The sequence below is a fragment of the Hyla sarda genome, chromosome 6, assembly GCF_029499605.1.
Source record: "Hyla sarda isolate aHylSar1 chromosome 6, aHylSar1.hap1, whole genome shotgun sequence".
NCBI lineage: Eukaryota > Metazoa > Chordata > Amphibia > Anura > Hylidae > Hyla > Hyla sarda.
In genome coordinates this window covers 60315288-60459466 of record NC_079194.1, presented here as the reverse complement: position 1 = coordinate 60459466, position 144179 = coordinate 60315288, and the positions used below count along the sequence as shown (strand labels likewise).

The 144179-nt window shown below is 44.5% G+C and overlaps 1 protein-coding gene across 1 annotated transcript; it reads left to right on the top strand.

The window, feature by feature from the left end:
• Window positions 1-88079: 88079 nt before the first annotated feature.
• On the top strand, window positions 88080-140776 carry NPTXR (neuronal pentraxin receptor). Its single transcript, XM_056523887.1, has 5 exons — window positions 88080-88838; window positions 125312-125543; window positions 135175-135416; window positions 136497-136676; window positions 136835-140776. The coding sequence occupies exons 1-5, from the start codon at window positions 88284-88286 to the stop codon at window positions 137057-137059; spliced, it is 1434 nt and encodes a 477-aa protein (XP_056379862.1). The 5' UTR covers window positions 88080-88283; the 3' UTR covers window positions 137060-140776.
• The last annotated feature ends 3403 nt before the right edge of the window (window positions 140777-144179 follow it).

Sequence of the window (144179 nt, the reverse complement as noted above, 5' to 3'; positions counted from 1 at the left end):
TACAGTATATGTTGGTGATACTATAAGCGTACAGAGATTTCAGATGAGAAAATAACCTTAAAGGGTTACTTTCAGCAAAAACAACTTCTGACTTGTCGATCAGACTTGTCACAAGTTGTTGATCGAATCGGGTAGAAGCCAAGTTAATTAGCTGGGGTAATGGGCGGTATTGCGCTCTATTCCCAGGTTTGCCAAGAGAAATGCAGAGAAATGGACGGATCTCTCAGCTTGCCGCGAAGTGGAGCGCAATGCCGCCTGCTTCCCTGGCTATTAACTTATGATTGCAGTGGGTCTCTGGAGTGAGACCCGATTCAATCAATAACTTTTGGCATGTCTGGCCGACATGTCAAAAAAATTTTTAATCACAATAACGCATTAAGGTTATTTTTTTGAATCTGAAATCACTGTACATTTATAGTATTATTGACATATACCAGAGCACTGGGTCAGGTACGGTCCCTAGTGCTTCACACACCAGACCCAGCTGTTCTTATATCTTCTAGCTGATGCTTTAAAGAGCATAAAAATTACATTGAACAACATGTGCAATGTGTACAAGCGACTGGTGGCCAGTCATAAGGGAGTGGATGTGGCAGCTTCCAGTCATATTTGCCACGCCCATCTACCATTCAGACCAGCCTCAATGACAACCTAGGGAGAAGCTGTCAATCAAAACTGAATGTCAGAAGGAGGGCATGGTGAGTGTGACTTGAAGCTGCCACATCCACTCCCCTGTGACTGGATAGCAGTCACTTATGTATGGTGCGTGTTGTTCAAAGTAATTTTTTTTAAGCTCTATTTGGCATCACAGAGGGCAAAACAGCGTCGGAATACCATTCACCTCACCAGTCAAGCCCTACAGCTGGTGTGTGAGGCATCAGAGACCTGACAGGTTCTCTTTAAATGCACCAATTTGCACCAATTGCACCACTTTGTAATTATAACACACAATTCCATTTTATATCCATTTATTCAATTAATAAGAAAAAGAGATAATATCAGATCAGAAAGAAAAAAAAATATCCTTATATTTGAAAAGTTGGAAAGATGTTAGGCAAATGTTGATAAGCATGCCAATAAATGTATCAGTGACCGCGCTGATGCTGCACATAATAAAAGTGTGATATGTGTGAATGTAACAGCAGATCACAACACAGAAATTTCTAGTACAACACAAATAGACAATGATAACATTACTCCTACTCACTGAGTCAAACAGCAGATGAACAGATCCTCGGCAAGAGAGTGTATGAATACAGAATACTAACTTTCTGCACTGAGACCCCGACATATCAAAACTTTCGACGCATCTCTGTGACATGTCAAAAGTTTATTGAATGACAGGGACACTCAATAATATATTGAATGACAGGAACATACAATAAATGGCACAGATGAGATTCAACAGCTGATAGCATTTCAAAATTACATTTTTGCACATTAATCATCATCTGAAAGGAAACATTTCAAAATATTACATCAAAATGAACTTCAGCAAACATAGAGAAGGCAAAGTAAAAGGAAATCTGTCATCAGTGTCACCTGCACTAGCCTGTCGGTACAGATAGGTAGTGCAGGTGACACTGATGACAATGATACTTACCTGGTCCCGTTCCATGCTGCGGTTCTCTCGCTATCTTCCTCTGTATCTTACTTGGTCCTGTTCCGTGCTCTGGTTTTCCCACAATCTACTGCTGTATCTTCTGTTCCCGGGCCGACTTGGGAACGGCTCTGCCCATGCACCATGTCGGCCCTGGAACAGAAGATACAGCGGTAGATTGCAGGAGAACCAGAGCACGGAACAGGACCAAGTAAGTATCATTGTCATCAGTGTCACCTACACTACCTGTTTGTACTGATGAAACTGATGACACATTTCCTTTATATCCAATGTCTGACCCAAAATAATCATCAGATCTTAAAGATTTAATTAAATAAAACAAAACCTATGTGTTTATATGAGGGTTAGCCTTCACTAACATGACACTGCACTAGTAACACTATCAGAAAACATATGTTGGTTAGGTAGAGAAAATTATTTCAGTTTTAAAAGATGAGTCTCCATATTGATTATTTTTTATTAAAGGGGTATTCCAGCCCAAAACTTTTTCTATAATAATCTGATACTGTTAAAATCACAGATTACAGTTGGCAGTTTGCTATGGTTTTGTACAAATTAACTCAATAAACCCTCATGAGGCTATGTTTACACATAGTATATTGGCTAAGACTTTTACCAAAACCAGTAGTGGAACAGACACAGACAAAGGTGCAAGTCTTTTTATTATAGCTTTTCTCTGAGTCAGTTCTTCTCCTAGTTTTAGTTAAAAATACTGTGCAAAATCCTGACCAATATATGATGTGTGAATCAAGCCTAAGGCTTGGTTTGCACAGTATAAAATGAAAAAAAAAAATGCAGTAACATATATAGGTATAATAAGCAGCAATATATTTTATATAATGATGTACTGTATTTCATTAAAGAGAATCTGACACTATGTTCACCCACATTAAACCCAATATACTGGGTTATACAAAGAGGGGTCATTACTTAAATCCGTTGAGTATTTTCTAAATTATGGCACTGTAATCCTCCGGCTGCATTGCATAGTTCAGCACAATGGAGGAAGGGAGCAGGCTCACCCAGCTCCCCTGCCTCCTGCCATATTCTCCATCCCCCCCCCCCCCAAATCATGAATATGCTAATAAATGCCGCTGGTGAGCACACAGAGAGCAGAGAGCTTACCCCCGGCATTCATTAGCATATTCATTTGTGGGCCAGATGGAGAATATGAAGACTACAGTGCTATAACTCAGAAAATACTCAACAGGTTTAAGTAAGTGACCCGTCTTTGTAAAGCTGTTTACCCTCACTAAAACCCAGTATATTGGGTTTAGTGTGGGTGGACATGTTGTCATATTTTCTTTAAAGTCTGTGGGAAGGCGACTGTCAGTGCACACATTGTTTCAAAGTATATATCCATTGATAGCTTGGACGGCAGGATATATGTTAACATTTTCACACCGCTGTCCAGAACTTAGACTTGTGCAAAATTACAAGTGTCCAATCTACAATTTTGACAGAACTTCCTGCATGGGACTTTCGCAAAATCTATAAGTTGAACACCCCTAGTTTCACGCAAGCCTCAGACAGGCCCGCTGCTGAGACCCCCCCACCCCACCCCCCCACGATCTCCCTGTAGCCCCGCATTCTATGTGGGTGCTGAATCTCCAGTTTCAGAAACCTCCGGGACTGGGGACGTGACGTCACGCCACACCCCCTCCATTTCCTGGAAAGGAAACATATAATATTTCTCCTGTGCGGTAATAGTATTAAACTGTATGTTTTCTGGTACGATCAAGTATATAGTCGTCTCCACTATTAATCCTGAAAAGGAAAACGTTCTCGGTACTGTGTGCCACTCACCACCCTTAAAGTTCGGGGTCCCGGTATCTAGAAGTTCAGTCCGTATGCTGGAGGCTGCAGAGGTACCGTGTCTCGATGCAGCCGCTGCTCACAGCGCGTTCCTCGGTAATCCCCGGTGGCGTGTGATGTCACGGGTCAGCTGATTTCAGTCAGCTGACCTCTAGAGCTGGTGTGAGCCGTATACAGGCAGCTAGATAGAGGCTCCAAGGGTGGTTTCAATGATGATGTTACGTTCCTCTCTCTGCAGCGCCCCGGTCAGACGCGCTGACCGGGAGCGCTGCACTGACATTGCCGGCGGGGATGTGATTCGCATAGCGGGACGCGTTCGCTCGCGAATCGCATCCCAAGTCACTTACCTGTCCCGGTCCCCGGCTGTCATGTCCTGGCGCACGCGGCTCCGCTCTTTAGGGCGCGCGCGCGCCAGCTCTCTAAGATTTAAAGGGCCAGTGCACTAATGATTGGTGCCTGGCCCAATTAGCCTAATTAGCTTCCACCTGCTCCCTGGCTATAATACCTCACTTCCCCTGCACTCCCTTGCCGGATCTTGTTGCCTTGTGCCAGTGAAAGCGTTTAGTGTTGTCCAAAGCCTGTGTTTCCAGATCTTCTGCTATCCACATTGACTACGAACCTTGCCGCCTGCCCCGACCTTCTGCTACGTCTGACCTTGCCTCTGCCTACTCCTTCTGTCCCACGCCTTCTCAGCAGTCAGCGAGGTTGAGCCGTTGCCGGTGGATACGACCTGGTTGCTACCGCCGCAGCAAGACCATCCCGCTTTGCGGCGGGCTCTGGTGAATACCAGTAGCATCTTAGAACCGGTCCACCGACACGGTCCACGCCAATCCCTCGCTGACACAGAGGGTCCACATCCAGCTAGCCGAATCGTGATAGTAGATCTGGCAATGGATCCCGCTGAGGTGCCGCTGCCAAGTCTCGCTGACCTACCCACGGTGGTCGCCCAGCAATCGCAGCAAATTGCCCAACAAGGACAGCAGCTGTCGCGGCTGACCGCCACGTTACAGCAACTTCTGCCACTGCTACAGAAGCAACCATCTCCTCCGCCAGCTCCTGCACCTCCTCCGCAGCGAGTGGCCACTCCTAGCCTCCGCTTGTCCCTGCCGGACAAGTTTGATGGGGACTCTAGACTCTGCCGTGGCTTCTTGTTTCAATGTTCCCTGCATATGGAGATGTTGTCAGACCAATTTCCTTCAGAACGGTCTAAGGTGGCGTTCGTAGTGAGTCTTCTATCTGGAAAGGCTTTGTCTTGGGCCACACTGCTCTGGGACCGCAATGATCCTGCCACAGCCACAGTAGTGTCTTCGAGGAACCAGCCCAAGCTTCTTCTGCCGAGACTGCCCTGCTGAACCTGGTCCAGGGTAATTCTTCAGTAGGCGAGTACGCCATCCAATTTCGTACTCTCGCTTCCGAATTATTTTGGAATAACGAGGCTCTCTGCGCGACCTTTAAAAAAGGCCTATCCAGTAACATCAAGGATGTGCTGGCCGCACGAAAGATTCCTGCCAACCTGCAAGAACTTATCCATTTGGCCACCCGCATTGACATGCGTTTTTCTGAGAGACACCAGGAGCTCCGCCAGGAAAAAGACCTAGATCTCTGGGCACCTCTCCCACAGTATCCTTTGCAATCTACGCCTGTGCCTCCCGCCGAGGAGGCTATGCAAGTGGATCGGTCTCGCCTGACCCAGGAAGAGAGGAATCGCCGGAGGGAAGAAAATCTTTGTCTGTACTGTGCCAGTACCGAACATTTCTTGGTGGATTGCCCTATTCGTCCTCCACGTCTGGGAAACGCACGCACGCACCCAGCTCACGTGGGTGTGGCGTCTCTTGGTACGAAATCTGCTTCTCCACGTCTCACTGTGCCCGTGCGGATTTCTCCTTCTGCCAACTCCTCCCTCTCAGCCGTGGCCTGCTTGGACTCTGGTGCTTCTGGAAATTTTATTCTGGACTCTTTGGTGAATAAGTTCTGCATCCTGGTGACCCATCTCGTCAAGCCGCTCTACATTTCTTCCGTCAACGGAGAGAAGTTGGACTGTACTGTGCATTACCGCACAGAACCTCTCTTAATGTGCATTGGATCCCATCATGAAAAGATTGAATTGTTCGTCCTTCCCAACTGTACCTCTGAAGTCCTCCTAGGTCTGCCATGGCTCCAGCATCATTCTCCCACCCTTGACTGACCACCGGGGAGATCAAGAGTTGGGGTCCTGCTTGCCGCAAGAGATGCCTCACGTCTCATCCCAGTCCCGTCAGGCAAGCCTCAGTGCCTCCTCCTACACCTGGTCTCCCCAAGGCCTATCAGGACCGTGCCGTGCCTCCTCATGGCCCCCGTCCTGGTGACACCCTGCCCCGTGCCAAGCTTCACCCTCTGCCCTCCCTCCCCATTCCCACTCCTGCTGTACTGCCTGCCTTTGAGGAAACCCTACAATCGCTCCCAGTGTCCTCGTCCCAGGTGAAGCAATTGCCGGACAAAAAAAGGGGGAGACCTAAGGGGGGGGGTACTGTTACGCCGAGCGCTCCGGGTCCCTGCTCCTCCCCGGAGCGCTTGCGGCGTTCCTCTCTCTGCAGCGCTCCGGTCATACCCGCTGACCGGGAGCGCTGCACTGACATTGCCGGCGGGGATGCGATTCGCATAGCGGGACGCGCCTGCTCGCGAATCGCATCCCAAGTCACTTACCTGTCCCGGTCCCCGGCTGTCATGTCCTGGCGCGCGGCTCCACTCCTTAGGGCGCGTGCTTGCCAGCTCTCTAAGATTTAAAGGGCCAGTGCACCAATGATTGGTGCCTGGCCCAATTAGCCTAATTAGCTTCCACCTGCTCCCTGGCTATAATACCTCACTTCCCCTGCACTCCCTTGCCAGATCTTGTTGCCTTGTGCCAGTGAAAGCGTTTAGTGTTGTCCAAAGCCTGTGTTTCCAGATCTTCTGCTATCCACATTGACTACGAACCTTGCCGCCTGCCCCGACCTTCTGCTACGTCTGACCTTGCCTCTGCCTAGTCCTTCTGTCCCACGCCTTCTCAGCAGTCAGCGAGGTTGAGCCGTTGCCGGTGGATATGACCTGGTTGCTACCGCCGCAGCAAGACCATCCCGCTTTGCGGCGGGCTCTGGTGAATACCAGTAGCATCTTAGAACCGGTCCACCGACACGGTCCACGCCAATCCCTCGCTGACACAGAGGATCCACATCCAGCTAGCCGAATCGTGACAGATGATACAAATTAGGGGGGATTCGTACACAGAGTTTAGAAGGTCATGCTGGGACTTATAGTCCGTACCACTGAGTGGAGATAGATAGTCTCTTATTTCTGTCACAGCTGTAACAATAGATGTTCCATCAAAAGACATCCAGATAATGTTCCAAAAAATGTCCAAATAATTAATCCATATAAATCGCAGGTAAAACGCAAAATATGAATAGAGCAGTAGTCCAAAAAACTTCAGATCTCAAAACAAAAACCAAATGCGTTTCGGGGTGTCAAAAGGCATAAAATGTGAAGAATATTAAAATACCCCTTCCTCAGTGGTGTCTAGATCAGTCTTAAGCTTCGGTCTTTATATATATTCCTCATGATTAACACCTGGTATGTCCCTAAAGGATCTACAAATACTGGGATGGACTTCATTCACATGGAGACATGGATAGTTTCAGTGGTTGCTAGGAGCAACAGTTCTTATGTTTACTGATAAACTTTACATCAGTATTACCAAAAATAGAAAATATATGAAAATAATGATAAAATAAATGAAAAATGAAAAATAAATAATGAAAAAATAATTGTAAATAAAAATAAAAACAAATAAAATTAATAAAATATTCTTCTATACGGCTTGGATTTTTATTTACATTTATTTTAGCCATATAGAAGAATGTTTAATTAATTTTATTTGTTTTTATTTTTATTTACATTTATTTTTTCATTATTTATTTTTCATTTATTTTATCATTATTTTCATATATTTTCTATTTTTGGTAATACGGATGTAAAGTTTATCAGTAAACATAAGAACTGTTGCTCCTAGCAACCACTGAAACTATCCATGTCTCCATGTGAATGAAGTCCATCCCAGTATTTGTAGATCCTTTAGGGACATGCCAGGTGTTAATCATGAGGAATATATATAAAGACCGGAGCTTCAGACTGATCTAGACACCACTGAGGAAGGGGTATTTTAATATTCTTTATATTTTATTCCTTTTGACACCCCGAAACGCGTTTGGTTTTTGTTTTCAGATCTGAAGTTTTTTGGACTACTGCTCTATTCATATTTAGCGTTTTACCTGCGATTTATATGAATTAATTATTTGGACATTTTTTGGACATTGTCTGGATGTCTTTTGATGGAACATCTATTGTTACAGCTGTGAAAGAAATAAGAGACTATCTATCTCCACTCAGCGGTACGGACTATAAGTCCCAGAATGACCTTCTAAACTCTGTGTACGAATCCCCGCTAATTTGTATCATCATTGAAACCACCCTTGGAGCCTCTATCTAGCTGCCTGTATATGGCTCACACCGGCTCTAGAGGTCAGCTGACCCGTGACATCACACGCCACCGGGGATTACCGAGGAACGCGCTGTGAGCAGCGGCTGCATGGAGACACGGTACCTCTGCAGCCTCCAGCGTACGGACTGAACTTCTAGATACCGGGACCCCGAACTTTAAGGGTGGTGAGTGGCACACAGTACCGAGAACGTTTTCCTTTTCAGGATTAATAGCGGAGACGACTATATACTTGATCGTACCAGAAAACATACAGTTTAATACTATTACCGCACAGGAGAAATATTATATGTTTCCTTTCCAGGATTAAAAACTGTTATAATTTATCCTTGGATATAAATTGTCTACGGAACAGTCACAAGCTATTTATGAAATTGATATACGATATCCAGAGATTTGACACAGCATTCTTTTTTGTTACAGGACGGCCACCAAATATTTTTTCTTTCAGGACATTCTTATTCTGAAATCTTTTTTATCTTTTTTATCTTTTTAATTCTTTTTTCTTGTCATTAGTAGATTGTCGCTTATTATTTGTACTATTCAAGTTGAATCTTTGCATGATTGAATATGGGCAGAAGTCATTATTGAATATTTTATTGTAATCCCATTACACATCCGTAGGGCCCTGCGATTTGTGGATTGGTTATATTTATATAAATACATTTTATAATTATTGTCTAGTGAATCCATTCCTCCATCACATACCTGTTTGTACAGGTGGTGTGGATGCTGGATGACCTCGGCAAGGTGCTTGTCCAGTCCTGGTAAAAACGGCGATGCTTCTCTGGGGCGCCTCCGGATGCGTAGATGGTTCAGCTCCCAACCCAGGTGGGGGTTGAGGAAGGAGGAAGATACGGGAGCAATTGAAAGTTTTTTAAAAGCTTTATTCAGTCTGAATAAAGCTTTTAAAAAACTTTCAATTGCTCCCGTATCTTCCTCCTTCCTCAACCCCCACCTGGGTTGGGAGCTGAACCATCTACGCATCCGGAGGCGCCCCAGAGAAGCATCGCCGTTTTTACCAGGACTGGACAAGCACCTTGCCGAGGTCATCCAGCATCCACACCACTATCCACCAGACCGACACCACGGAGTATCGGGATAGATGCTTGGCAGCCCAGAGGAGAACATCTAGAGTGCATGCACTCAGAAAGCCCACATCAGTGTTGTGCCTGAGCTTGCACAACACTAGAAGGTGAGTGTGTTAACACACACTTTAATTTGGCTCCATAATTCCTGTATGCGCAAATTTTCATCCTTTGCGATTACCACCATTTACGGCACTTAGATAGCGCCCCCTTTGTTTCCTTTCTTTTTTCCTTTTCTGCACACCTGTTTGTACAGGTGGGAGACTGAGGACTCTCTTGTTTTCTATATTTGAAAATGACTTCTATTTAAAAATCTTAATCCTTCCAGTACTTATCAGCTGCTGTATACTACAGAGGAAGTTGTATTTTTTTCTGGAGTTCTTTTCAGTCTGACCACTGAATCTAGAGCAGGAAAGGTTTGCTATGGTGATTTGCTCCTACTCTGGACAGTTCCTGACATGGACAGAGGTGTCAGCAGAGAGCATTGTAGTCAGACTGCAAAGAACTACACAGCTTCCTCTGTAATATACAGCAGCTGATAAGTACTGTAAGGATTAAGATTTTTAAATAGAAGTAATTTTACAAATCTGTTTAACATTCTATGACCAGTTCATTTAAAAAAATGTGTTTTCCATCGGAGTACCCCTTTAAGTAAGTTACAAAAGCCTTTATGGGCTTGAAATGTTTTAGTGTGTTTTCCCAGGAATGTTTTTACATTTTTGGAAATATTCTTTTTTTTTTCCTTTCATGAAGCCTAAATGGACATTGACTTTTAATATATGGAGCCATCTTAAATGCTGGAGAAGCCTCACTCTTCCTGGATTGTATTTTACCTGTTGGCTACAACAGCATCACTGATTAAGCACCTGCATCTACTCTATTTGCATAACCACACCCGAAAAAATTACAGCTCCACCTATGCTGATAGCTCTACTTTTGCTGCTATAGACCCTATAACCTGGCACTTTTGTGCTTGAAGGTATTTAGACTGTTTGAGGTATCATAGCATAAAAAACCTCTTAAGAATGCTCCAAGGCCACTTTTAGTTCTCATGATTGTCACACTTCAGATATCAATACTCCTCTATTATTTCTTACGGGGACACTATTCTTTTCTGACAGGTCTCATTGTAAACTAATGTTACTGAGGTCAGGTCCTTAAGATTACGGTACCATGCTTCTTGAGTAGAATTTGTTACAACATCGATAGGTCAGAATTTTATGCCATACAAAACTGTTCCCATATGAACAAACATTACTTGAAATAGATAAATATATAAAATAGGTATCCCTAGACCAGGGCCATCTTTAGTCTTGATTGGATCCTGGGCAAGGAATTTTTTTCTTAAGTCGGGACAGGCATAATTAAAGTGGGCGCGGCGCAGGCCCCGCTGACAATTAAGCAGTTCGAGCTGTGCCGCTTTACAACAGTGAGCCGTGGTGCAGCAGCAGCCCGGGCCGGCTCTGCCTGGATCGGCGGCGGCTAGCTACTTTAGCGTGGGGCTAAAGGGCTAGCTGCTTTGGTCCCCCCAGGAATGACAGGGCCCAGGGCAGCTGCCCCTTTTGCCCCGCGTTAAAGACGGCCCTGTCCTAGACAGTGGAGCCTGAAATATCTAAAGGACTAGTTCTGATGTGCGGTGCTCGCCGTGGTGAGAGATCATTACACCAGCAGGCTGCGGCAGATGGTTTGCAGTTTTTTTGTACAGACAGGAACTTCATGTGTTCTGGGATTTACATATTGGGCAAATTAAAACCTCCTAAGTTTTTGATCTTTATTAGATTCTATAAGTCATTGTCCTGCAGAAGGTTAAGTATCTTCACCGAACAGGAGTTAAAATACAAACGTGTTCCTTTGGGTTTTATATTGTGGCTGCAACCAACTGAAGGAGACAATTGAGTGGGGTATTGTGCAGGAAGACGTGTCAGTCACCTGCTTCCAACCAATCAACATAGTTGGAAACACTAAGAGTCAGTTCAGACTGAGGAAAGTCAGCAAAGAAAATGTCCTAACTGAATTCCTCTGTGGATCTGCAATGTTCTTCACGGAGCAGAAAGGATCCGGAATCAGCTGAATAACGGGGACTTTGTTGATAGATTCCAGCAGAAGATTGAACATGAAATCTGTGCACTGCAGGTCAGAATACACACACACTTTCTACAATGAAAATACTAGCGGATTGTATGTATGTGACTGTGGCTTTAATGTTCCTTTACAGTTGGATGCAGACATTGTATATAGTCTCTCTTGACAGCGACAATGTGTGGTACCACAGGTGGTGTAGAGAAATACCTTATCACTTTGTGACGCCAGGGCACCGTTATCCTATTAATGGTCCAAGGTTGGAGACAGCTTCTCCTGGGCCAGACGAGGAGTAAAGGAACACACCACCATCAGGTTACGGATAACTGTCTTTAGTGAGCAGGGTGCTGATGGTATTACACAGACAGTATGGTGCAGAGTAGAGAGGATGCAGCATAACCCCTTGGAAGCCCTGTTGCCTTGCTGTGACTTGTGGTGCTTTCACCCAATAAATTGATACTGATTTGAGAGACATGAAGATTGATCCTGGTAGCTAGGGTTCTGTCAAGGTCTTGTAGCTTCCTCCACCAGGGAATGAACTTACTGGATAAAGTAGATTTGATCTGGGCCTTCCCTCAGAGCACATAACACACCTTACACCTTTACCATACTTGCTCAGACTTAGCACTAGAGCTAGACTGGAGCAACTCCTCCCCCACTACACTATATGGACTAGAATTTAGGGGTTCCATTGGCAGGCAGAGTCACATGGGGTACACTACTCCTCTGCTTAAAGACACAGTAACACATAAATAACATACATAAGGATAGCAACAACAAAATAATTACAAAAATATATTAACCCCTTAGGGACTCAGCCCATTTTCACCTCAACCCCTTAAGGACCAAGCGTTTTTCTGTTTTTGCACTTTCGTTTTTTCCTCCTTACCTTTTAAAAATCATAACCCTAAAAATCCATCTTTATTCTGTCGGTCCATACGATTAAAATAATACCCTACATATATAGGTTTGATTTTGTCGCACTTTTGAAAAAAAACATAACTACATGCTCGAAAATGTATAAATTTTAAATTGTCCTCTTCTGACCCATATCATTTTTTTCCACGTACGGGGCGGCATGAGGGCTAATTGAAGTTTTAATCGGTACCATTTTTGTTTTGATCAGACTTTTTGACCGCTTTTTATTCCTTTTTTTTATGGTATGAAAAGTGACCAAAAATGCACTATTTTCGTCTTTGGAACTTTTTTGCACGTACGCCATTGACCGTGTGGTTTAATTTACGCACGTGGCGATACCATATATGTTTATTTTTATTATGTTTACATATTTTTTATATGGAATTTGGGAAAAGGTTTATGTGTGTGTTTTAAAACTTTTTTTTTTTTAACTCTTTTAGGAGGAATCATTTGATTATATACAATCCCATTGATCTGTGTGCTCTGCGCTCGATTGATAAAGCCTGGTACTGCCAGGCTCTATCATTCTGCAGCCGCCGCAGCAGGAGAGGTAAGCCCTCAGGCTACCTCAGTAGTGGAATTCAACCCCCCCGGCGATCACGCTGTGGGGGGGGGGGGGGGGCGATCCACTCCACTGGACCACCAGGGACTGGATACAGGCACCTTTAGATGCTGCTGTCAACTTTGACAGCGGCGATCTAAAGGGTTAATAGCCGGCCGCGGCAGTCGCCACATGTTGGCCATTAACGCCAGCTCCCAGCTACAGGAATCAGCTGGGGGCCGGTCGGTATGACGCGGGCTTGAGTCGGGAGCCCGCTTCATACCCCGTTAACGGCCATTGGACGAGCATAGATGTCCATGGTCTTTATCGAGTTAAGGACTCAGCCCTTTTTTGCAATAATGACCACTCATTTTATGCATTAACTCTGAGATGCTTTTTACCATTTATTCTGATTCCGAGATTGTTTTTTCATTACATATTCTACTTTAACATAGTGGTAAATTTTCATTGGTTACTTGCATCCTTTCTTGGTGAAAAATCCCAAAATGTAATTTAGCATTCCAAATAAATTAAATATTGATTGACATATACAATACGTCTACAATATGTTGGCATCATAAAGTTGACATGTTTTTACTTTTTGAAGACATTAGAAGGCTTCAAAATATAGCAGCAATTTTCAAAATTTTCAGGGACCAGTTAAGTTTGAAGTGGATTTGAGGGGCCTTTTTGTGAGAAATACCCCATAAATTACCCCAATATAGAAATTGCACCCCTTAAAGTAAGAGGAGAAAAATGTAAATGTCACGATTCGGCTAGCTGGATGTGGATCCTCTGTGTCAGCGAGGGACTGGCGTGGACCGTGTTGGTGGACCGGTTCTAAGATGCTACTGGTATTCACCAGAGCCCGCCGCAAAGCGGGATGGTCTTGCTGCGGCGGTAGCAACCAGGTCGTATCCACCGGCAACGGCTCAACCTCGCTGACTGCTGAGAAGGCGTGGGACAGAAGGAGTAGGCAGAGGCAAGGTCAGACATAGCAGAAGGTCGGGGCAGGCGGCAAGGTTCGTAGTCAATGTGGATAGCAGAAGATCTGGAAACACAGGCTTTGGACAACACTAAACGCTTTCACTGGCACAAGGCAACAAGATCCGGCAAGGAAGTGCAGGGGAAGTGAGGTAATATAGCCAGGGAGCAGGTGGAAGCTAATTAGGCTAATTGGGCCAGGCACCAATCATTGGTGCACTGGCCCTTTAAATCTTAGAGAGCTGGCGCGCACGCGCCCTAAGGAGCGGAGCCGCGCATGCCAGGACATGACAGCCGGGGGCCGGGACAGGTGAGTGACTTGGGATGCGATTCGCGAGCGGGCGCGTCCCGCTATGCGAATCGCATCCCCACCGGCAATGTCAGTGCAGCGCTACCGGTCAGCAGGTCTGACCGGGGCGCTGCAGAGAGAGGAACGCCGCAAGCGCTCCGGGGAGGAGCAGGGACCCGGAGCGCTCGGCGTAACAGTACCCCCCCCTTAGGTCTCCCCCTTTTTTTGTCCGGCAATTGCTTCACGTGGGACGAGGACACTGGGAGCGTTTGTAGGGTTTCCTCAAAGGCAGGCAGTTCAACAGGAGTGGGAATGGGGAGGGAGGGCAGAGGGTGAAGCTTGGCACGGGGCAGAGTGTCACCAGGATGGGGGCTTTGAGGAGGCACGGCACAGTCCTGATAGGCCTTGGGGAGACCAGGCACAGGAGGAGACACTGAGGCCCGACAGACGGGACTGGGAGCAGAGGTGAGGCATTTCTTACGGCAAGCAGAACCCCAATTCTTGATCTCCCCGGTGGTCCAGTCAAGGGTGGGAGAATGATGCTGAAGCCATGGCAGACCGAGGAGGACTTCAGAGGTACAGTTGGGAAGGACGAACAACTCAATCTTTTCGTGATGGGGTCCAATGCACATTAAGAGGGGTTCTGTGCGGTAACGCACAGTACAGTCCAACTTCACTCCGTTGACCGAAGAAATGTAGAGCGGCTTGACGAGACGGGTCACCGGGATGCAGAACTTATTCACCAAAGAGTCCAGAATAAAATTTCCAGAAGCACCAGAGTCCAAGCAGGCCACGGCGGAGAGGGAGGAGTTGGCAGAAGGAGAAATCCGCACGGGCACAGTGAGACGTGGAGAAGCAGACTTCGTACCAAGAGACGCCACACCCACGTGAGCTGGGTGCGTGCGTTTCCCAGACGTGGAGGACGAATAGGGCAATCCACCAAGAAATGTTCGGTACTAGCGCAGTACAGACAAAGATTTTTTTCCCTACGGCGAGTCCTCTCTTCCTGGGTCAGGCGAGACCGATCCACTTGCATAGCCTCCTCGGCGGGAGGCACAGGGGTAGATTGCAAAGGAAACTGTGGGAGAGGTGCCCAGAGATCAAGGTCTTTTTCCTGGCGGAGCTCCTGGTGTCTCTCAGAAAAATGCATGTCAATGCGGGTGGCCAAATGGATAAGTTCTTGCAGGTTGGCAGGAATCTCTCGTGCAGCCAGCACATCCTTGATGTTACTGGATAGGCCTTTTTTAAAGGTCGCGCAGAGAGCCTCATTATTCCAAGATAATTCGGAAGCGAGCGTACGAAATTGGATGGCGTACTCGCCTACTGAAGAATTACCCTGGACCAGGTTCAGCAGGGCAGTCTCGGCAGAAGAAGCTCCGGCTGGTTCCTCGAAGACACTACGGACTTCATCGAAGAAGGACTGGACTGTGGCTGTGGCAGGATCATTGCAGTCCCAGAGCGGTGTGGCCCAAGACAAGGCCTTTCCAGAAAGAAGACTCACTACGAACGCCACCTTAGACCGTTCTGTGGGAAATTGGTCCGACAATTTCTCCATATGTAGGGAACATTGAGACAGAAAGCCACGGCAGAGTCTAGAGTCCCCATCAAATTTGTCCGGCAGGGACAAGCGGAGGCTGGGAGCGGCCACTTGCTGCGGAGGAGGTGCAGGAGCTGGCGGAGGAGATGGTTGCTGCTGTAGCAATGGCAGAAGTTGCTGTAATGTGGCGGTCAACTGCAACAGCTGCTGTCCTTGTTGGGCGATTTGCTGCAATTGCTGAGCGACCACCGTGGATAGGTCAGCGAGACTTGGCAGCGGCACCTCAGCGGGATCCATGGGCGGATCTACTGTCACGATTCGGCTAGCTGGATGTGGATCCTCTGTGTCAGCGAGGGACTGGCGTGGACCGTGTCGGTGGACCGGTTCTAAGATGCTACTGGTATTCACCAGAGCCCGCCACAAAGCAGGATGGTCTTGCTGCGGCGGTAGCAACCAGGTCGTATCCACCGACAACGGCTCAACCTCGCTGACTGCTGAGAAGGCATGGGACAGAAGGAGTAGGCAGAGGCAAGGTCAAACGTAGCAGAAGGTCGGGGCAGGCGGCAAGGTTCGTAGTCAATGTGGATAGCAGAAGATCTGGAAACACAGGCTTTGGACAACACTAAACGCTTTCACTGGCACAAGGCAACAAGATCCGGCAAGGAAGTGCAGGGGAAGTGAGGTAATATAGCCAGGGAGCAGGTGGAAGCTAATTAGGCTAATTGGGCCAGGCACCAATCATTGGTGCACTGGCCCTTTAAATCTTAGAGAGCTGGCGTGCGCGTGCCCTAAGGAGCGGAGCCGCGCACGCGCGCCAGGACATGACAGCCGGGGGCCGGGACAGGTGAGTGACTTGGGATGCGATTCGCGAACGGGCGCGTCCCGCTATGCGAATTGCATCCCCACCGGCAATGTCAGTGCAGCGCTCCCGGTCAGCGGGTCTGACCGGGGCGCTGCAGAGAGAGGAACGCCGCAAGCGCTCCGGGGAGGAGCAGGGACCCGGAGCGCTCGGCGTAACACTAAATCTACATTTTTTTACACAAACATGTTGTAACGGCTGGAATAGTGGATCCGCTGTACCACTGTGGACGATGGTGAAAGCTGCAGCAGGGAGCAGAGTCTAAGGAGCCGCTGCTTTTCACCAGAGCCTGCCACAAAGCGGGATGGACTTGCTGCGGCAGGCGAACTCCCAGGTCGCTACCCCTGGCACGACTTGCCCACAGTGGCGGCTGAGATGAGACATGGTACAAATTCATAAGACAACTCAGGGTCGGGGACTGGCAGGAAGGTCAAGGCAGGCGGCAAGTTTCAGTGATAAGGAAACGTAGCAAACGGTACTGGTACACGGAATGGCAGAACACAGTAAGGAAGCGCTTTCTCAATGGCTAGTATGCTAAAAGATCAGGGAAAGCAGGGAACAAGGGGAAGTGCTGACACTTATAGAGTCAGCGCCCGACAAGGACCAATTACCGGTGTGCTGGCCTTTAAATTTCAAAGAGCCGCGCGCGTGCCCTAAGAAGCAGGCTGTCAGAGAGAACAGAAGGGCCAGGAGCGCGGCAGGCTGAGTATGCAGTGGCTGGCTGAGTGCGCCCGCAGCCCGGCATGCGGGCCAAGGCACTGCCCGTCCCGGAGACGGTACAGGGGAACAGGCTAGGAGCATGCCTGCAGCCAGCACGCAACTCCTAACAGTACCCCCCCCCCCCCCACCCATTTGGCCTCCCCCTCTTTTTAGGCTGCAGGAACCTAAGCACCAGATCCCGGTCCAAGATGTTCTCCTCTGGTTCCCAGGACCTCTCCTCAGGCCCAAACCCCTTCCAGTCTACCAGGAAGAATCGTTTCCCCCTTACAGTTTTGGTGGCCAGCCTTTGGTGCTGGGACACCTCAGATGCTTAGTGGGCTTTAAAGGGGTACTCCACCCCTGGACATCTTGGGGGAGATTTATCAAAACCTGTCCAGAGGATAAGTTGCCCAGTTGCCCATAGCAACCAATCAGCTGGCTTCTTTCATTTTTAACAAGGCCTTTGCAAAATGAAAGAAGCGATCTGATTGGTTGCTATGGGCAACTGGGCAACTTTTCCTTTGGACAGGTTTAGATAAATCTCCCTCCTTATCCTTTGGATAGGGGATAAGATATCCAGGGGCAGAGTACCTCCTTTAACCCTTTAATGCAGATCACCATACAAGTACAGAGTCTGCTTTCCAACTGACTATGAAGCAAGCTGATATCGGTCAATTAACCCTCTAAATGCTCCCATCAATAGCGATTTCAGCATTTAAAAGTCTAAGTGACAGGTGTCTCTCCAGTCTGGTGCCAAATCTGCATCCCCTGCAACTTAATCGCGAAGGTGCCAATCAGCTACAATGGCAGCCGGAATCTACATGCCTGTGAAGGTAATTCTGCTAATAGAGTTTGTCTCAGGCAGACATAATAAGCAGAACACTGATAGATCAGTATAAGCAAAAGTCCCCTAGAGTGTGTGTGTGTGTGTGTGTATATATATATATATATATATATATATATATATATATATAAATTAGGAAACCCCTCTAATAAAAATTCTAATCACCCCCTTTTTCCATTTCCACGATATTTAGTATCGTCACAAGAGGGGAAATTTCATAACTATTAAAATATAACATTATTAATCCCACAGCATAAAAAAATGCCACAATGATTGATTTTAGGTCACATGAAATTAAATAAAAACCCATCAAAAATTCCCATCTACTCCAATGGCACTGATAAAAACTACAAATCCAGGTAAAAAAAAGTTATAGACATTAGAATTGGTTGATTTTAAGATTTATTTATTTATTTATTTTTATTGAATTAAAATTTTTATCAGTAGAACTGTATAAATAGGTATCGCTGTGACTGTACTGGCCCATAAAATAAAGATAACACGTCAGTTTTACTGTAAAAGTGCACTGTGTAAAAAGAAAAGCCCACAAAAAAAAAAAAATTCAATTTGGAACCCTAAATCAACTAGATTGCCTTTGAATTGGATACGCAGGACTTCTTTCCATAATGACTCAGGATATCAATGAGGCTGGAGTGGTCTCCAACAGTTTCTTCCCACCTCACCAACCATGACTAACCGATCTCTTCCTGTTATTAGGTATTAATTAAGGCCGGCAGGGCAAGCACAAGCCACATGGGACACAACAGCTTGGGATAGGGGATAAGATGTCTGATCGCGGGGGGGCTGCGCTGCTGGGACCCGCCACCATCTCTGTGCAGCACCCACATTCTAAGCTCGGCTGCTGCTCCAGTCTCGGAAACCTCTGTGTTTCCGGGACTGGAGAAGTGACCTCACGCCGCCTCCATTCATGCATTCATGTCTATGGGAGGGGGCGTGACTGCCATCGCAACCCCTCCCATAGACATGAATGGAGTGGGCGGCACTCACGGCCCTCCCCCATAGACATGAATGGAGGGGGCGTGACGTGATGTCATGAGGGGGCGTGGAGTGACGTCATGTCTCCAGTCCAGAAAACATAGAGGTTTCCGAGACTGGAGCAGCACCCCGGCATAGAATGCGAGTGCTGCACAGAGATCTCGGGGGTCCCAGCAGCTGCCCCCTGGCGATCTGACATCTCATCCCCTATCCTTACTAATACTACTACTAGCCTTTACGAGACAATATGTAATTTAATGTAAAAAAGGAATTTACACAGAGGAGCCTTTACCACGTCTGAATATGTCTGTGTGTAACAGTGATAGAAATTTTTTGGGAAATCCCTGCTCTGCGGTCTTTACTACTTGCGTCTAAGAGTAACTGACATGGAAACGTGATAAATGGATTTGCACAGTGGAGCAGTTACCAGGTCCGGCTGTGAAAATGTTTGTACATAACAGTAACAGAAAATTATTTTGTTTGGAAGAAAACAAAATGTTCTTCTCTGAGCTGTTGTTAGCCCCTAAATGTAACAGATGGGAATTTAATGTGCAAAATGAATTCACACAGCGGAGCAGTTACCAGCTCTGAAAACTTGTTCGACAGCAAAAAAAGAAAAGTTTTCTGCGCAACTACTATGACCCACTCTAATAAAAGATTTTATGGTTGAAAGAAAACAATTATTCTCCAGGAAAATAGGCTGTATGCCCAAAATCTGTGAGAGCATGCGAACCGCTGCCCCTCTAGGAAAATAGCCAATCGATTTTAGAACTGTCCTCATGGTGGGGTCACACATGCCGTATTTTGCTGAGTATTTGTTGAAGTCAATGGGTAGCAAAATCAGCAGCTGATTTTGCTTCCTATTGACCTCAATGGGTAGGAAATTACGCGGCAGCAAATATGCAGCAAAAGACGACAAGTGTGACCCTACCCCAACAGTGTCTATGGTTTATTTCTTGTCCTGATTAGAACAATAAGTATTTATTCTTCTTCTGGTATTACTACTATTTGTTTTTCTGATGTCCTTGACTGTAAAGCCTCCTTATATATCGGGTTTTGTTTCCTTTATTATATTTTTGCAAAAAAAGAATAAAATATACAATAGTTACAAAAATTGCTGCACCTTCTGCCAAACACTGAGGCCACTGAGAAAACGGAGATCTGCGTGCCTTCATAACGCGTAGCTCCTGCTGCCCCTGCCTTACTGCTATTCTACTTTCCTAGTACCTGATAGGAACATCCTACTACTAGTCCCAGTGGAGTCACATGACAGTGGCGCTAGTTGCCTACAAGTGATGGCTCCACTGTCATGTGACTTCACTGGGTCTAGTTCTCAATCGCCCAGATTCTATTGTAATGGACACACCGCCACAACTATAGGGAAGGAGGAGCAGAGCCAAGGTAACGTATGACTGTTACCCACCCACTGCTTCAGCAGGCTGGCCTCCTCCCTCTGCCAACCTTCCCTATATCCTCCCCACCTTCTTTGTGCTCTGCCCGCTCTCCCTGCCTCCTCTGTGCTCTGCCTTCCCTTCCCATCTTCCCTCTTCTCTGCCAAAATCCTCTTTTACTCAGTGCCAACTCTGAGAAAGAAGAAACACAAAAACAAATATAGGAGAGCGGACAGGATCGATGTTCAAATGCAGCCACTTATTAACTTTCCAAGCGCAATTTTTACTTACTTCGGCGAGAGGGTTTTTTTCGTCCTTAAACCCCCCTCGATCCGGCTAGCCTTCGAACTATTTTTTTTTTACCACGCCGTCCAGATGTATGGCACACCGTCAATCGATCACTTCTTTTTCGGATCCGTCCAAAATTTTTCTTTATAATCACTGCAATGCACTTAACTTCATTCAAAATAATAATTTATTTCATACTACAAATAATCCATATAATCCATAGGATTATTTATTTCATACTACAAATAATCCATATAATCCATAGGATTATATGGATTATTTGTAGTATGAAATAAATTATTATTTTGAATGAAGTTAAGTGCATTGCAGTGATTATAAAGAAAAATTTCGGACGGATCCGACAAAGAAGTGATCGATTGACGGTGTGCCATACATCTGGACGGCGTGGTAAAAACAAACTTGTTCGAAGGCTAGCCGGATCGAGGGGGGTTTAAGGACGAAAAAAACCCTCTCGCCGAAGTAAGTAAAAATTGCGCTTGGAAAGTGGCTGCATATGAACATCGATCCTGTCCGCTCTCCTATATTTGTTTTTGTGTTTCTTCATTATATTATTCGGAGTGACGAGTCACTTGCCGAGGAGGATTGATGCGGAGAAAGGACTGATATAAGAGATCACTGGTTGTATCTACGGGCTTTTTAAAGTGTGTGAGTGGTTCCAGTAACCACTCACCAAGTGTAAGTGTGAATTTTATTCATTCAAAAGTGTTGCCAACGGAAGGATTAGTACACCGCTCCCAAAAAAAGTTTTTTCTTGTATTACTTTCTGCATAACTCTGAGAAAGATAATCTAGTGCTCACAGGCAGCGTTATGTAAAAGCGGTAATAAATAGCTGGTGCTGGCATTGAGGCGAGAGAAGATGTGGGCAGGCCAGCTTCAAGGGGAGGGATTATATCAGTGTAACTGCCCCACCCCTATGCACGCCCCTGCTTATAAATGTTTGTTATTGTAGTTAAATCGTTATGATATGGTATGTGTGTGTTTGTGTGCTTGAGAGAAAAGAAGTAGATTGCTTTTTTGGCGGAGAGGGAACGATATACAGTGATCCCTCAACTTACAATGGCCTCAACATACAATAGTTTCAACATACAATTGTCTTTTCTGGACCATCGTAAGTTGAAACCAGACTCAACATACAATGTACAGACAGTCCAGATCCGTGAAACATGTCAATGGCTGGAAGAACCGACCAATCAGAATGGGCATTCACTGGTAAATCCCCTGTATTACTGAAGTGCATGCACTGACTGGTGTCTGGTAGCGCCCCTTACAGTACAGGGAGGTATTACATGTTCCGTACTCTTTACCTGTATTACTGAAGTGTATGCACTGACTGGTGTCTGGTAGTGCCCCCTACAGTACAGGGAGGTATTACATGTTCTGTACTCTTTATCTGCATTACTGAAGTGAATGCACTGACTGGTGTCTGGTAGCGCCTCCTACAGTACAGGGTGGTATTACATGTTCTGTACACATTACCTGTACCAGGGTTACCTGCTCCTTTGGACAGCAGGTGAGGGCGACTCCATTACTTTTTTAGGACATTGCGTGTTCTGTACAAGACCCCTGTACAAGAAGCTCCTGTCCTCTATATAGACCAGTGTTTCCCAAGCAGGGTGGCCCCAGCTGTTGCAAAACTACAACTCCCAGCATGCCCGGACAGCCAAAGGCTGTCCGGGCATGCTGGGAGTTGTAGTTTTGCAACAGCTGGAGGCTCCCTGCTTGGGAAACACTGACAAAGACAGTGATTTACAGCTCCCAGCAGATCTTTCTTACTTTTATATGTAAGTATTTGCTTTATCTGTATTAGTTATCTACTTATTTTTCTTTAATTCTCACTTTTTCCTATTTTTTGGATGACATTTTGGTGCCTTCAGAACCAATTACCAGGTTTCCATAGAGTTCTGGTCTCAACATACAATGGTTTCAACATACAATGGTCGTCCCAGAACCAATTAATATTGTAACTTGAGGGACCACTGTACAGTGTGTAAATCTATTTTCTTTACAACCCTGCAGACTATATCAGCCTACATATAGTGTAACGTTCCTTATTTTATAAATTATATATTAACAAAGCAAAATAATTTGATGTCTTCCTGGCAATTTAGTTTAGTTAACATGAAATCTTGGGTCTTCATACGGCCTAAAGAAAGCAGGCTTTCTATCTATCCGTCTATCTATCTATTTATTTCTCTATCTATCTAATTGTAATTACATTAAATTCATGACAGAGAAACCATCCTTCACATCATCGTCCTACTATTATATCATCTGTTAAAGATGTATTTAACTTTATTTTTTAATGTAAATAAAAATAATTGTATTGCTATGATGATTTCAGTTTAAGGGTGCATTCACACCACTTTTTTTTAGTATACCACGGTTTTCAGTCTGGCCACAAAACTGGATACTGGGCAAAAATAAGCTGACTTGAGTACAAGAGCGCCAAGTTTTGACACTTACCAGCTGGATACGGTGACTGGATGCCATAATAACATACATAGTTCATAAGGTTGAAAAAAGACCAGAGTCCATCTATTTAACCTATAACTCTAATGAGTCCCTACTGAGTTGATCCAGAGGAAGGCAAAAAACCCTCATACTAGAGGTAAATAATTCCTTCACGACTCCAAATATGGCATCAGAATAAATCCCTGGATCAACATTCTGTCCCTATAGATCTAGAATCCATAACCTGTAATGTTGTTATTTTCCAAAAATGCATCCAGACCCCTTTTAAATTATTTTACCGAGTTAACCGTGACCACCTCCTCAGGCAGAGAATTCCACAGTCTCACTGCTCTTACAGTAAACAATCCCCGTCTGTGCTGGTGTAGAAACCTTCTTTCCTCTAAACGTAGAGGATGCCCCCTTGTTATAGATACAGTCCTGGGTATAAATAGATCATGGTAGAGATCTCTGTACTGCCCCCTGATATATAGTTATTATAGTTATTATAGTTATTAGGTCGCCCTAAGCCTTCTTTTTTCTAAACTAAATAACCCTAATTCTGATAATCTTTCTGGGTACTGTAGTCCTCCCATTCCCCGTATTACCCTGGTTGCCCTTCTTTGAACCCTCTCCAGCGCCACTATATCTTTTTTGTACACTGGTGCCCAGTACTGTACACAGTATTCTATGTGTGGTCTGACTAGTGATTTGTACAGTGGTAGAATTATTTCCTTGTCGTGGGCATCTATGCCCCTATTGATGCACCCCATGATTTTATTTGCCTTGGCAGCAGCTGCCTGACACTGGTCACCACAGCTAAATCTACTATTAACTAAGACTCCTAAATCCTTTTCCACGTCAGTCGTTCCTAGTGTTCTCCCATTTACTACATAATCCAAGCCTGGATTTTTCTTATCCATGTACATTATCTTACATTTATCAGTGTTGAACCTCATCTGCTACTTCCCAGCCCAAACCTCCAACCCATCCAGATCCATTTGTAACAGTGCACTGTCCTCTATAGTGTTTACCGCTTTACAGAGTTTAGTATCATCTGCAAAGATTTCTACTTTACTATTCAAAACCTCTACAAGGTCATTAATGAATATATTAAATAGAACAGGACCCAAGACTGACCCCTGTGGTACCCCACTAGTAACAGTCACCCAATCAGAATAAGTACCATTAATAACCACCCTCTGTTTCCTATCACTGAGCCAGTTACTTACCCACTTACACACATTCTCCCCCAGCCCAATCCTTCTTATTTTATGCACCAACTTTTTATGTGGCACCATATGAAATGCTTTGGGAAAATCCAGGTATACAACATCCACCAATTCCCCCTTGTCCAGTCTGGAGCTCACCTCCTCATAAAAGCTGATCAGGTTAGTTTGACAGGACCGATCCCTCATAAAGCCATGCTGATATGGAGTTATACATGTATTTTTATCAAGATACTCCAAAATAGCATCTCTTAGAAAACCCTCAAACAATTTACATACAATGGAGGTGAAACTAACAGGTCTATAATTCCTGGGGTCACCTTTTGTCCCCTTTTTAAATATTGGCACCACATTTGCCATGCACCTGTCCTGGGGAACAGTCTCTGTTACTATGGAGTCCCTGAATATTAAAAATAGGGGTCTGTCTATTACATTACTTAATTCCTTTAGAACACGGGGGTGAATGCCATCTGGACCTGGCGATTTGTCTATTTAGATTTTTTGTATGCGGCACTGTACTTCTTCCTGGGTTAGACAGGTGACCTGTACTGGGGAGTTTACCTTATCTCGCTGTATTTCATCTGGCATTTCATTTTCCTCAGTGAATACAGTGGAGAAGAATTTGTTTAAAATATTAGCTTTTTCCTGATCCTCGTTTATAATTTCTTCTTTATCGTTTTTTTAAGGGCCTACACTTTCATTTTTGACCTTTTTGATATTTATATAGTTAAAGAACATTTTGGGTTTAGTTTTACTCTCTTTGGCAATGAGTCTTTCTGTCTCTATTTTTGCGGCTTTTATCTGTTTTTTACATATTTTACATTTTTCTCTATAGCTTTTTAATGTGTCTTCACTGCCGTCCTGTTTTAGAGGTTAAATGCTTTATTTTTGTCGTTTATTGCCCCCTTAACATTTTAATTCATCCATATTGGTTTTCTTTTATTTCTGATCATTTTATTCCCATAAGGTATATACATCTTACAGTTAGAATTTAAGATATTTTTAAAAGTCTCCCATTTAGTGTCAGTATTCTTGTTTTTGAGGACATTATCCCATTTTATATTGTTAAGAGCTTCTCTGAGTTGATCAATCTTTGCCTTCCTAAAGTTAATTGTTTTTGTGGCCCCTCGAGAGATTCCCTTATTGAAAAACAAGTTACAATGTATTATATTATGATCGCTATTTCCTAGGTGTCCTTCTACTTGCACATTAGTTACTCTGTCAGGTCTGTTGGTTAATATTAAGTCTAGTAGGGCGCCCCCTCTGGTCGGGCCCTGCACCATTTGGAACAGATAATTGTCTTTAGCTATAGTCAGAAACCTGTTTCCTTTATGAGATTCACAGGTCTCAGTCTCCCAGTTTATATCATGATAGTTAAAGTCCCCCATTATTATCACCTCATTCTGATTTGCTGCCTTGTTTATTTGCCTCAATAATTGATCTTCTGCCTTTTCCATTATGTTTGGTGGCTTATAGCACACCAATATCAGATTTTTATTTTTATTTTTATCTCCATATATTTCTACCCATAATGACTCCACATTATCGTCCTGCAGTGCGGCCTTCAGATTGGACGTTACATAAAGACAAACTCCTCCCCCTTTCCGTTTTGTCCGATCCTTCCTGAATAGACCATAACCCTGTATGTTGACCGTCCAGTCACAGCTATTGTCCTACCAAGTCTCTGTTATACCCACTATGTCATAATTTTCCTCAGACATCAACCACTCCAGTTCCTCTGTTTTATTGGACAGACTTCTGGCATTAGTCAACATGGAATTCAAAAATGTATGTTTTCTCTTCCTATGAAGCCTATCCCTATTAACTGTTCTAACCCCTCCCTCCGCTCCACCCCCAGGTACATTATTAAGTCCCCCCTCTCTATCTACACTATCTTCCCCCTCTATGTTGTAGGTCCCCCCCCCCCCCCAGTTTAAACACTCCTCCACCCTTCTAGCCATCTTCTCCCCAAGCACAGCTGCACCCTCCCCATTGAGGTGCAGCCCGTCCCTATGGTAGAGCAGGTATCCGACAGCGAACTCGGCCCAGTTCTCCATGAAACCAAACCCCTCCTTCCTACACCAGCTTCTGAGCATCTTGTTTACCTCCATAATCTCCCGCTGCCTCTCTGGTGTAACTCGTACAGGTAATATTTCTGAAAATATTACCTTGGAGGTCCTTGCCTTAAGCTTGCGGCCTAAGTCACTGAAATCATTTTTAAGGACACTCCACCTACCTCTTACTTTGTCATTGGTGCCAATATGTACTGCTGGGTCCTCTCTGGCCCCACCCAGCAACCTGTCTACCCGATCCGCGATGTTTCGAACTCAAGCGCCAGGAAGACAACACACTGTTTGATGATCCCTGTCTTTGTGAGAGATTGCCCTGTCAATCCCCCTAATAATTGAGTCCCCCACTACCAGTACCTGTCTGGCCTGGCCTGCCCTGCACTCCTCCCTCCCTCCTTCCTGGAGCAGACACACCCCTGGCAGTCAGAGGCAGAGTCCTGCTGCAGTACTGCTAGCTCTGAACTAACATCCCCCTCATCTGCCAACCGGGCAAACTTGTTGGGGTGTTCCAGTTCAGGACTAGCCTCCCTGACACTTTTCCCTCTACCCCGTTTTCTAACTGTAACCCAGCTAGCTGCCTGACTTTCCTGCACCTCCGTCCCACTATTCTCCCCACCTCAACCCCAGAGAGTACTTGCTCAGTGAGCAGGAGACTCCTCTCAAAGTTATCAATGCTTCTCAGTGTTGCCAGTTGCTCCTCTAGATCCAGGATCTGGGCTTCCAAATGAACAACTCGCACACATCTCGCACAACAATATGCACCCTCAAACTGCTGTTCTATGATTGCATACATTGTGCAAGATGCACACTGGACTGCCTTTTCCAACATGGAGGCCATACTTGATTTGGGGATTGCAAAAATCAACAGTAAAAAAAACAATCAAATATTTCAATTAAACTCCCTGAATTTAAAGTCCCTCTCACTTTTATACTTGCACTCACTTGTATACTTCACACTCTTGTATACAGACACACAATCACTATCTCGGACAATCGCTTAGTGTACTTTCTTTAATAGTTACCAGATACGACCTCTCTCTTCCACTGCCTGGAAGTGAATGCAAAGGGCTAGCTGGCTGCAACAGCTGTAATTTATCAGCTGCTAATTAATTAACTACTCCTCCCACCCTCCACCTGTATTCCTCTCAGACAGAGAAAGAGAAAAAAAACTCACAGAAATGCACTCAATGCTCACAATACTTCTTACAGTATTCCCTAAATTTTAAGTCCCTCTCACTTTTATACTTAAATTCACTTGTATACTTCACTTGTATTCTTCACACTAACTAGAGAAGAAAAGATAATGAATACACCCTATAACACAGTCCAAAAAGCACAGACAGACATGGACCTGCCATGTTTCGGTCTTCGGTGACCTTACTCATGGTCTATGATCTCTACATATTTTTCCAGTGTTGTATTTCTATTGCTATACTGCACTTAATATATTATTTATATTAAACAATCAGATACCAAATCATTGAAAGGTCTTGAAAGCCATGTATACTACATTTCATGTTTAGAAATTATTAAATACTTACAATATTCAGTATACTGATGTAGCAGAGCTGAACTTTCATTGAACTATATCGTTTCTGTGTCCTGATAGATCACCCACATTGGGGAACTTTAGCATCTATTGGCTTGCGAATTCCACCTCAAATTAAAGCCCATAGACTTCTATGGGATTCCGCACTCCCATTCACACTTCTGAATTTCCGCTTGCGGAATTCCGCTAGCGGAATTCTGCAAGTGGAAATTCAGAAGTGTGAATCGACCCTTATGCTCTGTCTTCACTGCATCAAATGTGCAGAAGTGTAGTAGTTCATCTGCTCTTTGCCGCCGTAATGTTCTCTTATGCAGATGTCATCTTAAAGCGCATTCATGTGGCGATAAAGCTGGAAGAAAATCAAACGTCATCCAGTAACCCAAGGGGGTTCTAGTAGACTAGGAAGTTTATTTTTAAATATTAAAATCTGTGGTATGGCGGAATATCTGATGTCTGCCACCGCTTTGCAGTTTGCATTGCCATAAATCTTTACAAGGCAGTGTTTCCCAGCCAGGGTGCCTCCAGCTGTAGCATGCTACCTATTTTTGTGGCAAATTATTTAGTCTTGACAGTGCCAAAATTTTGTGTAAAAATTTCCTTTGAAATTTCATGTGAACAAGATTGCAGAAACCCTGCTCATATGCATGGGATATAGAGTGCAGTGAAATCTGACATGGATTATGGTACAGAATCTGCACCAAAATCTACTGCAAAATAAATATGACAACTAGGAACATGGGGAGAGGTTTATCAAAACCTATGAAGTTGCCCATAGCAACCAATCAGATCACTTTTATTTTTCAGAGGCCTTTTTTAAAATGTATGAAGCGATCTGATTGGTTGCTATGGGCAACTGGTCTTTTCCTATGCACAAGTTTTGATGAAACTTAAAGGCAACCTGCCACCACTTTTGTGTTGCCTGAACCACAAGTCATCAGGGTGGTCCCCGGTGGGTTATCCTCTGGCCCACTGGCCTTGATTTATTTTTCCCTATACCGAAACAGGTTGACTTGTGGCTCAAACACCATACAAATACAAAATCGTGTTGACAGGTTTCCTTTATAGTGCAAAAAACACATCGAAATAGCCAGTACAACAACCAAACACCTGAGAGCATGCCTCCTCCCTTTATAGTACCCATACTCATCAGATTAAAGTTGATGAAAATAGATGATTTCATTCAAAACAATAGTTTGCCATTTTTGCCAACCAATGGCAACCAATTTTTATTGTCTAAAAATAAGTCATACATGACTTAGATTTTCAGCCGATAGGCCAAAGAGCTTTCATTCAAAAAATAATATTTTCTAAATATTTTCAAAACGTCCGATGTCAAAGATGTATGGCCAGCTTGGACAACTGTTTTTGCCAATATGGACTAAAATATCAAAGCTAAACTGATGCTAGAACTGATCCCATTCATTTGAATGGTATAGTTCACAATCATTTAGCGTCTTAAAGCCGGATGGTTGGACACGCCGGAGATATATAAATATTTTGACACCAGATGGTTGGACATGCCGAAGATATATAAATATTTTCAGAACGTCCGATGTCTTAAAGATGTATGGCCAGCTTGAACAACTGTTGAAATGATGGAACTTTAGCGGAAAAAAAATTCCTGCAGGTCAGGGTTTTTCTTTGCGTTAAAATCATGAAAAAGATGAGCATCTAACGGAATACCAACAGACCTCATTCAAAATGAATGGACTTGTTGTGTTATGTTGGTGTGACAACCTCTGTCCATACCCCTCTATTAGGCTGGGCTCCCATATATCAGGTGTCCGGCATAGTTTCCCTCTGGCGTGCACCGGAGGAAAACTGATGCTAGAACTGATCCCATTCATTTGAATGGGATAGTTCACAATCATTTAGCGTCTTAATTTTTACGCCGGATGGTTGGACGCGCCGGAGAGCACCAGACAGGGCAACGCAGTTTGCTTTAGATGTCCATCAGTTGTGTCATCAGTTGTGCCATCAGTTGCATCCAGATCTAGGCTTAGTTCACCTATGCCGGACATTTATGAACCCAGCCTTAGCTGTTGTAATTGAGCTCCACAACATAGCCTCATGTGTGTGGCTTCCTTTTCTCTTTTCTTTTATAGCTAAAAGTCTCCATAGTTCTTACCTTTTTGGTTTTGCGCTTCACTGAATTTTTTCCAACTCCAGGGCATTATCCAACTATTATCCTACTCCCTATATTGGAAAAGTTGTCCCTCATACTATGTAAAGATACTGCTCCATTACCAGAGGCTGGTTGGCATTGATCTGCTATTTAATCTGCTTGGTTCCTATGTTAATAATTCATTTCCCCAGTTCTGTCTCCCTCTATCATGAAGATGTATTGGTCATATAGTCCCCAGATACATAACTTTACATTTCCCCACATTGAATGTAACTTGCTAAGTGGATGTCTAAGCAATCAGTGTGTCTCATATATAAAGTCATTTGACCACAATAACCAAATAGATTGCTTCTTCAAAGTCACATGTCGAGCTTCATAATAATGGACTATTCAGAACATGAATCACTGACACCGATCTACGGAGATGGTTAGTCTTTAGATTCTGAACCAATAGTGAAACAGCGTTCAAGAATATGACATCTCTCCATGTAACGTTAAACCATCCTGACTATACCTTACAATAATTTTTATATTTTTCTTCTACATAGATTGGATAACGCTAATTAAATGCCCTGTGTGAACACAGTCTAAAAGGGGGTTTAAAGGAGGATTCATCACAAACTTTATCATGTGGGTTTGGTAACATGTTCTCACTGGTTTGAGCCATTGGTGCTTTACTGGTTTCTCCAGTTCCCAAAACCTCCTCTCCATAGTTTTTCATAAAACAGGCAAATAATATCCCCATTTTTGCTTCTTTTTGGCCCAAAGCTTTCTCTTAGGAAAGTGTAGCATGCATGCCAGGTGCACAGCTCATAGTAACTTCTGCCCAGCCACTCAGTAATGCGCAGATTTTGCACCAAACCACAGCGGACAGTAAATCTCCCCCATAGTTGCTTTGTTCCAGTCCATAGTAGAGAGTCTATATAGCAAAACGAAACTCAGCTCACCCTGCCAAGATCTCAGCCACAACACAGCAACACATTTCAGGTGTTGCCATCATACTATGATCAAGGGTGGCAATACCTGAAACGCGTGACTGTGTTCACATGAAGTGACTTTAATTCCTGATAAATGGGATTTCTGCAGTATCCACGCTGGCATCTTCTTCTCTCATAGTAGAGAGCCTGGGATTATTAGAATCGGGAGTGCGGATATAAGTGACATTTTTTTGAAGACTCCAGTATTATTCCTATAGGGAGACATTTATCATTATTTGCTTTGTTAAGCAAGTTCTGAAGGCATTTTTCTTTTGCTTTGCTTTTGCTTATGTGCTATATATTTATCATACACTGCTCAAAAAAATAAAGACAGCACTTAAACAACACAATGTAACTCCAAGTCAATGACACTTCCGTGAAATCGCACTGTCCACTCAGGTAGCAACACTGATTGACAATCAATTTCACATGCTGTTGTGCAAATGGAACAGACGACAGGTGGAAATTATAGGCAATGAGCAAGACCTCCCCAATAAAGGAGTGGTTCTGCAGGTGGTGGCCACAGACCACTTCTCAGTTCCTATGCTTCCTGGCTGATGTTTTGGTCACTTTTGAATGCTGGGGGTGCTTTCACTCTAGTGGTAGCATGAGACGGAATCTACAACCCACACAAGTGGCTCAGGTAGTGAAGCTCATCCAGGATGGCAAATCAATGCGAGCTGTGGCAAGAAGGTTTGCTGTGTCTGTCAGCATAGTGTCCAGAGCATGGAGGCGCTACCAGGAGACATGGAGGAGGCCATAGGAGGACAACAAGCTAGCAGCAGGACCACTACCTTCGCCTTTGTGCAAGGAGGAGCACTGCCAGAGCCCAGCAAAATGACCTCCAGCAGGCCACAAATGTGCCTGTGTCCACTCAAACGGTCAGAAGCAGACTCCATGAGGGTGGTATGCGGGCCCGACGTCCACAGGTGCAGGACATTTGGCATTTGCCAGAGAACACCAAGATTGTCAAATTCGCCAGTGGCGCCCTGTGCTCTTCACAGATGAAAGCAGGTTCACACTGAGCACATGTGACAGACGTGACAGAGTCTGGAGACGCCGTGGAGAACGCTCTGCTGCCTGCAACATTTTCCAGCATGACCGGTTTGGCGGTGGGTCAGTAATGGTGTGGGGTGGCATTTCTTTGGGGGCCGCACAGCCCTCCATGTGCTTGCCAGAGGTAGCCTGACTGCCATTAGGTACCAAGATGAAATCCTCAAACCCCTTCTGAGACCATATGCTGGTGTGGTTGGCCCTGGGTTCCTCCTAATGCAAGACAATGCTAGACCTCATGTGGCTGGAGTGTGTCAGCAGTTCCTGCAAGAGGAAGGCATTGATGCTATGGACTGGCCCGCCCATTTCCCAGACCTGAATCCGATTGAGCACATCTGGGACATCATGTCTTGCTCCATTTACCAACGCCACGTTGCACCACAGACTGTTCAGGAGCAACCACATCAGGAGCATGCCCAGGCATTGTAGGGAGGTCATACGGGCACGTGGAGGCCACATACACTACTGAGCCTCATTTTGACTTGTTTTAAGGACATTACATCAAAGTTGAATCAGCCTGTAGTGTGGTTTTCCACTTTGATTTTGAGTGTGACTTCATATCCAGACCTCCATGGGTTGATAAATTTGATTTCCATTGATAATTTTTGTGAGATTTTGTTGTCAGCACATTCAACTATGTAAAGACGAAAGTATTTCATATGATTAGTTCTTTCATTCAGATCTAGGATGTGTTATCTTAGTGTGCCCTTTATTTTTTTGAGCAGTGTACAATCACAGGGGGTTGATAAATTTGGAGCACATAAGCAAAACAAAAAAGTCTCAGCCAAGACTTTTGTGAGACTTTTTTGCGACTTTTTAAATTTGCTCACGTACGGAAGTTTTGTACTCCAGGTCAGACCTGGAGCAGACTTGAGACTTTTTGTAAGGGGTTTGCAACTTTTTTTTGCCTGCGTGTGACTTTTGCACTTAATAAATTTGTGAAAACTGAAATTTGCATAGGTAAGGCTGTTTTGCTTACCCACAAAAGTCACACAAAAAAATCACACTTTCGCAATCGCAATTTTTTGTGTTCCTGGAGTAGGCAAAAATAGGGCTCTAAATACCTTGATGAATGTCCCCTATAGTTTTTATGCTGTTGAAGGAAAATTGTCAGCCCGTTCACCCACACTAAACCTTACGCACTGGTTTATAGTAAGGGTGAACAGGGTCACTTACTTAAACATGTCCAATATACATGTCCCCCAGAAATCCACTGCTGAATTCAGTGAATCGTGCAGTGAGGGCGGGACTTCACAGCGGGTGGGGCATCCTAGGGAAGTGGAGTCATCAAGCCCCGCCCACTGCGAAGCCCTGCCCCCACTGCACGATTCACTGAATTCAGAGCAGTAGATCTTCTTGGGGACATATCTCAGGACCCACTGGACATATTTAAGTAAGTGGCTATAAGTCACTATAAGCCAGTGTATAAGGTTTAGTGTGGGTGAACAGGCTGACAGTTTTCCTTTAAAAAGTACTTGTCACCAAATAAACTTTTCTAAACTAACTCAGGCTATGTTCCCTAACTACTCCTAACACTCCTCCCGCCCTAATTCAGAGCTTTAAAAAGCTGTGTATCTTACCTTTATTCTTGCTTACATTGTCCAATCTCCCAGCAGGAAAAATTGGGCGTTTCTCAGCAGGCATGACATCACTGAAGCCTGCTGGGGGACCACTTCTGCCCTCACATGGTTGCAGTGCTGTGATAAATAGCCGACCTCATGCTCTGTGTATCTTTAAGTAAGGCTCTGTGCATGTTTCAGTGAGGCTCTTTGCAGCTTTCAGTAAGGCTCTGTGCATCTTTCAGTGAGGCTCTGTGCAGCTGACAATCAAGTGCAGAGAAACACTTCCTAAGTTTGGTCTCCTGCCAGGCTTGAAGGAGACCAAATTCACTGAATTAATTGCGGCAGGGAACATTGCTGACAGGTACTCTTCAATATATATGTTGCATGACGATGCAAAACCTATCATTTAGAAGTATTAGAATAGATCTACTGCTTTCATGTGCTTTTTTGTTTGCTTCGTCCATAGTGTCACTATTTCCGAGTTTACAAACCAAATTACATAACATCTCCAGATTAATGGCGTTGCCAACCTAAAATACAAAAGCAGATGTTATATATTTGGTATACATGTTTTAAAATGTCAGTGTTCAATGTTTTTTGTTTTATCATCTCAGACAATATGGCATATTACGATTTGTGGGAGTTCTGACACATTTCCAACTATCAGACAATAAAAGCGACTCCTAGCAGTTCTTTCTAACCATTCTCTCTTACATTCACATTGCTGTAGTTAAAATGGTGCTAAAGAGGTTCACACGCCACTGTAACTCAATATGGTGCAGAGAAGCAGAAAGAAGTTTAGTCAGAAAATAGGGCCAAATGTCACATGAGGAAAATGTGTGTGTGTGTGGGGGGGGAGGAGATGGTAGGTTGGAATAAAACATCACCACATGAGAAATGCTCAAAAAGCTTAGCAGACTGTGGCAATAGGATATAGATGGAGCCAAGAGGAAGGGGGAGGTTATAGGACCTGTCACATTGCCATGCCATTTAAATTAGAACTATAGAACAGCAAAGCAAGTCACTCCAGCTTCCCAAATTTTTTTAAAATGTCCAAAATTTATTATAAGATGGTTTTAAAAAAAGAGGGTGAATAGATAAAAACATTAAAAAGAAAATAAAACTTCAATGCATTTCAAGCCAGTGAGATTCTTAAAGGGGTACTTAAAGGTGTTTTTGTACTAAATAAAGTATTGTTAGGGGCCATTAAGCTCTAAGGTTAACAATTACTAAGACCGACCACTCTACAATATGGTATTCTGCATGTCAGTTAGAAAAAAGGTTTAAAGTAAAGAAATAAAGATGACAGGCGTCCTAACATACAAAACTAAATGGTGACATTTAGAGATGAGTGACTTTTTGAAAAATTAGATTCGGCCAATTTGCCAAATTTTCTGAAAAAATTTGGTTCAGTACAAATTTATTTGCAGCGAATCGCCATTAAAAATGGCTATTTCTGGGCTACAGAGAGCCTCAATAGGGGTGTAGAACACTTTTCCTTGTCGTAACACGCATAGGGAGTGTGCTGTGTTAGTGAAATAATACTGTTATTCAGTATGACATGCAGATTACAGGCATCGCTATTAGAATAACTGTCTCAGAGTGGCACAATGACAGAGCCCGGAGGTGGTATCAGTATGAGGAGATCGTATGGCGGCAGAATGACACAGCCTGGAGGTGGCTGCAGCATGAGGATACCATATAGTGGCTGAATGACACAGCATGGAGGTGGCTGCAGCATGAGGAGACCATATAGTGGCTGAATGACACAGCATGGAGGTGGCGGCAGCATGAGGGAACCATATAGTGCTTAAATGACACAGCGTGGAGGTGGCGGCAGCATGAGGAGACCATATGGTGGCTAAATGACCCAGCCTGGAGGTGGCAACAGCCTGACAAGACCATAGGGCCTCAAAATTGAATGGATTAAAGATATTTTTTAACATTTAAATTGAAGATTTCAAATAGATGAACCCAAAAAGTTTTATTTAATGTGCCAGCAGCATGTGGAGACCACATGGCGGCACAGGGACACAGCCTGGAGGTAGCAGCAGCATGAGGAGACAATAATCTGGCAGAATGACACCGCCTGGAGTTGGCAACTGTCACGATGCCGGCTGGCAGGTAGTGGATCCTCTGTGCCAGAGAGGGATTGGCGTGGACCGTGCTAGTGGATCGGTTCTAAGTCACTACTGGTTTTCACCAGAGCCCGCCGCCAAGCGGGATGGTCTTGCTGCGGCGGTAGTGACCAGGTCGTATCCACTAGCAACGGCTCAACCTCTCTGACTGCTGAAGATAGGCGCGGTACAAGGGAGTAGACAGAAGCAAGGTCGGACGTAGCAGAAGGTCGGGGCAGGCAGCAAGGATCGTAGTCGGGGGCAACGGCAGGAGGTCTGGAACACAGGCTAGGAACACACAAGGAAACGCTTTCACTGGCACAATGGCAACAAGATCCGGCGAGGGAGTGAAGGGGAAGTGAGGTATAAATAGGGAGTGCACAGGTGAACACACTAATTGGAACCACTGCGCCAATCAGCGGCGCAGTGGCCCTTTAAATCGCAGAGACCCGGCGCGCGCGCCCTAGGGAGCGGGGCCGCGCGCGCCGGGACAGGACAGACGGAGAGCGAGTCAGGTACGGGAGCCGGGATGCGCATCGCGAGCGGGCGCTACCCGCATCGCGAATCGCATCCCGGCTGGAGACGGTATCGCAGCGCACCGGGTCAGTGGAGCTGCCCGGAGCGCTGCGGTAGCGAGAGAGAAGCGAGCGCTCCGGGGAGGAGCGGGGACCCGGAGCGCTCGGCGTAACAGTACCCCCCCCCTTGGGTCTCCCCCTCTTCTTAGAGCCTGAGAACCTGAGGAGCAGACTTTTGTCTAGGATGTTGTCCTCAGGTTCCCAGGATCTCTCTTCAGGTCCACAGCCCTCCCAATCCACCAAAAAGAACCTTTTTCCTCTGACCGTCTTGGAGGCCAGTATCTCTTTCACTGAGAAGACGTCAGAAGAACCGGAGACAGGAGTGGGAGAAACTAATTTGGGAGAGAAACGGTTGATGATGAGTGGTTTAAGAAGAGAGACATGAAAGGCATTAGGAATACGGAGAGAAGGAGGAAGAAGAAGTTTGTAAGAGACGGGATTAATTTGGCACAAGACTTTGAAAGGACCAAGATAGCGTGGACCCAGTTTGTAACTGGGGACACGAAAGCGGACATATTTAGCGGAGAGCCATACCTTGTCTCCGGGAGCAAAAATGGGGGGAGCTCTTCTTTTCTTATCGGCAAACTTTTTCATGCGAGATGAAGCCTGTAAAAGAGAATCTTGGGTCTCTTTCCATATGGTGGAAAGATCACGAGTCACTTCATCTACAGCGGGCAAACCAGAGGGCAAGGGAGTAGGGAGGGGGGGAAGAGGGTGACGGCCGTACACCACGAAAAATGGGGATTTGGAGGAAGATTCAGAGACTCTAAAGTTATACGAGAATTCGGCCCATGGTAGAAGATCTGCCCAATCATCCTGGCGGGAGGAAACAAAATGTCGTAAATAATCACCCAAGACCTGGTTAATTCTTTCTACTTGTCCATTGGATTGAGGATGATATGCAGAAGAAAAGTTTAATTTAATCTTGAGTTGTTTACAGAGAGCCCTCCAGAATTTTGACACGAATTGGACGCCTCTATCCGAGACTATCTGTGTGGGCAACCCGTGAAGACGAAAAATGTGTACAAAAAATTGTTTAGCCAACTGAGGCGCTGAAGGAAGACCAGGAAGAGGGATGAAATGTGCCATCTTGGAGAATCGATCAACGACCACCCAAACAACAGTGTTGCCACGGGATGGGGGTAGGTCTGTAATAAAATCCATACCAATCAGAGACCAAAGCTTTTCAGGGACAGGCAGAGGATGAAGAAAACCAGCGGGCTTCTGGCGAGGAGTCTTATCCCGGGCACAGACAGTGCAGGCTCGCACAAAGTCCACGACATCCGTCTCCAGAGTCGGCCACCAATAGAAGCGAGAGATGAGTTGCACAGATTTCTTGATGCCTGCATGACCTGCGAGATGGGAGGAGTGACCCCATTTGAGGATTCCGAGGCGTGGGCGTGGAGAGACGAAGGTCTTTCCTGGAGGAGTTTGCCTGATGGAGGCTGGAGAAGTGGAAATCAGGCAGTCAGGAGGAATGATGTGTTGCGGAGAGAGTTCAACTTCCGAGGCATCCGAGGAACGAGAGAGAGCATCGGCCCTAATGTTCTTATCGGCAGGCCGAAAGTGAATTTCAAAGTTAAATCGGGCAAAGAACAGAGACCACCTGGCCTGGCGAGGATTCAGCCGTTGGGCAGACTGGAGATAGGAGAGGTTCTTGTGATCGGTGTAAATAATAACTGGAAATCTTGATCCCTCCAGCAGATGCCTCCATTCCTCAAGTGCTAATTTAATGGCTAGAAGCTCTCGATCCCCGATGGAGTAGTTCCTCTCCGCCGGAGAGAAGGTCCTAGAAAAAAAACCACAAGTAACAGCATGCCCGGAAGAATTTTTTTGTAGAAGGACCGCTCCAGCTCCTACAGAGGAGGCATCAACCTCCAATAGGAAGGGTTTAGATGGGTCAGGTCTGGAGAGCACGGGAGCCGAAGAAAAGGCAGACTTGAGCCGTTTAAAGGCGTCTTCCGCTTGAGGAGGCCAAGACTTGGGATTGGCATTTTTTTTGGTTAAAGCCACGATAGGGGCCACAACGGTAGAAAAATGTGGAATAAATTGCCTGTAATAATTGGCGAACCCCAAAAAACGTTGGATAGCACGGAGTCCGGAGGGGCGTGGCCAATCTAAGACGGCAGAGAGTTTGTCTGGATCCATTTGTAGTCCCTGGCCAGAGACCAAGTATCCTAGGAAAGGAAGAGATTGGCATTCAAACAGACATTTCTCTATCTTGGCATAAAGTTGATTGTCACGAAGTCTCTGAAGAACCATACGGACATGCTGGCGGTGTTCTTCTAGATTGGCAGAAAAAATCAGGATATCGTCCAGATATACAACAACACAGGAGTATAAGAGATCACGAAAAATTTCATTAACAAAGTCTTGGAAGACGGCAGGGGCGTTGCACAGGCCAAAGGGCATGACCAGATACTCAAAGTGTCCATCTCTAGTGTTAAATGCCGTTTTCCATTCATCCCCCTCTCTGATGCGGATGAGATTATAAGCACCTCTTAAGTCCAGTTTGGTAAAGATGTGGGCACCTTGGAGGCGATCAAAGAGTTCAGAGATGAGGGGTAGGGGGTAGCGGTTCTTTACCGTGATTTTATTAAGACCGCGGTAGTCAATGCAAGGACGTAGAGAGCCATCTTTTTTGGACACAAAGAAAAATCCGGCTCCGGCAGGAGAGGAGGATTTACGGATAAAGCCTTTTTTTAAATTTTCCTGGATGTACTCCGACATAGCAAGAGTCTCTGGGGCGGACAGAGGATAGATTCTGCCCCGGGGTGGAGTAGTGCCCGGGAGGAGGTCAATAGGACAATCATAAGGCCTGTGAGGAGGTAGAGTCTCAGCTTGTTTTTTGCAAAAAACATCCGCAAAGTCCATATAGGCCTTAGGGAGACCGGTTACAGGGGGAACCACAGAGTCACGGCAAGGGGTACTGGGAACCGGTTTTAGGCAGTCCTTGAAACAAGAGGGCCCCCAACTCTTGATCTCCCCAGAGGACCAATCCAGGGTTGGGGAATGGAGTTGAAGCCAGGGTAGTCCAAGGAGGATTTCGGAAGTGCAATTGGGGAGGACCAAAAATTCAATCTTCTCGTGATGAGGTCCGATGCACATTAGAAGGGGCTCCGTGCGGAAACGTATGGTACAGTCCAATCTTTCATTGTTTACTGTCACGATGCCGGCTGGCAGGTAGTGGATCCTCTGTGCCAGAGAGGGATTGGCGTGAACCGTGCTAGTGGATCGGTTCTAAGTCACTACTGGTTTTCACCAGAGCCCGCCGCAAAGCGGGATGGTCTTGCTGCGGCGGTAGTGACCAGGTCGTATCCACTAGCAACGGCTCAACCTCTCTGACTGCTGAAGATAGGCGCGGTACAAGGGAGTAGACAGAAGCAAGGTCGGACGTAGCAGAAGGTCGGGGCAGGCAGCAAGGATCGTAGTCGGGGGCAACGGCAGGAGGTCTGGAACACAGGCTAGGAACACACAAGGAAACGCTTTCACTGGCACAATGGCAACAAGATCCGGCGAGGGAGTGAAGGGGAAGTGAGGTATAAATAGGGAGTGCACAGGTGAACACACTAATTGGAACCACTGCGCCAATCAGCGGCGCAGTGGCCCTTTAAATCGCAGAGACCCGGCGCGCGCGCGCCCTAGGGAGCGGGGCCGCGCGCGCCGGGACAGGACAGACGGAGAGCGAGTCAGGTACGGGAGCCGGGATGCGCATCGCGAGCGGGCGCTACCCGCATCGCGAATCGCATCCCGGCTGGAGACGGTATCGCAGCGCACCGGGTCAGTGGAGCTGCCCGGAGCGCTGCGGTAGCGAGAGAGAAGCGAGCGCTCCGGGGAGGAGCGGGGACCCGGAGCGCTCGGCGTAACAGCAACAGCCTGACGAGACGTAATAGTGGCTGAATGACACAGCTTGGAGTTGACAATAGCCTGACAAGACCATAGGGCCTCACAATTGAAAAGATTAAATATATTTTTTAACATTTAAATTGAAGCTGGAGGTGGCAGAAGCATGAGGAGAACATATGGTGGCAGAATGAGACAGCCTGAAGCTGGCATCAGCATAAGGAGAACATATGGTGGCTGAATGAGACAGCCTGGAGGTGGCATCAGCAGCATCAGGAGTCCAGAAAGTGACCCGGTGAGAGAGTGGGGCGGAGGGTGGCAATACCAGTAACCGATGACGAAGGTCGGTGACAACCAGATTGAACAAGTGTACCTACCATGCAGGGCACATGGCTCAGCCTTCCTTGTCGCAGCGCAGATGGTTCCCATTTCCAGTTTTCGTGGAGTAAGCCATGATTCGATTTTTGCATTATATGAGAATATCTGCCTGTAATATTTTAAACAATGTGTTGTTAATATTTTTATTAGAATAAAATTAATATTTGTATATAATCATAAACTCTGTTGGTTTTTCTTCATTATGCAACCATGTAGGTGTACCTACAGTTTAAACTTATGAGAGGAGGACTATGGGCTCCTCTACAAACTTTTTAAGGCTACAGAAACAAGGGTGTAGCTTTGGCTGTCCTTTCACAGTAACTAGGCCAAAATTAGTTGTTCAGGAAAAAAAAAAAAAAAAGTTGTTGTACAACCAACTGCAGCAGTACAGAATCGCTGTGTAGCAGACCCCAGTACATGGCTTTTAGTGCTCTACCTAACTGGCCCCTTTAAGCTTTAGAGTTGCTGTTCACCCCACTGCAGCAGTGGAGTCGCTGTGTATTACACTCAAAAGTGTACTTTTTCTCTCTCTCTGTCAGTGCTTTTATGCTGTGATTTGGGCTTGTGGTGAATCGCTGCTGTCAAGCTGTTTTTCTGTGCAACACATACAATGCTCTGTCTCTCCCTGCAGTGAAACGCTCTCTCTGAAATAAAAGGCTGAAATGACTGGTCGCAAGATGGCTGCCGATTATTTAGGGCTGTGACATCACAGGGGTGGCTGTCTGCTGATAGGCTGCATGCTGCATGTGATTGAGGGTCATCCCGCCTCCTGCCTTCCCAGAGTTCCTTGCCCCATGTCCTCACATGTGGATCAGCCATTTTAGATACCCTGGAGCCTGGACCGCACTAAATGGAGTTTATTGAAGCGATTCATGTGATCGAATTACAGCGATATTTGGATTCCTTGCAAAGCGAATTTTTCCTGAAATTCGTAACGAATTTGGATTTGTCAGATTTGATTCGCTCATACCTAGGGACATCAATGCAATGCCACAGTCAGAAGAAACTCAACATACCAAATATTGTACAAAGTATATGTCACGATGCCGGCTGGCAGGTAGTGGATCCTCTGTGCCAGAGAGGGATTGGCGTGGACCGTGCTAGTGGATCGGTTCTAAGTCACTACTGGTTTTCACCAGAGCCCGCCGCAAAGCGGGATGGTCTTGCTGCGGCGGTAGTGACCAGGTCGTATCCACTAGCAACGGCTCAACCTCTCTGGCTGCTGAAGATAGGCGCGGTACAAGGGAGTAGACAGAAGCAAGGTCGGACGTAGCAGAAGGTCGGGGCAGGCAGCAAGGATCGTAGTCAGGGGCAACGGCAGGAGGTCTGGAACACAGGCTAGGAACATACAAGGAACGCTTTCACTGGCACAATGGCAACAAGATCCGGCAGGGAAGTGCAGGGGAAGTGAGGTGATATAGGGAAGTGCACAGGTGAAGACACTAATTGGAATCACTGCGCCAATCAGCGGCGCAGTGGCCCTTTAAATCGCAAAGACCCGGCGCGCGCGCGCCCTAGGGAGCGGGGCCGCGCGCGCCGGGACAGGACCGAGGGAGAGCGAGTCAGGTACGGGAGCCGGGGTGCGCATCGCGAGCGGGCGCTACCCGCATCGCGAATCGCATCCCGGCTGGCAGCAGAATCGCAGCGCCCCGGGTCAGTGGATCTGACCGGAGCGCTGCAGCGGAGAGAGTGTAGCGAGCGCTCCGGGGAGGAGCGGGGACCCGGAGCGCTCGGCGTAACAGTACCCCCCCCCTTGGGTCTCCCCCTCTTTTTAGGGCCTGAGAACCTGAGGAGCAGACTTTTATCTAGGATGTTGTCCTCAGGTTCCCAGGATCTCTCTTCAGGACCACAACCCTCCCAGTCCACTAAAAAAAAAGTTTTCCCTCTGACCTTTTTAGAGGCTAAGATCTCTTTGACAGAGAAGATGTCCGAGGAGCCGGAAACAGGAGTGGGAGGAACAGATTTGGGAGAAAAACGGTTGAGGATGAGTGGTTTAAGAAGAGAGACGTGAAAGGCATTAGGGATACGAAGAGAAGGAGGAAGAAGAAGTTTGTAAGAGACAGGATTAATTTGACACAAAATTTTGAAAGGACCAAGATAGCGTGGTCCCAACTTGTAGCTAGGGACACGGAAGCGGACATATTTAGCGGAGAGCCATACCTTGTCTCCAGGGGAAAAAACGGGAGGAGCTCTTCTTTTCTTATCCGCGAACCTCTTCATGCGTGAAGAAGCCTGTAAGAGAGAATTTTGGGTCTCTCTCCATATAATGGAAAGGTCACGAGAAATTTCATCCACAGCGGGCAGACCAGAGGGCAAGGGGGTAGGGAGGGGGGGAAGAGGGTGACGGCCGTACACCACGAAAAATGGGGATTTGGAGGAAGATTCAGAGACTCTGAAGTTATACGAGAATTCGGCCCATGGAAGGAGATCTGCCCAGTCATCCTGGCGGGAGGAAACAAAATGTCGCAAATAATCACCCAAGACTTGGTTAATTCTTTCTACTTGTCCATTGGACTGGGGATGATATGCAGAAGAAAAATTTAATTTAATCTTGAGTTGTTTACAGAGAGCCCTCCAGAATTTAGACACGAATTGGACGCCTCTATCCGAGACGATCTGCGTAGGCAACCCGTGAAGACGAAAAATGTGTACAAAAAATTGTTTAGCCAACTGAGGCGCTGAAGGAAGACCAGGAAGAGGGATGAAATGTGCCATTTTGGAGAATCGATCAACGACCACCCAAATAACAGTGTTGCCACGGGAAGGGGGTAAATCAGTAATAAAATCCATACCAATCAGAGACCAAGGCTGTTCGGGGACAGGCAGGGGATGAAGAAAACCAGCGGGCTTCTGGCGAGGAGTCTTATCCCGGGCACAGATAGTGCAGGCTCGCACAAAGTCCACAACATCCGTCTCCAGAGTCGGCCACCAATAGAAGCGGGAGATGAGTTGCACAGATTTCTTGATGCCCCCATGACCAGCGAGATGGGAGGAGTGACCCCATTTGAGGATTCCGAGGCGTTGGCGTGGAGAAACAAAGGTCTTTCCTGGAGGAGTTTGCCTGATGGAGGTTGGAGAAGTGGAGATCAGGCAGTCAGGTGGAATGATGTGTTGCGGAGAGAGTTCAACTTCTGAGGCATCCGAGGAACGAGAGAGAGCATCGGCCCTAATGTTCTTATCGGCAGGACGAAAGTGAATCTCAAAATTAAATCGGGCAAAGAACAGAGACCACCGGGCCTGGCGAGGATTCAGCCGTTGGGCAGACTGGAGGTAGGAGAGGTTCTTGTGGTCGGTGTAAATAATAACTGGAAATCTTGATCCCTCCAGCAGATGCCTCCATTCCTCAAGTGCTAATTTAATGGCTAGAAGCTCTCGATCCCCGATGGAGTAGTTCCTCTCCGCCGGAGAGAAGGTCCTAGAAAAAAAACCACAAGTGACAGCATGCCCGGAAGAATTTTTTTGTAAAAGAACAGCTCCAGCTCCCACTGAGGAGGCATCAACCTCCAATAGGAAGGGTTTGGAAGGGTCAGGTCTGGAGAGCACGGGAGCCGAAGAAAAGGCAGACTTGAGTCGTTTAAAGGCGTCTTCCGCTTGAGGAGGCCACGACTTGGGATCGGCATTTTTTTTGGTTAAAGCCACGATAGGGGCCACAACGGTAGAAAAATGTGGAATAAATTGCCTGTAATAATTGGCGAACCCCAAAAAGCGTTGGATAGCACGGAGTCCGGAGGGGCGTGGCCAATCTAAGACGGCAGAGAGTTTGTCTGGATCCATTTGTAGTCCCTGGCCAGAGACCAAATATCCTAGAAAAGGAAGAGATTGGCATTCAAACAGACATTTCTCAATTTTGGCATAGAGTTGATTGTCACGAAGTCTCTGAAGAACCATACGGACATGCTGGCGGTGTTCTTCTAGATTGGCAGAAAAAATTAGGATATCGTCCAGATATACAACAACACAGGAGTATAACAGATCACGAAAAATTTCATTGACAAAGTCTTGGAAGACAGCAGGGGCGTTGCACAGGCCAAAGGGCATGACCAGATACTCAAAGTGTCCATCTCTGGTGTTAAACGCCGTTTTCCACTCATCCCCCTCTCTGATGCGGATGAGGTTATAGGCGCCTCTTAAGTCCAATTTAGTAAAGATGTGGGCACCTTGGAGGCGATCAAAGAGTTCAGAGATGAGGGGTAGGGGGTAGCGGTTCTTAACCGTGATTTTATTAAGACCGCGGTAGTCAATGCAAGGACGTAGGGAGCCATCTTTTTTGGACACAAAGAAAAATCCAGCTCCGGCAGGAGAGGAGGATTTACGGATAAAGCCCTTTTTTAAATTTTCCTGGACATACTCAGACATGGCAAGAGTCTCTGGGGCAGAGAGAGGATAAATTCTGCCCCGGGGTGGAGTAGTACCCGGGAGGAGGTCGATAGGGCAATCATAAGGCCTGTGAGGAGGTAGAGTCTCAGCTTGTTTTTTGCAGAAAACATCCGCGAAGTCCATATAGGCCTTAGGGAGACCGGTTACTGAGGGAACCACAGAGTCACGGCAAGGGTTACTGGGAACCGGTCTTAGACAGTCCTTGGAACAAGAGGGCCCCCAACTCTTGATCTCCCCAGTGGACCAATCCAGGGTTGGGGAATGAAGTTGAAGCCAGGGAAGTCCAAGGAGAATTTCCGAGGTGCAATTGGGGAGGACCAAAAGTTCAATCCTCTCGTGATGAGATCCGATGCTCATTAGAAGGGGCTCCGTGCGGAAGCGTATGGTACAGTCCAATCTTTCATTGTTTACACAATTGATGTAAAGGGGTCTGGCGAGACTGGTCACTGGGATGTTGAACCTGTTGACGAGAGAGGCCAAAATAAAATTTCCTGCAGATCCAGAGTCCAAGAAGGCCACGGTAGAGAAGGAGAAGGCAGAGGCAGACATCCGCACAGGCACAGTAAGACGTGGAGAAGCAGAGTAGACATCAAGGACTGTCTCTCCTTTGTGCGGAGTCAGCGGACGTCTTTCCAGGCGGGGAGGACGGATAGGACAATCCCTCAGGAAGTGTTCGGTACTAGCACAGTACAGGCAGAGGTTCTCCATGCGGCGTCGTGTCCTCTCTTGAGGTGTCAGGCGAGACCGGTCGACCTGCATAGCCTCCACGGCGGGAGGCACAGGAACAGATTGCAGGGGACCAGAGGAGAGAGGAGCCGAGGAGAAGAAACGCCTCATGCGAACAGAGTCCATATCTTGGCGGAGCTCCTGACGCCTTTCGGAAAAACGCATGTCAATGCGAGTGGCTAGGTGAATAAGTTCATGTAGATTAGCAGGAATTTCTCGTGCGGCCAGAACATCTTTAATGTTGCTGGATAGGCCTTTTTTAAAGGTCGCGCAGAGGGCCTCATTATTCCAGGACAATTCTGAAGCAAGAGTACGGAATTGTACGGCATACTCGCCAACGGAAGAATTACCCTGGACCAGGTTCAACAGGGCAGTCTCAGCAGAAGAGGCTCGGGCAGGTTCCTCAAAGACACTTCGGACTTCCGAGAAGAAGGAGTGTACAGAGGCAGTGACAGGGTCATTGCGGTCCCAGAGCGGTGTGGCCCATGACAGGGCTTTTCCGGACAGAAGGCTGACTACGAAAGCCACCTTAGACCTTTCAGTGGGAAACAGGTCCGACATCATCTCCAGATGCAGGGAACATTGGGAAAGAAAGCCACGGCAAAACTTAGAGTCCCCATCAAATTTATCCGGCAAGGATAGGCGTAGCCCAGGAGCGGCCACTCGCTGCGGAGGAGGTGCAGGAGCTGGCGGAGGAGATGACTGCTGAAGCTGTGGTAGTAACTGTTGTAGCATAACGGTCAGTTGAGACAGCTGTTGGCCTTGTTGCGCTATCTGTTGTGACTGCTGGGCGACCACCGTGGTGAGGTCAGCGACAACTGGCAGAGGAACTTCAGCGGGATCCATGGCCGGATCTACTGTCACGATGCCGGCTGGCAGGTAGTGGATCCTCTGTGCCAGAGAGGGATTGGCGTGGACCGTGCTAGTGGATCGGTTCTAAGTCACTACTGGTTTTCACCAGAGCCCGCCGCAAAGCGGGATGGTCTTGCTGCGGCGGTAGTGACCAGGTCGTATCCACTAGCAACGGCTCAACCTCTCTGGCTGCTGAAGATAGGCGCGGTACAAGGGAGTAGACAGAAGCAAGGTCGGACGTAGCAGAAGGTCGGGGCAGGCAGCAAGGATCGTAGTCAGGGGCAACGGCAGGAGGTCTGGAACACAGGCTAGGAACATACAAGGAACGCTTTCACTGGCACAATGGCAACAAGATCCGGCAGGGAAGTGCAGGGGAAGTGAGGTGATATAGGGAAGTGCACAGGTGAAGACACTAATTGGAATCACTGCGCCAATCAGCGGCGCAGTGGCCCTTTAAATCGCAAAGACCCGGCGCGCGCGCGCCCTAGGGAGCGGGGCCGCGCGCGCCGGGACAGGACCGAGGGAGAGCGAGTCAGGTACGAGAGCCGGGGTGCGCATCGCGAGCGGGCGCTACCCGCATCGCAAATCGCATCCCGGCTGGCAGCAGAATCGCAGCGCCCCGGGTCAGTGGATCTGACCGGAGCGCTGCAGCGGAGAGAGTGTAGCGAGCGCTCCGGGGAGGAGCGGGGACCCGGAGCGCTCGGCGTAACAGTATATTCAAAAGGGACAATATTCTGAAATGCTTTTGCTGATGCCGCTAGAACTCTATAGGTCCTTGGTGTCAGGGATTATATTCTCAAAGAATAAAAGAATCATGCATAAAACAGACCAGTCGTGATGCATTTTGTTTGTATTATCAGTGTTGGTTTATTCTCATAAGGATAACAAGTCTGACGCACTTTGACTCGGTAAGAGCCTTTCTTAAACCTACATGTACATTTGAGAAAGGCTGTTGCTGAGCTGAAATGCGTCACCTTATGTTTGAGAGTGTTTTATGAGAGTAAACCGCCACTGACTCTACAAGCCAAATATATTAGTGCCGGTCTATTTCTGCCTATTCTGAGTAATTAGTGGAAGAGCTAAGATATTGATTGAGGTTTGGATAGGAAGAAAAATAGCCCGCAATGCCATTGAGTGCCTAAAATATTCAGACGTTAGTCAAAGGACAAGAAAATGATGAAAGAAGGTGTCTACATACAGAGCAACATCTACACTGGGACTAATATCAAGGGCATCTATTAAATTATATTTGGTGGGTCAAGGAAAGCTAATGCTAAAATGGAAACAGCAGCAAACAACATACAACAAAATCAAAATACAATGGATTGTAATGGGGGATACAATCTCATGACCAGCTTTAATTTGGTGGTTCTACCTTTTCGGAGCTCGGTTCAGTCACATTATATATTCTTTCCCACCTATATTTTTCACCATGGTTCTGCTGTCCATGTATATTCTTCAAAGCACACATCAAAACTGCTCACCATTGTGAATGTCTGAACATTTCCTTTCATGTCAGAGCTGAATAGGCTTGTATATCTTGTTAGAAAAGAGGTCACAGAGGGCAGACAGGAACCTACTGAGGAACATTTCTACTGTATTATTGATGTTCCATAGGGACATATACATCTTTAAAGTGGATTTCTACTTTTTAACATTATTTCATTTTTAGGTCCCTCATTCTGGTAGTTTGTTAAATATCTACAGCGGTGAGAGCTACAGTTTTGTGATAGAGATCTCTACTGTAAATCCTGTAAATAGTTAAATGATAAAATGCTACCACTAGAGCTGAAGAGCTTACTGCCTACTGTGTATAAAATGTATGGGTGCATACACTAGTTAAAGCGACACTGTCATGGAGAATATGCTTGTGAAGCCACACACGCCGTGCACTAGGGCTTCACAAGCAAGTTCTAGGCATACCTTTAGTGGTACGTTAGGTTGCTTTATACTTACAGAATTAAAGGGGTACTCCGGCCCTAATACATCTTATCCCCTATCCAAAGGATAGGGGATAAGATGTCTGATGTGGGGGTCCCGCTGCTGGGGACCCCTACAATCTGTCATTCAGCACCCACCTTTGCAAGCTCTCCGCAGCGCTGTAGGCTCCGATTGTGCAGTGTGACGACCACGGGGCTGGAGCATCGTGATGTCACGACTCCGCTCCTCTGTGTAGTTACACCCCACCCCCTCAATGCAAGTCTATGGGAGGGGGCGTGACGGCCGTCACGCCCCATCCCATAGACTTGCATTAAGGGGGTGGGGCGTGACGTCACACGGGAGCAGAGTTGGGACGTCACGATACTCCGGCCCCGTGGTCGTCACGCTGAACACTCGAAAACCAAAGATCCTGGTAATTTTACCCCTTAGATACCATGGTCAATTTGCAAAATACTCAAGTGTAACATCTACCCAAGCTTAAAATGTGTCAGCTAGATGGATGTTACACTTGGGTGTTTTGCTTGTTTTTACTTGGATTTGGCAATAAAGAAGTTTGGGTTTTATCGCCAAGAGCAGGATCAAGTTTTACATACAGAATTTTTCCCATAAAATTATATTTCAATCTGCTCTTGCTTTATAACATGATGATAACAGATGAGGATTGCGTGTTCGACCTTACAAGTCCCCTCTAACTACATTTCTATGTAGGAGGCTTTTGATGAAGACATTAACCCCTTAAGGACCAGGCCATTTTACACCTTAGGACCAGAGTGTGTTTTTTGAACATCTGACCACTGTCAGTTTAAACATTAATAACTCTGGAATGCTTTTAGTTTTCATTCTGATTCCGAGATTGTTTTTTCGTGACATATTCTACTTTAACATAGTGGTAAAATTTTGTGGCAACTTGCATCCTTTCATGGTGAAAAATCCCCAAATTTTATGAAAAAAATGAAAATTTAGCATTTTTCTAAATTTGAAGCTCTCTGCTTGTAAGGAAAATGGATATTCAAAATAATTTTTTTTTGGATCACATATACAATATGTCTACTTTATGTTTGCATCATAAAATTGATGAGTTTTTACTTTTGGAAGACACCAGAGGGCTTCAAAGTTCAGCAGCAATTTTCACAAAATTTTCAAACTCACTATTTTTTAGTGACCAGTTCAGTTTTGAAGTGGATTTGAAGGGTCTTCATATTAGAAATACCCCATAAATGACCCCATTATAAAAACTAAACCCCCCAAAGTATTCAAAATGACATTCAGTAAGTGTTTTAACCCTTTAGGTGTTTCACAGGAATAGCAGTAAAGTGAGAAGGAGAAAGGAGAAAATTAAAAATCTTAATTTTTTACACTCGCATGTTCTTGTAGACCCAATTTTTAAATTTTTGCAAGGGGTAAAAGGAGAAAATTTTTACTGTTATTTGTAGCCCAATTTCTCTCGGGTAAGCACATACCTCATATGTCTATGTCTATGTTCGGCGGGCGCAGTAGAGGGCTCAGAAGGGAAGGAGCGACAAGGGGATTTTGGAGAGAACTTTTTTCTGAAATGGTTTTTGGGGGGCATGCCACCTTTAGGAAGCCCCTAAGGTGCCAAAACAGCAAAAAAAAAAAAACACATGGCATACCATTTTGGAAACTAGACCCCTCGGGGAACGTAACAAGGAATTAAGTGAGCCTTAATACCCCACCGTAGTTTCACGACTTTTGCATATGTTAAAAAAAAAAAATTTTACCTAACATTTTTATTTTTTACAAAGGGTTAAAGCAGAAAATACCCCCAAAAATTTGAAGCCCAATTTCTCCAAATTCAGAAAACACCCCATGTGGGCGTGAAAAGTGCTCTGCTGGCGCACTACAGGTCTCAGAGGAGGAGTAGTCACATTTGGCTTTTTGGAAGCAAATTTTGCTCTGGGGGCATGCCACATTTAGGAAGCCCCTATGGTGCCAGGACAGCAAAAAAAAAAAACCACATGGCATTACATTTTGGAAACTAGACCCCTTGGGGAACGTAACAAGGGGTAAAGTGAACCTTAATACCCCACAGGGGTTTCACGACTTTTGCATATGTAAAAAAATTTTTTATAATTTAACGAAAATGCTTGGCAGGTGATTGGCGGTGAATTGTACACCGCCGATCACCATTTATTACCAGGTCATTGGGTCACAAGTGACCTGAATGACCCGAATCTCCGAAGATTACCGTTGCATTTGTCTGGGGGGCTGGACTCCTATTACAAGCGGCATTGCCACTCGTACTAGTGTCGGCCACTGGGTCACTCTCATGGGGGGTGCGTGGCCTCGCCTGGCGGCGTCTCCGCCGCCGTACAGGGGACTCATCATCACTACCAGATGATGAGGAGGTCGAGGAAGAACACAAAAATGTAGGATCTTCCTCGTCCTCACTGGCAGATTCGTAAGCCTCCACTGCCAAAAATGCCCGGCGGGCCATCGCCTTTTTTCTACGGTGGCGGGGTCAGTGGCGGGGGGGAGGGTGTGTGTGCGGGGGGGGGGGGGAGTATGTACTGTGTGGTGCTTGGTGTAAAAAGTGTAATAACAGTAATAGAAAAAAAAAAAAAACGTCTTCTCCTCACTGCTGCACCCGCTGACTGAACACAGAGAGCGGGTGCAGCAGCGGGAAGGGACCGTTAAACCCTCCTCTGCCGCACTGCTATTGGCTGGACGATCGCCGGCCAATAGCAGCGTTGCTGGGGCGGTGACAGTATTGTCACCGCTCCCCAGCAACGGCAGGTGATTGGCGGTGAATTGTACATCGCCGATCACCATTTATTACCGGGTCATCGGGTCACAAGTGACCCGAATGACCCGAATCGCTGAAGATCGCTCGCCGACATGCGGGGGTCCCGGGACCCCCCTAGGCATTTGCACGGCATGCCTGCTGAACGATTACAGCAGACATGCCGTTCCGATCTCTGACTTCACTCTGTGCTCAGCCTATCAGCGGCCGCAGCTATGTCCCGTCGCAGTTGGAGAACTCCTTTAAAATGAGAAGATTTACTATGGAATTTTATATATATAGCCATTTACTAGGCTAAAGTTTAAAAAAAATAAATAAAAATAACAGAAAATTAAGTACAAAAAATATTGATCCAGATAAAGGGAGTTCCATTCCTGCACAGCAACAAATGATAGCATAAGAAGCATATGTGTCATACATATTGTATGCCACCTTCATAGAGAGAGTAAGCTGGACTCTCCCTATCTCTCCTTGGAGCCCTGTCAGGCTTAAAGGGGTATTCCAGTGAAAAACTTTTTTTTCCTATTAACTGGCTCCAGAAAGTTAAACAGATTTGTAAATTACATCTATTAAAAAATCTTAATCCTTACAGTACTTATCAGCTGCTGGAGTTGTTCTATTCTGTCTGACGACAGTGCTCACTGCTGACACATCTGTTTGTCTCAGGAACTGTCCAGAGTAGGAGCAAATCCCCATAGCAAACCTCTCCTGGTCTGGACAGTTCCTGAGACAGACAGAGGTGTCAGCAGTGAGCACTGTGGTCAGACAGAATAGAACAACTCAACTTCAGCAGCTGATCACCATTCTCCAATCCCCTCCAAAATATGGGACTGGAAGTACTGTACTGGAAGGATTAAGAATTTAAATTAATTTTAATTTACAAATTTGTTTAACTTTCTGAGTCCAGTTGATATGAAAAGAAATTGTATTTGACTGGGATACCTCTTTAACTCTATTAAGGTAGATCAGTGTTTTCAAACCAGGGTGCCTCCAGCTGTTGGGAAACTTGAACTCCCAGCATGCCCGGACAGGGCATGGTGGGAATTGTAGCTTCCAAACAGCTGGAGTCATCCTGGTTTGGGGAAACTGTGTATATATATATATATATATATATATATCTCAAAGAGCTCAGCAATGAATATTACCCAAAGTGGTTTTACAGCCTACATCCATCTCACAAGACCTTGGAGTCTCTATAGCACATCTGTCCATCATAGCTTTAGAAATTGAAATTGAGAACTGAGATTAATACTTATTTCCCAAATAGTCTCTCAGGTTCTTTAATTACTTTGGCAGATATATATTACTGCAACCAGGGTCAAGTGGAATTTGGATAAAGAATATTGCAGACCTTGAAGTATTCATCCCCTTGATAACCCCAGTAATGTATTTGCCTTTAACTTCAAACATATTAAAGGTAATATAGAAGCCAACCTTCAGTAGTCTAATAATATCTCTGTATCGTGGTTTGGCAGGTTTAAAGGGGTACTCCGGCAAAAAACATCTTATCCCCTATCTAAAAGATAGGGGATAAGATGTCTGATCGCGGGGGTCCCGCCGCTGGGGACCCCCACGATCTCTGCTGCGGCACCACAGTCATCCATGCACAGAGCGAACACTGCTCTGTGCCGGATGACTGGCAACTACAGTCGCCACGCCCCCTCCATTCGTGTCTATAGGAGGGGGCGTGACGATTACGTACTAGCCATCATGCTCCCTCCTATAGACATGAATGGAGGGGGTGTGGCGTGACGTCACGAACATGGAAGCTCCAAGCTTCCATGTACTGATGCCGCAGCTGCCGGCCCGAAGATCACAGGGGTCTCCAGTGGCGGGATAAGGGATAAGATTTTTTTCGCCAGAATACCACTTTAATGTAATAAAAATAGATATGAAACAGACCTGAAAGTATCCAGCCATTGTTAATGTAACAAGAGCGCTTTGCCTGATATGGATGTGACCTGGAAGACAAGGAGAGTGGACTGAAATGCGTGAAGAATGACTACTTCCATATACTAGTCAGAGGGGGCGCTTTACGCCATTGACTGAGCATATGTACTGTGTATCCATTGCACTTAAAATGACTGGGCAAGTAGAGCAACAAATCTACATAAAACATTGTATAGAGGACTGAGACTTCATTATATGTTTCTTGAATCTTCTTCAATAAATGACTTTATTCTTCATATAACGAGGCTGGACACTTTCAGCACAGACCTTGAATATCTTTAAGACTATCCCTTGTGCGCACATTTCACCTACATTCTAGAAGAAGAGCCCTTGGCATTTCTATAGAAAGGTTGAAAGCTATGTCTGAAACACAACATTCCTGTCAGCCTAAGGGTACGTTCACACTGCGGACTCTCCGCTCACAGAATTCGCAGCAGAGATTCCATCCGGCGGCCACTGCCGAAATACTTTGGCAGTAGGACTTCCACGCAAAGAATTAACATGTTTTTTGTTTGCACAAAACAATTTCAGTGGCGAAATTGTTCGCCGCTGAAATTCCTCAGTGTGAAGGTCTAGCGTAGTTCTGGGCGGTATGGCCTAAAATGAATATCAATGAATTTTCTTTATTATCGCGGTATCACGGTATTACTGCCTGTCCCCCCCCCCCCTCCCTGTGCCCACTAGCGGTGTCAAATGTGCCCCCCGTGAGCGCGATCGCTACCATCACCGCTAGCGGGGTCCCTGTGCCCACTAGCGGTGTCACAAGAATGCCGAGCGCGAGTGCGGCCCTGTTCCCTGTCCCTGTCAGTTCTCAGGGTAAGGGAACAGATTTAAAAGCCTCGGGCACAGCTAACGTAGTATTGCGCAGGCGCAGCACTATGCAAATAGCGTAGGGCTAAGGTAGGCAGCGCTAGGAGCCTAGCGTTAGCCCTACGCTATTTGCGTAGTACTGTGCATGCGAAGTGCTACGTTAGCTGCGCGCGAGGCTTTTAAATCTGTTCCCTTACCCTGAGAGCTGATAGGGACGGGGAACAGAGCCGCGCTCGCGCTAGGCATTCTTGTGACACCGCTAGTCGGCACAGGGACCCCGCTAGCGGTGATGGTAGCGATCGCGCTCGTGCTCGCCATTCTTGTGACACCACTAGTGGGCACAGGGACCCCGCTAGCGGTGATGGTAGCGATCGCGCTCGCGGGAGGCATTCTTGTGACACCGCTAGTGGGCACATGGATCCCGCTAGCGGTGGGGATTGATCGTGCTCGCGGGGACACTGGCTGACAGGCGCAGCGGGTGGACACAGAAGCACACCGGGACAAGTGATGGCGCTGCGCTGGGCTCTACAATTCATCCGGAGGGTGGGGGAGGGGCCCGACCGGTAGAGCGGTATGGGAAAAAATCCATACCGTGAGAGAAAAAAAAACGTTGTCCGGTTCATACCGGTATAATGCCAGCACTAGTCTAGCGGAAGACCCATTCACACTGATGGTAATGTTCACTGTGCGAATTGAGAATTACACAGTGTGAACGTTCCCTTAAAGTGCTGGGTTACTGGTGTGGGATAAGTTTGCAACCATTTACATCTAGTTTCCTCCCCAGGCCTTTTCCCTCCATGGGCTATACACAATTTACTACTACAACATATAGCTCCTTTATGCTATCTCTCCCAAGAGAACCAATACCTAGAATCTGAGATGTAATAACTTCAATCCTATAAAATCCCTAAATCATTTATTCGGACTGTCTAGAGGGGCCGTTTAATAGATCCCTTAGCTCCTATATCCCATCTCACTGCTCCACTAACTGCATTTGAAAAACTACCGCATTTTTCGCTGTATAAGACGCACTTTTTCTTCCCCAAAACTGGGGGGGAAAAGTTGGTGCGTCTTATTAGGCGAATACACACCTATGGCGGTGGTCCCTGCGGCCATCAACGGCCGGGACTTGCGGCTAATACAGGACATCATCGATCGCGGTGATGCCCTGTATTAACCCTTCAGACGCGGCGATCAAAGCTGACTGCCTCGTCTGAAGCGAAAATAACACTAAATCGGGCTGTTCGGGACCGCCGCTGTGAAATTGCGGCATCCCGAACAGCTTACAGGGTGAATCAGAACGACAGCTCACCTCCTCCTCCCTGCACCTGTGCGTGGGCCTGATCAGCAGCGTCCCTGACCGAATGTATACACAAAGTAAGAAAACGGTCCAGCACAGGTTTGCAGGTTAAAAACAGCTTCTTCTTTTATTGGGTCAGTTCCGACAAGACAAATAAGCCGACTCGTTTCGGACCTACACTCGGTCCTTAGTCATGGCATACATATTCAGTAAAAAGGAGATACATATATATATAAAACGTTATGGTCACATGACCATTCATCAATTAGATGTAGGACAAACTGGAAAACATGGCATGGATCTCAGAAAGCATCTGTATAATGCAAAAAACATGGAAAAAAAACGGCAAACAAGGGAATCATAATTTCAAAAGATAGATACAGTAAAACTGAATGCCTATGATGGAGACCAAAAGTAATAATAGTAATAGTAATAAACATCACTACTAGAGTTCATACCCTCCTTTTACACATGCTTTATGGCTCATATATAGAAAATATTATGGAACATTATTCTGATTTTCAGAACCAAATATTTCAGCCCGTACGGAGACATGCAAATACTCCACTAATTTAAGGCAGGTTGAAAAAAGGAGGGGAAATTTATTTATTAAATAAGAAGACAGAGAAGGAAAGAGGAGAAAAAAAGAGGAGAAAAAACCCATCTGCAAGAGAGCCATATATGGCATTTTTTGCCACCTATTACCACCTCAGCATGATAGGATCAAATCCTGCCTCAGATTCATGCCCTGCGGTTGACGGGTGTCCAACTGGAAAATCCAGAAAGACTCCCTATTTAGCAGGGTCCTCCGGTGATCACCTCCTCTGGTGTGCCTAAATACTTTTTCTATGCCCATAATTTTCAGAGAATCTGTGTTCCCTCCGTGAAAGTCCCTGAAGTGCCTGGACAAAGAAGACACATTGAAACCAGTCCCTCTCGCATCTGAAATGTGTCTCCTAATCCAGCACTTCAGGGCATTCACGGTACAGCCTACGTACTGTATATTACATGCAGCGCATGTGGCCATATAGACTACATGAGTAGTATTACAATTGATATAAGTTTTAATTTTATAACTTCTATTAGTACTGCATGAAATAAAAGTATGTTATGACACAAAAGTATGTTCATGTTAATTGACCACATACCGCCCCTCAAGAAAAGTGGTGACTGTGTGAGTCTACTAAAAAGAAGGGAACTTAGATGGATTTATACTTTGAACACTCTGAAACCAGCAGGGCTCAATACTGAATACAAAATTAGTCACAACATTTTTAACCCCTGATCATATATGTCTCCAATGTATTGTATGTTAGGGAATACCCCCATCGTCATAGGTGTAGGTTGAAGTACTTTTTTATTACTACTATGTGTGTATTCACCTTTTTTGTTTGCCTTTCCCTAGGAGGAGGTGGAGAGCGACACATGTGGAATACGCTGGACATGGGGAACACTGTTGGGTATAGCCACGACTCACATTTCACCATGGTCTACATATCTGGGTACCGAACACCCCATTACCACAGATACAAGCAAATGTACAGCCGAACACAAAATGGCCCGCTTCCAAAAGGGATTTTACTCCCGGCTTTGGAAGCGGGCCTTATCGACAAAGCACTTTTTGATTTTTTGGTTGTAAAAAACCCCATTACTCCATATCTATACACATTACCCAAGATTCACAAGTCCCTTATGGATCCCCCCGGATGCCCTATAGTGTCCGGGCGGGAGTCCATAACAAGCCATATATCAATTTTTCTTGATAAGGTCCTACGTCCATATGCCACCAGAGCCAAGTCCTACATACGTGACACCCCAGATTTCCTTGATAAAATCAAGAGTGTATTTGTACCAGAGGGCGCCATTTTGGCAACACTTGATATCGTAAGTCTGTACACATCCATTCCCCACGACGGAGGAATGGATGCTGTGAAACACGTCATCAACCCGGATTTTTCCAGCGCTCAGGTAGACTTGCTCATTGACCTATTGGGGGTGGTCCTAACCAGGAACTACTTTAGGTTCAATGAGCAATTCTATATACAATGCATTGGGACCGCGATGGGGACGAACGTCGCACCAACGTATGCGAATGTGTTCGTCAGGAATTCCCAATCAAACACTATCTAACCTGTAACTCCAGCTACATAATTTACGTTCTTTGGTGTCCCTGCAGATTACTCTATATAGGGGAGACCACTTGGGATTTTAAGACCAGAATTAATCATCACAGATACACGATCAGAAGAAAACAACAAGATTTCCCGGTCGCGAAACATTTTGATGACTTAGGACACACTGAAAAAGATTTACGGTTCATGTTAATTGACCACATACCGCCCCTCAAGAAAGGTGGTGACCATGTGAGTCTACTAAAAAGAAGGGAACTTAGATGGATTTATACTTTGAACACTCTGAAACCAGCAGGGCTCAATACTGAATACAAAATTAGTCACAACATTTGTAACCCCTGATCATATATGTCTCCAATGTATTGTATGTTAGGGAATACCCCCATCGTCATAGGTGTAGGTTGAAGTACTTTTTTATTACTACTATGTGTGTATTCACCTTTTTTGTTTGCCTTTCCCTAGGAGGAGGTGGAGAGCGACACATGTGAAATACGCTGGACATGGGGAACACTGTCTACACATCTGGGTACCGAACACCCCATTACCACAGATACGAGCAAATGCACAGCCGAACACAAAGATGGCCAGGTGGATGCCCGGAAGACCCAGAAACAGTGAGCGGACCGATACACTGTCACCCAGATGGGCAACCACCAGGGATAGACAGCAAGTCGGGTAAGTCTGTAAGAACGGATACCGTTCTGAGACACCCGCCCCTTTACATGGGTCCTTCCCCACCCCCACGATGTGCTAGTATAACTAGCGTTAGGCAGTACAAAAGCTCATGCAGGATCGGAAGTATGGGGTTGCCAGGACCCATGATGGCGCACTCTCCACCGAACTAACAAGACGCATGCGCACGGAGATCCATGTGCTATTGTTTATCCACGTCATCCTCTGCCCTGCACCGGAAATGGTGCGAACGCTGTCTGCACCGTACCCCAGACAGTGTTTCCACAGGTTCCGACGTGTGACGCATGTGCCGGGACTCCTCCTCCCCACCGGAAGGTACACCAACCTTGCTTAATAGCACTTATTGTCTGGACTTTTTATGTACAGCAATTTTATTTGTTTTGCACTATTCGATTGAGTTTATGGGCGCCGGATACCTGATGTATATGTAGTGTTTGTATTTGTGCCCGCACGCCTATGATTATAATGCACATGCGGTTTGCTGTTTATTTTGTAAACATACTACGTCATTGATTATGTCACTAATTGTATCACACCTGATATGTATATATACCCAGCACTGTGTACTTACCATTGCTTGACAAAGGCCTTGTGAGAAGGCTGAAACGTCGCTATTTCTTGATGCTTTGTGAATAAAGCCACACACTATTCACCTGCATTTCGTGAGTGCCGCTGCCTTCCTTTGATAGATAGATAGATAGATAGATAGATAGATATGAGATAGATAGCTATGAGATGGATAGATAGATAGATAAGAGATAGATAGATATGAGATAGATAGATACTGTAGATAGATAGATACATAGATACGGCCCGCAGCCAGTCCTGGCATCTAGTGAGTATGGGCCCTAAATAAATAAAAGGATAGATATAAAAGTGTTTCCCAAAAACAGTTCCTCCAGCTGTTGCAAACTTACAACTTCCAGCATGCCCACACAGCCAAAGGCATGCTGGGAGTTGTAGTTTTGCAACGGTTGGAGACATCCTGGTTGAGAAACAATGACATTGAGGTAAATAGGCACTATCTCATTGTTTTTTTTTAACCAGGGTGCCTCCAGCTGTTAAAAAAGAAAATGGCAGCAGCACACTTGGTCAACAAAATGGAGGCTCTTAGCGCACTTTTTGATCAAAACGTGTCCCCCATCCACCACGCGGAGGTGGCCTCTTATCGGATGGGTCCCTAAACACTCACCTACCTCAGGCTGGGTGACATGTTGGATCCACTAACGATCCAAATCACCTCCTGTGAAAATAGGGGAGGGGATGCACGGCTACAGAGGGAGCCACTCCCCCCAAATTTGCACAGCAAAGAAAAAAAAAACTGAAAATGTAGCCAGCACCTAAACCCAATACACGGATGCACGCTGCTGTGGCAAGTACAAAACATGTAAATTTACATGTTTTGCCTCCAGCTGTTGCAGACCTGCAACTCCCAGCATGCCCACACAGCCAAAGGCATGCTGGGAGTTGTAGTTTTGCAACTGCTGGAGGTACCCTGGTTGAGAAACAATGAGATGGAGGTAAATAAACACTGCCTCATTGTCTCTCAACCAGGGTGCCTCCAGCTGTTGCATGAGATGGTGCCTATTTACCTCCCACTAAACCCCAAATTGCAGCAGTTTCCTGCTTTTGTGCTGGGGCTGCAGGTTGCTACAGGGGGGGGGGGGGGCAGGTGGGGCCCGGGCCTCCTGGAAGCTCAGGCCTCTTACTGGAGTATTGGCTGTACCCCCCTGATGGCAGCCCTGGCCCCACTAGATCTTTACATTATGACACTTCTTCTGCATATTAATCCCTATGGTTTCCTGAACCCAGAGAATTTATAAGCATTGGTTGATGATTAGCACATCTCCCAGTTAGGTAAATGAAGAGAAACTTAGACCTGATTACCTTCACCCTCTGCTCATAGGGGGGGGGGGGGGGGGATTTTTCATTGCATTTAGATTTTATTCTTTTTTTGCTTACACTGGGTGCACAAAATGTCGCACATGCGCTAAGCAATTTTTTGTGCGACTTTGATGGGTACGCATAAATTAGCAAACAGCCTTTCTAAGCAACAGTTTTCACTTTGCAGTGGTCACTAATTTATGAAGTGTGAATGTCGCGTGTAGGCATAAAAAGTCAAACACCTCCAAAATATCGCAAGTCAAGCCTAGATCAGGCCTGGCTTACAAAACCGCTTTTGGAGAGTACTTTTAACAAGTCTCAGAATAGAGGGAAGGAGGAAACATACAAAAAGTGATTAAAGTGTACCTGTCGTCAACAAAAACGTTTTATATAATGTAGATAATACCATTATATGAATATTTATATTATACATTGGTTAAAAATTGTGTATATTTTTGGGTGAAATAATGCTGTCCCTGCAGCTATTGCCTGTGTGTCTCTATGTGGAGTCCAAATACAGGAAGTGAGGACAGGACAAGCAGGGATCTGTGCAGGCTCCTGGTTTGTCAATCATCCTGATGTATGAGCCATGAGCATGTTATGGAGCCTTAGTGCACACTGTTCTGCTTTATCTTAGTGCACAGAGCCCCGCTTGTCCACCCTCACTTCCTGTATTTGGACTCCTCATAGAGACACACAGGCAATAGCTGCAGGGACAAAAATATACAATGTTTTTTTAACCAATGTATATTACAAGTATATTACAAATAAGGGTGTATATATATATATATATATATATATATATATATATTTATATATAAATATTCTTTTCTTGGGAATGTTATTACTGTAAAAATTTAAGGTATTAAAAAATTGTATTTGTACAACTCTGTTCCATGTATCACTGTTTGTTTTATTTTTAAATAGTCATGGGACTATTCAGGTCCTTATGTTGGGTCCCATTAGAAAAAAAATGTTTTCATTGAATCGGTAAAAATAAATAATTGATGATTAAGGGTAGGGTCACACATAACGGATCAGTAGCGTATTTTACGCTGCAGATCCGCCGGTGATCCAACCCATAGGGTGCATCTAGCTGTTGCCACCCCGCTTCCCCCCTCTCCTCACCCACTGGCCTTCTTGTAGTGGTGATCTGCTGCTCTGAGCAACCACACAGGGGCATGCGGGTCACCAAGTGCCCTGCAGTGTACTTGGTGACTTGCAGGCCCCTGTGTGGCTGCTGGGAGCATTAATCCCCACTGCGAGCAGGCCAGGGGGGCAGGGCGAGCCGAGGCAACAGCTGGAGGCACACTATGGGTCGGGCCACCGGCGTATTTTACGCTGCAGATCCGTTACGTGTGACCCTACCCTAAAGTTACAGAATACCTTTAGATTGTATATCATTATAGATGAAGGTAATACCGGGCAGAGTGTATGCTTCAATTCAGACTCCAGAGGTGTGGAATGGGAGCGGCCAACAAATCTTTGCGGTACTGCTATTCGGCAGATATAGTCCACAAACATAGCATATATAAAGAAGAAAGACGGTGCACTCACCATACAGGTATCGCTGAACATAGCTTTATTCCATATTGGCTACAATGGTAGACAGCTTCATTGGGTGCAGAGAGACACACATGCAGGAGCATCTCACCGTGTGGGCAACAGCAGCTGTTTCACATATAGCGGCGCATCATCAGGCCCCTTAGTGACCAAGTGACCTTTGAAATGTATGCTATATAATTTATGACAAGACATTTAAAAAAAATCTAAGATTTAGGTTTTTATTCAACTCTAAAATAATGAAAATGTAACTACACAAAAAAAGGTTTGGGAAAAAAAATATTTTATGTATCATTTATGGTCCATTATTAGTTTTGAAACTTTAAAAAACAAGGAACTAGGTTACCTCATCTATAATGTTAGGATTATTGACAATTTATAACTTCGATTCAATAAGGTTGGGTTGACCTGACACCGTTTCTTAAAGGGAAAATTTTAGCGAAAGCCGAAATTCAGAAAACTATATTTCTACATTTATATATCAATATATTAGCAATTTTTGCAATGAGTTGGAATTTGAGATTGTAGCCCAACTTGTCAACAAGGTCTAGGCTCATGTTTAGCTATTTTTATTATGCATTAGTCTTAGCGGCTATAACTTTTTTATTTAGTCTAATAATGTGACTTTTTGCAATTTTTATGACTAACGTAGGTTCCTTTTTTTTTACATTTTATTGTACTTATGTACTTTATTGTACTTATGTACTTATGTAATTTTTACTTTTTGAAAAATTTTTAGGCTTATACTAAGGATATACACCAACACCATCCTATGATGGCGTCACCCCATCCGATGTCACATAAGTGAAAAATGGCAACACAATCTACCTTCCTTCAAACGTACCTAGGAAGATTTTGTAATTGCCAGCAGGGAAGCAGATACCTCTAAGGGTGCTGAGGCACAATCTTTTTAGTTCATAGTATACTACAGAACATGCATAGGAAAAGTGTAAACCTTTAATGCCACCACCGCGGCTCCCTCAGATGACTTTCTGGCCTGCTACAGTGGATTTAAATGCTGCTGCTATAGATCCAAGGTAAAGAGTCCCAGTCAGCAGTCACTCCATCCCACTGCTCTCTGCTAGCCAGGTGTGGCCAGTGCCTGAGCCTGAAGTGGGACAATAGCCATGGCTCTGACTGGCCTAGGGTAGCTTCTACTAAGAATAAGTTAAGCCTGGTGCCCCTGTGCTATTGATTTCTACTAGGCCTGACACACAGTGTTTTTCAGTGTTATGTGGGGAAAAAATTATTTTACTTGCGAGGAGAGTGACATTTTTTTTTTACCGCACCAGGTAAAACCAACCCTAGGGACTCCACGGAGTCCAGGTCATCAGACCCATGGCCAGGCCTCTTTGAATCTGTAAAATGTACACAAAAATACATATGTATATTATATGGCCGAATATTGTTTAATTCCAGGCAGGGGGCATTTATAAAAAATTTTAAAAATATTTAATTTTGCAGAGGGTATGTGTGACAGGATTACAAAACATGCTGGTGTGTTTAATAATACATACTACTTTTGTTTAATATTTTATTCTTCTTTTTTTTTTGTGCACATTCTATGATGTATAGCTGTCAAATATTAAGTTATATTGTCCAAACCCTACAAATCTCCTGAGCTTATTCAGCCCTGCTGCTCTGCACTGGATCCAGACGTATACTGAAATCCATCTTATCTGCCAGAAAATGAATAAATATTTACTAGACTTTATAGGAATATGGTTTCCTTAAATAATGGTAGCACTTAATCAAGTGGACCTTTACGAATGATCAGATACAGCCAGAGGTAGAATAAACATTTACATCCAGTGATTCACAGATAACGTCTTTTCTGACTGGAGATATTCTCTCTTTTTTTCTTTTTCTCTTCTTTTGTCTCCAGTCTACCCAGACCACCATGAAGTCTTGCAGCTGTTCTAACTATGCAGGGTTTGGGGCCCGCAATCACTGCATCCCCAATTGCTATGCCACTTGTGTTTCCTGTGGGCGAATGGAAACATAATTTACATCCTGAGGCTGAAAACCTTTACAAACTAACCTACAAAAATGTGTTCCCAAAGAAAAATAATGTAATCTATCATGGCCGCCAATAGTACAGAAACCACAAACGTTCTTATTAATCATTCATAAACATACATGGAGACCTGACTAATAAAATAAATGTAAAATACATATAAAACAAACAAGAGGATGATGGTTGGGAAGGTTATAAGTCACAGATATAACAGTGTACATACAAACCATGATACATATCACAAGTAACATTAAACAGCAGTATGAACTTTATGAATATTAAAACAGATACTTTGTGCTGCCCAAAAACTCAAATGTGTGGGTAAACGTTTTAAAGGGGTACTGTGTTGGAAACATCTTGTCTCCTACCAAGAGGATAGGGGATAAGATGTTAGATCGTGGGGGTCCCATCGCTAGGGACCCCCGTGATCTCCTGGCCGGCAGCGGCGGCATCAGAAATGCCACACCCCCTCAATTCATGTCTATGGGAGGAGGCGTGATGGCTACCGCATAGCCGTCACGCCTCCTTTCATAGACATGAATGGAGGGGGCGTGGTGGCTTGCATCGCCAGTCATCAGGCATGGAGCAGATTTCGCTTCGTGCCCCGAATGAGAGGGAGGCCATCTCGGAGATCTAACATCTTATCCCACGCGATCTACCCCACACTCCTATGCATGTGTTGCCAAAAAGCTGAGCAGTCCTTATACTGAGAGTTTTCTACAGTCTCAACTATAATCTGTCAGGTAAACATAATGGCAAGACATTTTGTCTTTGTCCTAATAGTTTTTTTTTACAAACAAATCACAGAACAAAAAATAATTTGAATAAGTAAGTACTGTCATGTCTGTATTGGCCTGTGTTCTCACACAGCTATTGGTTAGCTTGTGTGTGAACAGTTTTATGTTTCCCGGCCAGGGAATAGTTAATGCCTCTGGCTTTTTCATCCAATAGCCTTTAGGGTGTGTCTATTTAATGTCCGCCCAGTCTAGCCTCTGGGCTGGTGATTGACTTCATTTCATCCTGACTTGCTAACATGCTGGCTTTGCTGCTAATGGAGGCTTGGTGAAACACTCTTTGTTTGAGCTTTTAATGTACTATCTCTGTTTTAGCATGCACCTTGTATTTTCTGGTTTTAGCCATGTTATTTGGCATGCTCTTAGTGGATTTTAAGCTGTGTTTTTTTTTAGTCGGTTTTAGGATTTGTGTATCCTTTCTGCTATGTGTCTGTTCACACTGTGTTTTCTCTTGTATCCGTTTATGTGAAGTTCTGTGTTTTATATTTCTGTTTTCCTACTGAGCCAGCATCCTGACCACATGGTGGAGTGTGCCACTGGCCAGTAGTCTATTTGGATTTGTTATTAATGGCTACTCCTATAGTGGAGTGTCCAGTTTGTGTGTTCAGTGTGAACAGTGTTCTATAAATATATCCTGTGTATCTAGGCATCCCTCTTACCGCTCCATGGGACTCCTTGTCTACTGGAGGTGTTCTGAAGGGATTGCGATTATTCCTGTCTTGTGTTCAGTGTGAACAGTGTTCTATAAATATATCCTGTGTATCTAGGTATCAATATTACCTGTCCATGGGGACTTCATAGGTAATGCAAATATTCCTGATTAGCGATAGATCCCTGTTTCTGGTCCATGGGGTCTTTGTGTCTTCTGGATGTTCTGGGGGATTATGCTATATTCCTGTCTGTTCCCAAAGTCTGTTGACTTATCCGTTTTCCTGTCTGGTGTTTTTAACTCTATTTTTATTAGTTCTTTATTCAGATCTCTGGAGTTCTGTACTTGACTACTGACCTGTAGTGTCCTATGTTCACGACCACGGATCTATAGTGTACTCTGTTCACGACCACTGAGTCCTCTGTTCATGTCTGCTGATCCATAGTGTCCCCTGTTCATGTCTGCTGATATAGTGTCCTCTGTGCTGCTCACTGATCTGTGTCCTCGGAACTTATACTATAGAGTTCTATGTTCCTGTAATGTTTCTGGTTTGTGTCCGACTATCCTTTTGTGTTTTTATTGGGCCCCTGCACTTTAGTTCAGGGAGGGACCGGCGCCCAGTTGTCAATCCACTGGTTAGGGCGGATGGGCAAGTAGGCAGGGAGAGCGGTTTTAGGGTCACTTTAGAGCTCACTCTCCCTGTTCCCTGGTCAGTCCCTTACAAGTACTAAAACAACTAACACAGGAAAACAAACCTAAAATATAACTTTTCTTTAAATTATTTGAAACACTATGAGACTAAAATAGCCACCATTAACCCCCTTACCAAAGAATGCCGTATATATATATATATATATATATATATATATATATATATATATACGGCGGGCAATGCAGTACCTTTGCACATTCCGCCTTATATATACTGCATTCAGTAAGTCAGAAAATCGCGCGCCGATGCAAATCAAATTTGCACCAGAAAGTGTGGGAGAATTTGCCAGTGTTTAGGGGGAGTGAAATGGGGGAGATGAAGAAAAGACTATCATCTGTCATTGTGAATCATTCAAGTACTGTGCAGACCATGTGCAAAATCAGATTGTCTACAGCATATCTCCATCGGGGCCGAAGAGGTCTGCTACCAAGTCCCACTTCCCGAGGACGATGGAGACTCGCCAGCAACCCTGGCGGAGGGAACGCCGGCATCTTCCCAAAGATCATCGCCGGTGAGGCTGTCCCCTCACCACCGGACCTGGGGATCCTGGGCCGAAATCCATACAGAGGAGACAGAAGTGAGTACCCCGGCTGAGGCCGCTTTCTCTACCCCTCCTTCTACCCCTAGCCCAGAGCAAACCCCCCAGATCCAGAAGTCTGCAGTATGTCCCCAGTCACCACCATTACCCAGGTGGCTATTTGGCGATGAGCCCGGACTAATCCAGTATATGAGGGAGCACCTTCTTCCTCTGCCAGGGAAGCCCCATCCCTCAGTTGCGACAGTCCAGTCATCTACAGATGTGCTCAGGCCTATTTCTATTGTCGAAGAGGTTTGGCCTAACCAGCAGGCACCAACTAAAGTGCCTCGGCCTACTCTTGCAGAGGAGGTTTGGCCGGCCCAACAGGCACCAATGTCTATTCCCCCAGTGATGCAAGCTGCTGCCATACAAATGGTGGTCATCATCAGCCCCACCATTACTGGCTCTACTTTATCCCGGGTAAACTGGAATACCAGAGTGAGTCCATTGGAAGGGACACAGTCCAGTGGACCCCGTTATATGTCCCAGCCTCGGAGACAGTCCGACAGGCGAGGTTGGGATGGCAAATACCCAGGCTGAAGAGTCTACAAGTGATAACTTTGCTATTTGTCACTAACTCTTGATTTGCGAGAAGCTGTTGTTGTTTTCAGGTTATGCAACGTTTAAGAAAAGTGCCTGGTGGACTCACCAAGAACTCCTGTAACCATTTGCGTAAGTGTACATGCCCGGCTTCTAGCCGTGATCCTTTACTTAGAACTCTAAACGTACCAGAACTGTGGAGCGGTACTAAAAAAAAAATATATCTATATATCTATACTGTCAAAGTAATATATTTTTGTTTATATTTTTGCACAAGTGAATGCACATGTTGTTGTACTATATTGTTTATGGTGTGTTGTAATAAAATGTATATGACAAGACAATTGCCAGCCAGGTGCAGAGAATAAGTCATAGTACTGTGTATAAAGTTGTCAGTATAATATATAGTCCAATTCAGTGATACATAGAGTTTTGGACATAGGCTAGTCATATGTAATGCCTAGATAGGACTGCATCTAAAATGTAATTTTCAGTCCATAATGTCAAATGTTCACATGTCTAAGCTTTTTCCTGTCCTCATGTACAGGGTGCTCTACTGGCCAGAGGGTTCCCCTGATATATAAGTAAGGCATGTATAATGACAGAGATGCTATGTGTGAAGGTAATGTTGTAATGTTGTCAAAGTATGTATAGTGCTCTGAGGAGAAGTAGCTAGTGTCAAAGGGCCCCAGCAGCTAAGGCATCGGGTAAAGAGCCTCCGGCAGCCCTATCCGGCTCAAGTGTATTAAATGTGTTAAGGATGCAGTTACAAGTTCTACAAACCCCACATATTCAAATTCCATCCCAAAAGAGCATGTAAGGACATTGTTGATAAATGCTACATGGACTCATCCCCAGTTATGTCAATTCATTATCCAGACCTGTGAAGGACATTCGGGATCAATGCCCCAGGAACTGCTGTTGTCACTTGGCCCCAGTGGCCACTTCCAGTCATCCGCCCCCCCAGGACTGGGTGCAGAGGATGGCTGTGTTTAAGAGGGGGAGTTTGTGGTGGCCCAGTCCAGGAGTTGTACCCCTGTGTCCTCGCTGCCCTGTCAGGCAGTCTCCCTGCAGTGTCCCCTGGGCCCCTTCACCTGTTCCATCTGTACAATTGCTATGTGTTGTATATAAGAGTGTTGTACCTTTAAGAATATTTGTCATATGGTTAACTGTTGTCATGTGAGTGTAACCCAATGAGGTGTCAGTGACCATGTGACCTAAGGGTGACCTATGGGACCCCACCAGAGTCTCCCCTATATAAGCCCTGGGAGGAGTCTCTTCTCTCTTTCTCCTTGAGCTCAGCTCTGTCTTTACTGAAGTCTAGCCAAGTCAAGTCCTAAGAGTGTGTCTGGAGTCCATAGGAGACCTCAAATCTGTCCAGCAACCACAAGTCTTCAAGTAAGCTACAATTGGGGTATAGTCAGTCCCATTCAAGTCAGTCAAGTCAAAGTCATCTGTCTTCAGTCAGCGTGGCCTGCATCAATTTTGTCCCAGTCTAGCAAGCTCTGAGGTCTCTGAAGTCCCTGGTCACCTCCGTAGGCCTGGCTAAGCTGTATAGACTGTCACTCAGTAAAGCTACCATTGTCCGTAACTTGGAGTCAGAGTCATTATTGCCCCTATGCTTAGCCCATGATCCAGCGGTATACCTTCGGGTGATATTGAGGATAAACCACGCCCTGGCATCATGAATACAAGGGGTTAATGCCACCTGCCCCTAGGGTAATTCCATCTGCAATCTCTGGCTCTGCCATAGCGCTGTATTGAGGGGGCGTGTTGGCTGCCGCTTCGTGAGGCGCTCTCTGGCCAGTGAGTCGGCACCCCATACGAGATCGCGGGGGGCCCCAGTGGTCGGACCCCCCGCAACCTGAAACTTATCCCCTATCCTTAGGATAGGGGATACGTTTTTCAGGACCGGAGTACTCCTTTAATATAAATTCTGTTTCTCTCTGCAGCAGCAACCTGTGTCTATCTCCTCCACCTTCTGGAATCATTAATCCCAATAATTAAAATTCATGATTTCATCACATGTAGGTCAGAATATGTTGTGTATGCTTTAGTTTGTAGTTGCGGTATGTACTATATTGGAAAAACTATTTGACCACTGTATGTTAGAGTTAGAGAGCACTTTAGATCGTTAATCACAGGTGTAGGATGCCCTAGTAATCTAACATAGAAACATAGAATGTGTCGGCAGATAAGAACCATTTGGCCCATCTAGTCTGCCCAATAATCCGAATCCTATCAATAGTCCCTGGCCCCATCTTATATGAAGGATAGCCTTATGCTTATCCCATGCATGTTTAAACTCCTTCACTGTATTTGCGGCGACCACCTCTGCAGGAAGGCTATTCCATGCATCCACTACTCTCAGTAAAGTAATACTTCCTGATATTACTGCAACCTTTGCCCCTCTAATTTATAACTATGTCCTCTTGTGGTAGTTTTTTTTCCTTTAAATCTCTTCTCATCCTTTACCTTGATGCTTCTCTTTATGTATTTAAAAGTCTCCATCATATCCCCTCTGTCTCTTCTTTCTATACATGTTAAGGTCCTTTACTCTTTCCTGGTAAGTTTTATCCTGCAATCCATGTACTAGTTTAGTATCTTCTCTGAACTCTCTCTAGAGTATCTATATCCTTTTGGAAATATGGCCTCCAGTGCTGCACACAATACTCAAAGTGAGGTCTCACCAGTGTTCTGTACAGCGGCATGAGCACTTCTCTCTTACTACTGATTATACCTCTCCCTATACATCCAAGCATACAAACATATGTCTACTGTACATAATAACAAGCTGGATACAGAAAAAAGGGAGAGAGCAGAGCTTCCTCTAAGAGTAGTATGTATATACAGATGGGTATAGTAAGTGTAGATGTGCACACCGTGTGGGGTGTCCGCTCACCTTGTGGGGTTGTGTGCCAGACACAACCACCATGAAGCACTTGTCAGTGTTTTATGGAGCTGCCTCCCGGTAATCAGTAGGGGGTATCCCTTGCTGATCTAAAGCATAAAATGGACGGAAGAAAAAGCCGGGATCCGTTGGCGCATGCCGCAGTAATGCTCAGATGTCCAGTTTGGGTGAAAGGTTCTTTTATTTAGCCAGATTTTAGACGCGTTTCGAGGTTCCTACCTCTTTCTCAATAAAACATAGGCTTCTAACAATATTGACATACAGGTGCTATTTAAATGAAAAAAAAAAACGCAAGTGGAATCGGACCGCCCCGTGTGAACAGCGCTGTTCAGTGACGTGGCCGGCGCTCTCCGAGCGTTTAAGCACAGGTTGTAAACAAAAACATATGATATTAAAACTGAAGCTCAACATGCTAAAATGTGATTGTTGGCTCAATGCGTTTCTAAAATGTAAAAAAAGTATTAAATAAAACCAGAAATGAATAAAACAAGCCTTAGCTAGTAAGAGTTTGTGTGTGATGTACATTGGGATAACGGCAGTAGGTAGTCTATTATGGGCTGTTGCAATACGCTAGTGGAGTGGTGTAGCGGTGTTTGTACAGTGATGTCATGTCACATCCCGCCTCGGGGTATGGCCGAGGGAACCCGGGACATAACCAGTTAATGTGTCTGTGAAGTTTGTCAGTGTGTATCAGCGTGGCGCTTGCGCACTGCCGACATGGATGGGACTTCGGCAGGTGGTGTGGATACTGCGCGTGCGCACAACTCCATTGACAATTTAGTCCGTGAGCGTAGATGGGGCTCAGATAGTTCCTATGGGCACTGCGCTTGCGCACAGCGCTGACAACCCTATAGTGCGCGAGCGTGGTTCCTTGCTTGGGGCTTGTTGATAGTAAGTCGATCCTTACATGTGAATTTATGAATGGGAGGACGAATGGGTGTATGGTGGTATTAGAGTGGTTTGAAAGAGAATGTTTGGGAAATGGGCATAAGGAGCATGGTCTCCTATCTGGAGCATGTTATGTTTTGAACCAAGAGTGTACTAGCGGGAATGTGGTGTATAAATGTGACTAAAAATCATTGCCATGGAAAAAATGTATAAAATAGGGTGAAATGGTATGTCTAATCGTGTATAGACATATTGTATGTGTAAATAAAACTAAATGGCTGGATGTACATGTCTGACTTCAGACATTTTCTAAACATTCATTAAGACCCAGTGGCTGAAGTGTATTCATCCTGAAAATCCAGAATGATTCCCTCTTGCACAGGTTATTAAAACGGTCTGTAGAATCCTCGGGGATTTGTTCAAGGGCTGTCACTGTAAAATCCCTGAATTCACTGTTGTGAGCTTCTAGAGCATGTCTCGACACACTGTGTTTCAGGTATTTGTGGATAACGTTATACCTGTGTCCGTTGAATCTGTTCCTGAGGGTTTGTGATGTACGGCCTATATATTGTAGTTGGCAAGTACATTCTATTAAGTAAATAACATGAGTGGATCCACAGTCTATGTGTGTCTTTATAGAAAATGTTTCACCTGTTTGGTTACTGGAAAAGGTTGTTATTTTATTTTTCATATTTGCACATAATTTGCATGATTTGTTCTTACATTTGAAACAACCTCTATTTAGTTCGGGATTCTTGTTACCCTCTCCTTTTTCCTCTTTTTTAGTTTGCTGGGTGCGATGTTGTTCTTAATGGTCAGTGCTCTCCTATACGTGAATCCAGGTTTTTCTGGAATGATTTTTCTTAAAATCGGGTCATGTTGGAGAATCTTCCAATCTTCAATGGTCTTGGATGATAGCCCCAATGGTCTTAAAATCCAAGCCCATTGGAACATTCTCCAACATGACTTGATTTTAAGAAAAATCATTCCAGAAAAACCTGGATTCACGTATAGGAGAGCACCGACCATTAAGAACAACATCGCACCCAGCAAACTAAAAAAGAGGAAAAAAGGAGAGGGTAACAAGAATCCCGAACTAAATAGAGGTTGTTTCAAATGTAAGAACAAATCATGCAAATTATGTGCAAATATGAAAAATAAAATAACAACCTTTTCCAGTAACCAAACAGGTGAAACATTTTCTATAAAGACACACATAGACTGTGGATCCACTCATGTTATTTACTTAATAGAATGTACTTGCCAACTACAATATATAGGCCGTACATCACAAACCCTCAGGAACAGATTCAACGGACACAGGTATAACGTTATCCACAAATACCTGAAACACAGTGTGTCGAGACATGCTCTAGAAGCTCACAACAGTGAATTCAGGGATTTTACAGTGACAGCCCTTGAACAAATCCCCGAGGATTCTACAGACCGTTTTAATAACCTGTGCAAGAGGGAATCATTCTGGATTTTCAGGATGAATACACTTCAGCCACTGGGTCTTAATGAATGTTTAGAAAATGTCTGAAGTCAGACATGTACATCCAGCCATTTAGTTTTATTTACTCATACAATATGTCTATACACGATTAGACATACCATTTCACCCTATTTTATAAATTTTTTCCATGGCAATGATTTTTAGTCACATTTATACACCACATTCCCGCTAGTACACTCTTGGTTCAAAACATAACATGCTCCAGATAGGAGACCATGCTCCTTATGCCCATTTCCCAAACATTCTCTTTCAAACCACTCTAATACCACCATACACCCATTCGTCCTCCCATTCATAAATTCACATGTAAGGATCGACTTACTATCAACAAGCCCCAAGCAAGGAACCACGCTCGCGCACTATATGGTTGTCAGCGCTGTGCGCAAGCGCAGTGCCCATAGGAACTATCTGAGCCCCATCTACGCTCACGGACTAAATTGTCAATGGAGTTGTGCGCACGCGCAGTATCCACACCACCTGCCGAAGTCCCATCCATGTCGGCAGTGCGCAAGCGCCACGCTGATACACACTGACAAACTTCACAGACACATTAACTGGTTATGTCCCGGGTTCCCTCGGACATACCCCGATGCGGGATGTGACATGACATCACTGTACAAACACCGCTACACCACTCCACTAGCGTATTGCAACAGCCCATAATAGACTACCTACTGCCGTTATCCCAATGTACATCACACACAAACTCTTACTAGCTAAGGCTTGTTTTATTCATTTCTGGTTTTATTTAATATTTTTTTACATTTTAGAAACGCATTGAGCCAACAATCGTATTTTAGCATGTTGAGCTTCAGTTTTAATATCATATGTTCTTCTTTACAACCTGTGCTTACACGCTCGGAGAGCGCCGGCCACGTCACTGAACAGCGCTGTTCACACGGGGCGGTCTGATTCCACTCGCGTTTTTTTTTTTAAATTTAAATAGCACCTGTATGTCAATATTGTTAGAAGCCTATGTTTTATTGAGAAAGAGGTAGGAACCTCGAAACGCGTCTAAAATCTGGCTAAATAAAAGAACCTTTCACCCAAACTGGACATCTGAGCATTACTGCGGCATGCACCAACGGATCCCGGTTTTTTCTTCCGTCCATTTTGTACATAATAACAATAAAGATGAATTAAAATGATTGGGATTAATGACAGTAAAAATTCCAGAAGATGGAGGAGATAGACACAGGTTGCTGCTGCAGGGAGAAACAGAATTTATATTAAATACGGAAGCGCTAGGTCCTTTGGGAATGAATGAGCGCAGTGTAGTCCCTCTGGACAAGTAAGAGTTAATATACACCAGCAACATGTAATGATCACAAGTCCAAATCTGTAGCAAACAAAAGGAAAAATGGTGCGCGGTATAACAGGAATATTGGATATCATATGTAACTTTTGTACAGGTGCTTATGTATTGTCACGATTCGGCAGGCTGGAGGTCAGGAACACAGTAATGGTAAACACAGAAGTAGCTTTCTCTAGGCACTAAGGCAACAAGATCCGGCAAGGAAGTAAAGGGGAAGTGAGGTAATATAGCCAGGGAGCAGGTGGAAACTAATTGGGCTGATTGGGCTAGGCACCAATCATTGGTGCACTGGCCCTTTAAATCTCAGAGAGTTGGCGCGCGCGCGCCCTAGAGAGCGGAGCCGCGCGCGCCAGAGCATGACAGCCGGGGAACGGAACAGGTGAGTGACTTGGGATGCGATTCGCGAGCGGGCGCGTCCCGCTATGCGAATCGCATCCCCGCCGGCAATGTCAGTGCAGCGCTCCCGGTCAGCGGGTCTGACTGGGGCGCTGCAGGGAGAGAAACGCCGCGAGCGCTTCGGGGAGGAGCAGGGACCCGGAGCGCTCGGCGTAACAGTACCCCCCCCCCCTTAGGTCTCCCCCTCTTTTTGTCGGGATGTCGCTCCACATGGGACAAGGACATTGGGAGCGACTGTAGAGTCTCCTTCTGGGGGACAGTGAAGTCCTGGGTATGCTCATGAACAGCAGACAGTTCAGAAGGAGTGGGAATGGGGAGGGGGGGCAGAGGGTGAGGCTTGGCACGGGGCAGAGTGTCACCAGGACGGGGGCTATGAGGAGGCACGGAACAGTCCTGATAGGCCTTGGGGAGACCAGGCACAGGAGGAGACACTGAGGCTCGACAGACGGGGCTGGGAGCAGACATGAGGCATTTCTTGCGACAAGCAGGACCCCAATTCTTGATCTCCCCGGTGGTCCAGTCAAGGGTGGAAGAATGATGCTGGAGCCATGGCAGACCGAGGAGGACTTCAGAGGTGCAGTTGGGCAGAACCAAAAATTCAATTTTCTCGTGATGCAGTCCAATGTTCATAAGCAGGGGCTCTGTGCGGTAACGCACAGTGCAGTGCAACTTGACTCCGTTGACCGAAGAAATGTAGAGCGGCTTGACGAGACGGGTCACCGGGATGCAGTACCTATCAAGCAAAGAGGCCAGAATAAAATTTCAAGACGGCCACGGCTGAGAAGGAGGAGTTGGCAGAAGGAGAAATCCGCACGGGCACAGTGAGACATGGAGAAGCAGACTCCGTAGCAAGAGACGCCAGACCCACGTGAGCTGGGTGCGTGCGTGCGTTTTCCAGACGTAGAGGATGGATAGGGCAATCCACCAAGAAATGTTCGGTACTAGCGCAGTACAGACATAGATTTTTATCCCTACGGCGAGACCTCTCTTCAAAAGTCAGGCGAGACCGATCCACTTGCATAGCCTCCTCGGCGGGAGGCAGAGGGGTAGATTGCAAAGGATACCGTGAGAGAGGAGCGCTTCGGGGAGGAGCAGGGACCTGGAGCGCTTGGCGTAACATGTATATTTGTGCAATAATTACTTTATCCTTTTAATACTTTTGTATTGTTTTTAATTCTCGTTTTCACGTGTGTATAATGATAATAATGATGTTGGATATTTAAGGGGTGGGGGAAGTGTACAGGTCAGAGGTCATGAGGAAGCGTGTCATAGCGTGAAACGGGCCGTTGGCCATTACCTGAATCTGAAGACCTGAAAAGTGAAATAAATTGCATCGTAACCGTGAGTGCCGTTTTATTCTAACAAATATCGGATTCATATTAAATACTTTGAGGGGTGAAGTTTTTATAATGGTGTAATTTATGGGGGATTTCTAACACGAAGGCTCCTCAAATCCACTTTAAATTTAACTGGTCCCTGAAAAATTCTAAGTGGACAATTGCTGCTAAACTTTGAAGCCCTATAATGTCTTCAAAAAGTAAAAACGGGTCAACTTTATGATGCCAACATAAAGTAATTTATTTGGCATGACCCCTTTTCTTACAAGAAGAGCATTTCAAATTTAGAAAAAAGCTAATTTTTCATTTTTTTAAATGCATTTTTTGATTTTTTCACAAAGAAACGATACAAGTATCGACAAAAATGTAGGAGACTGTGTCACGAAAAAACAATCTCAGAATCAGAATGATGAGTAAAAGCAAAGTTATTAATGCATAAAGTGATACAGGTAAGATTTGACAAATTTGACTGTGTCCTTAAATAAACTGGTGCCAGAAAGTTAAACAGATTTGTAAATTACTTCTATTTAACCCCTTAAGGACCTAGGGGGTACTGTATCCATACGCCCGTGAAAATTTCGGTCCCCGCCGAGCGCCGGGCGGGGACCGGACCGGGGTGACTGCTGATATCTATCAGCAGGCACCCCGCGCAAATGCCCAGGGGGGTCATTAGACCCCCCCATGTCGGCGATCAGCGCAAATCACAAGTGAATTCACACTTGCGATTTGCGCCTATTCCGGGTCATACGGGTCTATGGTGACCCGGTGACCTGGATTGTAAGGGGGATCGCGGTTGTCTAAGACCCCTACGATCCCCCTGAAGGGATAGGAGTGAGGTGGCAGGGGTGCCACCCCTCCTATCCCTGCTATATGCCACCAGAAGCAACGACCAATAGCAGATTGGGGCGGGGGGGTTAACTTTCGTTTTCCCCATCCTGCCCACCCACAATAGGCGGGGCAGGACGGGAAACCGAAGAGGACCGACGGCAGAAGATCCACTTACCTATCCGGCGGCAGTGGGCGACAGTGATCGGCAGGTGGCGATGTAGTACGGCAGAAGAGGACGGCTCCCTGGATCCTACGGAAGCCAGTAAGTTGCCTAGCAACATCTGGAGGGCTACAGTCTGAGACCACTATACAGTCGTCTCTACACTGTAGCCCTCCAGATGTTGCAAAACTACAACTCCCAGCATGCCCAGACAGCTGTTTGGGAATGCTGGAATATGTAGTTTTGCAACAGCTGGAGGGCTACAGCTTGAGACCACTATACAGTGATCTCTAAACAGTATCCCTTCAGATCTTGCAAAACTACAACTCCTAGCATGCCCAAACAACTGTTTGCTGTCTGGGCATGCTGGGATTTGTAGTTTTGCAACATCTGGAGAGCCACGGTTTGGCGATCACTGTGCAGTGGTCTATAAACTGTAGCCCTCCAGATGTTGCAAAACTGCAAATCCCAGCATGCCCAAACAGCTGTCTCGGCATGCTGGAAGTTGTAGTTGCGTACCTCCAGCTGTTGCCCTTCGATGATCAGTACATGCTGGGAGTTGTAGTTTTGCAACAGCTGGAGGCACACTGGTTGGAAAATACTGAGTTAGGTAACAGAACCTAACTGAAGGTTTTCCAACCAGGGTGCCTCAGGCTGTTGCAAAACTACAACTCCCAGCATGCACAGTCTGTCAGTGCATGCTATGAGTTGTAGTTTTGAAACAGCTGGAGGGTACATTCACACAGGCAGGTTTACAGTAAGTTTCCTGCTTCAAGATTGGGCTACGGCAAATTTTTTGCCGCAGCACAAACTCCTAGTGGGAAACTCACCGTAACACGCCAGTGCGAATGTACCCTAAAAACACTACACTACACTACACTAACACAAAATAAAGGGTAAAACACTACATATACACCCCCTTACACTGCCCCCCCCTAGAAAAATGAAAAACGTATTGTACAGCAGTGTTTCCAAAACGGAGCCTCCAGCTGTTGCAAACAACAACTCCCAGCATTTTTGGACAGCCACTGACTGTCCAGGCATGCTGGGAGTTTAGCAACAGCTGGAGGCACCCTGTTTGGGAATCACTGGTGTAGAATACCCCTATGTCCACCACTATGCAATCCCTAATTTAGTCCTCAAATGCGTATGGCGCTCTCTCACTTAGAAGCCCTGTCGTATTTCAAGGAAACAGTTTAGGGCCACATATGGGGAATTTCCGTACTCGGGAGAATTTGCACTACAAATTTTGGGGGGCTTTTTCTCCTTTTACCCCTTATGAAAAGGAAAAGTCGGGGGGCTATACTTGCCTGTTAGTGTAAAAAATTTAAAATTTTTACACTAACATGCTGGTGTTGCCCCATACTTTTTATTTTCCAAAGCAGTAAAAGCAAAAAAAGACCCCCAAAATTTGTAACGCAATTTCTCCTGAGTACGAAAATACCCCATATGTTGGTGTAAAATGCTCTGCTGGTGCACAACAAGGCTCAGGAGTGAGAGCGCACTATGTACATTTGAGGCCTAAGTTTGTGATTTGCACAGGGGTGGCTGATTTTACAGCGGTTCTGACATAAAAGCAAAAAAATAAATACCCACATGTGACCCCTTTTTGGAAACTACACCCCTCACGGAACGTAACAAGGGGTATAGTGAGCCTTAACACCCCACAGGTGTTTGAAGAATTTTCATTAAAGTTGGATGGGAAAATGAAAAAAAAAATGTTTTCACTAAAATGCTGGTGTTACCCTAAATTTTTCATTTTCACAAGGTAAAATAGGAAAAAAAGCCCCCCAAAATTTGTAACCCATTTCTTCAGAGTATGGAAATACCCCATATGTGGATGTAAAGTGCTCTGCGGGCGAACTACAATGCTCAGAAGAGAAGGAGCGCCATTGGGATTTTGAAGGAAAAATTTGTCCGGAATTGTGTTTACAAAGCCCCCATAGTGCCAGAACAATGGACCCCCCACATGTGACCACATGTGACCCCATTTTGGAAACTACACCCCTCATGTAATGTAATAAGGGGTACAGTGAGCATTTATGCCCCACAGGTGTCTAACAGATTTTTGGAACAGTGGTCCGTGAAAATGAAAAATTAATTTTTTCATTTGCACAGCCCACTGTTCCAAAGATCTGTCAAACGCCAGTGGGGTGTAAATACTCATTGCACCCATTATTAAAATCTGTGAGGGGTGTAGTTTCCAAAATGGGATAACATGTGGAGGGGTCCACTGTTCTGGAACCACGGGGGGGCTTTGTAAACGCACATGGCCCCTGACTACCATTCCACATGAATTCTCTTTCAAAAAGCTCAATGGCGCTCCTCCTCTTCTGAGCATCGTAATTCGCCAGCAGAGCACTTGACGTCTACACATGGGGTATTTCCATACTCAAAAGAAATAGGGTTACAAATTTTGGAGGTCATTTTCTCCTATTACCCCTTGTAAAAATTTAAAATTTGGGGAAAAACTGCATTTTAGTAAAAAAAAAAAAAATGTTTTTAATTTACACATCCAACAAAGTCGTCAAACACCTGTGGGTAGTTAAGGCTCACTGTACCCCTTGTTACGTTCCTTAAGGGGTGTAGTTTCCAAAATAGTATGCCATTTGGGTATTTTTTTCTGTTATGGCACCACAGGGGCTTCCTAAATGCGACATGTCCCCCAAAAACCATTTCAGCAAAATTTGGTTTCAAAAATCCAAATGTGACTCCTTCTCTTATGAGCATTGTGGTTCGCCCGCAGAGCATTTTACATCCTAACATGGGGTATTTTCATACTCAGGAGAGATGGGGTTCCAAATTTTGGGGGGCAGTTTCTCCCATTACCCTTTGTAAAAATGATAAATTTCAGGAAAAAACTGCACTTTAGAGAAGAATTTTTTTTTTCCATTTACACATCCGATTTTAACGAAAAGTCGTCAAACACCTGTGAGGTGTTAAGGCTAACTGTACCCCTTTTTACATGCCTTGAGGGGTGTAGTTTCCAAAATGGTATGCCATGTGGGGTTTTCTGCTGTTCTGGCACCATAGGGGCGTTCTAAATGTGATATGCCCCCCAAAAACCATTTCAGTAAAATTCACTCTCCAAAATCTCATTGTCGCTCCTTCCCTTCTGAGCACTCTACTGCGCCCGACCAGAACTTGACATACACATATGAGGTATTTCCTTACTTGAGATAAATTGGGTTACAAATTTTGGGGGGCTTTTTCTCCTATTACCACTTGTAAAAATTCAAAAACTGGGTCTACAAGAACATGCGAGTGTATAAAATGAAGATTTTAAATTTTCTCCTTCACTTTGCTGTTATTCCTGTGAAACAATTAAAGGGTTAACACACTTACTGAATGTCATTTTGAATACTTTGAGGGGTGCAGTTTTTATAATTGTGTCATTTGTGGGGTATGTCTAATATGAAAGCCCTTCAAATCCACTTCAAAACTGAACTGGTCCCTGAAAAATTCAGATTTAGAAAATGTTGTGAAAAACTGGAAAATTGCTGCTGAACTTTGAAGCTCTCTGATGTCTTCCCCGGCGTCAATGTTGGGATCGGGGCCCCAGGAGCGGCGGCGGCGGCGGCGAGGGACTGACCTGTGTCCCGGAGCAGCAGTAGGAGGGGAGTGACAGCCTCCTGCTGTTGCTTAGCAACAGCTCCCAACATGCAAAAAGGGCATGCTGGGAGCTGTAGTTATGCAACAGCAGGAGGCAGACAACCACAACTCCCAGCATTCCCTTGTGGGCATGCTGGGGCTTATAGTTTTGCAACAGCTGGAGGCACATTTTTTCTATGGAAAAGTGTACCTTCAGCTGTGGTATAACTACAACTGCTAGCTTGCACAAACAGCTAAAGTGCATGCTGGGAGTTGTAGTGGTGCATCTGCTGGTTGCATAACTACAAATCCCAGCATGCCCGTTGGCTGTCGGTGACTGCTGCGAGTTGTAGTTTTGCAACAGCTGAAGGCACAATGGTTGTGAAACTCAGAGTTTTTTTTTTACCTAACTCAGTGTTTCACGACCGGTGTGCCTCCAGCTGTTGCAAACTACAACTCTCAGCAGTCACCGTACACTATGCACCATACATGCTGGGAGTTGTAGTTTTGCAACAGCTGGAGGCACACTGGTTAGGTCACAAACTCAGTGATACATAACCAGTGTGCCTACAGCTGTTGCAAAACTAAAACTCTCAGCATGTACAGTCTGTCAGTGCATGCTGGGAGTTGTAGTTTTGCAACAGCTGGATGTCCCCCCCCCCCCCCCCCCCAATGTGAATGTACAGGGTACACTCACATGGGCGGAGGTTTACAGTAAGTATCCGGCTGCAAGTTTGAGCTGCGGCAAATTTTCTGCCGCAGCTCAAACTACCAGCGAGAAACTACTGTGAACCCCCGCCCGTGTGACTGTACCCTAAAAACACTACACAACACTAACACAAAATAAAATAAAAAGTAAAAAACACTACATATACACATACCCCTACACAGCCCCCCTCCCCTCCCCAATAAAAATGAAAAATGTCTGGTACGCCACTGTTTCAAAAATGGAGCCTCCAGCTGTTGCAAAACAACTACTCCCAGTATTACCAGACAGCCACTGACTGTCCAGGCATGCTGGGAGTTTTACAACAGCTGGAGGCACCCTGTTTGGGAATCACTGGCGTATAATTCCCCTATGTAAGTCCCTAATTTAGGCCTCAAATGCGCATGGCGCTCTCTCACTTTGGAGCCCTGTTGTATTTCAAGGCAACAGTTTAGGGTCACATATGGGGTATCACCGTACTCGGGAGAAATTGTGTTACAAATTTTGGGGGCTACTTTCTGCTTTTACCCTTTTTAAAAATTTTAAATATTTGGGAAAACAAGCATTTTAGGTAAAAATTATTTTTTTTTTTACACATGCAAAAGTCGTGAAACACCTGTGGTGTATAAAGGTTCACTTAACCCCTTGTTACGTTCCCCGACGGGTCTAGTTTCCAAAATAGTATGCCATGTGTTTTTTTGTTTTTTTTTTGCTGTTCTGGCACCATAGGGGCTTCCTAAATGCGGCATGCCCCCAGAGCAAAATTTGCTTCCAAAAAGCCAAATGTGACTACTCCTCTTCTGAGACCTATAGTGCGCCAGCAGAGCACTTTCCACCCCCATATGGGGTGTTTTCGGAATCGGGAGAAATTGGGCTTCAAATTTTGTGGGGTATTTTCTGCTATTACCCTTTTTAAAAATGTAAAATTTTTGGGAAAAACAAGCATTTTAGGTAAAAATTATTATTTTTTTTTTACATTTGCAAAAGTCATGAAACACCTGTGGGGTATTAAGGCTCACTTTATCCCATGTTACATTCCCCGAGGCGTCTAGTTTCCAAAATGGTATGCCATGTGGGTTTTTATTTTTTGCTGTTCTGGCACCATAGGGGCTTCCTAAATGCAACATGCCCCCCAAAAACCATTTCAGAAAAACGTACTCTCCAAAATTCCCTTATCGCTCTTTCCCTTCTGAGCCCTCTACTGCGCCCGCCGAACACTTTACATAGACATATGAGGTATGTGCTTACTCGAGATAAATTGGGCTACAAATACAAGTAAAAATTTTCTCCTTTTACCACTTGCAAAAATTCTAAAATTGGGTCTACAAGAACATGTGAGTGTAAAAAATGAAGATTTTGAATTTTCTCCTTCACTTTGCTGCTATTCCTGTGAAACACCTAAAGGGTTAAAACACTGACTAAATGTCATTTTGAATACTTTGTGAGGTTTAGTTTTTATAATGGGGTCATTTATGGGGTATTTCTAATATGAAGACCCTTCAAATCCACTTCAAAACTGAACTGGTCCCTGAAAAATATCGAGTTTGAAAATGTTGTGAAAAATTGGAAAATTGCTGCTGAACTTTGAAGCCCTCTGGTGTCTTCCAAAAGTAAAAACGTCAATTTTATGATGCAAACATAAAGTAGACATATTGTATATGTGAATCAAAAAAAATGTATTCGTAATAAACATTTTCCTTACAAGCAGAGAGCTTCAAAGTTAGAAAAATGCAAGATTTTCACATTTTTCATCAAATTTACGGATTTTTCACCAAGAAAGGATGCAAGTTACCACAAAAATTTACTACTATGTTAAAGTAGAATATGTCACGAAAAAACAATCTCGGAATCAGAATGATAACTAAAAGCATTCCAGAGTTATTAATGTTTAAAGTGACAGTGGTCAGATGTGCAAAAAACGCTCTGGTCCTTAAGGCCAAAATGGGCTTGGTCCTTAACCCCTTAAGGACCGGGGGGTTTTCCGTTTTTGCATTTTCGTTTTTTGCTCCTTGCCTTTAAAAAATCATAACTCTTTCAATTTTGCACCTAAAAATCCATATGATGGCTTATTTTTTGCCACACCAATTCTACTTTGTAATGACGTCAGTCATTTTGCCCAAAAATCTATGGTGAAACGAAAAAAAAAATCATTGTGCGACAAAATTGAAAAAAAACGCAGTTTTGTCACTTTTGGGGGCTTCCGTTTCTACGTAGTAAATTTTTCGGTAAAAATGACACCTTATCTTTATTCTGTAGGTCCATACGATTAAAATGATACCCTACTTATATAGGTTTGATTTTGTCGGACTTCTGGAAAAAATCATAACTACATGCAGGAAAATTAATACGTTTAAAATTGTCATCTCCTGACCCCTATAACTTTTTTATTTTTCCGTGTATGGGGCGGTATGAGGGCTCATTTTTTGCGCCGTGATCTGAAGTTTTTAACGGTACAATATTTGCATTGATAGGACTTATTGATCGCTTTTTATTCATTTTTAAATGATGTAAAAAGTGACCAAAAATGCACTATTTTGGACTTTGGAATTTTTTTGCGCACACGCCATTGACCGAGCGGTTTAATTAATGATATATTTTTATAATTCGGACATTTCCGCACGCGGTGATACCATATATGTTTATTTTTATTTACACTGTGTTTTTTTTTTATTGGAAAAGGGGGGTGATTCAAACTTTTAATAGGGGAGGAGTTAAATGATCTTTATTCACTTTTTTTTCCCACTTTTTTTTTGCAGTGTTATAGGTCCCATAGGGACCTATAACACTGCACACACTGATCTTCATCATTGAACAATGGTTTCTCATGAGAAACCAGTGATCAACGATTCTGCCGCATGACTGCTCATGCCTGGATCTCAGGCACTGAGCAGTCATTCGGCGATCGGACAGCGAGGAGGCAGGAAGGGGCCCTCCCGCTGTCCTGTCAGCTGTTTGGGATGCCGAGATTAGCCGCGGCTATCCCGAACAGCCCAACTGAGCTAGCCGGCAACTTTCACTTTCACTTTTAGCCGCGCGGCTCAGCTCTGAGCGCGCGGCTAAAGGGTTAATAGCGCGCGGCGCCGCGATCGGCGCTGCGCGCTATTAGAGGCTGGTCCCGGCTTCACTATGACGCCGGGCCCGCCATGATATGACGCGGGGTTACTGTGTAACCCCGCGTTATATCAGGAGAGCAGGACCAAGGACGTACCGGTACGTCCTTGGTCCTTAAGGGGTTAAGGGGTTAAAAAAGGAAAGAACTTCCTCTGTAGTATACAGCAGCTGATAAGTACTGGAAGAATTAAGATTTTTAAATAAAAGTTATTTACAAATCTGTTTTACTTTCTGGCATCAGTTAATAAAAAAATATATATATTGTTCTCCACCAGAAGTTCCTCTTTAAGGCCAAAATGGTATAAGTCCTTAAGGGGTTTAATGCATGTCACAACACACAGCCAGAATGTCAACAGGCCCAATATTAGTTTGTGCAAATACATGTCCATACAAATTAATGAAATAGCAGTAGTATTGTCCACCAAATGGGAAAAACCCATGATCAGAAATAATAATAATTGGGATTAGAGGGTCCTGATGTATTTTGACCCTACAAACTATCCCTAATATGATGGATAGTGTAACACTCACGTTTATGAAGACAGGAACTCCGGTGTATGTGGATCCGCTGGACCTGTGTGGCAGATGACTCGGACCGTGCCAGGGAACGGAGTCTGAGGTGCCACTGGTCTTCACCAGAGCCCGCCACAAAGCAGGATGGGCTTGCTGCTGCAAGCGACACCCAGGCCATAACCGTCAACAGCTCGACCACACAGGCGGCAGAGGAGATGCGAAGCACAGAAGGGATGAGACAACTCGTAGTCAGGATAGCTGTAGGTCAGGGCAGGCAGCACAGTAGCGTAGTCGGGACGTAGCAGAAGTTCAGTAGGCAGGCGGCAGAGAAGCAAGGTCAAGGTCACAAGAGCAGGAGATCTTGTACACGGCAGGGCAATACAAAGGAACCCTTTCTCTAGGGCACAAGGCAACAAAGATCCGGCAGAGAACTGAGGAGGGGGGAGGAATTTATCAACAAGACACAGGTAGTTACACTAATGAGCGTACTGGCCCTTTAAATCTTAAAGCTCCAGCGAGCGCACGCCCTAAGGTACGGGGACACTCGCGCCGGAGCAGAGAGGCAGAAGCAGAGGCAGGGGAAACACCAGGAGAGTGACGGACTGGGGGTCGTATGCGGGTGCGTCCCGCAATGCGAGTCCCAGCCCTGTCGGCAGCAGAAGGTAAGGGGACCATGCGCTCACGGCCAGCGTGTGAGGCAGGAGCGCATAGCTTAACAGATGGCCCTTACTCTGACCCTAGATGGTGTGATCACTAGTGTTGCTCGCGAATATTCGCAATTCGAATATTATTCGCGAATATCGCATATTCGCGAATTCGCGAATTTCGCGAATATAGCGCTATATATTCGTAATTACGAATATTCGTTTTTTTTTTTTTTTTTCACAGTACACATCACAGTGATCACCCCTCTCTGCTTCCAGCTTGTGTGGTGTAAAGAAGGCTCTAATACTACTGTGTGAGACTGGCGCGCGAAAATTCGCATATGCGAAAATTAGCATATGCGAATTTTCGTATATGCGAATTTTACCTTATGCTTATTTTCACACCTGTAAATTTTCGCATACGCGAATTTTCGCGTATGCGAAAATAAAACGTGGATATAACGAATATGCGAATATTCGCGAATATATGACGAATATTCGTCCATATATTCGCGAATATTCGCGAATTCGAATATGGCCTATGCCGCTCAACACTAGTGATCACCCTGAATAGGGTGACCCATGCAGGGACCTAGCCCTCCCTAGTCACTCCTATAATCTAGCTGTGGCCAATAAGTTCAAAAAATGATAGCTGATAGGAAATTGCAATATCCAATGTCCTAGTGCACTTCAGAAAAGTAAGCATCCTCAGGGGACACAATAATAGATGAAATCCAGATGGCATATGGACTGATATAATGACGTATAGCTACATGCAGATGTCAGGCTGATGACTTGTGTTGGGGTCCACTCTTGGCAAAGCTGTATTTATCCTATTTTGGCTATGGCTAGGACCCTAAGGCAGCTCTTATTTTCTCTGCAAAGGCTCACTTCAGCTGTCACCCTGAAGTGTCTGGCTGTATTACTGGTGGCAGGAATGCTTGTATTCCTTGGTGCCATCATATGCATTATAGCCAGTGTCCACCCAGCAGCCAAAGGACCTGTCCTTGGTGCTGAAAATGAGTCCAGCAGCACCAGAAGAAGAGCCTAGGAGCTCTCCATGGTGTTAAGACACTGTATGGATCTAAGGATGCATTTCTTGAGCTCTCAGGATCCAAGTCCAAGGGTGCCCCAAGCTTCAGCAGGCTCCCAGCACATTTCAAAAAGTAAGCCTCCTCAGGGGGCACAATATTAGATAAAATCCAGATGGCATATGGGATGGTAGGATGATGTACAGCTCTATGTAGATGTCAGTTGGAGTTGACCCCTGGTGACTCAATATTTACCCTGCGTTGGCCACAGCTAGTGCCTAAGGTGTAAAATGCACCTGGTGGTGCACCTGCTAAGAGATAGGGGCGACTAGGTAGGTCTAGATTCCTACATGGGGCTACTCTATTCAGGGTGACCACACAGACTAGGCTCAGTGTAAGTACTATCCATTGCAGGGTCAATATTCATCATGATCCCCTAATCCTAATTATTGTTATCTCTGAGCATGTATTTTCCCATTTAGTATACAATACCAGTGCTATTTCATTTATTTATATGTCTTGCATAAACTGTTGTTGTGCCTTTCGAATTGAAATCTAGTTGAATGTTGTGATGTCATTAAAGGGAGTTATCTTAGTCCTATAGAGTTTTAATGAATTCAAAATAAAAGTTATATTTTAGGTTTGTTTTCCTGATAGTTTTGTACCATGTATCAGTGTAGATAAAACATAGGAACTTGAAGTCCAAGATGTTTGGCCCACAGAGGATTGTCTAGACCCTCTTGGTGAAGTTTAAGGCACCATTCACACGTATTAGAGTTGATGTACTATTTTAATGTGGATTCTGCAGGGACACCTGTCAACAATCCACATCCCTTGCATGTAAATCAGGTTTCTGCAAACATAAAGTGTAAAATAAATCTAAGGTCTCGATTGGTTTTCAATTTCTGAATATGAATAAAAATATATTTCTATTCACTGGTAGCAAGCAGCTATATTAAAACAGTTAAGCAAAAACACCTTCATCCCTATGTTGATACTATAGTATTGTACAATATCTACTCTTCCTTTGACGCAAAATTATTGTGTGAAATACGTTGTAAATAAAGGTTCCCCTAAACATCCATTGGAGGGGGCTGTGTCCTTAAAGGGGTACTCCACTGGAAAACATTTTTTTCTAAATCAACTGGTGCCAGAAAGTTAAACAGATTTGTAAATTACTTCTATTTAAAAATCTTAATCCTTCCAGTACTTATCAGCTGTTGTATGATCCACATGAAGTTGTTTTCTTTTTTAATTTCCTTTCTGTCTGACCCCAGTGCTCTCTGCTGACACCTCTGTCCATTTTAGGAACTGTCCAGAGTAGAAGCAAGTCCCCATAGCAAACCTCTCCTGCTCTGGACAGTTCCTGATATGGACAGAGGTGTCAGCAGAGAGCACTGTGGTCAGACAGAAAGGAAATAAAAAAAAAGAAAAGAACTTACTGTGGAGCATACAACTTCTGATAAGTACTGGAAGGATTAAGATTTTTTTTAATAGAAGTAATTTACTTCTGCTATTTCATCAGTGTTTCTCAACCGAGGGACCTCCAGCTGTTGCAAAACTACAACTCTCAGCATGCCCAGACAGCCAGAGGTGATATTGCATTAGTGTTTCCCAATCAGGGTGCCTCCAGCTGTTGCAAAATTACAACTCTTTGTAATTTTGCAACAGCTGGAAGCACCTAAATTGGGAAACAACACATTAAGTAATCTTGATGCATGCATTTTCAATGTGGAGTATTTTTTTTTTTTTTATCAATGTACATGCATTAATATATTATGTATTACTACTAGGCTACATATCAAAAGGTGCTATTGCATCAGTTTCTTAACCGTGGTGCCTCCAGCTGTTGCAAAACTACAACTCTCAGCATGCCCGGACAGCCGAAGGTGCTATTGTATTAGTGCTTCCCAACCAAGGATACCTCCAGTTATTGCCAACCTACAACTCTCAACATGCCCGGACAGCCGAAGGCTGTCCGGGCATGCTGAGAGTTGTAGGTTTGCAACAGCTGGAGGCATCACAGTTGGGAAACACTACATTACGTATTCTGGCTGCATGCATTTTCAATAGGGAGTATTTTTTTTTATGAATGTGCATTCATTAATATTCTATGTATTACTACAAGGCTACATTTATTTTTTTTTATTAATTTTTTTTTTTTTCTGCACATCTTTTATCATAGAAATGAAAGGCTGGAATGATTCCGCACATCAGGGACATCTGCAGCCTTTGTGGCCCGGAATTATTCCACACGTCAGGGGAACATTTCCAGTCTTTGTAGTCAATGGGTAAACCGATGGACAGGGAAGAGTTAAATGGAGCAGTGCTAACTCACTAGGGGAATAAAAAAAAAAAAAAAAAAAAGGCGAAGAGGAGGAGGAGGAGGGAAAAAAGAAATGACGTCCACACTTCCCCTCCCTTTCCTAAGTCAGAGACCAAGCAAGGACTGTGCACTAGAAAGAGTAGGACTTGCTCTTCATCCATCTGCTTAGACCTGCTCTCTTGCAGCCAGGAGAAAGGGGGCTTCTTCTCTTGCCCAGGCAGCTCTATTAACTCAAGGGGGGGTGTTGTTGGTCTTTATTTTCTCTGCAAAGGGGTCCCACTTTAGCTGTCACCCTGAAGTTTCTGGCTGTATTACTGGTGGCAGGAATGCTTGCATTCCTTGGTGCCATCATATGCATTATAGCCAGTGTCCACCCAGCAGCCAAGGGACCTGTCCTTGGTGCTGAAAATGAGTCTGCTCCTGCAGCTCCAGCAGAGAAGAGCCTAGGAGCTCTCCATGGTGTTAAGACACTGTATGGATCTAAGGATGCATTTCTTGAGCTCTCAGGATCCAAGTCCCAGGGTGGCCCAAGCTTCAGCAGACTGATCTGCACACCTCTGGCCATGGAGTGTCCCTCAGATGTGCAGAGAGATTCCCCACAGCCTGCAGGAGAAGAGGTGCTATCCTTACAGAACACAGCAGAACAGCTGAGGCAGACAGTGCTGCAGCAGAAAAAGCAGATCCTGACTGATCAGGAGGCGATCAGAGAGCTGACAGGGAAGCTAAGTCGTTGTGAGAATGGGCTGGAGAAGGGAATGGGAGCTGATGGATGGGGGCACAAGGAAGGAGCAATGGGGGACCTACCTCTTGACTCCCCCCAAGCAGTCCAAGAGCTGGAAGAAGCAGTCAGGACCCTGAAGGACCGAATAGAAAAGATTGAGGTAAGAAGGAATAAATGCACATTCATCTACAGGTACATGGGGAGTCAGGCATCAGCTGGATACTCCTGAGACTAGCATGAGATGTCATTTCACTATAAAGACTGAGCTTAAAGGGGAAGACAGTGTAACATTGTATCTCTCCATGTGGAAGACTGCATGACAAAGTGTTCTGGGGTGTAAGAAGCCAGACAGACAGATAGACACAAAGGCCATGGAGACAGATATATTGATTGGGGGACTATGGATTCATTTCATGGGTGTTTATTCTAATGTAGCAAACATAAAAATATGGAGAATGTTTTGAGTCTGTTTTTTTAAATACCAAAATATTAAGACACATTTTTATAATTCTAGACTGCTTTTGTGGACATTACAAGACTATTTCGGCTTTTGACTTTTGGCTATGATATATAGAGAAATAGATAGATAGGTAGGTAGGTAGATGGATACATAGATATGAGATAGATAATTTAATAGATAGATATGGGAAAATATATAGATATGAGATAGATAGATAGATAGATAGATAGATAGATAGCAGATTGTATCCCTTTCTGAAATCTGTATAAAGCATGATATCTATCTACCTATCTATCTCATATCTATCTATCTATCTCATATCTATCTATCTATCTCATATCTATTTCATATCTATCTATCTCATATCTATCTATCTCATATCTATCTCTATCTTATATGTATCTATCTATCTCATATCTATCTCATATCTATCTATCTCATATCTATCTATCTATCTTATATGTATCTATCTATCTCATATCTATCTATCTATCTATCTATCTCATATCTATCTATCTATCTATCTATCTCATATATATCTATCTATCTTATATCTATCTATCTTGTATCTATCTATCTTATATCTATTTATCTATCTCATATCTATCTACCTTTATGTTTATTTAGTGCTTTATACAGATTCCAGAAAGTGATAAAACTTGCTGTAAGAAAACAATTGTTGCACAAATTCCTCAATGAATCTGTGAGCCTGACCTGGATAAGCGCATGCTAATATGTAAGCGTATAAATAAAATAAGGCTACATACAATGGTCATCTGGACTCACTAAGTGTGGTATTTTTGCTATAACAATAGTAATGTTGGGCGCACCAGGATAATTCATTGATGCAGCAGGTGATGATATGGCAGAATTTTGTGGCAAATGACAAATTCAGCTCTGCTGCATTGTCAAATCCGCTCTGCTACAATGGTTGAGAATGAGATCTGTGAATGCATATTGATCAGCCTTATGGTACTTGTAAATGTCAGTAGAACATATGTTCTTGGAATTATACAGATATAGATAAAGAATTGTTCAGATTGCTAGCAATATCTAATAGGAATCTAGGGCGAGGAGTAATAATTATCATCTCTATTACAGGAAGTGTATGTAGACAGATAAATAATTCATCCCATTCATTGATAATATACCAGACAACAAGGGGCTGCAGTGAGCACAAGATACACAAGAGAGAAGAAAATAACTAATCTGTTGTAATCAGACGCAACAAGGGAGCATAGTATCAATACATTGTTATAGACAGATAAACCAAAGAACCTATATACCTACATCTCTCTCACTCCATGTCTCTATGTCATATCTATCCATCTATCTATCTATCTATCTGGATCTTTTATCTCTCTTACTTTTTTAATCCCTATCATATGCATTTCTCTCTCTGTCTGTATCCTATCTATCTCATAGATATCTATCTATCTTTCTATCTCAGATATCTTTCTATTTCATATATATATATATATAATCCAAGTGATGAGTGGCACTGTGTGGGATTCAGATCCCGGGATCCAGGCAGGTGCTCAGTCCTATGTTGGACTTGACCAAAATGTCCCAAATTAATGCAGTTCCAGAAATAATAGAGCAGCACTCCAGTGATCCAAAGTACAAAAAGTACATTTTATTCACCCAATAACTCACAATTGGGTGAATAAAATTTACTTTTTGTACTTTGGATCGCTGGCGTGCCGCCCTATTATTTCTGGAACTACATATATACATATAAATATATATATATATATATATATATATATATATCTTTTGCTCCTGATCGCTCTCATATCGATAGATAGATGATAGGTAGGATACAGACAGAGAGAGAAATAGATATGTTAGTGATTAAAAAAAATTGATGGATACAAGATCAGATAGATAGATAGATAGATAGATACAAACAGCAGTGTATAGGCAGCCCAACCAAGCTTTAGGATAGTAGAAAGTCGGGGTGCAGGCAAAGAACACAGTCCCAGTCTCAGACTGTATATAGAGATCCAGTTGTAAAAAATCAAGTCACACACCCAGGTATAGGCAAAACACCAGCAGTACTTTATTGACACATGTCAAAAGGTGCAATGTTTCGACAGTATCCCACCGTCATTATCAAGGATAGATAGATAGATAGATAGATAGATGCGATATTAAGAGAGAAATAGATATAATAAAAAATAAAAAGAGACAGAAGATTAGATAGATTAGATAGATAAAATAGATTAGATAGATAAGATAGATTAGATAGATAGATAGATAGAACATAGATAAAGTGAGGAAAAGAGAGGTAGGTAGGAAGATGCTTCATATCATGTGCCGCCTCTGTATACTTAAGTGTGTACAATTGTATTAGAATGTGTTGGCTTTCTGTCAGACAATTTCTATCCTGAATTATCTGCTCCTCTGTACATTATGCCTGAATCGATACAATGCATTCCACATCCTCTTCCGGCCTCCCTCCAGCTCGCTCTATGCCGTCTCTTTAGCACCTCTCCCCAGTCTTGATTTTCTCCTCACAGGAGCCCAATAGTCTTCCCACTACAAATTGGAGGATCAATTGAGTGAAATGATGCTGAGCCGAGTCGTTCTAACACACAGATACTTGTGCCTATGAAAAATGGCAGATTGTGTAATGTGGATGGGGAGAAAAACAGATTGTGATGTACGAAGCGAGCGGCTGTGTGCGGCGCAGTTACACGGGCAGCGCTCATTTCTCATCTGGGCTCTGTGCTGACTGGAAATTCTCCAGATGTCTTATATGATTGTCAAGGAACGTCTAATATTAATAACGTGTTCACCCTTTGAGCGCAATCCACGGTAGTTGTCTATAGGGTGTTTAATGCCAATACCGCCATAAATAGTATGGTGTACGGCGCTGATGGGCTTATCCGCCATGATTAGTACATAAAGGGACAGTGTTTAAAATGAAATTTACTATGATACTATGGGGGATATTTATCAAAGGATTTAGACTGGTTTTTCCTGTCTAAATTTGTGGCCCAGAAAGTCGCAGTCTAAATATGTGCGACTTTTTTTGCGACTTTTGCTCTAGAGGATTTTTAGAACCTGATGCATTCTAGTCTATTTTAGATGGAAATGCATTGGAAAATGCATTGGTGCTGAATTTATCAAAAGCGACTTTTCAGCGACAAGTCGCATCGGCTGAAAGTACGCCGAAATGTCAGACCATGCTGGAGCAGGTTTAAATACAGTCTAAAGCATAGATCCCGAAGTCCGTGCGCAGAATTTATCAAGAGCCGTGCGCCTTTTGATAAATGAGGCGCACAATAGACCGGCCTAACCCTCTGTAGTTTGGTCTATATTGATGCGGGACATAGACAACTTTGATAAATATCCCCCAATGAGTCTCATAATAAGGTCCCGAAATGAAATTCTGATTTTACTATTTCATAGATGGAATTGTATAGGCGGCAGAGTTATTACGACAAGCTGAATGACGCAGCGCTACCATCAATAACCGTAGAAATAACTGTTGAGTTAGCGGAAGTGTTGATGGATTTTTCGACTCTCATTGCGGTTAAAGTCTGAGATTCCAGTTTTATAAAAGTGTTGCATTAACATTGATTCGATGACTATGGCGGAGTAGACATCCGACACCTTCTTTTGCTTTATACGAGAATACTTTTGGCTTTAACTGACCTGCAGGTGAATGGGGATACATGGCTTTCCCTTACCGCACATGTACCCTTATGGTTATATTCCTATGTATTGGTATAATTTAGGTAATATACAATAATCTACTTTCGAGCTTTTATATTTATGACAAGGTATAACCTATCTATACTATTCTTTAGCTAAGTGTTTCCCAACCAGGGTGCCTCCAGCTGTTGCAAAACTACAACTCCCGGCATGCCCGGACAGACTTTGGCTGTCCGGGCATACTGGGAGTTGTAGTTTTGCAACAGCTGGAGGCACCCTGGTTGGGAAACTACTTTAGCCTGTATTACAGTAATAGACTGTAGACTGCAATAAGTATTGGTTGCAGATAAGACAAAAGGGCGCCATGTTGTTTTCTTGCCAATAGGAATGCTTCCATAAGAGTATGGGAGAGAATGGAAGATTAGACAATCCTGTGCTGTATTGTACTAGCAGATTGGGAGGGGTCCAAACACTGAGACCCCTGTTGATCCAGAGAATGCAGAAAAAAAATTCAAAGAGAGCACGTCATTCATTCTGTATGGGGTTTCTGGACATTGCCAAGCTATCCTTACTGATCCGTAACTATCCCCTATGCTGTGGATAGGGGACACATTTTTTTAAATGAGAATACGTCTTTTAAGACTACAATGGTATACATACAGAAGTACCATAAGCCTCTTCACTATCCTAAACCACCCTTACCCTAAACCTTCAGGGATTATAGGTGTAAACCTACAACCACTCAAGAGCACCAATGATATTATGGTTAATCCCGGCTGAATCCTAACACGCCATCCTTCTTCCTGGAGATTAGCCACAGCCAAATGTGCCTAACGGTGGATTAATCTCCTCTTTTCATTGAAAACACATGTATGTTCGGTGATAAGGAGCATGCATGTGTATATGGAGGTCAGAAGGAATAGCTGTCAGAAAAAAAAAAACTGCATTCAACTGACAGCTATAGAAGGTGTATGACCACCATCTTGGAGAAGAGAAAATCCCAGCCATAGAGTTATACAGTAAAATTCTTTCTGCTGCCACTAGGGGAGCTTGTAACATTTCAAAGACGATAGGCTCCCTCTAGTGGTGGCTGCAAGTAATCAGAAATTTTTCATTTAAAGGGGTACTCAGGTGGAAAACTTTTTTTTTTTTTTTTTTTTTTATAAATCAACTGGTGCCAGAAAGTTAAACAGATTTGTAAATTAGAATAACAATAGAAAACGTAGGTGCACTCACCGCAAGGTAACGACTGTCACATCTCGGTGTCCGGTATCGGGTAGCCGGGTCCCGGCATTTGGCACTGGTGTATGGTGGCGCTCAGAGGCAACGCCTGCGGACCTCCAGATGTTGCAAAACTACAACTCCCAGCATGCCCAGCAAGCCAACGGCTGTCCGGGCATGCTGGGAGTTGTAGTTTTGCAACATCTGGAGGTCCGCAGGTTGAAGACCACTACTGGGTTCAAAATCTTTATTTTTTTAGATTTTGCACCTATAAATTGGGTGCGTCTTATACGCCGGTGCATCCTATAGGGTGAAAAATACGGTATATATATATATATATATATATATATATATATATATATATAGTAAATGCTGGCACAGAGAAAATAGGACTTACGGTTTTTATTATAGCTAATGGACAAAACTGTGCAAACAAAACCGGTATGTACCCCGGAGGCCACAGGGGTAAGAAGTGCTGTTTGGCAGTCTCTGATGAACTGAAATGTAAACATATATGGGTTTAAATCTATAATATATATATATATAAAACTCAATGGCCCTCATTTACTAAGAGTGTTGTGTAGGTTTCTTTGTGGGCTTTAATTCCCTACAATTTATTTTCCACGGTATTTACTAATGTTTCCCTACATTTTCCACTTTCCCTACACTTTCCTTTTTTTTACACACGCTCTGATCTGTCTGGTTTTCCTCAGCTCAAAACCACCACATTTTATGTGGAAACCTTAGTAAATATGTTGGGTTTTTGTGAAAATATATGGAACACGCCCCTTTTCAGAGACCACGCCCCCTTTCCCCGGCGGCCACTACCCTTTTTCGGGTTTTCTTAGCAAAATGGAGAGTAAGTCTGGGTTTTGTTCAATTCTGGCGCAAATTCTGGAGCACATTCTGGCACAGACAGAATTTCTGGCGCAGATTCTGGCGCAGACAGAATTTCTGGCGCAATGCGACAACCTGCCAAAACATGTCGGGTTTTCAATAGTAAATGAGGGCCATTGTGTGTATGTGTGTGTATGTTCCAGCATCACGTCCAAACGGCTAAAGATATTGGCCCTCATTTACTATTCTAAACCCGACTTGTTTTGTCGGGTTTTTTTGTCGCATCTTTGTCTGCGACATGTCGCAGACATCGTGCGCCAGTCTGCGACACGATGCAACATTTTTTCCCGACGGACCCGATGTGGATTCTCCCAAACCGAAAAAGGGGTGTAACCCGACAGCTTTACCACGTATTTATAAAGGTTTCCAACCCGAATTTGTTGAATTGTTGTGGATTTTTTCCCGACAACTCAGGGGAGTTGGAAACCAAAACCAACAAAACCCACATGCGACAAACAGGATGCGACATAATAATAAATACCAGGGAAAAAAGCAGTCGGGTAAGAAAGCAACATAGACTTACAACCCGATTTTCTAAGTAAATGAGGGCCATTAACATGAAACTTGGCACACATGTTACTTATATGTCAACAACAAACATAGGATAGGTGATTTAACCCTTACTCACCCCCATTTGCCAGGGGCGGGGTTTATGTTTAAAGTCCTATACAAGTCTATGGGAAATATATGTTACTGCATAACTTCCAAACGGCTGGAGATATTTCGATAATACTTGGTCACATGTTAGTTATATGTCCACTTAAAATATAGGATAGTTAATTTAACTCTTAACTACCCCCATTTGTGAGGGTCGGTGTTTTTGCTTAAAGTCCCATGCAAATCAATGGGAAATGTATGTTCTCACATAACTTCCGTACAGCTGGAGATATTTCAATACCTGGTACACATATTACAGGTCGGGATATGAGGACGGGAGGGGAGGTCGAGATAGGAGGTCGAGATAGGAGGTCGAGATATGAGGTCAAGATATGAGGACGGGATAGGAGGACGGGATATGAGGACGGGATAGAAGGACGGGATAGGAGGACGGGATAGGAGGTCGGGGTAGGAGGTCGGGATAGGAGGTCGGGGTAGGAGGTCGGGATAGGAGGTCGGGGTAGGAGGTCGGGATAGGAGGTCAGGATATGAGGACGAGATATGAGGACGGGATAAGAGGTCGAGATAGGGGATTTTCATCATAGGTATACCTCAACTATGAGAGACATAATGAGAACATAGTGGAGTTTGGAGTGTGACTGTTTGAGGTTGTGGACAGATGTCTTTTATACTGATAACAAGTTCAAACAGGAGCCATTTATACAGGTAATGAGTGGAGGACAGAGGAGACTCTTAAAGAAGAAGTTGCAGGTCTGTGAGAGCCAGAAATCTTGCTTGTTTGTAGGTGACCAAATACATATTTTCTACCATAATTTGCAAATAAATTCTTTAAAAATCAGACAATGTGATTTGATGGATTTTTTTTCTCAATATGTCTCTCATAGTTGAGGTATAGCTATGGTGAAAATTACAGGCCTCTCTCATCTTTTTAAGTGGGAGAACTTGCACAGTTGGTGGCTGACTAAATACTTTTTTACCCCACTGTATATATTTTTTATTTCTTGAGTGACTCCTTTTTCTTTTTTTGGTATAGACTTTGCTTTGTAGTTTTCACATTATGGCGCATTATACATGTTTTTTCAGGTGCCACTCTGCTATTATTTTGTATTTTACTGTACATTCCTGCTTATGTGGGTTGGTTTGGGGTGATACAATGAAGTCAGTACATAAGAAAATAACTCAGGACTCCTATAGTGAGTAACACATGAGGGGAGTTTAAGTCACATGTGGCTACAAGGTTGGGGACGACTGTCCAATAGATACATCATAGTTATATATATGTTCATTCAGTGTTAGGCTTGGCTCATACTACATTTTTCCGGTCCATTGGTGGTATACATTGACATCCTTGTAAAACGGTATGCTGACATATACCACGGTTTACTGACAGCAGCCCAATTCAGTTTAATCACCCTTGGAATTATTCACTGTGATTATGGTCAGGCCATTTCCCACTTGTATATTGTTATTTAGTGGGACTTAAAAGCATGGTCTGCTGTGCTATATGAAGGTATATAAGGAAGAAATGCCCCTTCACATACTGTAAAAGGCTGCTGGTTACATGATGCAAATGACACCTCAGTTACACAAGTTTACAGGCACACATCGCTTAGTAAATGTCCCCCAATGAGCCTGCTGTCAGTACACCATGGTATATGTTGGCATACCTTTTGAAAGTTTGCGGACATATACCACTAATAGACTAGGTAATCACAGAAAGAACTAAGCCTCAGTATGCAATATTTGCAATGCTACTCCCATATGCCAGTTATGGTAAATGATGTATTCTGAGAAGAAAGATATTACAGGGGTGAACCAGAACTAGGACCCACATAAGTTCTTTAAAATCTTTACAAGATATATATATATATATATATATATATATATATATATATATATACAGTGGCGATCAAAAGTTTGGGCACCCCAGGTAAAAATTAGTATTAATGTGCATAAAGAAGCCAAGGAAAGATGGAAAAATCTCCAAAAGGCATCAAATCACAGATTAGACATTCTTATACTATGTCAACAAAAGTTAGATTTTATTTCCATCATTTACACTTTCAAGATAACAGAAAACAAAAAAAAAGTGTCTGCAAAGGTTTGGGCATATCACCAACATACACTAAGGGGGAGAAGGAAAAAGTTCTCCAACCCTGAGGAAAAGCCACCACTGGCTTAGGCAATACATACAATTTTATTTTAACATTTTCGTTTTTTTCCTCCTCCCCTTCAAAAAATCATAACTCTTTTACATTTTCATCCACAGACTAGTATGAGGGCTTGTTTTCTGCGCGACCAGTTGTCCGTTGTCATGCCATCACTCACTTTACCATAAAATGTATGGCGCAACCAAAAAAATACTATTTGTGTGGGGAAATTAAAAAGAAAACCGCAATTTTGCAAATTTTGGAAGATTTTGTTTTCACGCCGTACAATTTATGGTAAAAATGACATGTGTTTTTTTATTCTCTGGGTCAATACGATTAAAATGATACCCATGATTATACACTTTTCTATTACTGTTGCGCTTAAAAAAAATCGCAAACTTTTTAACCAAATTAGTAGGCTTAAAATCCCCCTATTTTGAAGACCTATAACTTTTTCATTTTTCCGTATAAGCGGTGGTATGAGGGCTAATTTTTTGCGCCGTGATCTGTACTTTTGATTAATACCATATTTGCTTATACAAAACTTTTATTACATTTTTTATTAATTTTTTTTGGAATAAAATGTTATAAAAAAGCAGCTATTTTGGACTTTTTTTTTTTTTTTTTTACGTTCACGCCGTTCACCGTACGGGATCATTTACATTTTATTTTAATAGTTCGGATATTTACACACGCAGCGATACCAAATATGTATATAAAATAATTTTTTTACACTTTTTGGGGGTAAAATAGGGAAAATGGGACAATTTACTTTTTATTGGGGGAGGGTTTTTTTTCAAATTTTTTTTACTCTTTTTTTTACTTTTTTTACCTTTATTTTTACACTCTTATAGTCCCCATAGGGGACTATTTATAGCAACCATTCGATTGCTAATGCTGTTCAGTGCTATGTATAGGACACAGCATTGATCAGCATTATCGGTCATCTTCTGCTCTGGTCTGCGGGAAGGCAGATCAGAGCAGAAGACTCCCGGAAGGCAGCGGAGCCAGGTGAGGGGTTCTCCGTCTGCCATGCAGGATGATTGGATCGCCGCGGCAGCGCAGCGGGCGATCCGATCATCCTGTTAAGTGACCGTGATGCTGCAGATGCCGTGATCTGTATTGATCACGGCATCTGAGGGGTTAATGGCGGACATCCGCGGGATCGCGGGTGTCCGCCATTACCGGCGGGTCCCTGGCTGCGATCAGCAGCCGGGACCTGCCGCGCATGATGCCGGCATCGCTCCAATGCCTTCGGTTATGCTTAGGGTGTAAATGTACGTCCTGGTGCGTTAAGTACCACATCACCAGGATGTACATTTACGTCCTCCGTCGTTAAGGGGTTAAATGTCTGTAATTGGCATATGTGTTAAATAAAAATAAACTTTTTACACTACTGGCTTTCTTTTGTTGGTGTGTATGTAAAAATTTGGGCACCCTGCAGAATTTATAGCATGCACTGCCCCCTTTGCAAAGCTGAGGCCTGCCAGTGTCATGGATTGTTCTCAATCATCTGGGAAGTCCAGGTGATGTCAATCTCAAAGGTTTTAAATGCCCAGACTCACCTGACCTTGCACCAACAATCAGCACCATGGGTTCTTCTAAACGGTTGTCTAGAAATCTGAAACTGAAAATAGTTGACGCTCACAAAGCTGGAGAAGGCTATAAGAAGATAGCAAAACTTTTTCAGATGTCAACATCCTCTGTTCGGAATGTAATTTAGAAATGGCAGTCATCAGGAACAGTGGAAGTCAAAGAAAGATCTGGAAGACCAAGAAAAATATCAGACAAAACAGCTCGCAGGATTGTTAGAAAAACAATTAAAAACCCACGTTTGACTGCACAATCCCTCCAGAAAGATCTGGCAAATACTGGAGATGTGGTATACTATTCCACTATAAAGAGATACTTGTATAAATATGATCTTCATGGAAGAGTCATCAGAAGAAAACCTTTTCTACGTCCTCACCACAAAAATCAGCATTTGAACTTTGCAAATGAACATATAGACAAGCCTGATGGATTATGGAAACAAGTTCTGTGGACCGATGAGGTTAAATTTGAACTTTTTGGCCGGAATAAGCAAAGGTACGTTTGGAGAAGAAGAGGAACAGAGTTTAATGAAATGGACCTCTGTCCAACTGTTAAGCATGGGGGTGGATCAATCAGGCTTTGGGGTTGTATTGCAGCCAGTGGCACAGGGAACATCTCACGAGTAGAAGGAAAAATGGATTCAATAAAATTTCAGCAAATTTTTGATGCTAAGTTGATGCCATCTGTGAAAAAGCTGAAGTTAAAGAGAGGATGGCTTCTACAAATGGATAATGATCCCAAACACACCTCGAAATCCACGGGGGATTACATCAAGAGGCTTAAACTGAAGGTTTTGCCATGGCCTTCACAATCTCCTGACCTCAACATAATTGAAAATCTATGGATAGACCTTAAAAGAGCAGTACATGACAGACAGCCCAGAAATCTCAAAGAACTGGAAGACTTTTGTAAGGAAGAATGGGCAAAGATACCTCAAACAAGAATTGAAAGACTCCTGGCTACAAAAAGCGTTTACAAGCTGTGATACTTGCCAAAGGGGGCAGGACAAGATATTAAACGGGTATTCCAGGCAAAAACTTTTTTTTGTATATCAACTGGCTCCGGAAAGTGAAACAGATTTGTAAATTACTCTTATTAAAAATCTTAATCCTTCCAATAGTTATAAGCTTCTGAAGTTTTCTGTCTAACTGCTCAATGATGATGTCACGTCCCGGGAGCTGTGCATGATGGGAAAATATCCCCATAAGAGCTGCACAGCTCCTGGGACGTGAGTCATCAGAAAGCAGTTAGACAGAAAACAGCAACTCAACTTCAGAAGCTAATAACTATTGGAAGGATTAAGATTTTTTTAATCGAAGTAATTCACAAATCTGTTTAAATTTCCGGAGCCATTTGATATATAAAAAAAGGTTTTGCCTGGAATACCCCTTTAACTCTGCAGGGTGCCCAAACTTTTGCAGACGCGATTTTTTTGTTTTCTATGATTTTGAAAGTGTAAATGATGGAAATAAAATCTAACTTTTGTTGACATATTATAAGAATGTCTAATCTGTAATTTGATGCCTTTTGGAGATTTTTCTATCTTTCCTTGGCTTCTTTATGCACATTAATACAATTTTTTTACCTGGGGTGCCCAAACTTTTGATCACACATACAATGGCCTCAACATACAATAGTTTCAACACACAATGGTCTTTTCTGGACCATTGTAACTTAAAACCATAATCAACATACAATGCTACAGACAGTCCAGATCTGTGAAACGTGTCAATGACTGGAAGAACTGACCATTTAGAATGGGCATTCACTCGTAACACCACTGTATTACTGGTGCGTATGAACTGAATCCCTGTCTGGTAGCTCCCCCTACAGTATAGGGAGGTATTACATGTTCTGTACTACTCTTAACCTGTGCCAGGGTTAGCTGCTCCTAACCTAAGTAAGGTTGTAGACATTGAGACACCGTACAGCGGGGAGTACACCGAGGGTCTGCCACCGAGTACCTGCCAGCTCCTGCCCAGAAATTCTTCTGCCTTTACCATTCATCCATCTGAGGAGAAGTGCTCTGGAACCAAGTCCTCATTTTATGTGTCCCATATTTTGGTTCACACATCTGGAATCTCCTAACCTAAGTAAGGGCGGCTCCTTTTTATTTTTTTAGGACACTGTGTGTACTGTACAGGACCCTAAAGAAGCTCCTGTCCTCTACATAGACAGTGATTTACAGCTTCCAGCAGCTCTCTTACTTTTATATATAAGGACTTGCTTTATCTATATTAGTTCCCTACTTATTTTTGTTTAGTCCTCAGTTTTTCTATAGAGTTAAGGTCTCAACATACAATGGTTCCAACATACAATGTTTGTCTTGGAACCAATTAATATTGTTACTTGAGGGACCACTGTATGTATATATATATATATATATATATATATATATATATATATATTCAGAATAGTACAAGCCATTTATTTATATACTAATATAGTTATTTGTGTATCTAAAATGATTTAAGCAAAAACCATACAAGAAGACATTATGATGATTGTAGCATTGTATATATTGTAGTTCTGGTCTATTCTTAGAGATTAATTACTTGAAGCAGTGACTTCCTAAGATGTATATTCCAGCTGTCTTCTGGTTTGAGCTCCACATCTAGCCTGACTTCCACTCTCCCCTCCCTGCCGTGTTCTCCATTCAATAATTAAACATCACTGGAGTCATAAGTCACATTTTTTATGTGTGCGGTTGATTGCTGGTGTATAACGCTCGGCTGAGCCACCGGCCATGTGGAGCCTTCTGTCTCATTAGCATGAGTTGGTGTACTTCAGGATAGATCACGTATGTTCATATAATGGTCCAGGAATGTTGTTGCCATTCATTAACATTATAGGGTAAACCAGGAAATTTGAAGGCTTTGTTGTGTTTAATCATCTATAAGTAATTCATAGAAATGTATTTTCTTTTATAATGCAAGGGTTGATCCAATAATTGTTAAAATACTATATATAAGAATGATCCTTCCTAACATTTATCTTGCAGAGCCATCTAATGTTTTTAGCACAGAGAAAGTGTTAAGTTTTCTCCTGTGTTTTATGGATGATTGGTGTATAGAGGCTTCACATAGATTTATTCCCATAGATCTATCCACACAGAGCTATTCAGCAGGGGTTATATAGACGACATTTTTTTAATCAAGTTGATGCATGGCGCCTTTGCTACTGTAGTTAATGTACTCTGTGTTCTGCAACTAACTTAAAAAGTCATGCCCTCTTCTCTGTTAGTCAGTGGACCCCAGCTAAGGTCCTATAGCAGACGGGAAAGAATAATAACAATCACCTTTATTTATATAGAGATATTTTGAGGCACTTTATAATCAGGAAGGGATGACACATAATCAAAACAAAGCGTCGGTAAACAGTGAGTCAAAAAGCGAGAAGAATTATTATTTTTCTGCAACGGTTTTCACAAAGCCTTTGCAAATTGCTATAGGAGGAAAAACCTTGACCTGCAGCATAACTGCACAATAATATGGGACATTTTCAAGGCTGTAGCAATGTTTTGTGCAATATTCTGTATGGTGCAAATGTAGGGGTCAGCCCTTAGAATTACATTACACTGTACTTCTAGTGAGAAAGTCTACAGACTGTCATGCATCAATATGTCCCTGTTGTTGTTAGTGAGTGTTACGCCTAGCGCTCCGGGTCCCCGCTCCTCCCCGGAGCGCTCACGGCGTCTTTCTCCCTGCAGCTCCCCGGTCAGTCCCGCTGACCGGGAGCGCTGCACTGTCATGGCCGTTGGGGACGCGATTCGCACAGCGGGACGCGCCCGCTCGCGAGTCGCGTCCCAGGTCACTTACCCGTTCCCGTCCCCTGCTGTCATGTGCTGGCGCGCGCGGCTCCGCTCTCTAGGGCGCGCGCGCGCGCCAGCTCCCTGAGACTTAAAGGGCCAGCGCACCAATGATTGGTGTCTGGCCCAATTTGCTTAATTGGCTTCCACCTGGTCCCTGACTATATCTAACCTCCTCCCATGCACTCCCTTGCCGGATCTTGTTGCCCTTGTGCCTAGTGAAAGCGTTTTGTGTGTCTAAAGCCTGTGTACCAGAACTTCTGCTATCCACCCTGACTACGAACCTTGCCGCCTGCCCCCGACCTTCTGCTACGTCCGACCTTGCTTCTGTCTACTCCCTTGTACCTCGCCTATCATCAGCAGTCAGAGAGGTGACCCGTTGCTAGTGGATACGACCTGGTCACTACCGCCGCAGCAAGACCATCCCGCTTTGCGGCGGGCTCTGGTGAAAACCAGTAGTGACTTAGAACCGGTCCACTAGCGCGGTTCTTGCCAATCCCTCTCTGGCACAGAGGATCCACTACCTGCCAGCCGGCATCGTGACAGTAGATCCGGCCATGGATCCCGCTGAGGTTCCCCTGCATTCCATCTCTGATCTCACCACGGTGGTCGCCCAGCAATCCCGACAGATCGCCCATCTAACCCACCAGCTGTCGGAAATGTCCACCATTGTGCACCAACTTCAGTCGCAACTGCAGCAGCAATCATCTCCTCCGCCAGCTCCTGCACCCCTTCCGCAGCGAGTGGCCACTCCTAGCCTCCGCCTGTCCTTGCCGGACAAATTTAATGGGGACTCTAAGTTTTGCCGTGGCTTTCTTTCGCAATGTTCCCTGCACATGGAGATGATGTCGGACCAGTTTCCTACTGAAAGGTCTAAGGTGGCTTTCGTAGTCAGCCTTCTGTCTGGAAAAGCTCTCTCATGGGCCACACCGCTCTGGGACCGCAATGATCCCGTCACTGCCTCTGTACACTCCTTCTTCTCGGAAATTCGAAGTGTCTTTGAGGAACCTGCCCGAGCCTCTTCTGCTGAGACTGCCCTGCTGAACCTGGTCCAGGGTAATTCTTCCGTTGGCGAGTACGCCATACAATTCCGTACTCTTGCTTCTGAACTTTCCTGGAATAATGAGGCCCTCTGCGCGACCTTTAAAAAAGGCCTATCCAGCAACATTAAAGATGTTCTGGCCGCACGAGAAACTCCTGCTAATCTACATGAACTCATTCATCTAGCCACTCGCATTGACATGCGTTTTTCTGAGAGACATCAAGAGCTCCGCCAGGAAAAAGACTTAGATCTCTGGACACCTCTCCCACAGTCTCCACTGCAATCTGCGCCTAGGCCTCCCGCCGAGGAAGCCATGCAAGTGGATCGGTCTCGCCTGACCCTGGAAGAGAGGAATCGCCGTAAGGAAGAGAATCTTTGTCTGTACTGTGCCAGTACCGAACATTTTTTGGTGGATTGCCCTATCCGTCCTCCACGTCTGGGAAACGCACGCTCGCACCCAGCTCTCGTGGGTGTGGCGTCTTTGGATGCTAAGTCGGCTTCTCCACGTCTCACGGTGCCTGTACGGATTTCTACTTCAGCCAGCTCTTCCCTCTCAGCCGTGGCCTGCCTGGACTCTGGTGCTTCTGGGAATTTTATTCGGGAGTCCTTGGTGAATAAATTCCGCATTCCGGTGACCCGTCTTGTCAAGCCACTCCACATTTCCGCGGTCAACGGAGCCAGGTTGGATTGCACCGTGCGTTACCGCACGGAGCCCCTCCTAATGTGCATCGGACCTCATCACGAGAAAATTGAATTTTTTGTCCTTCCCAATTGCACTTCCGAAGTTCTCCTTGGACTACCCTGGCTTCTACACCATTCCCCAACCCTGGACTGGTCCACTGGGGGGATCAAGAGTTGGGGTCCCTCTTGTTCCAAGGACTGCCTTAAACGAGTTCCCAGTACTCCCTGCCGTGACCCTGTGGTTCCTCCTGTATCCGGTCCCCCTAAAGTCGTTAGGGACTCTGCCTGCCACAGAAAATGCCTCTCCCCCCCTCCCAGTCCCTTCAGGCAAGCCTCTGTGTCCCCTCATGGCTCCCGTCCTTGTGTCTCCCTGCCCCGTGCCAAGCTTCACCCTCTGCCCTCCCTCCCCATTCCTACTCCTGCTGTACTGCCTGCCATTGAGGAAACCATTCATTCCTTCCCGGTGTCCTCATCCCAGGGGAGGCAGTCACCGGACAAAAAAAAGGGGAGACCTAAGGGGGGGGGTACTGTTACGCCTAGCGCTCCGGGTCCCCGCTCCTCCCCGGAGCGCTCACGGCGTCTTTCTCCCTGCAGCTCCCCGGTCAGTCCCGCTGACCGGGAGCGCTGCACTGTCATGGCCGTTGGGGACGCGATTCGCACAGCGGGACGCGCCCGCTCGCGAGTCGCGTCCCAGGTCACTTACCCGTTCCCGTCCCCTGCTGTCATGTGCTGGCGCGCGCGGCTCCGCTCTCTAGGGCGCGCGCGCGCGCCAGCTCCCTGAGACTTAAAGGGCCAGCGCACCAATGATTGGTGCCTGGCCCAATTTGCTTAATTGGCTTCCACCTGGTCCCTGACTATATCTAACCTCCTCCCATGCACTCCCTTGCCGGATCTTGTTGCCCTTGTGCCTAGTGAAAGCGTTTTGTGTGTCTAAAGCCTGTGTACCAGAACTTCTGCTATCCACCCTGACTACGAACCTTGCCGCCTGCCCCCGACCTTCTGCTACGTCCGACCTTGCTTCTGTCTACTCCCTTGTACCTCGCCTATCATCAGCAGTCAGAGAGGTGACCCGTTGCTAGTGGATACGACCTGGTCACTACCGCCGCAGCAAGACCATCCCGCTTTGCGGCGGGCTCTGGTGAAAACCAGTAGTGACTTAGAACCGGTCCACTAGCGCGGTTCTTGCCAATCCCTCTCTGGCACAGAGGATCCACTACCTGCCAGCCGGCATCGTGACAGTGAGAATGAAGTCACAGGATGTAGCTGTTGCTTTAAAAAAATATAAAAAGTTTTTTTCTGAGGAGGAGGAGGGGGCTGGAAGTTCCCGGCAGAGAGTCAGTGTGCATGTGCTGTACCCAGCTGTGTGTGAGCTGAGGAGAGGGCTGCTAAGTGTTCCTGAAGAGAGAGACATCTTGCAATTCAGAGACTTGGCAGCTGGATTGGGGCAGAGGACAGACAACCCCAGACAGAGTTGGATTATTGTGTACTTGACCATGCCTGCAAGCACCCAGAGAGAGAGGAAAAGCTAAGCAAGATTAAAGATCAAGAGACCAGACTGCAGTTACCTCCAAGGGACAGAACAAGATAAGCAACATGCAAAGAAACCAATTACAGACCAGTGCATTATAGACTACCAGTTGCAGACAGCAAGTGACAGATTCAGAGATCTCACTGCAACTATCTTCACATGAGAGACTGAGACAAGCAGCTGCTCTGTGACCTATAGAACAGCGAGTGTGCACCGGAGCTAACCTGTGGCAGGGCATAGAGCAGGTTTGTTTAGATAGAACGTTGTAACAACGTGTCCCGGTTAGCGGGAATCAGACAGGACCATATAAGAGGAGAGTAGCCTGTATTTCTTTGTGTGCGCTGGCAGGAACGCCATCTTAAGTATACGGTTCAGTAAACTTTCCCTGTAAACCCATGTGAACTGTTATTACTGTTAATCTAATTTCCCGGCTATTAGATTCTGTTGTTTAATAAAGCCAGTTTCCGATTCAGCCTCATTGACTGCTGTACCGTACTTGAATCCTGCACTGCGGTCTCCTACTCCTCTGACTGCTACAAGTGGCATTGTGAGCAGGGTACGGTTACAGAAATGGAGGCGGCTATAGGCAATGTGCATGATGCTAATGGGAGTACCTCAGGCAATGGTGGAACCCCTGCAAGGGCCCTCCCTATGGACATGCTGTTTAACTTGCTGCCCAACTGTGATGGCCAGAACATGTCTCTGTCACACTGGGTGACAAGGTTATAGAGCACTGCTAGAATTTAAATTGTAAACCCAGAGCTACAAGTAGAAATTGCTTTGGCTGCCCTAGAGGGTGAGGCCCGAAAGTATGTTTTCTCTACAATCAGAAGCCACGCACAGGACTTTGCAAGAGATTGCACGATTTCTGGAAGAAATATACGGTGAAACAGCCAGTGTGGGCCACCTCCGGGCGAAATTCTTCTACCTGGTCCAGCAAGAAAAGGAAGGGTTTCTCACAATATGCGACAGCCCTGCAGGAAGTATTCGCAGAGGTACAGAAAAAGGAGGCAGACGGAGCATCTGGCATGCGATGTGCAGACCGAATATTGCGGGAACAGTTTATTCTGGGACTCTTCAGCTCTCCCCTGAGACAGCCCCTGTGGGAACGAGTTAGGGTGGACCCTACTTTTGACAAATATTGGCGGAGGCTTTGTTGCTCGCAGTAAAGAAGAAAGTTATGCCTCTGGAGTGATAAGGACCCAGACCACCACACCCTTTGAGTTTGTGAGGAAAGAAGAGGTCCTAGTTAAAGCGGTACAAGACACCTGCAGAGCTCCCTGAGTGCTATGCATGAAAAATTGACATAAATGGAAGGCGGATGTAGTCGAGCTATCCCCCTGGGGCTGCCTATCTGGCCCAACAACCGCCCTATCAGACTGTCCTGGTTCTTACACCAGAGCATCCTTGCCTGAGTTCACCGTCACACCAAGTTCCTCAATATCTCCCACCAAGGCCAGCCAGTTGAGTTCTAAGGGTGCCTCCCGCTCGCAGGCAGAGAGACTACCATCCAGAGACACAGTGCTGGCGGTGCGTAGAAGGACACTTCGCCAGAGAGTGTCGGAGTGATCTATCTAGACACCCAGAACCAGTGTTAAACTACCGGCCCCAGCAGTAGTGGGGAACTCTGCCAAGAGCCAAGACACTCAACACAGTTCCAAACACCTGATCACTGGGTGCCCCACCATATGAGTGGAATTTATAGGCATCCCAGTCTACTTAGCAGATACCGGGTCACAGGACAACCATGCCCAAGTCATACTTGAATCGTTACTTCCAAGCACTGGCCAAACCAGTGCGAGAGACATTGGTCTGGGTTACAGCAGCAGATCCCGGTAACGGGAGTAGTGTGAATGAATGTACAGCTGTGTGGACAGGAAGTGGGGAGAAAAGACATTCTGTTGGTCCCCGAGACGTTCAAAAAGGATGTACCAGTGATAATGGGCATGAATATTCTACAAGATTTGGACCAGATCATGTTCACTAAATGGGGACCAGGCTATTGGAAGCAAGCCACCCCACAAAAAAGATTTCCAATGGTTGATCTCCTCGATGTGAGGCAGAGGGTATGAGGCCCAAGGGTCAAAGTGTCCCCTGGGGACAGAAGCAGGAAGAGGCCTTCCAGGCCCTTAAAGAAGCCCTGGCATTGGCCCCCATCTTCGCTTATGCCGACTTCAACCAACCATTCCTCTTATCTACTGATGGCAGCCTCTATGGACTCGGGGCGGTTCTGTCGCAAGTACAAGAAGGAGGCAAAAGAGCTATTGCTTATGCCAGTTGGTCCTTGTGGGATACAGAGCGAAACCCTCACAACTATAGTTCCTTCCGGCTAGAGCTCCTTGCCCTGTTGTGGGCCATGACAGAAAAATTTGTGGGCTGTCTGACAGGGGCTTAGATCTTTGTAGGGACCGATAACAACCCCCTGGCCCATCTGGATACTGCCAAGCTGGAGCAATGTTGGGCAGTCGCTTTGCCAAGTATGACTTCTCGATCCGCTACCGCTCCGCTACAGAGAACACTAATGATGGTCTGGCGAGGGTTACTTTTGAAACTCCAGTAGGAGATCTGGATGACCAAAAAGAAGAGGGTGAAACTCCAGACTTCCACAGGTTCACACCTCCAGCAGTAACGGCACAGACAAGTGGGGAGGCCCGTGTTCTACCCAAAGCATTAGGGAGAACCAATGAAGAACGGGCCGAATACAGGATGAAGATGTCGGACTGTGGCAGATGAAAGGTTGGGTGTCCCAGCGAAGAAAACCCGACAGAGAAGAAAGGACTGACCTTGATGCCAAGATGAAGTCCATTCTACATCAATGGGACAGACTGGAAGTTCACGGAGCTGTTTTGTACTGCAAGTTGCAGGAGCCTGCCAATATAGAGGAAAGGTGGCAGGTAGTAATACCCAGAAGTGTGGCCCGAGAGGTAGCCAAGGAGACTCATGAATTTGAAGCTCACTTCGGGCCACTTAAGAACTACTAGTGGCTGCAACGCTATGTATATTGTACACGACTGGAGGCCACAGTTGAGGAAGTCTGCTGACAGTGTCGAATGTGTGAACTCCCCAAAAGCATGGAACAGAGAGTACCCATGCAGCCCATAGAGACCAAAGAACCGCTGGAAGTATTGATGATACTACACCAACTGTATGGCATCGAAAAATCCCGGACAGCCCCATATCATCCCCAAGGGAATGGGGCCTACCTCCCTGAATTAGTCTGGGCTTACAATAATCGGGTCCACACCACCACCGATTATACCCTGTACATGCTACTTGTAATACATGGAGTAGTGGATCTGCTGTACCACTGTGGACCATGGTGAAAGCCGCACCAGGGAGCGGAGTCTAAGGAGCGGGATGGACTTGCTGTGACTCCCAGGTCGCTACCCCTGGTGCGACTTGCCCACAGTGGTGGCCGAGATGAGACAAGGTACAGATTCATAAGGCAACTCCTTGTCAGGGACTGGCTGGTAGGTCAGGGCTGGCGGCAAGGTTCAGTGGTCAGGAAACTTATCAAAAGGTACTGGTACACGGTAGACAGTACACAATATGAAATGCTTTCTCAATGGCAAAAGAGCACAAAGATTCGACAGGGGTCAAGGGGAAGTGCAGACACTTATAGGTCAGCGCACAGCAAGTACCAATTAATGGCCAGCTGGCCCCATTAAATTTCAGAGAGCCGTTGCGTGCGCGCCCTAGGAAAGGGGTACGTGCACGCAGTCAGGGGAAGCAGAAGAGACAGGAGCACAGATAGGTAAGTAACTGCCGGGATGGTGAATGCAACCACAGCTGGACATGCTGGCTGCAGCGCTGCCCATCGTTCAACTAGTACAGGGAGACAGGCTGTGAGTGCGCCCACAGCCAGCATGACCGGCCACGGCGCAAGATATGACACTACTGTTTAGTAGAGCTGGCTGGGAAATTTAATTTAGAACAACCAGAGAACCTAATAAAACGATCGGCCACCTCGTGGGTGAAAGAACAAAGTCAGCGGCTCCAGACCATCTGCTGGTTAGCAGGCCAGTGGTTGCAAGAGAGAACTCATACTGAATATGTAATATTTGGAGGGAGGTTTGGTAATATATATTTTTAAAACTTTTTTATGTGTACAAACGACTGCAGTACAAATGTTTTATGGTATATTTACGTTTAACTAATATCCTGTTACATTCAAGTGAAGATGGCTAAACTGCAATACCAAACACAGCAATGTTTCTTGGAAAAAAAAATAATTAAAAATTAAATGGTTTTTTATATGTTTTCTCTGCTGAAAATTAAAGACCTTTTTTAACATGGTTGTTTAAAACATGTTGAATATTTGATAAAAAAAACGGCTCCTATAATTTCCTCATATCCCGTCCCCATATCCCGTCCTCCGATCTTGAGCTCATATCCCGTCCTCATATTCCGTCCTCATATCTTGACCTCATTTCCCGTCCTCCTATCTCGAACTCATATCCCGACCTCATATCCCATCCTTACATCCAGTCCTTATATTCCGACCTCACATCCCGACCTCATATCCCATCCTTACATCCCGTCCTTATATCCCAACCTCATATACCATCCTTATATCCCATCCTCATATCCCGACCTCATATCCGTCCTCATATCTCGACCTCATACCCTGTCCTCCTATCTCGACCTCCTATCTCGTCCTCCTATCCCGACCTCCTATCCTAAACTGCTATCCCATCCTCATATCCCCTCCTTATATTCCGTCCTCCTATCTCGACCTCATATCCCGTCCTCATATCCTGTCCTCATATCCCGTCCTCACATCCCGTCTTCATATCCCGTCCTCATATCCCATCCTCATATCCTGTCCTGAGGTGGGACTGATTTGTCATGAAAATATTGTAAGCTGAAAAAGAAGGGGATGTGGCTTTGTGGGACTGGGCGTGATTTGCAAGCCAGACCGATTCACAAAAAGGGTAGATAATAAAAGGGTGTGGCTTAAAATGTGGACGTGTCTTTTTGAGATGGAGTGTGGCTTGCAAGCCGGATTGACACATTCATCATATCCCAACCCCATATCCCATCCTCATATCTCAACCTGATATCCCATCCTCATATCCCATCCTCATATATCGACCTCCTATCTCGTCCTCCTATCCTGATCTGCTATCCCATCCTCATATCCCCTCCTTATATTCCGTTCTCATATCTCAACCTCATATCCCATCCTCATATCCTGTCCTCATATCTTAACCTCATTTCCTGTCCTCCTATCTCGACCTCATATCCTCTCCTCATATCCCGACCTCATATCCCGTCCTCACATCCCGTCTTCATATCGCAATCTCATATACCGTCCTTATATCCTGTCCTCATATCCCGACATCATATCCTGACCTCATATCCTGTCCTCAGGTGGGAGTGATTTGTGATGAAAATATTGTAAGCTGAAAATAGAAGGGACGTGGCTTTGTGGGACTGGGCGTGATTTGCAAGCCAGACCGATGCACAAAAAGGGTAGATAATAAAAGGGGTGGGGCTTAAAATGTGGGCGCATTTTTGTGAGATGGGGTGTTTCTTGCAAGCCAGATTGACACATTCACCAGGAGATGCAGAGCGGAGCTTGTGTAGTAAGGTACTGGAAGTCCCATAAACTTGCTTGAGACTTGAAACAAAAACCCATCTTTTATATAAGTGTGTAGGTAAGGGTTAATTTAAGTTTATTTTATTTAACATATAAGTAATATGTGTACCAAGTATTATTGAAATATCTCCGGCTGTACGGAAGTTACATACAAAAACCCCAACCTTCACAAATGGGGGTAGTTAAGGGTTAAATTAACTATCCTATATTTTAACCTCTTAAGGACGCAGGGAGTACGTCCTGCGCCTTGTACCGGTGTATAATGCGGGGTCACGCCCTCACCCCGCGTCATACGGGGTCGGTTCCTGCGGCTAATGAAAGCCGGGACCCTGGGCTAATAGCGTGCAGCCTCGATCGTTGTGTCACGCGATATTAACCCTTTAGACGCGGCGTTCAAAGTTGATCGCCGTGCCTAAAATAAAAGTGAAAGCGTCCAGGCAGCTCAGTCGGGCTGATCGGGACCATCGCGGTGAAATCGCAATGTCCCGATCAGCTAGAACGCGGAGGTCCCCTTACCTGCCTCCGTCGCGTCTGATCGGCAATTGGTTGCTCCAAGCCTGAAATCCAGGCTTGAGCAAACGACCTCCGATAACACAGATCTTTGCCGTGTCAATGCACGGCAATGATCTGTGTAGCAGATCAATGTGTGCAGTGTAATATCCACTAGGGGGGGGGGGGGGGGCTATAACACTGCAAAAAAAAGTTAATAAAGATCATTTAACCCCTTCCCTAATAAAAGTAAGAATCACTCCCCTTTTCCCATTTAAAAAAAAAACTGTAAATAAAAATAAACATATTTGGTATCGCCGCATGCGGAAATGTCAGAATTATAAAAATATATTGTTAATTAAACTGCACTGTCAATGGCGTACGTGAAAAAAAATTCCAATTCCAAAATAGCGTATTTTTGGTTACTTTTTATATCATGAAAAAAAGAATAAAAAGCTCTCAAAAAGTCTGATAAAAACAGGCTGTTTACTAAGCCAGGCTTAGTGTTAGCCACAAAAACAGCTAGCGCTAACCCCCAATTACTCCACCGGTACTCACCGCCACAGGGGTGTCGGGAAGAGCCAGTACCAACAGGCCTGGAACATGAAAAATGGTGCTCCTGGGCCTAGGCGGTAACAGGCTGGCGTTATTTAGGCTGGGGAGGGCCAGTAACAATGGTCCTCGCCCACTGTGGTAACGTCAGGCTGTTGCTGCTTGGTTGGTATGTGGCTGAGAATAAACATTGGGGGAACCTTATGCTTTTTTTTTTTTTTTTTGCATAAATAATTAAATATTTAAAAAAAACGCATAGGGTCCCTTCTATTTCTATTTTCAGCCAAATACCAACTAAGCAGCAACAGCCTGATGTTACCAGGGTGGGCAAGGACCATTGTTACTGGCCCTCCCCAGCCTAAATAACGCCAGTCTGTTACCGCCTAGGCCTAGGAGCGCCATTTTTGACGCTTCAGGCCTGTTGGTACTGGCTATTCCCAGCACCCCTGTGGCGGTGGGTACCGGGTTAATAATTGGGGGTTAGCGCTAGCTGTAATTGGGGCTAACGCTAAGCCCTGGCTTAGTAATGGATTCCGTCTATAAGACAGCTTCCATTACTAAACCTGCCAAGTAAATAAAATTTAAAAACACAACACGTTTAAAAAAAATTATAAAAAAAAACCCTCCCCCACAAGCCTCCGTTAACGATTTTATTTACATTAAACAGAAAGAAAAAAAACGCCGATCATCGATGCAGTCCACCGAATCCAAAGTAGTCCACAGGGTACACGATCTGAAAAAAGAAAAATAGGTTAATACATTTATTGTCACCCGCCTGCGCATCTCCCGTGCCACACGACTAGAACTCCCAGCATGCCCTTACAGTAAGGACATGCGGGGAGTTGTAGTCATGTGGTGCAGCAGATGTGCGGGCGAGTGACAAGCTTGTCATCTAGCCCCCCCCCCCCCCCCCACTGCACAACTACAACTCCCAGCATGTCATTACTGTAAGGACACGCTGGGAGTTGTAGTTATGCAAGCCAGGGAAGCGAGTGGCAATGTGTTCCGCTTTCTGGCTGGCGGTTATCAGAAAATCCCTGTAACTTCATATTTCCCACCGGGTCCCGTGACACGGGACCCAGCAAGCAATTTGAAATGACAGAAAACTCTGCGGTGCCGTAGCAAAGGGAGCCCGATCTGACATAACACTGCAGCTGCCCGGGACTTCCGCAGCAGGGCAGGGAGATGTGCAAGACTACAACTCCCAGCATGCCCTCACTGTAAGAGTTGTAGTCTTGCAACAGGTAGCAGACAGATGGGAGATGTGCGGCGCGGGCGGGTGGGATGTAAATCAGTGTGATCCCTGATCAGGTAGTCAGAAAAGCAGAAACATAAGCAAGGTTCAAGCTGGTGTAGATTCCTGGGGCTTTTTAATCAGATGCGCCTAGATCTGCGACAGTCGCAGTTGATAAAATCAGGGTGCACTTGAAAGTGAAAAGAGAAAAAACGTCTACGGGAGCAAGATGTCAAAATGAGTGGGGGGGATGTAAGCAAAAAAAAGGCACAAATAAGCAGAGTTGCGCCAAAGTTGCGCCAAATATATGGGAAAATAAGCTCTACAAACTTTGATAAATCTGGGCCAATGAGTTTTAGATATATATATATATATATATATATATATATATAGGTGATAGAGGTATAAAAATTAGATGTACATGGTCAGGATTAGGTACTGAGTAACATATTATCATTTTTTTTCTGGGATCTGACAGTTATGCTTTAAACTCTAGTTTGTCACTAGAGATGAGCGAACTTACAGTAAATTCGATTCCTCACGAACTTCTCGGCTCGGCAGTTGATGACTTATCCTGCGTAAATGAGTTCAGCCTTCAGGTGCTCCGGTGGGCTGGAAAAGGTGGATACATTCCTAGGAAAGAGTCTCCTAGGACTGTGTCCACCTTTTCCAGCCCACCGGAGCACCTGAAAGCTGAACTAATTTATGCAGGAAAAGTCATCAACTGCCGAGCCGAGAAGTTTGTGACGAATCGAATTTACTGTAAGTTCGCTCATCTCTATTTGTCACTCTTTAAGACTTTTTGTTAACTTTTGAAACAAAGGGATCAATATCCTTCTTATCCAACCCACTACATCACTGAACCAGGCTTCGTTAATGCGGGGGGGGGGCTTCACTTCCCTTAGATTAGTGGACTACAGCCTCTGATACATCTTTGTTGTAAATAGGTCTCACAGCATCACCACTATTCCCTCTATCATGATTCATAGCACATTTTCTAGTTGTTGATGAAATGTAGTCAATTTTTGCCAGAGAGTAAGAAATGGAGATAAGGGAATAACATTACAACATTTGGCAGCACCATATTTCACAGCGTTTATTGCCCCGGCTCCTACATTAGAACAGGGTTATGTGTTCCCCTTATAAGTCCTATTGGTCTCTACATCCTCATGGTTATACATCCGACATTTATACTGTCAAGAAGGATCGTGTTAAGAAATCTTTCTTCCAAACATTGTGCATTACAAGGTGCATTACAAAAAAGACGCGTACACGCTCCATATCACAGCCATCCCATCCGTGTTACTCCTATCAATCTTTCCATATATGATAAAGATGAAGCTGGTCCAATGTTAATATTCTTTATCTGTGCCCACAATCTCCTCAGGCACACGACAAGTTTATATTGCCAAAATCAATCTCATTGTCAGTCTTTAGTCTACAACGCTTTTTCCCAACCAGGGTGCCCCCAGCTGTTGCAAAGCTACCACTCTGCGCATGCTGAAAGTGGTAGTTTTGCAACAGCTGGAGGCACCCTGGTAGAGAAACACCGTATTACATATTCTTGAGGCATCTGGTTTCCTGTGCACGCATTTTCAATGGGGAGTATTTATACATTTTAATTTTTTAATGAATGTTTTGCAACATCTGGAGGCACACTGGTTGGAAAACAATTATCCACAATGTCAGAGGTAATACAGGTGTATCTGCATATAGACATTTATCTTATAAATAGAGAAATAATATATATATATATATATATATATATATATATATATATATATAATAAATATATATTAATATATATAATATATATAATAAATTATATAAATAAAAAAAGAGAATAGAGTCACATAAGAGGAGGTAGTGATGACAGGGTACATCATGGTGTTTCAAACCGCGCGGTTCTTAGTAGTGTAGTCAGACATAGTCAGACGTTAAAACATCATAAAAAGGGGGAGATTTATCAAATCCTGTCCAAAGGAAAAGTTGCTGAGTTGCCCATAGCAACCAATCAGATCGCTTATTTCATTTTTGAAACGGCCTGTGAAAAAAGAAAGATGCGATCTGATTGGTTGCTATGGGCAACTGGACAACATTTCCTCTTCACAGGTTTTGATAAATCTCCCCCGCTGCTGAGGACCCCGGGGATTGCTGCTGCAGCACCCCGCTATCATTACTGCGCAGAGCGAGATCGCTCTGCACGTAATAACGGGCAATACAGGGGCCGGAGCATCGTTACTTTTGTCCAAAGGATAGGGGATAAGATGCCGTATCGCGGGAGTCCCGCCGCTGGGGACCCCCGGGATCATGCACGCGGCACCCCGTTTGTAATCAGTGCCCGGAGCGTGTTCGCTCCGGGACTGATTACCGGCGACCGCAGGGCCGGCGGCGTGTGACGTCACACCTCCACCCCTGTGTGACATCTCTCTCCGCCCCTCAATGCAAGCCGACGGGAGGGGGCGTGATAGCTATCACGCCCCCTCCCGTAGGCTTGCATTGAGGGGCGGAGGGTGACGTCCTGCGGTCGACTATAATCAGACCCGGAGCGAACACGCTCCGGGCACTGATTACAAACGGGGTGCCGCGTGGAAGATCACAGGCGTCCCCAGCTGCGGGACTCCCGCGATCAGGCATCTTATCCCCTATCCTTTGGATAGGGGATAAGATGTTTAAGCACCAGAGTACCCCTTTGAATCAACTGGTGCCAGAAAGTTAAACAGATTTGTAAATTACTTCTATTTAAAAATATTAACCCTCAGCTGCTGTATGCTCCACAGGAAGTTGTGTAGTTCTTTCCAGTCTGATCACAGTGCTCTCTGCTGACACCTCTGTCATTGTCAGGAACTGTCCAGAGTAGGGAGCAAATCCCCATAGCAAACCTCTCCTGCTCTGGACAGTTTCTGACATGGACAGAGGTGTCAGCAGAGAGCACTGTGGTCAGACAGGAAAGAAATTAAAAATAAAAAGAACTTCCTGTGTAGTATACAACAGCTGATAAGTACTGGAAGGGTTAAGATTTTTATATAGAAGTCATTTACAAACCTGTTTTACTTTCTGGCACCGGTTGACTTAAAAAAAATATTTTTGCACTGGAGTACCCCTTTAAATTGAGTGTTCCTTCAAAGTAATGGTACCCTTTTACCAACAAAAATGTGATTGGGAGAACCACTTTTGTCACTTTTTGGCTTGGAGTATTCCTGTGTTGTATTTTGCAACATGTAAGGTTGAATTTGTCATAGTCGGAATTCTATAAACTCCAGTGGAGTAATGGCCACAAGGACCTGAGCAATACCCATACTAAGTGACTGGTCAAACGCCCCATGGGTAATGGGGCAGAATGTGGTAAAATATAGCTTTACAGACACTCACAGCAGCACAGTAGAACAGGCGGATACCTGGCAGTCACTTTGGCGCAACCTGACGTGGTAAAAAGTATAAATTGTACCAGGCATTTTGTGCGGTCCCCTGTTCAGAATTGGTTGTGCCACTGTTGATGGAAGCCCCTCTTACAAACAGTCCTTGTTCATCTGTCGTATAGAGGTCATTGATGAAAAGAAATCTTTCAATGACAGTGCAGTGATACGAGGGGGAGTCCTCGAAATTGGAAGACGTCTTATGTTTTACTGGAGAGCAGCTAATGTTTACACATACAGTACACGGTACATCACTTACACTGAAATCTTTTATCTCTTATTAGCCGATGAATTATGGAAATGGCTGCAAGGGAGGCTTGTGGTGACTGCCATGGCCATGTGAACACTCACGCCTTCTCCTTTCATCATTTAGAAGTGGCAGGGAACAAATTACAGGCCAAGGTATTGACATTTGGGTGGGTGGGCATTTTATAAAGTGAGGCAGGTTTATGAAGATTAACTATGTAAAAACGGTCATGAGGATGAGTAATGACCTTAATGTATTTCCTAAGTATTGCACAACTCATGATGAATGTCTCCTACAGTGTCACATGTTACAAGACATACTCGATCACTTCACCTTTCTTACGTGTGCTCCACTTTTTTTTTAGATAATGTTCTGCTTCCAGACAGTGATAAATATGTTGCATATCTGGAACTACCAACCCACGTCCCTGTCACCATTCTGCACCACGGCACTAGAAGATGAAACTCATTTAAAAGCCATAAATAGCTTTGGAAATATTCAAGAATATAGGCTCTATTAACAAAATTAGGAAAAATATTGCTCGGTGTAATAGGCCCAGTAGTCAGCCAACCTGTAAGAAATCGCTTATATATCAGCCAATCGTATCTTTTAGCAGCTCTTACCCCTTAATGACGCAATTTTTCCTTGTTGCATTTTTATGTTTTCCTCCTCGCCTTTTAATAGCCATAACTCTTTTATGTTTCAACCAATACACCCATATGGGGGGGGGGGGGGGGGGGAATTGTTTTCTTTGTGGGACCAATTGTACTTTATAATGACATCCCTTATTTTTTCCATAAAATATGCTGAAAACAAAAAAATATATACAGTGACCCCTTGACATACGATGGCCCCGACATACGATAATTTCAACATGCGATGGCCTCTCAGAGGCCATCGCATGTTGAAGGCAGCATCAACATACAATGCTTTTTTATGTCCGGGCCATCGCATAAACGGCTATCCGGCAGCGATGACTGCTTCAGCTGCTACCGGATAGCCGTTTACGGTGCCCCGTGAGCTCCGGTGATGGTCACTCACCTGTCCTCGGCGTGTCCTCTTCGGGATCCTCTGCATCGTCGGCGCTCTCCATTGACGTCATCACATCGCTGCGCACGCCGTCCCGTCATCCAATAGGAGCGGCGTGCGTAACGACGTGATGGCGGTGACGGAGAGCGAGGATGCCGGGGAAGAAGAGGCCTTGCCGGAGCGTCGGGGACACCTCGGGGACACGGTAACAGCGATGGACTGCAACATACCGGGCAGCGGTGACGAGCGGTGACGGTCCGGAGCATCGGGGACAGGTGAGTACAACTTTCTCTAACAGTGGTCTACAGCCTGCGGACCTCCAGATATTGCAAAACTACAACACCCAGCATGGGTGTTGTAGTTTTGCAACATCTGGAGGTCCGCAGGTTGCAGACCACTGTCCTATACTTTACATTGCACGGATCCCTCAACATACGATGGTTTCAACAAACGATGGTCCATTTGGAACGGATCACCATCGTATGTTGAGGGACCACTGTAATATATATATTTATTTGAAAAAAAAAAACACCATTTTGAAAATTTGGGGGAGACTCCTTTTTACACTATTCACCTTGCGCTTAACCTTACATATTGGCCCTCATTTACTGAGAGCGGAGTGTTGGTTTGTGTTTGACTTTTGCTTTTCCGGCCTTTTTTTCTCTTGGTATTTACTAATCTGTCGCACTTTTCCTGATCTTTTTAGTCGCAGGGAAAAATCTGTCGCGCGGTAATTTCTATCGCAGGGTTCATCTGTTGCATGGTAAAATCTGTCGCAGGGTTAATACTCTCGCACATTAAAATCTGGCGCATGCATAAATCTGTCCCAATGAAAATTCTGTCGCAGTGCGGCAGATTTTTAAAATATAAACTGGGGGGAAAAAAAATTATGATAATAATTTGTGAAAATATATAACTACTGTAGATAGATAGAGAGAGAGAGAGAGAGAGAGAGATTAATACATTTTATAAAATAGTCTATATATATATATATATATTATACATATGTATATACACACATATAGATAGATGTATTAAATTGAGTATACAGTATATATACTTATATATTTTTTTTTAGTCACCATTATTACTGAAGCAATAGGAAAAAGGAAAAAAAAACATGTGTTGGAAAATGTGAAAATGAAGCTAAAACTTTGTTTAAAAAATTAATCGTGCAAAAAAAATTAAATAGAATCATTTGAAGTTTTGGAGTGTTTTTCAGAAAAGACGAGTGATTTTGGATGAAATGTAGGGAAATGTAGGGAACACGTTCTGTGCGACAGAGTTTGGGCAAAAAGCCCGACAAAAAGAGTAGGAATCCTATTAGTAAATGAGGGTCATTATCTTGATTCTTTGGGTTGATATAATTACAACAATGCCCAATGTGTATAGTTTGTCATGTTTTACTTTTTTAACATTTTCGCCAATGGAAATGTTTTGGGACTGTTTTTTGAACCATGATCTATAGTTTTTATCGGTACCAATTTGGAAAGAGCAGACTTTTTGATTGCTTTTTATTAGGCAGGCTCTATCAATAGAAGAGCCACGGCAGCAAAGAAAGGCTAGTTAAGATCTTGGGCTTTTATGTTTATGGATCACACCGTGGTAGGAAGAGAGTAATTCGGACTACTACACTCTTATCTACCACTCTAACGTCCATTTAGATGCCACTGTCAACTTTGACAGCAGTCATCTAAAGGGTTAATTGCTATTAGCTGTGGCGCCTGGCTGCTGAAATCAGCTGGGGGTGCTGGGTCTAAAGAGGGCTCGAGTCAGAAGCCTGCTTCATTTGTCCTTAATGGCCCTGCGACCTATCAATACATCATGGGGTGTTATAGGGATATTCCAGGAATTTATTTTATTTGACTATGTTACAGGGGCTGTAAAGTTAGTGTAGTTCATAAAATAGTGACTGTACCTGTGTGTGACTGTGGTCTCACAAGTCTTCTGTGATTATTGCCCCAATATTTATTTTTAACAGCATACAAAATAACTCAAGTCTCGTGATTTTCCAGGTTGCAGTGCGTCGAGACCTGACATCACTAGTCAGGTGATCAGAGGGAGCCTATCCTGCTTCAATTTTGCAACAGCTGTAGGCCCCCTGGTTAGAAAACACTATGTTTCAAGGGTTGGGTTGGCTGATGTGTGGGAGGAAGGAAAGTGATCTCAAACTTTCAAGCATGGAACTGTGGGATGTGTAGTTAAGAGAACAAAATCGATCAGGAAATACCCAGTTCTGGCAGGTAAGTAGTAAAATCACCTTATGGTGGATAAAAACTAAGGAAAAACTATCTTTGATAGTCCCATTACATCTTTGATAGTCCCATTACATCTTTGATAGTCCCATTACATGGGGAGATGTGCGGCCAAAGATGATGGCAGTAAAGAGTTGCAGAAATGATCCAGCGATTATCTGTTCCCTGCCCACAATGATATAACCCCAAAGGGTTAAATAGAACCTCTAGAATACATGTGGCACAGATAATAAAACGTAACTTTTATTGTGTACTAGTTAATAAATAAAGGTGAGGAACACACGTTTTAAAAACACAGCTCCACTGGAGTCCCTACTCTCATTAGGAATGGACATACAGGGTCATCTTAGATAGATTAATAGAGGTTGATGGATCTGACCAATTTGGCTAAACAATAGCCGAAATCACTGGCCAATGTATATTATAGGCTTATAAAGATAATGGCCAGACCTATTCCAGGTGTGTATACCGCTATTGATATTCTGTTCACCTTTCAGGAGTGATGTTATATATAATTAATATATAATGCTTATATGCAGACACCACCTATGATTATGGTCTTAGGGGCTACTTGTATCAGTACTTGCTCTAGGATAGCTCTGAATGTCACTCTGAGATGTTGTTATCTGTCCCTGCCCACACAATATTGAGCCATAGGCCATAAAATCCATGTAATCGAGCACCAATCGACTTGATCGGCACTTGTATCACCTACAGAACCATCATTATCAAACCCAACAAAGTAGGAGATCTATGAAATTGAGAACCTGATTCCCATTGATCAATCCCTTTTTAACTTGAACTAGTCTTCCTTAATCTCCCCGAAGGCCCTTACCAATATAACCAATTTGTTAAACCAAGCAGCTACCTACATTATAGAATTACATCATGGACACATTAACTGTCTGCCTTTATGCTGGTGAGATTTTCTATGAATCTGTTAGTCAAGGCTTCTGGATAGATGCACACAATATGCCTTTTAGATGAAGTTTACTGAGTTTGTTATTTTTATCTTTTCATTGTCTCAGGCCAGAGAGACAGGCACTCAAGGCCCTGCTAAAAAGCTTAGTCATTACAACCCAGGCTGCTATTGACTCGGTGTAAAAACATGAATATTTAATGTGGTCAGCAGGTGCCCGCATCACTGGTCAGGACAGCTGTATGGGGTTCTAGGCTAATATATATATATATATAAATCCGCCACAAGTATAGGATGACATATGGGTAATGAAGTAGAGGAACCAACCACTGTCCACAAGAGGCAGTGGACAGAGCAATGGAGTGAGGCCAAAGCGCAACTTGAAGATACTGGACCCCCAATGCAAAATCTGTACAAGGGCCCCCCGCCATAATGCTTTATTTGAAGTACTGGTCTACTCTTATAGAAAACAGAGACCTTACAGGGCCCTTGTAATGTCTGTTTATTTGTTTTTGCATTTTTTCATTTTAGGACCTGTTTAGGCCTTGTTTTTCATCCATTATCTGTTTTCTGTGCTTTCCTTTCCAGGCGTGGAAGAGTTAAGCCTTTCACCCATGTGCTAGGCGGGTGTGACTATATAACTCCAGCTCAGTTTGTATTTTAGTTGCTGGTTATTTAGTGCAATACTATGATGTTTGTTTGTGCAATAATGCTACTATGTATGTAATGTTGAGCATTTACTTTGTATTTATCTTGTGATATGATCTGAGTTTTTAGCCATGGTTTAAAGGAGATATCCAGTGGTGAAAAACGTATCCCCTATCCTAAGGATAGGGGGATAAATTTCAGATCGCGGGGGGTCCGACTGCTGGGCCCCCCGTGATCTCCTGTATGGGGCCCCGACAGGATAGGGGATAAGGATAGGGGATAAGTTTCAGATCGCAGGGGTCTGACCGCTGGGGCCCCCCACGATCTCCTGTACGGGGCCTTGGCTCGCTGGCCAAATAGCGAGTGTCGACCACCGCACAAAGCGGCAGCTGACACGCCCCCTCAATACAACTCTATGGCAGAGCCAGAGTGCTGCCTTCGGCAATCTCCTTCTCTGCCATAGCGATGTATTGAGGTGGTGTGTCAGCCTCCGCTTTGTGCAGTGGTCGACACTCGCTATCTGGCCAGCGAGCCAGGGCCCCGTACAGGAGATCGTGGGGCGACAGATAAGTGATCGTCAGCGGACCACACGGGGCACCGTAAACGGCTATCCAGTGGCAGCTGAAGTAGTCTGCGCTGCCGGATAGCCGTTTATGCGATGGCCCCGACATACAAAAGCATCGTATGTTGATGCTGCCTTCAACATGCGATGGCCTCTGAGAGACCATCGTATGTTGAAATGATCGTATGCCGGGGCCATCGTAGGTTGGGGGTTCACTGTATAGTTGGTATACTCATTGCTATGAATTATTGATACATTTTTATTATTTTTATTGTCACATCATCGTCAATTGCAAGCTTCTTTACCCGATGCACAGGCCCTGCTAGGGTTTAGGAGTCTTGCTAATTTTTCTATATCTTAATAAAATTACTACACATTTTTATCATATTGGATCCTTTTTCCTCTATATGTATCTTTGAGGCACTGATATACAATTTATTCTAATCAATTATTTCCTCTATTATTACAGACATTGGCCCATTCTTGCATACATGGGCACAGCAACAGCGCCCACGCCTTTAGTATAAAATACATTGCTCAGTACAATACTTATGCCACGTATTATAAGCTGGCAACAGGTTAAGGGTGCAGTTACATCATGTGTGTGCCCCCCAGTGCACACATACATCAGAAAAATATCAAAATGGGATGTGTCCATGCACGGACAGGCCCAAGCCTTACTGATTACCAGAGACATTGGTAGAACGTCTTTCCAAGTTGTCTACTGTTTGCTGCACCATACACTACTTTTTTTTGCAGTGGAGCTATATTTATTATTTACGCAAATTAAATTTAGAAGTGTTTTTTTTTGGGGGGGGGGGGGTTGCGCAAACCTACATCACCTAATAGATAGGATACATACAAATGTGTCAGATGCCAGAGTACAAAGCTTAAATGGGGCACTGTTAGATACAAAATCTTTTGATATGTTGTAAAGCATGTATAACCAATAGGTTTTGCAATTGCTTTCATTAGAACATTTTCAGTATTTCATACAGAAAAAGCCAGTCAAACAACTGCCCCTCCCCCCCCCGCCTGCTTGGACAAATACTAGTCCTGCTGTGTCCATGCATCATCACCATCACCTGTGTCCATGCATCATGTCATGGACACACTTCCTTGATTGACAGCTGTGAGCGCAGGGCTCAAAGCTGGAGGAAAAATCCTACCCCTGTCAGCTTGTGTCCCGCTACTGTCAGTGAGGACAAGCTGGGAGTTGTATATTTAAAAAAAAAAAAATTTTTGTTGCATCTGAAGGGTACGCTTTAAACCAATCTCTGCAGCTCAATGGTTATAATTGTGCAGAATTCATCAAATCCTGTGCATTATTTTGGTAAATTTTGAGAAACTGTAAACTGTAAAGCTGTAAAAAATAAACCAAACAAACGGGTAAAATCTACACTACTTCACACCAACATTGATAAATGTAACGCACCGTGCTTACTTATAGGAGGTATTTGTTAGAGACAGTTGCGCTTAAAGGGGTACTCCGCCCCTAGACATTTTATCCTCTATTCAAAGGATAGGGGATAAGATGTCTGATCGCGGGGGTCCCGCCGCTGCTATCTCTCTGCTGCACCCAATGTAGCGTCTAGTGCAGCGCCGGAGGCCACACCCCGCTCGTGACATCACGGGCACACCCCCTCAATGCAAGTCTACGGGAGGGAGTGTGACGGCCGTTACGCCCCCTCCCATAGACTTGCATTGAGGGGGCATGGCTGTGACGTCAATAGCGGGCCGTGACCGTGATGTCACAAGCCTCCGCCCCACATCGCCAGTTATCTGGCACGGAGCAAAGTTCGCTCCGTTCACTGGATGTCTGGGGTGCCGCAGCCAAGATTGTGGGGGTCCCCAGCGGCGGGACCCCCACGAACAGACAACTTATCCCCTATCCTTAGGATAGGGGACAAGATGTCTTGGGGCAGAGTTGCCCTTTAAATACCTAACAGTAACTAAAAGGTGATATCTATAAAGAGGCAAATATTAATGCCAACACTGAATTTATTGTGTGTTTTGTAGTTGGAAATACAGCAGCGAGTGAACAATATGACCATTCCAACGTCCACTTCTCCGACACCTCTCCATGGACGGGATTCCTTACAGTCTAAGTTACTAGAGCTGGAGGCTCAACTTCTGGCCAAACTATTGGAACTGGAAAAAGAGCAGACGACAGCTTCAGGGGAGAAAGACAAGCAGGACATCGAGAAGGAGCTGAGTATACTGCAAAACCGCATCGCTGAGTTAGAACAAGGTAAGAGTCATGTGATAGGATATCCTCTAAGCAAAACTGTAAGGCTATGTTCACTCATCGAAATTTCTGAGCGGAATTCCGCAGGAATGTTCCGCACGGGCATTCCATTGCAGCAGAGTCCCATTGAATTCAATGGGATTCTGCTGCACTGTGCACACGGTGGAATTATCGAAGCAGATGTTTCTGCCCTGGAAATCCAAATTAAGGCATCCACAGAAAGAATAGACCTGTCTATTCTTCCTGCGGATTCAGCTTGGAAATGTATTGGCGTCTAACATTCTAATGTGCGGAAAAACCTGTGTTTTTCGGGTGCACATTCCGCACATTTTTGATCATGTGAACATGGCCTAAGATTCTCACAACCTGTTTCTATGCTGGGACTCATCAAGCCACGAAACAAAATATTATTGTTATTATATACATGTTATTACAAGTATTTACAGAGATTTCCGAAACAAAACCTTTTGATAGCAAGTTGGACAATGGACCAGCTTAATTTGTGACATGTCAATTCTTTTGGCAGAATCCACACGGAAATGCTTTGCCGTCTATGGAGACGGCGTATTTCCGAGCGGTCCTAGCGTCAGGACGTGACCAAGAAAAAATTATATAACAAAGTACAGTAGAATCCTTAAAAAACTTAATCCTATTGTAGAATCCTTAAAAAAGGCAACTTAACCCCTTAAGGACCCAGCCAATTTTCACTGTAGGACAAGGCCATTTTTTGCACATCTGACCACTGTCACTTTAAACATTAATAACTCTTGGATGCTTTTACCTTTAATTCTGATTCCGAGATTGTTTTTTCGTGACATATTCTACTTTATGTTAGTGGTAAATTTTCGTCGATACTTGCATCATTTCTTGATGAAAAATTCAAAAATTTCATGAAAAATTAGAAAATTTTGCATTTTTCTAACTTTGAAGCTCTCTGCTTGTAAGGAAAATAGACATTCCAAATAAATGATATATTGATTCACATATACAATATGTCTACCTTATGTTTGCATCATAAAGTTGACATGTTTTTACTTTTGGAAGACATCAGAGGGCTTCAAAGTTCAGCAGCAATTTTCCGATTTTTCACAAAATTTTCAAAATCGAAATTTTTCAGGGACCAGTTCTGTTTTCAAGTGGATTTGAAGGGCCTTCTTATTAGAAATACCTCACAAATGACCCCATTATAAAAACTGCACCCCTCAAAGTATTCAAAATGACATTCAAAAGGTTTGTTAACCCTTTAGGTGTTTCACAGGAATAGCAGCAAATTGAAGGAGAAAATTCAAAATCTTCATTTTGTACACTCGCATGTTCTTGTAGACCCAGTTATTGAATTTTTACAAGGGGTAAAAGGAGAGAAATCTTCCTAAAATGTGTAACCCAATTTCTCTAGAGTAAGAAAATACCTCATATGTGTATGTCAAGTGTTCGGCGGGCGCATTTAGAGGGCTCAAAAGGGAAGGAGCGACAGTGGGATTTTGGAGAGTGAGTTTTTCTGAAATGGTTTTTGGGGGGCATGTCACATTTAGGAAGCCCCTATGGTGCCAGAACAGCAAAAAAAATACCCACATGGCATACTATTTTGGAAACTACACCCCTCAAGGCACGTAACAAGGGGTCCAGTGAGCCTTAACACCCCACAGGTGTTTGCCGACTTTTCGTGAAAGTTGGATGTGTAAATGATTTTTTTTTCCACTAAAATGCTAGTTTTCCCTCAAATAATAATTTTTTTTTTACAAGGAAGGGGTAATAGGACAAAATGCCCCCCCGAATTTGAAACCCCATCTCTTCTGAGTATGGAAATACCCCATGTGTGGACGTCAAGTGCTCTGCTGGCGCACTACAATGCTCAGAAGAAAAGGAGCGCCATTGAGCTTTTGGGAAAAAAATTGTTTGGAATGGAAGTCAGGGGCCATGTGCGTTTACAAAGCCCCCCGTGGTGCCAGAACAGTGGACCCCCCCACATGTGACCCTATTTTGGAAACTACACCCCTCACAGAATTTAATAAGGGGTGCAGTGAGTATTTACACCCCACTGGCGTTTGACAGATCTTTGGAACAGTGGGCTGTGCAATTAAATTTTTCATTTTCACGTACCACTGTTCCAAAAATCTGTCAGACACCTGTGGGGCGTAAATGCTCACTGTACCCCTTATTACATTACATGAAGGGTGTAGTTTCCAAAATGGGGTCACATGTGGGTATTTATTTTTTTGCGTTTATGTCAGAACTGCTGTAAAATCGGCCGCCCCTGTGCAAATCACCAATTTAGGCCTCAAATGTACATGGTGCGCTCTCACTCCTGAGCCTTGTTGTGCATCCACAGAACATTTTACGCTCACATCTGGGGTATTTCCGTACTCAGGAGAAATTGCGTTACAAATTTTGGGGGTCTTTTTTTCCTTTTATCGCTTGTGAAAATAAAAAGTATGGGGCAACACCAGCATGTTAGTGTAAACATTTTTTTACACTAACAAGCTGGTGTAGCCCCCAACTTTTCCTTTTCATAAGGGGTAAAAGGAGAAAAAGCCCCTCAAATTTTGTAGTGCAATTTTTCCCGAGTACGGAAATACCCCATATGTGGCCCTAACCTGTTTCCTTGAAATACTACAGGGCTCTGAAGTGAGAGAGCGCCATGCGCATTTGAGGACTAAATTGGGGATTGCATAGGGGTGGACATAGGGGTATTCTACGCCAGTGATTCCCAAACAGGGTGCCTCCAGCTGTTGCTAAACTCCCAGCATGCCTGGACAGTCAGTGGCTGTCCAGAAATGCTGGGAGTTGTTGTTTTGCAACAGCTGGAGGCTCCGTTTTGGAAACAATGCCGTACAATACGTTTTTAATTTTTTATTGGGGGGACAGTGTAAGGGGGTGTATATGTAGTGTTTTACTCTTTATTATGTGGTAGTGTAGTTAAGTGTTTTAGTGTACATTCGCACCGGCGGGTTACAGTAAGTTTCCCGCTAGGAGTTTGCGCTGCGGCAAATTTTTCAAACTTGAAGCAAGAAACTTACTGTAAACTTGCCCGTGTGAATGTACCCTGAACGTTCACTTGGGGGGGAAAACCTCCAGCTGTTTCAAAACTACAACTCCCAGCATGTACTGACAGACCGTGCATGCTGGGAGTTGTAGTTTTGCAACAGCTGGAGGCGCACTGGTTGGAAAACCTTCAGTTAGGTTCTGTTATCTAACTCAGTATTTTTCAACCAGTGTGCCTCCAGCTGTTGCAAAACTACAACTCCCAGCATGTACTGATCACCAAAGGGCATGCTGGGAGATGTAGTTATGCAACAGCTGGAGGTACGCAACTACAACTCCCAGCATGCCGAGACAGCTGTTTGGGCATTCTGGGATTTGCAGTTTTGTAACATCTGGAGGGCTACAGTTTTAGAGACCACTGCAAAGTGATCTCCAAACTGTCCTCCAGCTGTTGCAAAACTACAAATCCCAGCATGTCCGGACAGCAAACAGCTGTTTGGGCATACTAGGAGTTGTAGTTTTGCAAGATCTGGAGGGCTACAGTTTAGGGACCACTATATAGTGGTCTCAAACTGTAGCCCTCCAGCTGTTGCAAAACTACATATTCCAGCATGCCCAAGCAGCTGTCTGGGCATGCTGGGAGTTGTAGTTTTGCAACATCTGGAGGGCTACAGTTAGAGACCACTATCTAGTGGTCTCAGACTGTACCCTCCAGATGTCGCTAGGCAACTCACCGGCTTCCGTAGGATCCAGCCGCACGACGTCGCCGCCCGCCGATTTCCGTCGCCCGCAGCCTCCGGATCGGTAAGTGGGTCTTCGGCGCCGGTCCCTGTCGGGTTTCCCCGTCCTGCCTCGCCTATTGTGGGTGGGCAGGACGAGGAAAACAAAAGTAAACCCCCCCCCCCCCCGCCCCCGATCTGCTATTGGTGGTCACGTCTAGACCACCAATAGCAGGGATAGGAGGGGTGGCACCCCTGCCACCTCACTCCTATCTCTTCAGGGGGGTTGTGGGTGTCATGGACACCCGCGATCCCCCTTCTATTCCGGATCACCATAGATGCGTAATGACCCGGAATCGAGCAAATCGCAAGTGTGAATTCACTTGCGATTTGCCGCGATCGCCGACATGGGGGGTCTGATGACCCCCCTGGGCCTTTGCACGGGATGCCTGCTGAATGATTTCAGCAGGCATCCCGGTCTGATCCCCACCCGGTGCGCTGCGGGGGCAGGAATTGTCCATGACGTACGCATACGTTATGGGTCCTTAAGTACCAGGGTGTCATGACGTACACGTACGTCAAGGGTCCTTAAGGGGTTGAAGAACTGTGAGAAATTGTAGAAATAATAATAACAACAACAATATAAATAATTACAATAATATTAATACATTTTATTATTATTATATGCTGAATATAATAATTATAATAACTATTTCTTTGTACAGCCGGGGAAAGGGAGACGTGGGTGGGGTATGTCCGAAACCTTTAAAGGAGTCCTAGACATCTTATTTGCTATCCAGCGTCCCACCGGCCAGACCCCCCGCAAGCCGGCATGGCAGCGTTTTAAATACCTAAGCTTGGAGCTTCCATATTCGTGATGTCACACCCCTCCATTGATGTCTATGGAAGGGGGTTTGACAGCTTGTACAGAGCCATCATGCCCTATCCCATAGACATAAATGGAGTGGTGTGACATCACGAACGTGGAAGCCCCAAGCTTCTGTGTTCAGAACGTTGCAATTCCCGCCTGGAGATCGCAGGGGGTCCCAGCGGCCGGACCCCCCGCAATCAGACATCATATCCCCTATCCAAAGAAGATGCCTAGTGGTACCGGGGTGGTGTAGTGCAGGTAGTAGTAGGGGCAGGTGGTAATAGCCCAGGGACAGATGGTAGTATAATCTCTTGTAGTGTTCGTGACGCCAGGATTTGGTTGTATGGTGTAGGGCACCGCCGACAACCAACCCAGAAACAGAATATATTAAAGGGGTATTCTGGGCAAAAACATCTTATCCCCTATCCAAAGGATCTCCCTGCAGCACCTGCATTCTATGCGGAGCTGCGTCTCGGAAGTTTCGGAAACCTCCGGACTGGAGACGTGACGTAATGCTATGCCCCTTCCATTCATGTCTATGGGAGGGGGTGTGATGGCCATCACACCCCCTCCCATAGACATGAATGGAGGGGGCTTGGCGTGACGTCACGTCCCCAATCCTGGAGGTTTCCGAAACTAGAGACGCAACCCCGCATAGAATGCGGGTGCTGCAGGGAGATCCTTTGGATAAGGGATAAGATGTTTTTGCCCGGAATACCCCTTTAAATGAGAGTCTAAACCTGGTTTTGATGCATCTGGAAGAGAAGATTAGGTTTGGGAGGGAAGATTAATACATGAACAAGGGGTGACAATGTGAGATTATCAAAAGCAATGTGAGAAAATATAATTTTACTGAAAGTGTAGTAAATGCTTAGAACACATGTGGTTGGTAAATCCACTGTATGTGAATGGGTACCTGCCTAGGATAAACCTATGTCTATCCCAGTGTTTCCCAACCAGTATACCTCCAGCTGTTGTGAAACCACAACTCTCAGCACCCTGGCATGCACTATTTCTTCTGTTCATTCTCCCGTCACAAAATAACGTCCGTTATTAATAACGGACTATAAAGGATTAAAACGGATAATGTAAAAATCCCATAGACTATAATGGGATTTTGTAACGGACGTTTAATGGCCGATTTTCAGGGTTTTCATAACGGAACATCAAATTGATCTTTAAAACGGATGAATTTTATAGTGTGAAAGCAGCCTTATATTGTAACTTGAGGGGCCACTGTATTGTGCAAATGTGAGAACTAAGTCCAGCTCACCTCCCTCTATCCGGTGCATGGACCGGTCCCCGCTAGGCACCCAGCAATGCCAAGAAATGGAAGATGGTCCAGCACTTCGTAAAATGTCACAGACGAAGAGCTCATGAGTTCGAAACGCGTCTGTGGTATAGTCATTTTATGTGTGTTGTGATCTACAATAAAGCAGCATTTTTTTTACGAAGTGCTGGGCCATCTTCCATTTCTTGTACTGTGTACTGTATTGTGTATTGTTGTGCAAGTATTTTATTTTCTTAATTCTAACTACCAGGCTTCATTTATATACAACGACTAATTAGGAAAATGAGGAATACAACAGAACTGCATCAGAATATAAAGTTACTACTAGAGTGTAAAGGTCATGTAGAATGTACAGAATGCTATCCTTGGGAAGTGAGCCCCTGGGTAAATATAGACAGCTTTGTAGCATACTAGCTGAGTATCCGGCGTTGCCCGGTTTTTCCTTCCAATCTTTGTTGGGAAGGAAAATCAACAAAGGAGGAAGCTTTTGACTTCATATGCCATCCTCATATATTGTTGTCATATCCCAACCCCATATCCCGTAACCATATCCTGTCCTCATATCTCAGCTCATATCCTGTTCTCATTTCCTGACCTCATATCCTGTCCTTATATCCCATCCTTATATCCCATCCTTATATCCCTCATATCCCAACCTCCTATCCCGTCCTCGTATCCCGTCCACATATCCCGTCGTCATAATCCGTCCTCATATCCCGTCCTCATATCCCGTCCTCCTATCCCGACCTCCTATCCCGTCCTCCTATCCCGTCCTCATATCCTATTCTTATAGCCCGTCCTCATAGCCCGACCCCATATCCCGTCCCCATACCCTGACCTCATATCCTGCCCTCATATCTCGACCTCATATCCCGTCCTCATATCCTGTCCTCATATCCCGACCTCAGATCCCAACCTCATATCCCGACCTCATATCCCGTCCTTATAGCCCGTCCTCATAGCCCGACCCCATATCCCATCCCCATACCCTGACCTCATATCCCGTCCTCATATCTCGACCTCATATCCCATCTTCATATCCCTTCCTCATATCCCGTCCTCCTATCTCGACCTCATATCCCGTCCTCATATCCCGTCCTCATATCCCGACCTCTTCTCCCGTCCTCTTATTCCGACCTCATATCATGTCCATCCTATCCCGTCCTCCTATCCCGTCTTCATATGCTGTCCTCATATCCTGTCCTCATATCCTGACCTCATATCCCATCCTCATATGCCGTCCTCCTCTCCTCAGATGGGACTGATTTGTGATGATTTGTAAGCTGAAAATAGAAGGGGAGGTGGCTTTGTGGGACTGGGCGTGATTTGCAAGCCAGACCAATGCACAAAAAGGGTAGAAAATAAAAGGGGTGGGGCTTAAACAGTAGGAGTGTCTTTGTGAGATGGGTGTGGCTTGCAAGCTAAACTGACACATTCACCAGGAGATGCAAAGCGGAGCTTGTGTAGTAAGGTACTGGAAGTCCCATATACTTGCATGGAACTTGAAACAAAAAGCCATCTTTTATTTAAGGGTGTAGGTAAGGGTTTCTTTAACTATCATATATTTTTATTTGACATATAAGTATTATGTGTACCAGGTATTATTGAAATATCTCCAGCCGTACGGAAGTTATGTGGGAACATACATTCCCCATTGATTTGCATGGGACTTTAAACAAAAACCCTGACCCTCACAAATGGGGGTCATTAACCCCTTAAGGACCAAGGACGTACTGGTATGTCCTTGGTCCTGCTCCCGTGATATAACGCGGGGTTACACGGTAACCCCGCAACATATCACGGCGGGCCCGGCATCATAGTGAAGCGGCGCCGATCGCGGCGCCGCACGCTATTAACCCTTTAGCCGCGTGCTCAGAGCTGAGCCACGCGGCTAAAAGCGAAAGTGAAACCATGCCGGTTAACTCAGTGGGCTGTTCGGGATAGCCGCAGCGAAATCGCGGCATCCCGAACAGCTTACAGGACAGCGGGAGGGCCCCTACCTGCCTCCTCGCTGTCCGATCGCCGAATGACTGCTCAGTGCCTGAGATCCAGGCATGAGCAGTCATGCGGCAGAATCATTGATCACTGGTTTCCTATGAGAAACCAGTGATCAATGATAAAGATCAGTGTGTGCAGTGTTATAAAAAGTGAATGAATATCATTTAACCCCTCCCCTATTAAAAGTTTGAATCACCCCCCTTTTCCCATAAAAAAAAAAAACTGTGTAAATAAAAATAAACATATGTGGTATCACCACGTGTGGAAATGTCCGAATTATAAAAATATATAATTAATTAAACCGCTCGGTCAATGGCGTGCGCGCAAAAAAATTCCAAAGTCCAAAATAGTGCATTTTTGGTCACTTTTTATATCATTTAAAAATGATCAATAAGTCCTATCAATGCAAAAATTGTACCATTAAAAACTTCAGATCACGGCGCAAAAAATGAGCCCTCATACTGCCCCATACATGGAAAAATAAAAAAGTTATAGGGGTCAGAAGATGACAATTTTAAACGTATTAATTTTCCTGCATGTAGTTATGATTTTTTCCAGAAGTACGACAAAATCAAACCTATATAAGTAGGGTATCATTTTAATCGTACGGACCTACAGAATAAAGATAATGTGTAATTTTTACCGAAAAATGTACTACGTAGAAACGGAAGCCCCCAAAAATTACAAAACTGCATTTTTTTTTTTCAATTTTGTCGCACAATGATTTTTTTTCCGTTTCAGAGTAGATTTTTGGGCAAAATGACTGACGTCATTACAAAGTAGAATTGATGGCGCAAAAAATAAGCAATCATATGGATTTTTCGGTGCAAAATTGAAAGAGTTATGATTTTTTAAAGGCAAGGAGCAAAAAACGAAAATGCAAAAATGGAAAAAAACCCCGGTCCTTAAGGGGTTAAGGGTTAAATTAACTATCCTATATTTTAAGTGGACATATAAGTAATATGTGACCAAGTATTATTGAAATATCTCCAGCCGTTTGGAAGTTATGCAGTAACGTATATTTCCCATAGACTTGTATGGGACTTTAAACAAAAATCCTGACCCTGGCAAATGGGGGGGAGTAAGGGTTAAATACCTATCCTATGTTTGTTGTTGACATATAAGTAACATGTGTGCCAAGAATATACACACACACATTGAGGGAGATTTATCAAAACCTGTGCAGAGGAAGAGTGGTGTAGTTGCCCATAGCAACCAATCAGATTGCTTCTTTCATTTTCCACAGGCCTCTAAAGCCCACTCTAAGCATACACTTTTAACCATTTTTTTTTTCCCCAGGAAACTTACGACATGTCATAGAGACTGTTTGGATGCAGCTCTGACTAAGCATGTTGGGTCCGAAATGTGTATGCATTATTGATGACGTTTTTAGTGTAACTATTATTTTAGAAAACCCACGACATGTCATAGAGACTCCAATCACTAAATCTCAACAGAACAGAAAGTGTCTGCACAATATTAGGAGTAGTTGCAAAGGTTAAATCTGCAAGATGTCAAGATGTAGTGTCTAATATCCAGATATAAGTCTCAGCATTGAGCTGGGTGCCGCAGCCTCTGTTTTCTGGTGCCATATTCTCTAAATGGTGACATATACTAAAATGTTCATATTATTGCATCAAGCTTTCTCCTGTTTGTTCTATGGAGCATTTTTATTCTATGGAAAGATTGTTCAAATCAACATGTAAAATCATTATCTTATCACATATTTCTTTCTGGTAATAGAGTCATTTTACTATAAATGTTGCTTTCCAGGTCATCCAGGATACCACCCTGAGAACTTTAAGCTTAGTTTTTCAGTTCGTACTAACTACATGTATGGACGGATGAAGAAGACTTTACCAGAACTCTACGCCTTCACCATTTGTTTGTGGCTGAAATCTAAAACAGTTTCAGGATCTGGGACTCCTTTCTCTTATTCTGTCAATGGCCAGCCTAATGAGATTGTCCTCCTGGAGTGGGGTCATAACCCAATGGAACTTCTCATCAATGATAAGGTGAGGCGCGAAGACGTAATCATACCAAGTATTTAGTCATTGCCCTCTAGGACATAAGCCCTCTTATTTCCGACATGTAAGGGTAGGTTCACATTAAATGTGGATTGTCTATACAGCTATATATAGACAGTCCCTATGCATGAAAATTTATGTCATTGGAGCTGGGTGAGATAGGTAAGCTGTGATGCGCACAGTACTGTATGCACCACCGGTAAAGGTCGACAGTTATCTGGAAGCCGAGCCCTGTTTCCAAATCTTGTCGCTTTGCCTGTGCATACAAATTGTGTGCAGGTGCGACATTTGAACAGAGGCTTGGCTTCAGGCTGATTTTTAATAAAGCAGACAGATATATGAAACATACAGTGTGTCTCCTTGCCCTAAACGCTATCTAACAATGTCAACAGTTTCAAATATGAATTGCAGCTGACAGATTCCCTTCCCTAAGTTTTACTAATGTAAAGTGAGTTATATTTTATGAAGATTAGATGTAGTAATGTTAATTGCTGCATAGTTTTTTTAATAGGATTGGGAGCATCTTTTTTTTAAAGGGGTACTCCGTCCCTAGACATCTTATCCCCTATCCAAAGGATCTCCCTGCTGCACCCAGCGTTCATTTAAAGCATCGGGTGCAGCACCAGAGGCTCATGACATCAAGACCATGCCCCCCTTGTGATGTCACGGCCATGCCCCCTCAATGCAAGTCTGTGGGAGGGGGAGTGACGGCCATCATGCCCCCTCCCATAGACTTGCATTGAGGGGGCATAGCTGTGACGTCACTTGCGGGGCATGACCGTGACGTCATGAGCCTACACCCCACATCCCCAGTCATCTGGCACAGAGGGAAGTTCTCTCCATGCACCGGATGTCTAGGGTGCCGCAGCCAAGATCGCTGGGGTAGTTCACCTCTAACTAAGCATCTTCTTATTCTGTGTGTATTTGATCAATCTCTTCACCTCACAATTTGGAGAGTTCAGATTTATTTAACACAACTCATGCACGTGGGTGGCGCTGTTACTAGAAATAAGCAGCCATGTTTTTCTAATCCTGTAAAAATCTATTAAATTGCATGTTCTCTGGTAGGTTACTCAACTGCCCATTAGCCTTAAAGATGGGATGTGGCACCATGTATGCATTGCCTGGACTACAAGGGATGGCACGTGGACAGCCTTCCAGGATGGGAAGAAGAAAGGATCAAAAGATAACTTAGCTGCCTGGCACCCAATCAAGCCTAATGGTGTCATCATATTTGGTCAGGAACAGGTAGGTTATTAGGTTTTGGATGGTAATCTACTACATCTTGCTCATGCTTCCTCTTAAATATTATTATGTTTATTTATTTATTTATTTTGCTTACTTAAATCCAAATGTATATTATAATGGAAACATTTGCACTTTGCTGACCCTAACTCTTTTCACAGGATGCTGTAGGTGGACGTTTTGATGCAACTCAGGCCTTTGTTGGAGAGCTGGCCCAGTTCAATATGTGGGATCATGTTTTGACTCTCAATGAAATCGAAGGAATTGCCAACTGCACAATGCCTTTGTCTGGCAACCTAATCCAGTGGGATGACCGTCAGGTTGATGTTTTCGGTGGAGTAGTGAAGAGTCAATTTGAGAGCTGTGAAGAGCGTTTGGGTCACTGAAACACTTACCAGCATTCACATCTACTACACCCTTATTTTCCCCACCGTTTCACTACTGCAGGATTTCACAGCTTCCCAAAATCTGTGTATAAAAACAACACCAGCTTGTGTTATTCATCACAAGATAAATACTAAACCAGTGTCTGTGTTTGGGGTCATTTTCCAGGTTTTGGAATAATTGGGTTTATCAGTTACTATATTTTGAGATATGTACGCATTCATACTTAAAAGATAGGAACCTGTGGTTATGTAATAAGTACTATATGGAAAAGTAAAGCACAACAGTGATATAAACGTACATAGTAAGTGTTACAATTTTAAGATATAAATTTGAACAAATTTTGAAATTTTGTAAACTTTTATAACACCCCAACATATTGGGGAAGTACTAATACCACATGTTACATATTATACATATAACAAAACCTCAAGGGCTATGTGACACAGTCCACTTGAATGCCCAATTAACTATTGCACAAGGACCACCACTTAACCACACTCACATCCCTGTCATGTCAAAGCATGTTTGCTCTGGGACCTACTCATATAGCATTTTCAAACTGCATCCTCTCTATAGACTTCACAAACTTTACGAGCTTCTAATAGAGCAGGTTATTTAATCCTGCTTGGGATCAATTCTAGAATAAACAGATGCTCTGTACAAGTGGTTCCTGTACTGCTGAAGCTGCCATTGTACTACATGGACAGCCATTCGTCTGAATGGCTACCATGTAATACCATATTTCCCCAGCAGTGGCCATTGCAGGAGAAATGCCTGGGGGTGCCAGAGTAGGATCAAGGCCGATCAGATGATCACATAAGGAAAAGCTTTTTAAAAAGGGTTAACTCTGATAAGAAAACTTTTTTAAGAATCGAGCACTGCACTGAAAGTATTTAGTAGACAAATTTACTAGATTACTGCCCTAAAATTACATTATATTGCAGAGTGGTGAAAAAGTCATAAACTTGGTAGTGAATGGACATAGTGGGTAAACATTTATTATCAAGGCAATGTAGCTTGATGAAGACAAACACGTGTACTATACCCTACCCTGTACCAAGTTTTCAGTCCAGAAAGGTGTTGCAGAAATTTGGGCAGAATCTGCAGCCAGCTATAACCTGTCAGTAAAAGAACAGTGGTTTTAGATGACTTTCAGCCAGGGAGATGACCTAATAGAAGCAGGAACACGTAGTATACCTCCTGTTTATTTTGTGCTGCTATATTCAAACTTGGTCTACTACTAGCTCAAGTTATCATTATTGAAATCCAGCCCCTTGAGAAGCATCTCCTCAACTCAATGTAAATGGGTTATACTATGAATCCCCAAAGCCTACAAAGTAAAGGCATATGCAAAGTGAGCTAGTATTATAAATAAAATGGTGCATGCAACGTAGTCCACCTGATCCCCTCCAGATCCTGCTGCCCCCTAAACTAATAAAGCACCTATGCAGCATCCTCTCAGCTTGTCAGAGGAGGAAAATGCCATTGCACTTGCTCAGCATCAGCTCTGACATGCTGGGAAGAAGCTGCAGATTCAGTGGTAGACTGCTTACTAAAGGAGGAATCCCCCTGTGTTGTAGATAACATTGAGTTGACTGATGAGAAAAAACTAACGTGAGTGTGTGTCCATTAAGAGGGGTGAACACAGAACGGAGAGAATACTCAGAAAGTAGGTGGTACTGTAGTCAGTTTAATAAAGCACATATTTATAATAATTTAAACACATTTATGTTCTCTATTCAAAGTATTTAGCTTAAATATAGTTTATTTAAAGGGGTACTCCACTGCCCCAGCGTTCGGAACATTTTGTTCCGAACGTTGAGTGTGGGCTGCTGGGGTTGTGACATCATGGCCACGCTCATCATGATGTCACACCACACCCCCTCAATGCAAGTCAATGGGGGGTGTGGTGTGACATCACGACCTCCGCAGCCCGCACCCAGCATTCGGAACAAAATGTCCCAAACGCTGGGGCAGTGGAGTGCCCCTTTAACTAAAAAACAAAATAGAATTACCCCTTTAAGTAACATATATATGCCAGGGTAGGCCCACTGCCATGCTAATAGGGGTCATAGCCATAATCAAACTAATTTATTTCTCCTAATAGTCAACTAAGGGCACCAAAAAATTGTCCCAATCTCTATAATCCTTTCTGAGAAATGAGTTCCATCTCCAAGCACAACTTAGTATCTTAGGTTAAGGAATAGCATTTTCAGATACAGTGTATGTAAAAGTCCCTTGTCACTGACTAAACTGGCATACTCCATGTTTTATTTTCTGTATGTTAAATAATTGAACCTTTTATGAGGGCTCTGCAGTGTCCTTCAATGGGTTTAATGGGCAGTGGTCACAGTGGTCTTCAGCCTGTCACATCCCAGCTACTGAGAGATTACAACTCCCAGCATGCCCTAACAGCAGCACATTTGGAGTTGTATTTTTTCAGCGGCTGGTGAGCCACAGGTTGGAGACCATTGCTCTGTACATTTGTGATTGTAATTCTGAGCTCTGTTACGTAAAGCCATCTTTTATTCGAGCCTTAGTGTCAGCTATAGTGAAAATACAAGTCACTGTGAAAGAGCTATATGGTATATTTATATTGTACAGATAAATATTTATGTATCCTGGAGTATTTTCGAACACAACAGAATAAATATTGTTTTTTTTTTAAGATTGTTGATATGAGATTTAAAGTGGTTTCCTGAGACTTTTTAAGTTGATGGCCTATCCGCAAGACAGGCCATCAATATTGGTCGGGTGTTGGCACCTGCACCCTGTCAATCAGCTATTTGCCCGTGTTGCAGTACCCGCTGTGTAGTGGCTTTGTTGGATTAGTGCAGCTCAGCCCCCCTTCACTTCATTGGGAGCTGAGCTGCAATCCCCATATGGCCACTACAGAAGCCCCAGAAAACCCCTTTAAATGGGGTACTCCGGGGCTCCAGCATTCTGAACATTTTGTTAAGAAGGCTCGGAGCCGGAGGCCTTGATCGTGACATCACGCCAACTCCATTATGACACGCCCCCTCCCATAAACATGAATGGAGGGGGCGTGACATGATTTCACGAGGGACGTGGCCGTGATGTCACGACCACTGACGCAGGAACCCGGCATTTGTTTGGAACGCCAGGTGCTGTAGGAGATCGCGGGGGGGCCCCAGCAGGGACCCCCGCGATCAGACATCTTATCCCCTATCCTTTGGATAGGGGATAAGATGTCTAACAACGGAGTACCCCTTTAAACATGTAACATTCCTCACAATCTCTTTTCGGTAAGCTGGACAGTCCCAATCTTCAGACCACAGAAGGGGTGGTATGTGCTAAGGGTGAGATGGGAGTCATTGGAGGAATGCTATAAATAAAATGCCATTTATTAAAGCTAAAGTTCAGGGGGCTCTTATCATGCAATTCCTGTGGTTCTATATTGTGCAAACACTGACACACTGTGACATCAGATATCACTGCCATGTTGCGCCATTCCTATGTCTCTCTTCCTTTTGTATGCATTGCTTTAGCATTTATATTTTCAGTTTAATGAAGAAGTATCTGTCTGTTGCCTCCTTTTCTCTTGCTTTTTCCTTCTTTCGATTTCTCATCATAAAATTCTTCCGGCGGAACTTTCATCTGGCTTGCTCTTTTGGTACATTTGTGAACTGAATTGTGTTTATTTTGTAAAATATCAGTGTTGGAAATAAAGATGGAGTTGTGTTTGTTTAAATCGGCTTGGAGAAGGATGTCTATTTCATGCAGCCACCCAAATAGTGTTAAAAAATAGGTGAAAAGTTGGCCACTATAGAACCAAACTGTGAAGGGGGATGATACATAGATATGCATTACCCAGGAGTATGGGATACAATGTTTTCATTACAAAATATTGGGTACAATGTAAAACTAACACCAATGTAGGTAGGTATGATATCAGGCAACATTATACCACTGGGTCACCAGAGACTGGACACATAATATAACATCCAATACATCATTTGGAAGAGCATTATATAGCACTGGTCTCATGACTTGGAAACATCCTATAATACGGAATAGCGTAAACACCAGATTCCATAGACCATTTACAACACATAAAAAAATGGGCACTGTCATATTCAAATATTTTTGATATGTTGTACATCTTGGCAAAACATTAACCTTTCTAATATACTTCATAAGAAGAAATGTTATCTCCATTTTATAGAAATCATGGCTTATAAAAAAAAAAACTATTTAAAAAAAAAACACCTCTTGGTACATAATTCTGTCCAGCTGCAGCATCATCTTTGTCCAAGCTGAAACACAAGCATGTAAAAAGTCCAGTAAGTGAGGGAGGGACTAGCACTCAACTGTGCTCACTCCTGTCGCGTCCATCAGACTCCTGCCTGAAAACAGAGAGGAGAGGGTTACAGAGCAGCCTGCAGTGATTGGATGATGAGACCCAGCACAGCAGGCAGGGAGGAAGATGAGTCATGCAGAGTGAGGGAAGAGACCGACACACCCCCTTCAAAGAACAGGATGACAAACCATGTGAGCAACAGTAAGAAGGTATTTGTGAGACAAAGTAGGGCTCCATGCAGTGAGGACAAGCAGGGCTCTGTACACTGAAGACAAGCAGGGCTCTGTACACTGAGGACAAGCAGGTCTCCGTACACTGAGGACAAGCAGGTCTCCATACACTGAGGACAAGCAGGGCTCTGTACACTGAGGACAAGCAGGGCTCTGTACACTGAGGATAAGCAGGACTCTGTACACTGAGGACAAGCAGGGCTCTGTACACTGAGGACAAGCAGGGCTCTGTACACTGAGGACAAGCAGGGCTCTGTACACTGAGGACAAGCAGGGCTCTGTACACTGAGGACAAGCAGGGCTCGGTACACTGAGGACAAGCAGGGCTCTGTACACTGAGGACAAGCAGGGCTCTGAGCACTGAGGACAAGCAGGGCTCTGTACACTGAGGACAAGCAGGGCTCTAGTCACTGAGGACAAGCAGGGCTCTGTACACCGAGGACAAGCAGGGCTCTGTGCACCGAGGACAAGCAGGGCTCTGTACACTGAGGACAAGCAGGCAATAGCTGTAGGGACAACATTGATTCACCCAAAAATATACACATTTTTTAACCAATGTATATTACAAATATACGTATAATGGTATTATCTACATTATATAAAAAGTATTTGTTAACGACAGGTACACTTTAAAGAAGATAGAAAACAATATAGATTCAAGCATTGTGTATAAATATTGGATGACAAGTAACACTTTTAAAGTTAGGGTTTCCAAATGTAGTGGTGCCCTAGATAGAGATGGAAACATGCCCCATTGTTATGTTCACCTTGTGATGTTCACATTGTTACATAGTTGCAGGGTATACATCAATGTTTCCCAATCAGGGTGCCTCCAGCTGTTGCAAAACTACAACTCCCAGCATGCTGGAAGTTGTAGTTTTGCAACAGCTTGAGGCACCCTGGTTGGTAAAAACTGTTACACATTGTAGTGTCACATACTGTACACTGTGGCACTAAACTACATACATACAGTTTGTGCGAAAGTTATAGGCAGGTGCGAAAAAGTTAAAATTCTTTCCAAAACCAGTGCTAATAGTTTATTTTTATCAATTCACGCACTGCAAGGTGAATGAACAGAAGAGAAATCTAAATCAAATCAATATTTACTGTGAATACCCTTTGCCTTCAAAGGCAACCATGCAGCAGATTTTAGCATATATAAAGCTTGCCAACGCATTATATATGGTAAAATCTTTATCCTCACCATCCCCAGGAGACATTTGTGTGCCCAGGGATGGTGAGGATATGAAGTTAGAAAGTTGTTAGCCATCCATCAAGCCGAGGGGGCGTCAGTGCGGCCGGAGCGACAGGACCTGGTAAGAATAGCTCCCCAACCAGGGCACTACTTATAGGGCAGCTGGGGAGACTTTACAACTTCATATCCTCAGCATCTCTGGGGGCAACAATGTCCTACTGCTACCAAAAAATGTTTGAAGAGGAACCCTTTTGTTCCGAACCCATTTTGTTCCGAACAAGTGTCTGCATGTCACTGATGTCCTGAATTGTGTTTATTTTGTAAAATATCAGTGTTGGAAATAAAGATGGAGTTGTGTTTGTTTAAATCGGCTTGGAGAAGGATGTCTATTTCATGCAGCCACCCAAATAGTGTTAAAAAATAGGTGAAAAGTTGGCCAATGATACAATCATACTAATGCCACTATAGAACCAAACTGTGAAGGGGGATGATACATAGATATGCATTACCCAGGAGTATGGGATACAATGTTTTCATTACAAAATATTGGGTACAATGTAAAACTAACACCAATGTAGGTAGGTATGATATCAGGCAACATTATACCACTGGGTCACCAGAGACTGGACACACAATATAACATCCAATACATCATTTGGAAGAGCATTATATAGCACTGGTCTCATGACTTGGAAACATCCTATAATACGGAATAGCGTAAACACCAGATTCCATAGACCATTTACAACACATAAAAAAATGGGCACTGTCAGATTCAAATATTTTTTATATGTTGTACATCTTGGCAAAACATTAACCTTTCTAATATACTTCATAAGAAGAAATGTTATCTCCATTTTATAGAAATCATGGCTTATAAAAAAAAACTATTTAAAAAAAAACACCTCTTGGTACATAATTCTGTCCAACTGCAGCATTATCTTTGACCAAGCTGAAACACAAGCATGTAAAAAGTCCAGTAAGTGAGGGCGGGACTAGCACTCAACTGTGCTCACTCCTGTCGCGTCCATCAGACTCCTGCCTGAAAACAGAGAGGAGAGGGTTACAGAGCAGCCTGCAGTGATTGGATGATGAGACCCAGCACAGCAGGCAGGGAGGAAGATGAGTCATGCAGAGTGAGGGAAGAGACCGACACACCCCCTTCAAAGAACAGGATGACAAACCATGTGAGCAACAGTAAGAAGGTATTTGTGAGACAAAGTAGGGCTCCATGCAGTGAGGACAAGCAGGGCTCTGTACACTGAGGACAAGCAGGGCTCTGTATACTGAGGACAAGCAGGGCTCTGTACACTGAAGACAAGCAGGGCTCTGTACACTGAGGACAAGCAGGTCTCCGTACACTGAGGACAAGC

Coding starts and splice junctions, on each gene's coding strand:
- NPTXR (XM_056523887.1), top strand. CDS start 88,284: ATGCTTGCATTCCTTGGTGCCATCATATGCATTATAGCCAGTGTCCAC. Junction 125,544..135,174: donor CATCGCTGAGTTAGAACAAG/GTAAGAGTCATG, acceptor GTTGCTTTCCAG/GTCATCCAGGATACCACCCT. Junction 136,677..136,834: donor TCATATTTGGTCAGGAACAG/GTAGGTTATTAG, acceptor CTCTTTTCACAG/GATGCTGTAGGTGGACGTTT.